This window comes from Saccopteryx leptura, chromosome 1 (genome assembly GCF_036850995.1).
Source record: "Saccopteryx leptura isolate mSacLep1 chromosome 1, mSacLep1_pri_phased_curated, whole genome shotgun sequence".
Taxonomy (NCBI): domain Eukaryota; kingdom Metazoa; phylum Chordata; class Mammalia; order Chiroptera; family Emballonuridae; genus Saccopteryx; species Saccopteryx leptura.
Genome location: NC_089503.1, coordinates 230,852,159 through 230,996,337, shown reverse-complemented (window position 1 = coordinate 230,996,337; position 144,179 = coordinate 230,852,159). Strand labels below are relative to the sequence as shown.

General features: G+C 37.5%; 1 protein-coding gene across 5 annotated transcripts; it reads left to right on the top strand.

Annotated features, from left to right (window-relative positions):
- The first annotated feature begins 80,262 nt into the window (after window positions 1-80,262).
- On the top strand, window positions 80,263-132,846 carry GUCY1A1 (guanylate cyclase 1 soluble subunit alpha 1). Of its 5 annotated transcripts, none has more exons than XM_066387631.1 (10): window positions 80,263-80,418; window positions 80,821-80,894; window positions 106,325-106,691; window positions 109,546-109,607; window positions 113,634-113,692; window positions 115,368-116,077; window positions 117,890-118,375; window positions 121,293-121,436; window positions 126,966-127,120; window positions 131,396-132,846. In XM_066387631.1, the coding sequence occupies exons 3-10, from the start codon at window positions 106,437-106,439 to the stop codon at window positions 131,595-131,597; spliced, it is 2,073 nt and encodes a 690-aa protein (XP_066243728.1). In that variant the 5' UTR covers window positions 80,263-80,418; window positions 80,821-80,894; window positions 106,325-106,436; the 3' UTR covers window positions 131,598-132,846. The 5 variants fall into 5 exon arrangements, with proteins under 5 accessions (XP_066243728.1, XP_066243736.1, XP_066243746.1 ...); XM_066387639.1 differs by lacking the exon at window positions 80,263-80,418 and adding an exon at window positions 80,503-80,687; XM_066387649.1 differs by lacking the exon at window positions 80,263-80,418 and adding an exon at window positions 80,503-80,733.
- Window positions 132,847-144,179: the final 11,333 nt, after the last annotated feature.

Below are 144,179 nucleotides of genomic sequence, written 5' to 3'. Positions count from 1 at the left end.
TTTTCTTCCTGTATTTGGACTTGTCTTGATTTTTTTTTTAAAAAAATCTTTCTTAGTTTTGTAAGTTGAACTCCTAAGCTTAACTGTCTGGATCCTAAAATTGGACACTTTTCTTGAATTCTGAACTACTTTGTTTATAATGGTTGTGTGGATATGTTAACTTTCTAATTCTGCATTTTAGATCACGGAGGATAAAATTTTGTCCACATGCTGACCATCTGGCTATCTGGTTAAGCAGGAAGAGGATAAAGTTTATAATGAGGATTAAGTCATAAGAGGATGAAGGAAGGGGTCTGAAGAGGTGAGGGATAAACACAGATAACCATGACCACTTAACTATTGCAAGATCACTATTGTTATAGCGTAGCGATGCAGAACCACATGTGTCTTTCTCTACCCTGTCTACTGTTACTGTTTATTTTCTGCTGACAATTCATGAATAAATAAGACTGCTGCCTCTGAGAGGCAAGAATTTTTCAAGAATTGTTGAAAGGTGAAGAGAGAAATGTAAAACTTTAAATCTTCCTAAAGGTAATTTGTGATATTCTCAAAACCCTTCCTCCTGTACAGAAAACCAATTACCACTTAATTTTTTCTGTTTCCTCGAGTTTGGAGCCTTACACACGTCAACCTGAATCGTCTCTGATCAATGTTCTCAAACAAATTCTCAACCGAATTTTCTCTTGGCTGGGTTCTCACAACTTGTGGTATGAGGGCCCGGATATGGGTCGGCTTTCTCCTTTTCCTTCTCTGTCCTTCTCTCACGGGGTCACTGAGAAATGACACAGGGCCAGTTATGTGCGTGCCACTTTTAATCTCAGAGGGAGCGATGTTCCAGATACAGTTTATACACAAACAATAAATGATAGGCACACAGCCTCTGGTTCCTCCCTTTGCTTAAAAGCTTTCTTTATTGCCTGACCTGTGGTGGCGCAGTGGATAAAGTGTTGACCTGGAACGCTGAGGTCGCCAGTATAAAACCCTGGGCTTGCCTGGTCAAGACACGTATGCGAGTTGATGCTTCCTGTTCCCCCTCCCCCCTTTCTCTCTAAAATGAATAAATAAAAAAATTTTTAAAAAATATTTAAAAGCTTCATTTATGTTAAAGAATCTTTTCTAGGCGTGCTCTCCTTCTCCCCAGTCATGGGTTCCTCTATTTCATTTTCTTGCTAGTTCATTCGTACTTGCCATCCTGTAGCACAAGACTCAGGTTTCTTTTTGTTTTCTTTAAATTCCTGAAAGAACAAAGTTCTATCAAAAGCCTTGAAACCTAGAGCTGTCCCTTGACTTCAAATTAAACTGCTTTCCACAGTTACTTAAATAGTCTCTGTAGAAAGAGTCCCTGTGACCTCTCTAATGGCAATATACTATTATGTAGTTTTCTCTCTATTTTAAGAATATAGCATTCTCACCAGTCTTCTTTTGTACCTATGCATGTCTAATCTCAGTCATCACATTCTGAAAAGTAATCCATATTATATTGTATGTCTATTCTTTCAGCTTTTCTAAATATTTATACAAAGCTGGTTAGCTCTCTGGGGGCAGTGATTTTTGCAAGAAATGGAATGAGTACACTTCTAAAAGCTCTCAATTACTTGAATGGCAGCATCTGTCCTTTCCAGCTCTAGCATCTTTCCACTTCACCTTAGAGAGCTTTCACCTCCCTTTTCTGGAAAGCGCTTACATCCATATCAAGGTATATGCATGCATATCAATAATCAATAGACTATGTTTCCTCTGGTTTGACATGATCCACTTACACCAATACAGTTCTACTTCATTTGTAATTCAAAGCATTTGGATCCAGCCAGCAGAAACATCCTCTTTCCTTCTCTTTCTCCTATAGTATCTCAACTTTACGTGCACACAGTTCCAAAATCAGAAAAGCACTGAAGCAGACTAGGAAACAAAACAGCATACATAGTGAATCTCTTCAAGAGTCTAAAGAACTGGAGCAATTTCCTAGGAAACTAACAACTGCTGAGCCCCAGGATGTCTGAACAAAATTCCTTATATTCTGGGAATTAAAAATCAGAGGCTGAATTTCTTGTATGCCTAAGGTCTGCATCTTGTCACATGAGACAAATCACAAGAAAAGGAATGTAAAAGAATAAAAGTGACTAAGTCAGAAACGTGTTTCACCAGATGTCAACATTCTACCCCATTCTGTCAATACCCTGCTTAGCGCCTCCTTATTTTGTATCTGCTTTATCTCTGCATTCTTCCCTTCTTCAGACACCCAAGACAAAAACTCAACATAGCTGTTAAGGCCGCTTTTATCTTGACAGCTTTAGTATTTCATCATTATGCCTTTGTTTCCATGGAAAAATGTCCTCCCACACTCTTAACTGAAGATGACTTTCTCATTAAGCCAAAGTTTTTGCCTTTTTTTACATAACAAATGTATACACAACCCACCTGCTTCTGGGTTACTTTCCATCTGTTCTTCAAGACAAATCCTATTGCATATAAAAACAATGTTCTTCTTTTTATGGAATTATGTCTTCACACAAATAAAATTTGTAATCAGTGAGGGTTGTCTATTTTAGAAAACAAAAGTGTTTCAGGAAATTCATGATGACTACCTTACAGAATATCCTGGTTATGAAAGGCTCATTATTCCATTTGTTTAATAAGGAAATATTTCTGATGGACAAAGGGAAATTTAAACCTTATAGTATATAATCACTTGTACTGTAAATTCAACAACAAAAAAGGAAGTCTGTTTCTTAATCAGAACTCAAGTGGGGTTGGAAGTCATACAACCCTTAGGGTGTCAAAACAATCGGGAACATTGGCATTATCTACTAGTGTTCTTAGCCTTGAGCCCTATGAGAATTGAAAAAGAAAGTTATGCATACTCTTCCCCACAAATGTGCAGGCATTCATAAGTTCTCATTCTGTGTCAGGGTCTCTTGGTTCCTCTGAAGCCACAAATCATAACCCGGTAAAGAACATTTGATTTAGCCCAACTCTTTTCATTTTTGATGAGAAGGACACTGAAGTACATAGAAAATGATTTATTTAAAATTTAATATTTAGGCCTATAAATCATGTTATCTATTAACAGAATAGATACTTCTTTACTTCCTTTATTACTTTCTTTACTAGTCTGTGCTTTGTTATTTTTAAATATGTTTGCATATTATCTTTGCTTTTTTTTTACCAGTGAATACATTTACAATTACATTAAATTCAGTCAATTTTATAGTTAAAGTAACCAAATCCCCAGAGATTAACTCATCTTCTAAAAGTAGTTAAATAGAAAAAAAATCAAATTTTTTTCAGAATATTTTCAAATGAAGTTGCTTTTATTGTCTTGCCCTTTGTTTCAAGGACCTCAGAACTGAAGCAAGTGTCTATAATAATAATAATAATAATAGTAATTATAATAATAATGAAAGTAATAACAATTATTGTTACATCTACAATTACTTTATAATAAAAAATGTAAAAAGGCAAGAAACACTTTAGATTATTTCTCCAAAGGCAGTGCTGATTTAACTTTTGACATTTTCTGTTCTATTTTTTACTACTGGATCACATAAAGTATTAAAGAAGAAAAGTATTTGAAAAATACTTCAGAAAAAAATGAGGTGATAATTAGAATATCACAGCTTTTCTCTGTTCCTTTATGTCATAGTCTAATTCCTATCTTTCTAGCATGATGTCGTGCAGTGATTTAGGACAATGTTAATCATTTTAATGTTCTCACTCAGTTGTAGGGGAAAATAGCTGAATTTATACTAAAGATAGACCTTACAGATTTCTGGATTATGCGACATTTGAGTTGAAACAACTGTCCTCTCTCTTGGAAAGCTAATCCTGCTTGGCTTTTGACTTTCCCAGGAGATTGTTCTAATAGGTTTTTTAAGCTGCATGTTGGATAATTGTTTCCATAACTAACACAGATTAGTTTTCTCAAAGGGAAAGAATGAAAGTTGTACCCGATTAAAATAGAGCTCTTAATACTATATTTTTCTGGAAAGGAAAAGTCTGCTTTTCAAAAGCCTGTGCCATTTATCATAAAAACACAAAATTTCACCACAACTGAAAGAGTTGGTTGAAAAATCGAAAGTTTAATGAAGAATTAGAAAAGCAGATGATTTGACTTTTGTGAATTGGCACTTGTGAAAATATTAACATCCCTGAAAGAATAGCTGCTTTCACATTGACTCTACCAACTTTCTACCACATGGAAGATGGCTCAGCAGGGAAAGCCCAACTTTAGTCCTGTCTTTTGGTTATTTGTATCAGACAGTTCAGCAATGGGAAAGATTAGCTCCATATGAGAGGGTATCTAGAATTTAGAAAACTGTTTTTTCCTGATCTGGTAGGTTTTCCTTTCATTTGAATAATTGATTGCTTTGTAATCAATATGTTCTAAAATTTCTGATTGTTAAGTGACCTACTTATTTATTATATTTAAACCCAAATCAAGAAAAATGCCTTTGGAAATTGATATTCAAACTTTAGGATTTGGATTGCAGTAAAATAGCTGTTGATGTCATCATGAGTTAACATTATATTGTTTCAGCTTGACTAGGCAGTGATGCAATGGATAGAGCATCGGATTGGGACGTGGATGACCCAGGTACAAAACTCTGAGGTCGCCAGCTTGAACGCAGGCTCATCTGGTTTGAGTGAGGCTTATCAACTTGAGCCCAACATCACAGGCTCGAGCAAGGGGTTACTCGGTCTGCTGTAGCCCCCCAGTCAAGGCACATATGAGAAAGCAATCAATGAACAACTAAGGTGCTGCAATGAAGAATTGATGCTCCTCATCTCTCTACCTTTCTGTCTGTCTGTCCCTATCTGTGTCTCTCTCTGTCTCTGTCACAAAAATGAAAAAAAAACCCCACATTATTCTGTTTCAGCAGCCCACAACTTAAACTTCTTGGTGTGAAAAAGACCAAGGGTTTAAGAAAGACAAGTACATCAACATCAGTTCACACATCAGAATGAGTGAAGACATTGTGTAGGCTGTGTTTCCCAGCCATTTGCATTAAAATCTCCTCGGTCTTTGATTGTTATTAATGTTAATTTTTGGACACTATCCAAAATCCAAAGAATCAGAATATATAAAAACAGGAACCAAAAATATGTAATTTAAACAAACACACCATGGGAATCTTATTTTTAAAAAATGAGGAATACTACGTGAGGATAAAAAGGCAGAGGAGTAAAAAGTCTATATAAGTAGACATGTTTTCTTTTTTTTTTCCTTAAAACCGATCAATCATCAGTTTTGCATTGTGACACCTTAGTTGTTCATTGATTGCTTTCTCATATGTTCATATGTGCCTTGACCATGGGCCTTCAGCAGACCAAGTAACCCCTTGCTCGAGCCAGTGACCCTGGGTTCAAGCTGGTGAGCTTTGCTCAAACCAGATGAGCCTGTGCTCAAGCTGGCGACCTTGGGGTCTCGAACCTGGGTGCTCTGCATCCCAGTGCGACACTCTGTCCACTGCGCCACTGCTTGGTCAGGCGAAACATGCTTTCTTGACCTTCACTGAGATGCAGATATTTCTGATTAAGGAAAGATTAAAAATGAGGTCAACAGGTGTAGTGATTCTGTCTGTCATCAGTGTGGATTATGAAAGTGCTAGAAAATAAAAGAAAAATATTTTACTCACTTAGACTTCAGGAGTGCTTTTTAAAAATTATTAAAAATAGCAGATTACTTTTCTGATCACTATATCAGGTAAGGAGTCTAAATTACCTTGCAAATTTTAATTTATACCTTTTATTCATATTTAGAATTATAAATAAAATCTTTAAAATAAATATTCTGTTGAAGCATAATTTTCATTGTATTAAAGTTTAAGTACACATAGAAAACATTCATAAAATAGGTATTAAGCTGGGCCATAAAACAAGTTATAGTGTATTTCTAATAACTGAACTCTTAAAAGTATGTTCTAAAAGGAAAGATGCCTACTTTACCACACAAAGTCTCCAACATATTTATATTAATAAATATAGAGAAAACATATAGTTAAAAATCATGTGAAAACTAGTGGATGAAAGGTGGATGTAGAACAGTATATTTACATAGCTTCAAATTATCTGCCTTAAAGTGTTTATTGATCCCAAAGGGAAATTATTAAAATTAAACTGGATCTTGGCAAATACCACATTAACCAAGTCACCCAAGTTAATATGGTCATTAAAAGGGGCAAAAACCCCACCACGTTCCTCTTGTTATGATACACAAAGAAAGACACAGCAACAGGAAAGACTAGCCATACCATAAGCTGGTGAGAATGTGCAACAAATAAATTTTTTTACTATTGGTATAAAAGTAAATTGTTACAATTACTTTGGAAATATTGCATGGCATTCTTGGCTAAAGCTGAACATGTAAGTACTTACATCACAACAATTTCACTTCTCAGTACATAATCACTAAAAGATTTGTACAAAGTAGATTTTTTTCATGATGAATAAATTGAGAAAAAATTAAATTATTATACCATGAAAAAGTTAACTGCTGTTACATAAAACAGCATGAATGAATTTCACCAACATAATGAATAGTAAGGAATAAAAGACACAAAGCTGTATTCTATATGATTCCATTTATATACAATCTAAAAATCAGCAATACTAACCTAGAATATTAGAAATCAAAATAGCACCTGATTTGGGGAGAAGAAACTTTTCTTTTTTTAAAAAAAATTTTATGTATTGATTTTAGAGAGAGAATCGGGGAACATCAATCTGTTCCTGTATGTGCCCTGACCAGGGACTGAACTGGCAACCCTCGCACTTTGGGATGATGCTCTAACTAACTGAGCTCTCCACCAGGATGAGAATAAACTTTTCTTGGAGGTGGGTCATGAAGGAAATTTTCAGGGTGCTAGTAATGTTCCTATTTTCTATCTAGATGGTGATAACATGAATGTGATCACTTTGTGATAATGCATTGACTATTCACATAAGATGTGTACACTTCTCAGCTGTACGTTATAACATGTAATAGGCAAGTAAGTAAATTCTATGTTAAAAATACTATCAAAAGACAAAAAGAAAGCCTAAGTAACATAGAGTTAAACACTGTTCATGATTGGTGTCATTTAACATTATAGAGATGACATTTTTCTCCAATCAGGTATACATTAAGTGCTCTCCTGAAATTATTTTCACAGGAACTTATAAAAGACCAACATAAAAAAAGGCCAATACTGTAAAAGAATACTAGAAGAAAATAAAGGAGAATATACTTTTGATGTTAAAGCTGGAAATAACTTATTGAGAATAGAGAACACCCTATAGAAAAATGAGTAAATCCACTGCATAGATATTTCTGCAGAAATTCAAATGGCTAGCAAATGTGTGAAATGATGAATGCTAATGCTAGAAATTGAAGCAGTGAAATAATTCTTTTAGACTCATCAAAGGAAACAAAGGTGGAAAGTATAATTTGGCAGGGACAGACAGAATGCAAACTGGGTTCAAACAGTCTGAACATAATCCAGCCTTCTGTAGTGAAAAGAATGGTGTCTACCGGGTGACAGATTCATTCAGAAAACAATTCCACCCATCGCTTCAGGATTTTCTATGTCTTAGGATATTTGTTAAATATATTTGCAATAGAACAGAGAGGCCTTATAAAGACCTAGGACACCAGGGCGCCATGTATCGAGGAGAACAATGAACTCATCTTTCTGCACCCCAGATGCTGGTGAGAAATGGAAACATAAAAAAGAAAAAGAAATCTCATTTATAGGTTTTCTTATTCAACATATCTTACAGAGACAATTTATGTTTAGAAATAAATCAAAACAATGCAATTATATTTCATTATACTACCTCTGCGTTCCTCCAAGGGGGAGGGGTTAATACTAGCTGTGTGAACTGGTCATTTTCTCTACACACCTGAAGCTGCAAAAATTGTGGACAATATTATGGCTCTTCGGATTTGGCCCTGGACTGCCTTTGGTCAGCTGGCATAGTGGCGCTATGATCATGTGAGTGGGCAGGAGAGTTTTGATATCCTGGGCTGTGGTAAACTAGGCAAATTGCCCTCTTTTTCATTTTCATAGCTATTAAATAAGCACAATGATAGCATCCACTTTATAAAATTGTTGGGAAATGAAATAAAATAGTTCATGCATAGGACTTGGTATATAGTAACTTTCACAAAAAATATCAGTTACTATGTTTAGATTCTGTTAAGAATGTCTTTATTTCTTGGACTCTTTTTTAGTATTCTACTTGCCTTTTAGATTTATTTATTTATTGGTGCTTTTGTGAATCATGCAGACCTCCAAGTTTTTCCTTACACCTGGACCAGTCTTTCTTAATACTGCACAAAGATATTTGTTTTTCATTCTCTTTCATTTTTTCAAGAATATTTCAGAGTTCTTGAAGTTTATTTTTTCTAGGCAGACTCTTTGAAAACCAAAATAAAAGAAAATTTGGTAATATTTGGTCATTTTTTAGAAAAAATTGTTTTCTGATCATAGTATATTTTTATTAGTAGTAAAATAATATGGAAGTGGTTGAGTATAGGCAATTTTTACTAGGAAGCACTATAATTCCAGAAAATATGTTTTATTACAAAAACTTCCATAAATATTCTTTAATCTGGAAAGTAGCCACATAAAACAACAAACTAAATTTTGTCATTTTGTACAGTCACTTAACATTTCAAACTTAAAGTAGGAAAAAAAAAGAAGCTTATATAACAAGCTGAATCAAAGAGAACTAATTCTACTAAGTGCTGTTTTTTATTTATGGAAGTCAACTTGATAGATGTTCTAGGGTGGAGGATCACATTATTTTCAGAAACAAAAAGTTAATCATTTTTAGAAGAATATAATAGGGTAAGGAATGTGTGTGTGTGTGTTTGTTTTAATTTTTTGGTATATTTTACTTTTATTATATTTTTAATGTTTATTTTATTGATATTTAGAGTAAGAGGAAGGGAGAAAGGGAGAGAGGAAGGTCTGACTGGGGATCAGACTGGCCACCACTGAACTTTAGGATGATGCTCTAACCCAGTGGTCCCCAACCCCTGGGCCGCAGACCGGTACCAGTCCACAGAGAAAGAATAAATAACTTACATTATTTCCGTTTTATTTATATTTAAGTCTGAATGATGTTTTATTTTTTAAAAATGACCAGATTCCCTCTGTTACATCTGTCTAAGACTCACTCTTGATGCTTGTCTTGGTCACATGATACATTTATTCGTCCCACCCTAAAGACCGGTCCATGAAAATATTTTCTGACATTAAACCGGTTTGTGGCCCAAAAAAGGTTAGGGACCACTGCTTTAATCAACTGAGCTATCCGGCTAGGGCTATTTAAATTTTTATCTCTTTCTTTTTCTTTTTCTTTCTCTTTTCTTTTTCTTTATTTTTTTCTTGTTTTTTTTTCTTTTTGTCTGTTTTAATTTTTGAAATTAGGAATCAAAAGATGAATAAATATGTGAAGGGATACTCACAAACTGCTTACCCAAACCACACTGAGGTGGCCAGCCCAGACCACTCTCTGCTGATAATGTCACAGTGACCATGAACTCCTTTGGTGCAATCAAAATGTTTGCAATGTGTCATTTCTGCTAGCTTTGTATTTTATCCATTCACAGGAGAACACTACTGGAAATACCTGTTCTGAGATAGGGTGTGTATTGAATGGGCCATTGTGAGTTTTTTTTGTATACTCATTTCCTTGAAATGTTGTCTGGATAAAATGTCTGCTGGGAAATTAGTCATGTGCTACATTTTCAAAATAAACTAGCTTGTTGTTTTGAAAAAAATACAAATATATCATTTGTGTTAAGAAATTTAAACAGGTGATATGTGTTCCCTTTAAAAATGGGAAAGAGAAAAACTGCCCTTGAATATCTAACAGACTTTTTTTTGTAGTGTTGATTACATACGTGGTTCCTATTCCTAGAAACTATAACATTCTAAGTAACCCCAACTTTTAGATCGATTCATTTTGATAATACGAATCTCTTGCAGGATATCCAAACCTCAGTTATTCTTTCTTCAACAATCTGTGCTCTGTGTATTATTATTTCATGTGTATTCTAGAGACTGCTCCTTGTTTTCCACTCAGCAGTAACATTTGTCTCCCTCATACTCCTGCCTACTCTGCCTGCTTCCACCCATCTATCAATATGTTCCAACTGGGACTCGGTGGTAAAAGGCAGGGCCAACCACTGTTTGACCCACCCAGATGGGGATGCTCAGGGAGCATGGGGGTGCTGTCAGAGGAGGGTTTTCATAAGGCTTTCATATCAGAATATGGGACCAAGAAACAAATGTGGGACTAATAATCGCTTTGAAATTTGAAGCCAAGAGCAGAATTCTGACTTGGACTTCAGTCTTGTCCTTATTGAAGTAGCCAGCTAGAAAACCCTGGTGATAAAGGCTTGTCAGGGACTCAAGCACATAAACTTTCCAAATGGGGAGGTCTGATACTAGAGCTCAGAGCTCTGAGCTCCTGCTACCGCAGATTCAAAGGTGAGAAAATCACAATCATTGTGCTTAGTTTGTAGAAGTGTTTGGTGAGGGAAGGGAGAGCAGTATTTTCAGTTCAGAACAAGACTGAAGAACAGTGATGCACCACACAACGAGGATATTAAAACTGTTCATCATCTTTGCCCACCTGAAGCTCAAGCTGCTCAACAATTCATTATCAATTCTTCCCTTGTCTTCATAACTCATTATTTTCTACAGATATGTGATTGTTCCACTTTTATAAATAACATTTCCTTAAGTGTTCCATGTTATGTGTTGAATTGTCTCGCCCCGCCCCGCCAAAATATTGAAATCTTAACCCCCACCCAGTACTTCAGAATATGACCTTACTTGGAAATAGCATCATTGCTAATGTAGTTAGTTAAGATGAGGTAATACTACAGAATGGCCATGCCCTAATCCAGCATGACTGGTGTCCTTATACAATGAAGTGAAGACAGACTAAGAGGGAAGAAGGCTGTAAAGCCAGTATCCATGGCCACCATCACAGCCGCCTGGTCCATGAAGGTTCGCATTGAATTCGAACAGTTGGTAAAGAAACAATGGAGCCAAGAACTGGTGGGCCATCACCTTTAATCCTAGCTTGCACCCGGTGGGCAAGTAAACACACACACTGGGCTCCAAAACCCATTCATTCAGTGCTCACAAAGCTACTGACTTATCCGAGTTTCCTAGAATCAGAGGTTTCTAGCTCACTAGCCTTATTCACCTCTGTTCCCCATCTCCTTCTCTCTGCACAAACTCTGCACTAACTGGCTTCTCTTTCAGCACTCCACCATCTTGGCTGCCTCTCATCTACTCCACGTGGCCTTACTATGCTCTCCAACCTGCTCTCTGCTCGAATGATGTAAAGCCAGGAGCCACGGCCAGGGCCACTATCACAGCAGCCTGGCCCATGCAGGTTCACATTGGATTCGGACAGTCGGTAAAGAAACAATGGAGCCAAAAACTGATAGGCCATTTTCTTTAATTCTAGCTTGCACCCGGCGGGCAAGTAAAAATACACACTGGGCTCCAAAACCCAATCACATTCAGTGCTCACAAAGCTACTGACTTATCCGAGTTTCCTAGAATCAAAGGTTTCTAGCTCACCAGCCTTATTCTCCTCAGTTCCCCATCTCCTTCCTTATCCCAGATACAAACTCTGCACAAACTGGCATCTCACTCAGCACTCCGCCAGCTTGGCTGCCTCTCCTGGTCTTCTCCACGTGGCCTTTCTCTGCTCTCCTCTGCTCTCTCTTCTAATGATAATCTCAGGAACCAAGAGCCCAAACTCTGCTCTGCCCCCATTTTATATTGTAGCTTCACAACCTCTAATCCAATATACAAAATAGGGAAGTCTCTAATACAAAGTCACTTCTCTGAGGCATGATTGGATTGTACCACCCCACATCAAAAAGGGTGGGAAAGGCTTAATCCCAAAACCAAGCCCCAGGCTGCAACGATCCACAGAGACACACATTAATATCACCTGGGCAACGGCCTCCACGTGGGCAGTGGCGCCATCTTTAACAAAGTGAGCATAATACATTTTATCTGCCCAAAAAATGATAATCTCAGGAACTGAGAGAGCAAGCTCCTGGTCTGCCCCACTCTATAGTGCAGAAATCAAAACCTTTAATCCGCCTGACCAAGCAGTGGCACAGTGGATAGAACATCAGACTGGGATGCAGAGGACCCAGGTTCGAGACCCTGAGGTTGCCAGGTTGAGCACGGGCTCATCTGGTTTGAGCAAAAGCCCACCAGCTTGAACCCAAGGTCGCTGGCTCCAGCAAAGGGTTACTCGGTCTGATGAAGGCCCGCGGTCAAGGCACATATGAGAAAGCAATCAATGAACAGATAAGGTGATGCAACACGCAATGAAGAACTGATGCTTGATGCTTCTCATCTCTCTCCCTTCCTGTCTGTCCCTGTCTATCCCTCTCTCTGACTCACTCTCTGTCTCTGTAAAAAATTAATTAATTAAAAAATTAAAAAAAAAACACAAAAACAACCCCCCTTTAATCCAATATACAAAACAGGGAAGTCTCTAATACAAAGTCACTTATCTGAGGCATGATGGAATTGTACCACCCCACATCAAAAAGGGTGGGAAAGGCTTAGTCCTAAAACCAAGCCCCAGGCTACAAGAGTCCTGCCTGCCCACAGCCCTCCCCCAACACATGTTAATATCACCTGGATGACCGGCTTCCACGTGGGCAGTGCCATCTTTAACAAGTGAGCATAATATATTTTATCTGCCCAACAATGGGCCATTGAAAAGGGAGGCTGTTGGGCAGATGAAATATATTATGCTCACTTTGTTAAAGATAATGCTGCCCATGTGGAGGCCTTTGCCCAGGTGATATTAATGTGTGTTGGGAGCAGGCAGGATCCTTGTAGCCTGGGGCTTGGTTTTGGGATTAAGCCTTTCCCACCCTTTTTGATGTGGGGCAGTACAATCCAATCATGCCTCAGAGAAATGACTTTGTAGTAGAGACTTCCCTATTTTGTATATTGGATTAAAGGTTATGGATCTACACTATAAAATGGGGGCAGAACAGGAGCTTGCTCTCTTGGTTCCTGGGATGATTAGCATGAGAGAGCAGAGGGAGCAGAGCAGAGAGCAGCGGAAAGAGGCCATGTGGCCAGGAGAAGCAGCCAAGATGGCGGAGTGCTGAGTGAGATGCCAGTTTGTGCAGAGTTTGTATCTGGGATAAGGAAGGAGATGGGGAACTGAGGAGAATAAGGCTGGTGAGCTAGAAACCTTTGATTCTAGGAAACTCGGATAAGCCAGTAGCTTTGTGAGCACTGAATATGAGTGGGTTTTGGAGCCCAGTGTGTGTTTTTACTTGCCTGCTGGGTGCAAGCTAGGATTAAAGACTATGGCCCACCAGTTTGTGGCTCCGTTGTTTCTTTACCGACTGTCCGAATCCAATGCGAACCTGCATGGGTCAGGCTGCTGTGATAGTGGCTGTGGCTTCTGGCTCTACAGAGGCTGAAATTGCAGTTATGCTGCCATAGTCACAGAATGCTTGGGGCCACCAGAACCTGTTAGTCAAGGAAAGATCCACTACTAGATGCTTCTGAGGGAGTGTGGCCCTGCCAACACCTTGATTTCCAGCTTCGAGCCTCCAGAGTGTGAGAGAATGAACATCTGTTGTTTTAAGTCATGCACTTTGTGGTACTTGGTTATAACAGCCGTAGGAAACACAGTCGCTAAGAGCAGGGAGTACATGGTTCCATCTGCTGTTCTAACACTCTTGCCTGGCTGGTGATTTCCACCGTGATTACTTGGTACAAACAAGTAGGTACATACTTGCCTTTCTTTCTCTTCTACTAGACTCGAGGCCAAATGCTATATCTGATTCATCTTGATCTCCCCTAGAGAAAGTGCCCTCCACAAAACGGGACCTAAAGTACTTGTTGAATAGACACACGAGGGCCTCAAGTTTTATGTCTTTATAATAGCCCATTTTTTTTCCAAATAAAATTATGAGGAGGAGGTTGAAGACATTCTGTTTGGACCCAGGAAATACTGTTTACATCTATTTACATATCCTCCACCATTCTATCTCCAGATAGTGGACAATGTCTTGTTTATTACCATTCCCAGCATATGAGAAGAAAATAAACTAGTTCACACTTGGGCTGCTCATATTTGTGAGGTACAGCGTTCTCACAGTTCTCAGCTGCTTCATGGCTGGTTAGTGTCTAAACTCGGGAAAGAAACGTCCAAGTTTAGTTTATGTTAGTGAGCCCAGTGGCTTCCTGCCTGCTCCCCGTGTCCCCATCACTGTCCTCCGACAGGAAAGGCAGCAAGCAGCTCTTTCCTCACTCTAGCTGCTAGCATTGTCAGCAGCACAATGAGTTAGTTCACTTGAAAAGGTTTATGACTTAGTCATGATAATAAAAAGAATGAAATCAAATCCCCAAAGACACGGCCATCCAGCCAGCATCAGTGTTGCTGTGATTCAGAGAACAGAAGCTGTGGTGCTGCTATTACCAGAAATATGTCTTCTTTTTATTGGCAGATGTTTCACTTAACTAAACATAATCAGGATTGGGGAAGATTCACCTTGGCAGCAATGAAAATGGATGAGTTATTTACTCATCTGCTCGTGTCCTAGTAGTTGCTCCAGCTGCTCTGGGAAATATACTGCTCACAAAAATTAGGGCATATTTCAAAATGAATATGAAGTGATAAAAAAAGAAGCATTTGATTTTTTTATTAAACAAGAAAATCAGAAAAAAAAAAAACAAGTCAAAGAAAAATCGTTCAATTATGCAAATGAGATGCAAAATCAACTTTTACTTCATTGGTGAAAATGCATCATACAAAAGGCTGAAAATATTGCAGTATCTGCATGTTCCCTGATCCCCTAATTTTTGTGAGTAATACATTTACAAGGGTGCAGGAGGCAGGCAGCTGCGAGCATGATGAACGACGTGTTGCTTTCAGTTCATTCCCAGCTCCATACATCAGAGGGGAACATTTGTGTTCTTTTTAGTACTCTCGTCTACTATAAATGTGCATAACTACTGTTCACTTCCCAGTACTCAATAATCACTCCCCAAAATGCTGGTACTTAAAGAAAGCCAATAGAAATTTTATATTTCAGTCACCATTAATTTTGAGTTTCTTGCATATGCATGATTGCATTTGAGGTGATATTATTGTTTCAGTTATCAAAAACTAACACTGGGAAATTTGCAAGAAAGAGTAACTCACTTGTGCTCATTATATAAAGGGAGATTTACATAAGGAGTCAATAGGTTGTGGGGTGGGACTGGTTGAAGGGCGGGTGTGGAGATAATTCCCGAAGATCCAAAGCAAGTCCCCTGTCTCCTTTTTGTAGCATCCACCGGGTAAGAGAACAAACATCAGAGACTTTCAGGAGTTAAGATGTTACTTTATTGGCCAGTTTAACCTGCGCAGGGGCGAACTCCTGAGATGTCTGGAGACACCGTGCCCACAAGGAGCTGCAAATGGGAGCCGTGCCTGGAGCTTACAGCCAGGCCCTTATATATCCTAAGTGAGCAAGCATAGACAGAAGCAGATGTGGCAGTTTAGCTATTGGCTAGGGAGGTCACATGCAGCATAGCAACAGGGGCCGGCATAGCAACAGGGGCTGGTTTTAGCTTAGTGGCGAATTTCAAACCTAAACTTCTGATAAGGGTCTCTGACCTTCTTTGTTCCCAGCCTCACAGGAGCCACATCAGCACTTACTGTTCCTGCAATAGTTACACTCTTTGGCAGCCCCAGTACTCCCTGAATCTAACACTTTTCATCTCTCTTCATCCTGCTTTTCTCTGCAGACCATCCCTCTGTGATCTTTCACCAGGATAACGTCAAGCAGCTGCCCGTATTCCCAATTCTATACTTCTATTTCCAAGGACGCCACTAACTAATGTTAAGCTTCTTAGTTCAGTTTGTGAGCAAGCCAATCTGAATAACTCTGTTCATGGGCTAGATGTCCATGCTGTCCAAATAGGTGAGCAAGGCAGCCAAAGCCCCAGGCTTTCATTGGCTGCTGAAGAAGAAGCAGGTGAAGAGCAGAGTGGACACCTGAAATGGACTTCAGAGAGTGCTCCAAAGATATGTAGCAGGAATAATCCTTTCTGGATGCAGTGTTATAACAGTGAGTTGCACATTAACCTAGTCATCCATTTGGTTTATTCAGTAATTGCTTCCCAATTTTGACTTAACGCTTTCTAATACTTGGAAAATATTATGTAAATATATATAAGTCAGTGAGATAATTTGTATTATTTTACTTGGTAATTAGCAGTGATGTGCTCCTGGGTGATATTTCCTCTGTAAAAATAGATTGAGAGATTTCCATGATGCTTGGCTATCAGGATTCTTCTGCTTTAGGTTTTCTTAGTCTTGCCTCCATAAAAGTCAAAAGTTCACAGGTTACTTTACGGTTCCTGAGAAAATTCAAGTCAGTCTCCCTAGGTAACTGAGCTCTGCTATAGTCTTTCTCTATTCATTTTTAATATGCTGCCTTAGCAAAATCAATCTTATAACTATAAGATAAAGATTTGTAACTAATCTTCTAGAAAAATATTTCACTTGATTAGACTCTATTATCTCCTCAAAATCACCTAAAGTAATAACTTATACTTTGCAGTGTTGATTCATATGCTTCACACAGAGATAAGAGCAGATGTACGATACATTTTTTAATAATTTACAGAGCCTGACCAGGCAAGCGGTGGTGCAGTGGATAGAGCGTTGAACTGGGATGTGGTTCACCCAGGTTCGAAACTCCGAGGTCGCCGCCTGAGCGTGGGCTCATCTGGTTTGAGCAAGGCTCACGAGCTCGAGCCCAAAGTCACTGGCTTGAGCAAGGGTGTAGCAACCCTGGTCAAGGCACATATGAGAAAGCAATCAATGAACAACTAAAGTGCCACAACGAAGAATTGATGCTTCTCATCTCTCTCCCCTCCTGTCCGTCTGTCCCTATCTGTCCCTCTCTCTGTCTCTCTCTCTTTCTCTGTCATACACACAAAAAAATTTACAGAGATTCAGATACATATTTGAACATAAAGGTCTAAATGAAAAAGCTCATCTGTCAACCCTGTTCCAATAGACCATAAAGGCAACCTAAATATATAATGTTTATAGAAATAGAAAGTAGCAACATATTATGCTTTCTCAAGTGTTTATTAGTGCATAATTCATAGTTGGCAAGTAAGAAGAAAGTCTGGATGTTAATCTCATGTATGCAATGCATGTTTTTCATATCATTGTATCTCGTACAGTGCCTAATATCTAGAAGGCACTTGATATTTTCTGACTAAATGTAGGTGAGTGGTTAAGGATTGTAATAAGAATAGCACAGAGAGAATAAGACCACCACAAACTCCCTGTTGAAATCCACCCACATTATCAAATAGGGTAACTAGACAAACTGTGACATCAATGTGGGAATGAAGTTCAAAGTAGGATCCAAGAGTTAGCAGAGCCTGTGTCAGGGAAGGAAGTACTGGGATATGGACACATTCCTGGAACCTTGAATAGTAGACCCAGGAATAGAGGCTCAGATCTGCAGAAGGTGCCCACCAGCAGTTCACATTCACAGGAGCTGGAGAAGGCAAAATCAACAAATCAAAAAAAAAAAAAAAAAGAAAGAAAGAAAGAAAGAAAGAAAGAAGACAACTCCACTGCCGCTCACCATAGACACTGCCCAGAAATCTCTAGTTTTTCTATTCATATTCAAAAGCACAAAGTATCCCCAAACCAGCCACTTGAAGCCAACTGTTTTACATTCTGGGACAGTGAGCATGAGGATCTAGCTCCAGAGGTCAGCGTTTGTGAGCCAAATGAGAAATGGCATCACCAAATAGCTTTGTTACAGTGAGTAGGAGGCTGATGTGAAGAGAGTGATGAGGCACAGAGCTTCCGGAACCAAGTCTGAGGGAAAACCACTTTGCTTGAAGAGCTTTGAAAATAAGCCCAGTTTATTAATCCTTAAAATGAGACTCAATAGTGTCAGGCTAACTGAAGAATCAAACAGCAACAGAGAGATAATATGATAATGGCAGAAAATTGGGTCAGGCTATCCAAAGAGAGACAGAAAACAGTGATATTAGGTCTTTTGGATGATAGTTTTATAAAAAATAGAATGCAGTGAATCCAAATATATGCATATTCATAAAATGAGTATTAGTAGGAGTAACGTCTTAGAACTTAATGCTTTATAAAGATATATCCAATATTATATAGATTACAAAGGGCTAACTGATACTGTTCAGTTGTTGTGTTACCAGACTTCCTGACAAAACCATTTGTCATCCATGCTTGGGGTTCTGCTCTGCTGGACTATCATTTTCAGGACGAAGGAAGAGCAAAATCTTTTCATGTGTTCCTATCACCTCAATGTAGATCTAGGTATCCCTCAGCAAATACTGTTTAATTAATCAAAACAGAAAAAAGCACTCCCGTTCTGATGGAAGAAGCAGTGAGCAGGAGGCTGTTAGAAAGACCATCAGGCAATGGGGCTGGTTTGGCATCCTTAGCAATTCCCTAACTGTGAGCTTCAGATTACTGGTATGAGAAAGACTAGTTTTAGTTTAGATCAGTGGTTTCCAACTTTTATACATTTGGGGACTGGTCAGAATAGAATTATTTCGGGGACTACTAAGGCAGAAATCACCCTGAGCATAAGCAAATTCGACTAAGGTCATTGGGTCTACAATCTTCCTACAACATCAGGGTGGTTAACTCTTTCAGACCACACAAAATTTCAGTCAGACTGGGAGTTGAAAAACACTAGTCTAGATAATTCATAAATTTCTACAAGTTGAGATCTAGAATTCCACAATATTAATAGGACCTAGAATGTCATCAACTGCCATTTTTAAATACGAGTCTGGTCATTCAAAACCTACATGTTATTGAATCACGAGATGGACTTTTAATGAATATAAGAAAACTTCAGATTCATGTCTCCTTCCTCACATGGACCCCTTGAGGTCTGGGAGTTGCTGGGGTCACTAGCATATTCTAGGTGGGAGGGGAAGCCTGGGAGCATAACTAAGGAAATATTTTTGGTTAGTTGACTAAAAACATTTTAGAAAGTAAATAAAAGTTTAGGACTCTAAAAATTGGTTGTCTTTTTCTTTGACATTCTCAATTAATATTTACATTAGATCTAGTATTGTATTTGTAACTTAAAGAAAAAGAAAACTAGCTCTACCAATTGTATAAATTTCAGGCCCTACACAGCCTGAACAGGGACCTATGAATAAACTTTTCTAAATCATTGGCCTTGACTTTCTCCTTATATTTGAGTTATTGATGATTTTCTTAAATTCTACTCCTGTAAATGTTTTGTAAGCCTTTTCCAGTTTTTATCTTACCTTTCTCAGAGATCTGGGAATCCAGGACTGTCTAAGCTCATACGGCAGTCATAGAATTAGAGCACCAAAGGCCTTGACCAATATCTGCTAGTTCCCAAAACCTGAGGGTCTGGACCCTGTTCTTAGTGTTCCCTATACTTTCTCAATGAATGTTCGCTAAGTTTGAGAACTTGTCTTCATATAAAATAGAGAACTTATTATGTGCTCTGAATCCCAGAATGATTAGTTGAATATTAACAGCTTTCCAGAGAGTACCTGTGTTTGCCTTACCACACAGAGACTTGATATTTGGTTTGACAACTCTTTCCTTAGCATGAGGCTTACACCCACTTCTTTAGCATTTTCCATTCATTGTCTTACACCTGTCCCGCCTTGTCATTCTTGACATCACTGCCAAAATTCTGACCTTATGTCAGTCTCTGGCTTCTTCCAGCCCCTCTTCCCACATATTTCAGTAACTGACCCCATCAATCTTTCTTTTTAAAAGTTAATATGGAACTAAATAAATCTAGTTGTATGTCATTTCAGGAAGAAGGTGGACAGAAATTGATTGGAATGTGATACTTAACATTTTTACTTAAGAAATTCATTTCTCCAAATATTTAAAAATCTAAAAATTACAAGATAGTCTTTACTTTTCCTCTTTATACCTCTTTTTAAAATATGTCTGTTTTTTGTTTTTTTTTTTTTGGTTTTTTTTTTTCTTAAGTGGGAAACGGGGAGGCAGTCAGACAGACTCCCGCATGCGCCCGACCGGGATCCACCAGGCATGCCCACCAGGGGGCGATGCTCTGCCCATCCGGGGGTCGCTCTGTTGCGACCAGAGCTAGTCTAGCGCCTGAGGCAGAGGCCATGGAGCCATCCCCAGCACTGGGGCCGTCATTGCTCCAATGGAGTCTTGGCTGTGGGAGGGGAAGAGAGAGACAGAGAGGAAGGAGAGGGGGAGGGGTGGAGAAGCAGATGGGAGCTTCTCCTGTGTGCCCTGGCCGGGAATCGAACCCGGGACTTCCAAACTCCAGGCCGATGCTCTACCACTGAGCCAACCGGCCAGGGCCTTAAAATATGTCTGTTTTTAAAGCATTTTGTTCTTTGTCCCATCTTTAAAGATATATAACCTTAAAAACAAAGTTTTTCCATTTCATTTTGCCAAATGATCTCTATCAGCTCAAAGTTCTAAAAGGTCAATTTTTAATTTGATTTTCAGATTATAAAAGAACTCAGATTGAGAAAAGATTTATTTTACATTTAATTTATACAGTATTGTAGAACAGCATTATGCACAGACATTTTCATTTTATGTAAATTAAAAGATAAAGTACATAAAATCTTGTTAGAGCAATCAGAAGAACACTTTTGACTCCATTTCTACTTCAGTAGTTCTATTTTTATGACTGTAGATGTAAAACTTGTAAATTCAAATTACTGTGTTCCTTTGGTGTTTAGATTAAGATTTTTACAATATTCAGGAAAAGAGAAACAAAGATTAAGTGTTCTTTGGGACCTGGAGGTAGTTTTCATGGTTGAACATAGGCACCGAGGAAAAAGGGGAATTCAATGAATAGAACTGGAGAGTGCAAGCTCCAGTCATTGAAAACCTTCTAATGTGCCTCACGAAGGAGTTATTCCCTTAGGACAGTTATTTTTAATCCATACCTGTGGTACCCCAGGGGTCTGCAGAGATGCCTCAATGAAATATGAATGTTAAAGGAGGCTGAGCTGGTAGACACTGGACACCTTCATTAACCCCCACTTCCACATTTCAACTTTAACCTCAAGCAACAGATACTTCCATTAAAAGTCACTTTCCTTAGTTCATACATGGTGGTGAACTATTTCATATTTAGGGGTTGCTGGTTTAAGGGAGAAGAACGTTTTGTCTTCTCCCGTGAGTTATCTACTTTGCATCTCTCTGTCCCTTTGAACTTCTCTATAAGCTGCTCTCAGTTTTGCTTCTTGTTATCACCGAAACTCATTCATGGTGGACATCCTCTAATTGGGTACTAATCCCGTGGCAGGGCATCAGCAGATTGGTGAATGTCTGTTGGGTCATGATCTGTTTCTTGCCATTTCCCTTTCTGCTTTATAGCACAAGAAGCTCTATGAGAATCCACTTTGCCTGAAGTAAAGGGATCAAGGGAATGGCCTGGATGGAGTTCAACCTGATCTCTCATGTTCCCAGAGTGAAATTACCTCCTAACAGAGAGGGAACTGAGTACAAACTCACAAGGATCTTATTTCAGAAATGGGGCAAAGCGAGTCTTAGAGAAGTAATTGTTTAAAGCAAAAATAATAGCAATATATTGTAGGGTTATATGTAGAAGTATGACACATGACAACAGATGCCAAAGGCTCGAAGGAAGTAAATGGAAGCATGCTGACACAAGGTCCCTTTGCCGTTAATGAAGTGGAATAATATTACATGAATTAAAGAGAAAGACATGTCCTATCAGAAGTTAAAATGCATGACCAAGATTTTAAAAAGTACTTAAAAAGAGTATGGCAGTGATAAAATATTATTATATAAATGAAACAAGTAGAAAACTAATAAACAGATGTAAATACCTATAAGAACTTAATATTTGATTAAAAAGTTTATTCTAAATCTGAGGGAAAAATGCATTATCCAACAAATGTGTAATTTTGAAATAAAACTATATTTCTGATAATATAGTTTTTGAAATAAAACTGATAATTTTGAAATAAAACTATATTTCTACTGATTTTCTAAAGTTAATTTAATTCAAATAAGGATTAAAGAATAAGTGTAAAAAACTTAAATGATGTATGGAGTAAAGAAAAATATGGGTGAAGATTCATATAATTGTATTTTGGGTCATGTCTTACTGAAGTTTCACCCTAAAGAAAGAATTTTAAAAAATGTCTAAATGTATATTTAAAAATAAACTTGAAAGAAATTTTAAACTGAGAATTATGAGTCAGAAATACCTGACAATTAAATCTTTGTTATGCTGACTCCATAGAAAATAATAATAGAAGCATACCAATGAAAAAATAGGTAAATAATACAAATAATTTGCATACTCACCCAAATGCACACACATATATGTATGTACATTGATAAACATACACATGTATAAACAGGAGAAATTCTTAACAAAACTCTCACCAATTTATTTATTGAAATATATTTTGAACATAAAATATATTTTACAAATAATTAATGATGTGACAATGTTTCAAGTCTATTAATAAATGACAAAAAAACACAGTGCAATACAATACATACCATTTTATTCTATCTTGTTAACAAATACATGTTATATATGTACAAAAAATTAAAATATTGAATAACATTATGAGAGTTAATTGTGAATAGCGGAATTGTGGATGATTTGTTTTCTTTTCTTTCTTTAAATCTACTTTATAAAGTTCTGTCTTTCTAAAAATAAAACAATACAAAATAAATATACCTTTTTCTGATTAGACAAGGACAGAGCAACTGAAGTTTTGGTAGCAAACAGAATTTGCTATAATTTACGTCATTGGAGTGTTTGCATTTTCAACATGATAGGTCAAACAGATGTCGCTACTTAAAAATTCCTCCTCATGACATTAAGCAGATTGGTTTCAACATAACTACTTTCTCAGAGCAATTTTCCCTTAAGAAAATTTTAACTACCATCTACAGTACTATCCCTCCTTGTACAAAATATTAACTTCATTTGGACATTTTTAAAATTATTCAACACTAATATTACCAAATCATAGCATAAAAGTCTAAGTTATTAGACATAAAAATTAAATTACATCTTGTTATTGATAAGCCATTTAATATTAAAAAATGAGCTCAATAACTATTTACTATAATATGCTTTGCTGACCTAAAACCTCTCCTAAAGTTTTCTTTAGATTAACACCATGATTTATTTTTGGTTTTTTATTAGAATTTAAAGGAAGAGTTCTTTAGATTCTCTCTGCCTGCTTTTTAAATAACATATACACTCCAGAAAATTCAGATAAACACGAAGACATAAACTATAGAACTGCAGTTCTACTTGTTAGGATGAGAAGACAATGGAGGAAAAAGAGTGTCTCTGTATTGCTTTAAAACAACACATGGTATAACAGCTCAACAACTCTTTTTGTTTGTTTGTTTTTTAGCTAGAGAGAAGTGGAGAAAGAGAGAGAGACAGACAGACAGACAGGGAAAGACAGACAGTGAGGTATAGAGATGAGAAGCATCAATTCTTGTTGTGGTTCCTTAGTTGTTCATTGATTGCTTTCTCATACGTGCCTTGAAGGAGGCTCCAGCAGAGTGAGTGACCCCTTGCTCAAGCTGGTGACCTTGTACTCAAGCCAATGACCTTGGGCTTCTAGCCAGCGACCACGGGCTCACTTCCATGATCCCATACTCAAGTTGGCAACCCCGCATTCAAGCTGGTGAGCCTGCACTCAAGCCAACGAACTTGAGGTTTCAAAACTGGGTTGGCAGCATCCCAGGCCAATGTTCTATCCACTGCGCTACTGCCTGGTCAGGCTCAACAACTCTTTTCTGTCCACTTGTAGACTGGCAGCTTCTATAGCTACTCCAAGATGAATTTCATCTCCAAAGGTTTAGAAATGCCATAAAAAAATGAAGAATCCATTTGTGACAACATAAATGAACCTGGAGAACATTATGTTATGTGAAATAAACCAGACACAGAAAGACAAAATACTTCATGATCTCACTTACAGGTGGAATTTTAAAAAGTTAAACTTACATAACCAGAGAATAGAATGGTGGCTGCCAGAGGCTGGTGGTTGGGGAAATGGGAAAATGTTGATCATAGGTACAACATTATTCAATTATAAGATGAGTAAGCTCTGGGCAATGTACGATAGTGACTATAGTAAATAATACTGTATTGTATACTTGAAATTAAGTGAATAGTTTGTGAGTGTTTGTAACACACACACACACACACAAAGGTAACTATGGGAGGTATTAATTGTGTTAATTTATTGTGGTAATCATTTTACAATGTTTATATATAATAAATAATCTCATATACATCACATTGTACAACATAAATATATGCAATTTTTTGTTCAATCATACATCAACCAGGTTGGAAAAGAATAATAATAAAAAATAAAGAAACAAGGATTCCACCAAACATAATGATGATCTTTGTAGGATAGGGGTGGTTTTGCAGTGACTGGAAGTGGTAGAGAGAAAGAGTAGTTCTGGAATTCCAGTAATTCCATTTGTTTATCTGAATGTCAGTTACACAGGTGTGTTCAGTTTGTAAAAATTTATATACCTGTGATATGTTCCACTAATGATATGATATACAAAATAGTCACATTAATATTGCTTAGATTCTATGAGAATAAACTACTCTAGTTGCAGCCTAATGTTTTAAGGATAACTTTTGTTAAAAACCAATGGGAGGAAATATATTTATTTTACACACTGAATTTACTGCAATTTTATCATTGTAAAACCAAAATGTTTGAAAGTGTATTAATGACACCTTTATTAGATGCAAGCTTTGCATACATGGGGAAAATATTCACAAACATAAAAAGACTGCGTGTGCCTAGATTGCATTGGCAATTAATTAGAATAGATTTTAACAAGTCATATTTGAATGTCTCTGAAGTTGACTTAGCTCCTTTAACTAGTTTTGCCATCATCTTGGGACTCAACTTTTCTTTTCCAGTGTAAAGTTACTAAATGCAAAAAATAGATCCTGAAACTTCAAGATAATGACATAAACTATTAGCAAAATATCTGCAAAATGGTTTTAGATGTGTTAAATTAGTGTGCCCAAACCGATTTAGATGAGGCTGAAACAAGTATAAATCAAAGACAACATTTCTAGAAATAGGAAAGGCAAACATTAATAAAGAGACATTAAGGTAACTGATGTTCTAGGGTGTTGAGCTTCATGAGCACAGGCAAAGACTCCTAATATTCCTTGAGCCTTGGTTTTTCTTGTCTGTCAAATGGGCATTCTAACATTAATCTCTGGGTTAGTTTGAAATGAGAGAACACCTATATAATGAGCTTGGCAGTACCAGGAGCAGAAGCACCATGAAATGAATAGAAGAGTTTTTTGAAAAGTATAGTTGTATTTCAGATGTTATTTCTTACCCTCAATTTATTTAAATCAATAAGCCAAAAACCATTTTAAGCAGATCGATCATTTTAATTCTATTTATAACCTATATCTTATTCCCTAACATGAAATTTTAAAATCACATCCTAATTTATGATCAACTCAAAATGTTGTTGCTATTGTTCAGAATCACTACTTTCAATGTGCAGATTATTTATTCAGTATAGCATGATGAGTTAGCCTCATTGTCTTGTGTCTCCCAAACACTGCAGTTTTTTTAATGAAATTTTATCCCAGTTCTCCAAATGATTTGAGCTCTTATGTCACTGTCTATAATTCATTCATTCAACAAATATTTCTAGAGTAATAACTAGGTGCCTAAAACTTTTGTACACATCAGCTCAAAGACTCCATTCCTCATGGTGCCTCATTGTATCCTAATAGGGAGACAGACAGTTAACAATAACTATAATAAATAAATACATAATATAGTATATAGTAGTAGGTGATTAGTCTTATGAAGAAAATAAATAAATAAAGCAGAGTAAGGGAGGTTTGGAGTAGGAAGGGTAGTTCTCATTGAGAAAATGACATTTGACACACAAAGCAAATTAATATTTAGCCATGCACATTGTTGGAGGATAGAGCATTCCATGCAGAAGGAACAGCCAAAGTGAAGACCAAAGGCTGGAGGGCGCTCATGTGTGGCTGAAGCAGAGTCAACAAAGGAAGGCTGTGGTGAAGAAGCAGATGTAAGTCACTGGAAGGGGAAATGCAGTGGTTGAGCCCAGGAGTATGCAACGTTCTGCTTTTTAAAAAACATGTTTCAGATTTTAAAAGGACCAGCCCACCTGTTGTGTTAGGAAGCTACCTTAGGAAGACCAAAAGTAATAGCAGGAGTGCAGTTAGGAAGTAACTGTCCGGAAGAGATTGTCGGGTGGCTCCAACAAGCATGGAAACAGTGCGGTGGTCAGAAGTGGTTGGATTTTGGATATTCTCAGAAGGAAGAATCAGGAGGAACGTCTGACAAATTTGTATGGGGTCGAAAGGAGATAAGCAAATGATTCTGTTTCATGTAAAATTATTATAAAGAAAACATTGTAGTATTTTTCATTTAAAATCTTATATACTTTTGTTTCCTCAAAGTGTATTCTTTCTTTTGAATTGTATATAATGAAACTACATGTGAAATATATAACAGCGTTATTAGCATGTTTTTCAAAATGTTCTCACTGTGAGCATGTGAGTTACCAAAAAGAGAGCTCTCTATGTGGAGTCGTGGGTCACTGTGACCTGCCTGCCATATTCCTCTGCACTGACCTTTGGGAGGACAGCTATGTTGTGGATGCTGTCGATTTATTTCATTTCCATCAATCAGAGTTGAAATGGTATTAATGATTTTATTCATTAAGATTCTGCTAGCTTTTGACCTTAGAATTGTCAAATTTGTGACTTCTTATTCTTTCTTGGCAATCTTTGGCAGGCTGTCTTAAAGAAAAATTTCATTTTATTATCAAGAGAAAATTACTTCTAGTTCTTTCATATGTCAAAATCCTGTCATTTCTTCAGGTGTAGCCCATTTTGACTCAGGCTATGAGATGGGGCACTGATTTTATTGTCACTTTCTTTTATTTTAACTAAGAGCATTCCCCCCTCTACTTCTTTATGCATGTGGGTATTGTCACCTAATTGCTCTACTGCAGAATGTGAGCTCTTTTATCCTCTTGGGTTCTACCTGTCAAAGAGATAACTCTGAAACAAAACGTTTTCAGTCCCTAAAGGTTTTATTTGACATTCTCATAAGTGGTTTAATTCTTGAAATACTTATTTAAAATAAATACATGTATGTTGATTGATTGATTGACTGATTACTGAGAAGCTGAGTCTCTTTTTCTTAGCTTTTCTATAGACTATAAAACAATGGTTAAGGGGGAAATATATGAATCTTGCCTACATTTCAGTGGCTATAAGGTTATTTCTTATTCTTTTCCAGTGTTTCTATATTTAAAGCTTTTTACTTTGTTCTTCATAAAGACCATGCATGTGGCTCATTTGAAAAACAAAACTAAATCTCAGATACTTCAAGGAAGGATTATTTGTTTTATCTTTGTTAGTTATTCAATTTGCTTTACATGTGTTAAATTTTATAAGTATCAGAATGGAAAATAAAGCTATTCTCTTTTACCTCAGGATAACCAGGTCTTGTCTCTCCATCTGCGTGTAGCACAATTCTCCCTCTCAGAAAATGTTATTCTTAGAAGAAATCCAAATCCTCTTTCATACCTCCTGCATTGGTGTCCCTCTGCAGCCCTGTCACCACCAAGCCATCAGAATGAAGTCATTGGCATTCTTCAGAAACACACAGGCCAACAAGAGAAATCGCACTGTGCTTTTCTAAGGCATCACACTCTAAATCACTCCTTGCTTAGAGCAAAAGATAAACCGTTAGCCTGTTAACTCAGTATATTTTGAGAACCAGACAGCAATTTCTTGAATAGGCCTTGTTATATCTTAGTTGACACAACTTTCATAGAATCCATGTTTGGGTCAACCATGGGAAGCTGTGCCATAGAACAGCACTGGATTGAGTCAGGAGACTTCAACTCTGCCAGGGACCAGGGAACAATCCATTATTGTAAAAAATGCCATTATTTTAATAAGTTAAATCTCTGAAGACGCTAATATATGATTCTGTTGTGTTCATCAATGGCAATATTATCTTACTAGGTAAAGATAATATTATTAAGGGAATACACTGTTCTATATGTAACATTAATATATTTTTAAAAGAAATTTTTAGAACAGTGTTAGCTTTAACACAAAATTAGGGGGATATAAAGACCTTTCTTATATACCCCTTACCCCACACATACAGAGCATACGCCATTATCAACATAACTTACCAGAATGGTCCTTTTTTTTTTTTTTTTTTACCAAGGAGGAACCTACATTGACACAAGAGTCCATAGTTAAATCAGGCCTGACTCTCAGTGTTGTACATTCTATGGGTTTAGACAAATGTATGATGACATGTACCCACCATTATAATATTATAAAGGGTATGGCCCTGGCTGGTCGGCCTGGCGTGCGGGGGGCCCGGGTTTGATTCCCGGCCAGGGCACATAGGAGAAGCGCCCATTTGCTTCTCCACCCCCCCCCCTTCCTCTCTGTCTCTCTCTTCCCCTCCCGCAGCCAAGGCTCCATTGGAGCAAACATGGCCCGGGCGCTGGGGATGGCCCCTTGGTCTCTGCCCCAGGCGCTGGAGTGGCTCTGGTCGCGGCAGAGCGACACCCCGGAGGGGCAGAGCATCGCCCCCTGGTGGGCAGAGCGTCGCCCCTGGTGGGTGTGCCGGGTGGATCACGGTCGGGTGCATGCGGGAGTCTGTCTGACTGTCTCTCCCCGTTTCCAGCTTCAGAAAAATACAAAAAAAAAAAAAAAAAAAAGGATAATATTATAAAGGGTAGTCTCAAAGTATACCTTTTTCTCCCTCTCCTTCCTTACTCCTGGAAACCACTGATCTTTTTATTGTCTCCATAGTTTTGCTTTTGTCATATAGTTGGAGTAATCCAGCATGTAGCCCTCTCACATGGTCTTCTTTCACTTTGCAGCATGCATTTGATTTCTCCATGTCTTTTCATGGCTTGATAGCTCATTTATTTTTAGTGCTGAATAATATTCCATTATCTGAACACACCAGTTTAGTTATTTATCTACCTATTTCCAACTTTTTGCAGTTACAAAAAAAGGTTTATTCTATAAACACGTGTAAATGTTTATACTAACAACATCTGGGTGAAGGTTTTTGTGTGCCTATCAGTTTCCAACTCCTTTGGGTAAATAGCAATTGCTGGGTCAAATATTAAAAATATGTTTAGTTTAGTAAGAAACTGCCAAACTGTCTTCTAAGGAGTAATACCGGTTTAGAAAACAGCAGATAGAAAGGGATAGTGAGAGACAAAAAAACAACAACAAAAAACACAAACAAACCTGAAGTTGTGTATGATTCTGTCTGCTGTGCTTGCTCAAGTAAGCATTGTTTACTGAGAAAAGGGTAGAATTGTAAGAAAAAGACATGAATCCCTGTTTGATTTGGATTCCATATAAACAATGACTTTCAGTAGTTCTGCAAATTTATCATGAAATATCAATGCATTAAAATATTCACTGTTTATTTGAAATTCAAATGGAAATGAGAGTTTGGTATTATCATCTGGCAATCCTAATTCTGTTACTTAATGTGTTTTGGATTGAATGTCATGCTTGATATCAGAAGCATTACCTTTGTGTTCTGTTTACTGAATGTTCCTGGTATATTTTCTCATCCATTTCTCTTTAACCACTCTGTATCATTTTATCTTTAGATGGGTCTCATGTACCCAACAAAAAATCAGGTTTAGATTTCTGTACTTCAATCAGACTAATCTTCAACTACTGAGTTAAACCCATTGAGACTTATTGATATGGTTAATATATTTGGTCTCAGTTCTACCAGGTCCTGTTATCTTATATACAGCATGCGGTGATATACAGTGATTTTCTTCCTTTTGGTATTCTCTTGGTAAATAAAGAGGATGGTATTTTTTATTATAAAAGGTCTTTATACTGATTATTCTTTGGCTTTCTCCTTTTGGGGTTGCTATGGGATTTCTTTTGCTCTTAACCATAAGTGGCTCACTGCATATGACTGTCCTTGTTGCCAGGTTTTGGTAACTGATGTTTGCTTCAAGCATGGGGTGGGTGGCAGGGGACAGCATACTGCTATTGATAGTGCCAGAAAATCTGTACTGCCTTATGCTTCCTTTATATCCAGCCCAAACATGTGGCGTCAGTGGCTTTTAAAGACTTCTTTTACACATATCCTTTGAGAATGTCTTATATTTTCTGCCAACAGATATAACTTAAAAAAAAGTTGCTGGAAATGGAAAAAAAAATACCAAGACTCACAAAAAATATTGAGATATTTCCTGAACTTGGACTTGGAAATACTCAGTAGCCATGAGATATAGCACAATGACTGATCATAAAATTTTTTTCAGTAAATTTAATCTTTTAATTCCTGAACACATGGATTGTGCCTTTGGTGTTGAATGTCATTAACCTTTTGATCTTGCTTCCTAAATTAGAATAACCATTCAGAGATTTGTGTCTCACAGTTATGGCCAAGATATCCTATGAACATGTGCATCACAGTGTCAAAACTCATTGGGTATGCAAGAAATGTACTGTACCAGAATAATAGTCTTCTATTTAGAAAAATAACTTTAGCCAAAACTTTACATTTCTTGACTCTCTTCATACCCAAAAAGTCAAAGAAACATTATGTTATATCTAGCAAAATATTTACATGCATCCAGAAAAGAATAAAATGTATTAATAATTGCAACAATTGCATTCTTGTTAAAAACAAAAAGTAGGAGGAAAAAACCTATTGACTAAAAAGAACACAATAAAAACAATTTCATTATTGCCAGAAAATCAAAGAAGATATTTTCTGGAGGAGGAAGGGGAGACTTTATATAACTACAATTTTCCTAAGAGGGTAAAATTATGAAGGAATAAAGCTTCAAATTATTGTTTTCAGAAGTTCTTTAGTTTTGATGTAGAAAGATAACAAGTGTGGTTTTTATTTTTACCATTTCTTACAGAAAGGCAAATCTTGTTAGTGGTTCCTTTTGGGGCAGGACGAAGACAGTCATTTTTCCTTCTAAGTATCATGCCCTTAATCCAGTATTGTACTGGAGGTAGACTGCACTGATTCAAGAGAGTCAATTGTGCTCATATACTCCCAACTCTGTTCAATTACATCACTTTGGTAGCTTGAAGTCACTCAAGGTTGGGGACTTATACACAATAGAAAAGTGACATTTACACAATAGAAATTGGCAAACACAGGAGAGATGTTGTTAGGGCTCCCAGAGAGAAAATGCCAATTTCGGGCTGAGTCAATAAAGAAGGTAGTCATAACCCCTTTCTACTGGGGGCTTCCTGCTGGAGCTTCACCCACCACTTAGGGCTTACCCTTCTCCATCTCCCTTCTGAATCCTTTCTTATGAAATTAGTTCAAAAGCATTCTAATTTGTAACCAAATATTCCTAACATGATTCACATGTCATTACACTTAATGTTAATAATGTTCCTTTCTTCTTGGCTTTTGTCATTTAACTATTAATTTGATATGTGGACAATAAAAAAAAAGTAATGTCTAGTCATTGTTAAATAAACTGGCCCTGAGGTCAGATGAGCTGAGCCTGGATCCTGACTGCTCACTTGCTGTGACATGTTATACGAGTTACTTACGCTTCCTTTGTGTCAGTATTTCCTGTTGATTTTTTTTTCCTGTTGATTTTTATATGCTGAGTAAGTAATGAGTACATATATGGCACTTAGAACAGTGCCTCACAGAGTATGTGCTCTTATTTATGTTTTGTATATGCATCACTTATGTACAAATAGATAATGTCAAATTGCTTAGGAAATCTACTCAAGGAGTTATACAATGCTCTTGAAATTTTAATTTTCTTTGCAAATGCATGTTTAAGTCACGACAAAAAAGTCTGGCCTCCTAGTTTGCTGCAAATTTGGAAGAAAAATGTCTAGGGAAGAGTTTTAAGTTAGATGCACATTAGTTCTTAGGGACAAATTTAATTAGCCTATGAGCTTCCTTTTCCCACTTTATAAAATGGGACTATTAATATCTAGCTCCCAGCATTGCCTGGAGGCCTCCTTCCCAACCTTTTACAAGTCAGGACCAGGTGGAAAATAATTATATCTGAGCAGCTCACTGGGGTGAAGAGGAAAGGCTGCCTCAACCTCAGGGCTCTGTCTCTTGACACACCTGTCCGCCATTCCCAGTGTCCCTTGGAGGAACTTTGGCCTGTAAAATCACCTGCAGTGTCAATGAATGCCAGGGTGACTGGCACACAGATGACACCATGTTAGTTCCACTTGGTTAGCTCAAATTAATGAGACTATACTGCCTTTGGTGAAAACTCACAAATAGTGCAGAGCCTGAATGGTGTCTTCCAGGGATCACTGTTGTCACTGGGTTTTATTCAAGTATGACTCTTTTATTTATCCACTCCCTACCATTCACCTTTCATTTTCTGTGAGCTAGGACAGTCAATGATCAAGTGTTTGAAATTACATCAAAAATGCTAGTAAAGTTAAGCGTGGAGCTCTTTCATTAGAACAATATAGAAAGCTGGTGGTAATAAGGAACAGAAATGACCAGAAATAAAGAAAATCGTTATGTTATCTCCCCTCATTATTCAGGAATGCCATTCTGGGTCAAGTTTCATGCACTCAAAGACAGGCTTCATACCATTTTTGGACATTCTCACAGTGAGAAGACCTTCAGTCACTTTGTTCTCTAAAATAGACTCCATCCAGTCATTAAAATGACTCATCCAGTATAACAGTCTTATCTTGAGTTAACAATAGCACATTGAATTACCAGCTAAACTCTCCTGTCCCATAGCTCCAGCAGAAAGCCCGCAGAGGGACGGGGCCACCATTGCTTTCTCGCATGACTTTGCCTGATACTTGCATTTTCTCTCTTGAAGCCCTTACAACATTGCCTTTGCCTCTTATGACTAAGCACTGCAATTCCTAGTTCGCCATTTATGATGTCATTCTCAGCCCGCAGCCATATAATTTTGAACACTCCTTGCATCTTTCTCACAGATTCTTCTGTCTCTCCATATGACCCTTTAAAGCAAACTATAAGGCAACCACCTTTCATCCTTCTCAAGTATGGCCCACAGGCCCACAGGACACACATAACTTAGAACTAACATCAGTGACAGGGGAGTGTCTTTTCACAACATAAGCCCAACTTTGCCATCAAAGGTCACTGCAGGCAACTTCCGACAATTGAGATTTGCCAGGGATAAGCCATTACTATGCCTTTCATTGGCCGGGGCCCATCACAAATTCTTCTGTGGTCAGTTGAAGCCCCTCACTCATCTATTTTTTTATTACTTTTTACAGAGACAGAGAGAGGGACAGATAGGGACAAACAGGAAAGGAGAGAGATAAGAAGCATCAATTCTTTGTTGTGGCACCTTAGTTTTTCATTGATTGCTTTCTCATATGTGCCTTGACAGGGGTTGTGGGGGGAGTTACAGCAAAGCAAATGACCCCTTGTTTGAGCCAGAGACCTTGGGCTCAAGCCAGCAACCTGGAGCTTCAAGTCAGTGACCTCCGGGCTTAAGCCAGCGACCATGGGGTCATGTCTATGATCCCATGCTCAAGCCAGCAACCCTGTGCTCAAGCCCAATGAGCCGGCACTCAAGCCAGCAACCTCGGGTTTTGAACCTGAGTCCTCCATGTCTCAGTCCAGCACTCTATCTACTGTGCCACTGCGTGGTCAGGCCCCCTCACTCATCTTGAGGTGAACAAACAGCTCCCATTTCTTCACCATGGCTTGTGTGGTATAGTGGAGAGTGGCACATGACAGGTCTCTCCAGACAAAACCTCACCACTGATCGTTGACTTTCCCTGTCACTTCAATTTTAAACGTTTTATATTTTCAGTGAGTGCCTAAGTGATACACAAATGGTTCTGCAACTCCTGCTCTGCATGGTTGCCTAAATTCACTATGGAAACAAATCAGAATTACTGGTTATATTTAGATAATTTAATTGTCTATATACATGACTTATGCATGTGAAATAAAACTGTCTTAATTTCAGAAAAACCTACTTCTAAAAACTCCCTCAAAGTTAATACTATAATGTTGAGTAAATTCATCAATAGACAAATCATTAGCCAATAGAGTTTTAAATTATCCTATAAATACAATTCCATTTTAGATGATGTGACATTAGATATAATGTTTGCAATTTTAGTATGCAAGTCTGGAATTCAAGGCAACCCTGAAAGGATACTAGGGTTCAGATAAATAATTATTCCTGTTACTCCAGTCTTGGGAAGTTTGCCAGATTCCAACTGATTATGATGCAACCAAGACATCCTGGTGCCTTGGTTTCCCAGCAACCATTTACCTCCCATTTTTTTTCTCTTCCAGAGGTGCAGAATACAATGTTGTTTGTGATTGAAGCCGGCAGATAAGAAATTCAACCTCATTACATCAGCCAAGGCTTGTTTGGCTGGGCTTGAAGGCCAGACAAATCCAAGTTCAAATATTGACCTTGAAAAAAATAATTAACCTCTTTGAGTTTGCTTTAAAATTGAATATTACATTTCTGTCACATGCCCAAGTCTTTTAAATGGAACTGTCCCACTCACAAGGAAGGCAGTACTTATGACACTCTTTGCATGGACAGACCTGCAGACTCTGCATCAGGGCAGACCTAAGTTTTCCAACAATCCAGAGAGGTATTCTAGGAAGTTCTCTGCCAAAGAAAGGTGATGATAGTTAGCCAATTAATTGATTTTTTATTAAAAAAATAGTTACAGAGTGCCTTTCATATGTTGTATAGACTGTATAAGTGGGAATTCAATAGTGAAGGAAAATAACATCACTGCCCTCGTAAAGGTTTGAGCCAAATGAATGTAATGACAGAACATGAGTAAATAGAAAATAAGATGCTTCCAAGCTGTGATTATTGCTAGTAAAGCAAAAAACAGAAAGCAGCAAAACAAAGAGAGATGGCTGATTATATTGAAACAACAACAACAAAACATGAGAAGCCCTAACTCCATAGTGAGGTCAGACAAATTTTCTTAAAGAAGGAACAGTTAAGATAAGACCCCAAGAAACCTGATAAGAAGGGGCCCTGAGTTGGGGAAAAAAAGTGGAATGCACAAAAATTATTAAAGAGGCAGGATTTGGATATAACTTAAAGGATTTGTATATTGGGCAGGGTGGTGGATTTAAGTGGCTCAGGAATCTCAGATTTATAAAGGCCCTGTCTGGAGACCTTCCTGTAATGTAGTACAAACCAGGGGTGAGTAATCTTGTACTATTTCTTTCCAAGGCAACCCATGTAAAACATCACATGCATGTGTCAAGAACTGAGGGCATAAGTTTATAGTAAAAAAACATGTGACTACAAATTAGAAACCTAATTTCTTAAGGGCAGTGACTATTCATTGCTAAATCTCAACACATAGAGCAGGCACTCAATAAATAACTGTAAAAATCTGTGGGACATAACCATTGAATGGCCCAGGCACTAAGAAACAGCACAGCACTGAACTATTTGTTAAATTCACTCACCGTTCTTAATTAATTATTGTTCTAAATATTCTCATGAAGCCAGGAAAAAAGGTACCATGAAAATAATCGCTATTGTTGTTATAAAGTTTACTGCACAGACTTTTTCTATAAACACATATCCAGTCTCTTTCTCTTAATGTCTCACTTCTCTTTGTGAAAATATTTACATTTTCATAGTTATTTTCAAACTCATTTATAATAAGCAGCATATGACAGTTTAGCAGTGTTTGTAAAATGGAAGAACTGTCTGTAAACCATGCCTCTATCATTAACTCTATGACCTCTAATGCAGAGAAGGGAAGTCTCATGACAAATTAGTATGCATATCATTTGGAGGAGGCAAATAATATTGTACAGACTGCTGTAGCAGATTATTGTGCACAGAATCCATCAGCTTCTAGAAAAAGACAGATTTTTCCCACTTTTCCTTTCTTACAACCTAGAGCCCATTTACCAGGAAACTACATCAGCTCATCACATATCCTTACTACCAGAGTTCTCTGAGCATTCACAATCATAATCACATTTATTGAACATATATATGAACATATATATCTTTTGTGTGTGTGTGTGTGTGTGTGTGTGTGTGTGTGTGTGTGTGTTTCTGAAGCTGGAAACTGGGAGGCAGTCGGACAGACTCCCGCATGCGCCCGACCGGGATCCACCTGGCATGCCCACCAGGGGGCGATGCTCTGCCCATCTTGGGGCATCGCTCTGCCACAATCTGAGCCATTCTAGCACCTGAGGCAGAGGCCACAGAGCCATCCTCAGCCCCGGGGCAAACTTTGCTCCAGTGGAGCCTTGGCTGCGGGAGGGGAAGAGAGAGACAGAGAGGAAGGAGAGGGAGAGGGGTGGAGAAGCAGATGGGCGCTTCTCCTGTGTGCCCTAGTCGGGAATTGAACCTGGGACTCCTGCACACCAGGCCGACGCTCTACCACTGAGCCAACCGGCCAGGGCCAATCTTTTTTAAGGTTTTTAAACATTAACATACTTTAATACTTGTGTTATAAATTTCAAGTTATTTCCAAAGCCACCCAAGCTAATCCAAATAAATCTAGGATAATAGCAATTGAATAAAACTAAAGAAAAACATATGTCACTGCACTCACCAAATGATAAACATAATATCAACTTGTGTAAATGTTTAAATCTCCCTCCATTTGTTTATTTGTATGTTAAATGTTTTATATTTTCAATGTGATACATCATTCATGGAGTTCATCAACCACTTCCCACAACTTATTGCCATGTAGACAGTTATTTTCCATTATTTTCATAACCATACATACACACACAATACCTATACCAGAATTTAATTTTATTAATTCCTATTCCTTGAGAAAGAACTAGCTTTCAACTTTTAATCCTTAAAAATAATGGCATGGTAAATCACATTCTGAACTCAATTTTGAGCATATTTCTGACAATTTCTTTAAGTACAGAAAAGGAGCTTATGAATCAAGATTTTAAACATTTATAAGCATCTGACACTTTTGCTAAGATGCCCTGCAAACACGTAATACTTTATGCTCCTACCTATGCTACATGACATAACTGTGTTCTGAAGCGAAGCCTAGGAGAAGGCAACATGAAATGTTCAAAAGAACACAGATAAAATTATGTGTAATTTTAATTGACTTGCTAATAATAATAATTTAATTATGTGTTATTGTTGATGAAAGATAATGTGTCAGAATTGCTCTAGAAAAGTAGCCATCTCTGCTTGGAAAAATGGACCACAGTGGCAAGTTCTAACTTTAGAAGACCTTTGATTGCAGTGGGACTTGACTCAGAAACATAAATTGCTGTGGATGTTCAGCTGACCATTAAACTGCAGAGTGCAGGCAGGAAAGGACACAGCACAGCAGGCTTCTGTTTACTGATCACATAGCCACTGAGACGAACGGAGCAGCTCTTACCTGCTCAGTGCTCTTGGAGCAGCAAGAGTAAGTGGAAAGAGTGTAGCTGTGTTTCTTATCTCTCAGAATCTTATTTGTGTAAGAGAAAAGATGTATACACAAGAAATTCAACAGCCATATAAAAATATTTACAAAGTAACAATTGAGTTGTACAAGTCAGTATAAGTTATAAGTTGTCAAGGAAAAAGAAAATTGGGTAGTTTAATTAGGAAAATTAATTATGAGGGAAAAAGTAAAGTTTGAATTGGATATTAAAGGATGAGTAGGATTGGATAGGAAGAGGAGCAACATAATCCAAATAATCAGAAATGAAAATGAATGGGACGTGACTAATTCTCACTATACGTCCTTTGATGGGAGTGAATGGGAAGATTCTGCTGGGTAAGCGTTGAACATAATGTGGAAAGATTTGTGAGAATCAGACATGGAAGCTTTGGATGTTGGAATAAGAAAAGTCCACTTTCACTCACAATTAAAAGTGAGTCATTCATCTGCAGTGTGGAGCCCCTTCTAGGCTCTGTCTTTCTTCAACCAAATCATGAGTAAATGGAAGCACATTATATGCAACCTCCACATGGTCCTGCTCAGAGGCTGGGGTTGGAGCTCATCTTCCTCCTTCTCTGGCTTCCAAACCTTCACTTCCCTAGTCTGTAATGTAGGTCATGGTTCAAATTATTTCAAGATATCACGACAGATTTCTCACCAAGATCCACAAGTTCAATAAAACCAGTAAATGGCTGATGTAATAGACTGAATGTTTGTGTCTCCCCAAAAGTCACATGTTGAAATCCTAATGCCAAATGTGAAGGTATTAGGAGATGAGGTCTTTGAGAGATACTTAAGTCATTAGGGTCAAACCTTAATGAATGGAATTAGTACCCTTATAAGAGACATGCGCTTGCTGCCTTCCTCTGCTCTCTGCCACGTGAGAATATAATGTGAAGGTAAATATCTGTTAACCTGGAAGTGGGATTTCACCAGAGCCCAACTGTACTGGCCCCTGATCTTGGAGTATCAGCTTCCAAGACTCTGATAAATGTTTGTTGTTTAAGCTATACAATCTGTGGTATTTTGTTATAGTAGCCCAAACTGATTAAGATATCTAGAATTTTATATGCAATAAATCACATTCATCCTTTATCACAGTGCATCTTCTACTTCTATTTCCCTTGTCCACTGTAGCCCTTACTGACCTCCTCAATGTTCTTCTTCATGGCAGCACCTTAGTTGTTCATTGATTGCTTTCTCATATATGCCTTGACCGTGGGCCTTCAACAGACTGAGTAACCCCTTGCTCAAGCCAGCACCTTGGGTCTAAGCTGGTGAGCTTTGCTCAAACCAATTGAGCCTGTGCTCAAGCTGGCGACCTCGGGGTCTCGAACCTGGGTCCTCCTCATCCCAGTCCGACACTCAATCCACTGCGCCACTGCCTGGTCAGGCTTTTCCCAGTTCTTAATAATTATTGGCATACAATATATTTGTATATCTGGTTGTAATTATTTTGTCTCACCATAAGCTAAGCTCCAAGAAGGCAGGGACATTTTTCTTCGTTATCTCACCAGTTCCTTAACAGTACATGGCACATAGTACTCATAAATACAGGGGAGGCAAAAGTAGGTTTACACTTGTGAATATGCAAAACATAGAGTTTATTCTTATAGTATTTATTAATTATTGTATTATTTTTCATACAAATGACTGTAAACCTACTTTTACTCCATCCTGTATGTGCTAACTTAGAGAAAAAAAATGACCAGTGGGGTTATGAATACTTGATCTCAGAATAAAATGGCATACTTTGCCTCTTATTTATTTATACCTCAGCTTTCTAAAATTTGCAATCATTTGGAATGTATTCTTTAGTGGTGCTGGGAGTGATGTTTTTATTTCCTTATCCTAGAGATTTCTATTCACATAACATCCGTATTTGCAGATGTCATCTTTCTAAAGGAAGGAAATAAATATTTAAAGTTAATATTTTACCTGATTTTATTGGCACCAGTCATTTTAAGGAATGGTTTTGCCAGATACTAAATAAATACTAGGCTTTTAAAAGAAATTAATCTCTTTAATGATCATTTAAAAATCAGCTCTCCAAATACAAAATTATAAGAATCCTTGGTAATTTTATGTCATGTCAGAGTGAGTAGGATATTTTCACTGAACCCAGACTTTAAGGTTCAGCTTGAGTCTACAGAGGCCCAAAGAGTCTGATCCTGACACACTGTGGACAAAATAAAGAGTTTCTTCAAGCCCACTCCTAACTGCCAGGATTTAAGACTTTCACATGTAGCTTAGCGAAGTTCTTGACATAGAGCATCATCAACCCACAATCCACAGGACTTCGCAATATCTATGTTTTATGTTCTTGATCCCTAGAGAAAGTCGTGACAGTCCAATTATCTTTCACTTGCTTGCTAAATAAATCTAGTAGCATAAGCAATATATTTTCCTGTTTTATTTTTCTTTTTTTTTTTTTTGGTATTTTTCTGAAGCTGTAAACGGGGAGAGATAGTCAGACAGACTCCCGCATGCGCCCGACCGGGATCCACCCGGCACGCCCACCAGGGGGCGATGCTCTGCCCACCAGGGGGCGATGTTCTGCCCCTCCGGGGTGTTGCTCTGTTGCGACCAGAGCCACTCCAGCGCCTGGGGCAGAGCCAAGGAGCCATCCCCAGCGCTCGGGCCATCTTTGCTCCAATGGAGCCTCGCTGTGGGAGGGGAAGAGAGAGACAGAGAGGAAGGAGGGGGGGGAGGGGTGGAGAAGCAGATGGGCGCTTCTCCTGTGTGCCCTGGCCGGGAATCGAACCTGGGACTTCTGCACACCAGGCCGACGCTCTACCACTGAGCCAACCGGCCAGGGCTATTTTCCTGTTTTAAATGGCCTTGTTTGATGAAATAAAACCAGTAACCAAGTTTGGGGATGAAAGGACATCCTAGATGCCAGGGACACACTGCCTGGCTACTTATTGAACATTGAAGGTTTCATGCAGAATTTCCTGCTCCAGCTGATCTTCCGTGGTAGGCTATCAACTGTACATCAGAGGTGAATAATGAGACCAAAGTAGTATAAGTAATTAGTCCATACATTCCACTTCAGGAAAAGCTGCCATTTATAAACACCATATTAACCTTTTTATTTTCTTTTACATTTTTTTACAAAAGTTTAATATTTCATCTTGATTTTGAAAATGTAAGGACAAGAAAAATAACATTATCATAACTAGATCAAAATATCCATGCCAAGTAAGATGTAATAAACAATATTTACCTTAGAATAGCAAATTATTCTTAAACTAAATTGACCATGCTCACTTATATTTTTAGAGATATTGTGTAAATGAACATCATAAAAGTCATTTTGTAGGGAATCTCCCTCAGCGTCATCATGTGTGGCAGCCACTGAAATATTCTGCTCTGGTCACTTCCTGCAAAAAATATAATGGCCTAATGACCCCAGCTACTGTCTCTTTGGATTGTGGTTGCTCCTAGGTCATGAATGAACATGGTAGGAATACCCAAGCAGACGCATCTTGGAAGACCCGAGACTCTTACCCATTGGCCCGATCAAACATCATTTAGAGCTGCATATAGTCCGGCATTTTTTTACCCGGTACTCCTCCCTCTCTTCTCTCCTTCTGCAGAAGTCACAATGAGAAGGCCTTCACACTTTCCCTTGCTCCCATCATAAATAAATCTCTTGCATGACTTATCCTATCTCAGTGTCTATTTCTCTGAAGACCTAAATGAATATACCATTGAAACATACAGAGACCTCTCACTGGAAGTCTCTTTTATCCATTCAACAAGTGTTTGTTAAGCATCTAGTTGTGCCAGGTGATGTCCTTGTCACTGGAGATACAGATGTGACACAAATATATACATTAGATACAGATCTCATGCTATTGAGGATAATATGCATTAAACAAGTAATTATGAATGTAATAAAAAAAATCCAGTTTAATGGAAACAAAATTTGAGGGGTCAAATTAATTCTAAGAGTCAAGGATGGTCACTCTGAAGAAGGGAGTCTCAAGCTGAGAACTGAAGGAAGTATGAAAATCAGCTAGGCAAGCCGGGTAAGAAGAAAGAGCTTGCCATGTAAACTCTGAAAACTCATGGTTTGTTCAAGCAATGGAAGTCAGGAATGATTTGGGAAATCACACAAGATGCATGTAACATTTATACTATGAAGAGTAACAGAAGAGTGTATGAGGAGTACTCCCTGGATCCACTTCTTTTTCCCAGGTAAAATAATTAGAATAAATGTTTCATTTGAGCTTACCTTTTCTACTTCTACCTGCTTCCTTCTACACATCCCATGTTAGACCCCGTGACTTACAGTATGGTATTGGCTTCCTACTCACATGGCATATATACAGAAAACAGGGTAACAATAGGCAGAGAGAAAAAGGAGTAGAGGTAGAGAGGGACAAAGGGGAAGAAATGAGGGTGTAAAGAGACTTTGCATGGGGCATGGGAGCAGGATGCAGTGCGTAGATGGTGTTACAGTGAGTGAGACACTTGAAACCATGTCAACACAATAAATCAAAAAAGCAAGAAAAAAGAAAGCAAAAAAACTTAGCTGAATAATTCAGGTCTAACATGAAAACCCTATCTATCTATCTATCTATCTATCTATCTATCTATCATCATCTATCTATTATCATCTATCTGGTGGTCTATCTATTTATCCAAGCAGAAGAGTCTACACCCACACATCACAGTAAAAAATATCTAGAGAATTAAGAAGATAATTTTTTTACTAGAATTATTCAGGAACTTGTCTCAGGTTGAGTCTAATTTCTAATGAAAGAAGATCTTTGAATATACTCAACTAAGTGTTATTTAAAATAGCACTTACATGCATTACCTTAAAATATGATGTATCATGTTTTGCTAAGCATAATGATAAGTCTGTCACCTTAATCTGCCTGTCTCTATCATTACTTTTAATGCTGCTATTAGATTAACAATGATGTTACTAAATAAGGTACACTAATTTTAACACTAAGACTCAATGTTAAAAAAAAATTATATCTTCCTTTAAAAAAATTATTGAAGAATAAATATAGTTAATAGTGTCTGACAATATCTTTTAGAGAATGTCAAGGGAACTGTGTTTTTAAATAGAAAAAGAGCAGTGAGGACATATATTCTGATTATATTAGCATCTTACAATATGTAAATAATATAAAGCAGACTATATAGAGAATTCATAGTAATACAGTAAGTTAAGATGGGACTGCATGCAGTCTTTTGGTGTATAAGCCAGGCATATTTCAATTTTAATTTAAGTCCATAAATCACTGGACAATTCAAACACTTAAGAGATGTCTGAGAGAGAGAGAGAGAGAGAGAGAGAGAGAGAACAGCAGCTACAATGCAGGGGCAATGTGCTTTAGTCAGTCTCTCTTGTTTATACTCATTCCACTCTCTTAACATATGAGTGAAAACGTTTATTTATATAACTACAGGAAACTGCTAGAATTCGGAAACAAATCTATTTGCAAAATATTAGTAACTTTTATCTAAATCAAGGGCCAGCAAACTAACTAAGGGGCCAGGTAATAATTTAGGCTTTTCTTGCCAGATGGTTTTTGTCACACAACTCAACCCCGCTATTGGAGAGAAAAATCAGCCTTAGATAATATATACGTGCATGGATACTGCTGTATTCCAATCAATCTTTGGTTACAGAAAACGGTGGCCCTACCTGGCCAAGGCATAGTTTGCTGATCACCACTGTAAATAACAAATAGCATGCTTAAAAGACTCACTGCTGAGTCTTTAAGCACTAGTCATTCTTCCTAAGTATATATAATTCATGTGTTTGAGACATTTTTAGGCTTTAGATTTTTTAAATAAAATTTGAATAAGTTGACTGAGGTGGTCTCTACTTTGTCTTGAGTGTTCTTGTTTTCATATGCATCCCCCAAAGTAGACCAATGCTTATTTGCACTTTTCTATAGGCCAGTTACTGCTCTGGGTGCCAGTGAGACCCCAGTGAATTACAGAAGCAGAGGCTTCTACGTACATCCCAAAGGCAGAGAGACAGATAGTAAAAATAAACTTAATGTAAAAATCAGTTATATAATATTTTAGAAGATAATACATACTTTGGAAACAGAATTCCAGTGGGCTAGGGAAGGGGGACAAAACCGGTGGGGTGGACAATGGATGACAGTTTGCTTTCTCAAATAGAGGGTCAAAGTAGAGTCGGTGCCCCAAGGAATGTGACAGACAGGAAAATGCACAAGTTAGCCATGAGGATATCTGGGAAGAGCATGCCTGCAGGAGAGGCTAGAGAAAAGGCCTGTGCTTACATGTTCTGTGGACAGGTCTTCAGTGTAGCTAGAGCAAAGGGAATGATGAGCGGGAGAACAGGAATAAGGAATGTGGACAAAAAAAGGGTGCTGTGGAAAGTAACTTTACAGAGTGATATGATTATATATTTGTAATAGGGAAGGTCATGGAGGGTAGTCATGCCCAATGCATACAACTTTTTAGTAAAAGGCCTCTCTTTGCCTTAAGTGAATCCTGTCCATTTTTTATGTGCCTCTAGGTCAGTGGTCAGGAAACTCATTAGTCAATAGAGCCAAATATTAACAGTACAACAATTGAAATTTCTTTTGAGAGCCAAATTTTTAAACTTAAACTATATAGGTAGGTACATTCCTTACTGGGGTTTTCCTGCACATGATATTTTGTGGGAGAGTTACATTCAAGGTGCCAAAGTCGCATGTGGTTCGCGAGCCGTAGTTTGCCGACCAGGGCTCTAGGTTAATGCCTCTTAGAAATGCTTCTTTTGAGTGTACACAATATTTCTTTTTTTGACAGAGACAGAGAGAGAGAGAGAGAGAGTCAGAGAGAGGGACAGAGATGAGAAGCATCAGTTCTTCATTGCAGCACTTTAGTTGTTCATTGATTGCTTTCTCATATGTGCCTTGACCAGGGGGCTACAGCAGAGCGAGTGACCCCTTGCTCAAGGCAGCAACCTTGGGTTTCAAGCCAGTGACCTTCGGGTCATGTCTATGATCCCACACTCAAGCCAATAACCCTGCACTCAAGTTGGTGAGTCCATGCTCAAGCCAAATAAACCCGTGCTCAAGCCAGCAACCTTGGGTTTCAAACCTGGGTCCTCTGCGTCCCAGTCCATTGCTCTATCCGCTCCATCACTGTCTGGTCAGGTCAGAGAGCACACAATCTTGTTAACTATTTTGTAATCTGACTCCAGCCCTGCTGCCTCCCACCTTCCTGTAATCTTCCTTACTTCTCCCTAATTCAAATGCATAAAAGAAGCTGCAAAACTGTTACTCTCAGGAGCACTTGAGATCTTGAAATATGTAGTCAGTTTGGCTCAAATAAACTCTTCTAAAAATTCTTTACAGGTTTGAGCATTCTATACATCAACAGGAAGTAGGTAAGAGAGGCAAAAAGGCCAGAGTAAGGCCTTGAGAACCATTCTAGGGACTTCACTTTTATTTGGAAAGTAAAGATAGACCTCTGAAAAAATTTATGCACAATGGTGACATAAACTGGTATATATAGTCAGAGGAACTACTTCACCTTTATGGCTTTAGACCCTAAAAAGACCTGGAAGTCAAACATAATAAAGGCTGTTGAGAGTGGCCAGTGGTGTCACTGGGCTCAAGAAACTCCAGGAATCCTGGTCTACTCGTATTATACTCTTTAGACAGAAGAGTCCACACCAGCTGTTTTTCCAGAATTGTAACTGTCCACTGCTCAAAATCCTCCGGGAAAAAACTTGCCATCTCCATGTGGGAATCCACTTCTGCTGCAAGAAAATATTACGTTCCTTCTTATCTTTTCACAGCAGATCCAAGTGTGAGAAAAAGGCTGCCTGATGATTTAGCACATCCCAGTCTGAGTAATCCCAGGCACATGTTTTTAAAACATACACAAAGATATCTTTGTGAAATGTATTCAGTACCAGATTCCAGTATCCACAGCCCTCATTTACGCAGATCACTTTGTTTAATTCGTGCTTACTGGTACTGATAAGTAGTCAGAGTTTATTTTCTTGTGAAAATTCTCCCTGGAAGACCAATCCATTCATAATGAAAACCACATTTTGAGCAGTGAAAGAGTCCAGCTGGATCCACTGGTAAGACATTTTCATCTTCTTGAGAACATTTCGGCTTTCGAAGTATTGCACATTCAGATGGGAGAATGGTTTCTGAATTCAAGTGTAATGAAGCCTGAGGTGCGAGAAGCAAACATCTACTCACTTCTCTCTGAGAAGACATTACCAGGAAAACTCGGCTGCTCACTAGAGAATTAACCAGAAGCACTACTTAGCTAGCAACATTTTCTGATCAAAGGTAGCCGCTCAATGAAAGAAGAAAGGCAAGACTAACTGATTGAAAGAAATCCAGCAGGAAAACACTACTTCAAAAGTGAAACACTAAGATAAATATAACTGACATCAAGTACATCTGAGTGACACACCGCTGTTAACTTTCATATGACCTGTGCACAACGGAGACCTGCTCGTGGGTGGAAGTCGTATGAGAATCATCACTTTGTGTAACTCCCCTAGGATGCATGGTCTTCCAGTTTATAGAAAATTGACAGATTATTATTTTCTACCCCCTCAGTAAAAGTATACTGTGACAGAACTAACTTGATTCCACATACAGAATTTTTAAAAAACACATTTTGTTTAAGGTCTGTTTTTGGTAGATGTTTGAGCAAAATCATATTAGGTAAGAAAGCCATAAGCAATTTATAGCTGCATGACTAATTAAATGCCTGCTGGTCCTTTTCTCCAGGATTATCTTCTTTTTCACGTTTATTTCCATCTCATTATCTTTTTCTGGTAATTTTTTGTCCTTTGCTGTATTGAATAATAGAAATGATAAAGAATTTTAAACAGATTTTGTTTACATATTTGACTAAGGATTTAACTTAAGAATATCTGACGTAAGTTTTACTTAGACTATCTTAATCAAACTAAGCTGTGCTTTGCCATGCGGTGTCTGAATGCTAGCCACTTAAATTTACTGAATGCTTCAGTGAATTATAAGAACCCTTTGAGGGAAGCTTTTCTTCTTGGTAATGTGAACCACCAACCACACACTCCACATAATTTATCAGATTACTCAGACATCTTGTCCATCACATCAGGCCTTTTCTCATTTTTTTTTTCTTGGGTACCCAATCAACTACTTCTTATCCTCACTCCGCATGTGTTGGCCCCTCGTGAGAACAGATGGCACCTTCAAGCTGGTTAATTGAGAAGCAAATATTTAAAAAAGGACTACTTTAAAAGATGTGAACTGGGCTTGGAGAAAACAATGGAGATGATGATTACTCCAAGGCTGGTAGCACTGGAGCCATTACCATTCTTCCTCTTGAAGGAGCAAGGAGAGGAAGTCACTACTGTAATCCAGAGCTTAACAGAGAAGGAAAGACCCTGATGGGAGCTGTGTCCCTGGGTTGAGGGAAGAGAACGACTAAGGCAACCCCTACTAGGGAGAGCCAATAAAACCAAAAAAAAAAAAAAAAAAAATACCAGGTCTTTACTCTCCTCCATCTCCCGTATCTGTTTCCATTATCTCTCATTTGGTGAGTCCAATTAGAAATCAGGGAACAAGAAAGACTTTTGATACTATTCTCACAGATCAGGATTCCAGGACACAGAGCCAATGGAAAGGGTAACGGGGCATTTCCAACACATCTCCCAAATCATGTTCACTATCCACTCGGATAGTGGACTGAAGCATTCGGGTAAGTTACCTGATCCACTGAGGATGACTAGAAGTTTTATGGAAAACCTTTTAATAATTGAACTTGCTTATGTTCCTTCAGAATTCTCCTAAGAGGTTTTTGTAAGAATTATTGTATGTGTAACCAATTTTTGTAGTTAGCCCTTCAAAGATATCTATGATTAGCATGCTGTCATTAGTAATTTTAAAAAGATTTAAGTAACTAATTGGCACCTATTTTTAATTTAGTGGAACTACTCAGGCATTGACAGAGGTTCAAACCATGAGTTTGAAGGAAATCAATACAAATAAGAAAGTTGTAGATAATTGTTAGCACTATTCAACTCTCATCCTATTCAACAAGAGAATAGGTTTCAGAATGTCATTAAATTTTAAAATCACTTAGAGGTTTTTTATTAATTCTCATTAGAGCAAACCTCAACTAACACTCTCTAAAAGTGAAGCCATTCAAGGAAGCTTCCAATAATGTCAGGCAATTCTACAGTTCACCAGAGAGGAGCTGACTCTCCATGCCAAATATTTATGGAGCGTCATTCCAGCCAGATCAAGTTGTAGGCACAAATACCCATTGTTTTAAAGGGTCAAAATTTGTTTCAAGACTTATAAACATTTCACTTAATAGGCATGTGTTTGGTTTGAATGTACAGCATTTTTTATTTATTTTCATTTGTTTTTAGATAAATTACAGCATCTTCAGATGTGTGACATGCTCTCAACTTCAATGTAGTCTGTTCCCTATCTAGCATCATCTGAAATTTGAATTAAGACCACTGGTCTCAGAGACAAAGCTTTGGCTTTATGTACAAATAAAGAAGAGAATGAAAGCATCTATGGCCAAGCAGGACTATTATTCTTTTTACTCTAAATTTTAATATTGGATAAAGAGTACTCTGCTTTGGGTTCTATTTGTACAATCTGTCAGCCATTATGTTTTTTATTTTTTAATTTTTAACTTTTTTTCGTGTGCCTCTGTATTAAAACTGGGCAACATTTAGTTAACTTTTTTCTTTTTCATATTATTGAAAAAACTCTTCCTTTTAATTCATTTGTTAAGGTCATTTATATGTATTTGATATGACCATTGACATGTTTGGGTTTAAATCTACCATCTTGTTGTTTGACTTTCCTTTGTTACATCTGTTCTTTGTTTCCCTTTCTTCCTTTTCTGCATTCCTTCAGATTAATAGACATTTTTAGTATTACTGTTTCATTTTATCTCTTTTATTGGCTTCTTAACTGTAACTTTTTTTTTTAAGTGCTTGTTTTAGGAACTATATCTGGAGGAGGAAGGTGTGTTGGTTGTATCTGGTGGAAGAGTAAATCTGGATCATCTTACTTCAACTTGTCTGGAACAAGTATGGTTTTTAGAGTTGTGTTTTTAATACTTCAAAGCAATCTCCATCCATTATAATTTTTTTCTCTACATTACTTCTGTAAGATGTTAAAGAGGAGCAAATTATGTTCACATTAAGTATTCCCGTAATCCTTTCTTCTTTATGATTACCCTAGTCCTTAGGGGGAAATATTTGCTCTAGGACCCAATGCACTGTAGGCAACCATATATTTTCTCTAAACAGCCATATCATAAAATGACATTTTTACTTTGAAAGGTAAATAGTTTCAGATTTTAAAAAATCATTTATACGTGAGGTGATTATTTGCATAACCTTATCTCTACTGATTTTGTTAAATAAATATTTTAACATTGTTCTTCTTTTTATTTTTTATAATCAAAGATTGAGTTGTTTTCATCTGGAGCTGAATTTTCAAATGAGATGAAAGACATATCAATATATTGTAGAATTGACAGCTTATTATTAGTGTCATCTTATCGAATACACCTTTCAGTCTGAACTTTCTACACCTGATTTTTGGTGCATGAATTTACTACTAGCATTGGTGTACACTAAAATTTGCATGGTCAATTGTACAAAGGAATTAAAAAGCAAGTTTACCTAAAAATCTATTTTCAGTAATATTTAAGAAAAAAAGCATTGTGATTCTTTTCAACATATTTTTTAACAATTTTATTTTGAATGTAGTGCATCTGAATTGCTAAAACGCTTTAAAATAAAAATAATAAAGAGAACAAACCTAAATTATACTTTTAGAATCAGATAGAATGCTATTAATATTTTGGTATACGTTTCTCTTTATTTTTTCTATTTATATAGATCTTTATTCATATGTTTATTTTTATTATAAAATAATGTAATTAAACTACACATATTTTGTAAGCTTGATTTTCTTACTTTAATATCAGCTTATAGCCTTCTAACAGGTTCAGTTCTCCATTCTGTGATCTAATATTTACGTTATGCTTCTCTTCTTTAAAAGGCACATATTTGTCACTTGCAAATATAATAGTAATTTTTATTTATAAAGAAAAAAGAGACATATTTTGTATCTACAATTTTTGTCTGTACTCCAAATAAAACAGTCAAGATGAGCATTTACTGTGGTTAATCAACTATTTGTTGAGCCAATTTTTCCTCTTGGAGTGGATAAGATTTCTAAAGCTTTGTTTCAGAAACTTCCCTTTTGCGGTTTTTCACAAGGAACTGGTAGAAATGTATTGAGCATGCCAAGGCCTTAACATAATCGGCCCATTGTTCTCATTGGTGCTAATGACAGGTGCTACACCAGCAGAGAGTAAATCAAGGTAGCAGCAACAGCCTGTGACACCCCAGAAGTGTTCGAACTTCCTAAGAATAAAGAAAACCCTGATTGCTCAATAATGTATGAAAGGAGACAGTGTTATCAACATGCTATCCAGCCTGTATGAAAACTGAGATATTCTAATAAATACAGATAAACATTTTGTTTGCGTCTTTGTTTTTCATTCAGCCTGTACAACACAATCGCCTGAGGCAAATTCCTTTTCTACCCCAGAAACATTGAACCAAAATCTTCCGGGAAGATTCTGTGTTCAACAAATTCTCCTCCCCAGGCAATTCTAAAGATGTGGCAAGTGTGAGGAAAAACACTTTATACGAACATGCTTCCCCCCCCCCCCTCAAAATATTAAACTTCAGGCCCTGGACAGGTTGCTCAGTGTATAGAACATTAACATTAACCCAGTGCACCAAGGTCGCAGGTTTGACACCTGATCAGGTCATGTATGAAAAGCAGTCAATGAGTACGCAACTAAATGGAACAACTAAGTGAAGCAACGAGCTGATACTTCTTTCTCTTTCTCCCTCTCTCCTTTCCTCTCTCTACTAAATCAATGGAAAAAATTAAAATAAAAATAAACTTAAAGTAATAATGCAGTTCTAAAACTATATTGAATACATTTGTCTCTGCTGATTCAGAAAAGGCATTGCACCATCTTACTGGGTGCCAAGAGCAGCATTAATAACAACGCATAACCTTGCTTAAAGGGGTGTTTTATGTTAGGTGAGTTTTTTGCCACAATAAAAAAGAACATACATCATAATAAAATAATATATGTTATAAAAAGTAGAGTGTCCTATTTAACAGATGCTTTTTAATAGAAATTATGTACAGTTGATGTTTAGATTATTTCATGGCGTTCTATAACCTTCAAACTCTGCATGTGTTGATTAACAAAGCACAGTTGTTATTAAACTCTAAGTTATCTGGTATAAATTTAGTTGCAGCAATGTATGAATCATGGACTTTGTTTCACCATCTTAATGGTTTATGCCACTCCTTATAAAATAACTCATTATTTTCCTGCTAACTTGAGTCAAAACTCCTTCAGGGAAAAGCCAGTTTTTCTATCAAATGAGTAAACTCCTTAATACAGTACTATAATCAGTTTACCAAGGTATGAGGATATTAGGAGCTAAAACCACATAAGATTTACCCACCAATGAAAGAGAAAGGTTCAGAAATACCTGCTCTGATAGGTCATTGGAGTGAGATGCTCTTATGATAGTGGACAATTAAAATACAAACTTGAGGGAAAAGTTCTCTCTGATAAGAAATTTCTCTTCTTTTAAGTTCCCAAGTGGTGGCCTGAGAATAGCGTGCACTGGCAGCTATAAATCTTTACTAGCTTGTTGCTATTTTCCTGGTTACTAACAATTTAAGCAGGTCTAGCAATTAGCGTTTGCAATTCACTACTTTTCCTGTTTGGGGTTTTTGGTAACCTTTTCCCCTCTTTGATAACCTTACCCATTCCATCATTTTAGTCCTTATATAAGATTGGTTTCCCATTTCAATCTCTTTAATAGTTATATAAGTCAATATGCCAGATAGGAATGAATAAGTAATTAGTAATATATGTATCTATTAAAATGTGCTCCTGTTTATTTTTTAGTGTGCATTTTTCTTTCATAATATTAAAAAAGAAGTGCATAGCCTGTGAAGTTGGTTTTTCTTCCAGTAAAAAAATGTAGCAGTATGGATAATAACATGGGTGGGGTAGCAGGGCAGAGTCAGGTCTGAGTAATACAAAGTGAGTTGCCAAATTTGGGGACACACTTTTTGAGCATCTGTATCTTTGGCTTTCTTTCCTTTAATCAGTGAACTAATGGCAAGCTGCATGTATTTTCCTTGAGATAAGGTGCAAAGGAGCATGCTTTGAAACACTGCCAAAGGACAAGGAAGACAAGTTGAGTATGTCATTACTTTCAGTCTGGTATGCACACAACAATATTCCTGTTTTCATGAATTATATAGCATCGGTCCAGCTCTTGTTTCTAGGAGACTTAAACAGTCAAAGCTTCATATCCATGACCCTAACTCATCGCTATCTTTACATAGGTACTTTCATTATCTGTTTTCTTTCTTTTATTAATTATTCAAGCACAGTAGTTCTTCTACACACATGCTAGGTGGGTAGGTGGCATACTGGTTCATAGTATATGTATTGGCACATGGTACCTTCTCTCGTTACTTTGGAGCTATGTATTTGTGATACTGTGATTTATAAATATAGTTTCTTCCCTGTTTCTGGCACAAAGCTCCCCAAACCACTGGATATTCCTAAGTGGTGAGAGCAAGATGAATTTTATTATATTAATGAGGTGATTTGGGGAAGCTTCTTAAGTAACTTCAGAGTAAGAGCTGGTTGCCAAAACCAACATGTGAGAATTAGAACTTGCAGTTTCACCTCCTGACCTGGAGATGGAGTTTACTCAACAGTGGTCAACGATTTAGTCAATCATGCCTCTGTAATGAAGCCTCAACAAAAACCTAAAGAGAAGCTCCATACACTTTGCCCCATGTAGCTCTTCCATTTGTTTGCTCCTGAGTTATATTCTTTTATATTAAAGCAGTAATCTAGTAAGTAAAATGTTTCTCTTAGATCCCTAAGTTCTGGGAGTTGTTCTAGCAAATTAATCAAACTCAAAGAGGAGGTTATGGAAACCTCTGATTAATAACCAGTTGTTAACAACCAGATTTGTGATTGCAACCCGAGGTATAAAAGGTCCTTGGAAGCTATAATCTGTAGATGGTAGGTCAGAAGCACAGAAGATAGCCTGGGCTTGTGATTAGAGTCTGAAGTATGTATATGTGGTGAGGGGGAAAGGTGTCATCTGAGAGGACTGAACCCTTACCCTGTGGAATCTGATGCTATCTCCAGCTATGTATAGGTGTCAAAGTTGAGTTGAATTTTAGGAAACCCAGCTGCTGTCCAGAGCACAGATTGTTGGAGGTCTGGGGAACCCCCGTACCCTACACACACACACACACACACACACACACTCACACATTCATTAGAATTTGGGTACAGAACAAAATCTAGTATTAAGTTGCACTAAATTCCCCCAAGAAATTCTTATTTTGTCAAGTAAAAGGCAAATCCTAATATAATATTATGATGGTATCTTCTCAGGAAAGGACTGGACAAGCATGCAATCCATTATTTCTGTAAAACTATTCTGCAATAATATCTCTATCTATCACAAACCACTTATAGTAGATAATTTACCAAACTCAAGTGAAGCTAACCACATTATTGAATCTATCACTCCCTGGTATGCCTTGATTAAGTGTCATATGTGGCAGGAACGAAAGAAGTGAGGAGAGGGCATGGTGACAGGCTAATTAATATGGGATGAATTGTCAAGGACTTCTAATTATGATGAATTCACTTTAGTGAAAGCCTGCCAAATATAATCTCAGTTATTAAAAAAGGTAATTCTGAGAGATAGATATTATCACTCTCACTTTAATGACAAAGGTACTGAAATTAAGTGATGTCTAAGGATTTATAACAGTTCAAATAAGTATAACGTGAGAGAGCAGGAATTTTAACACAAATCTATCTGCCAAGCACTTGCTCATTTTATTATTGAATAGATCACACTTAAAAAATAATGTTTTCTTATCAAGTCACAATTATTAATACCTAATATATCTCCCTTAGTCTACGTAAGCTATTTTCAACCTTTTTTATCTCGTGGCACACATAAACTAATTACTAAAGTTCTGTGACACACCAAAAAATATACTTTTTGCCAATTTGACTAAAAAGATAGAAGGTGTAATTTTGATTTTGGGATGGGTGTTGTCAGTTTTTATTTTGACACTCTAAAGGAAAAGAAGTCAATGCCCCTGATTAAATTGTCAGGTATTGCATATTTTAAAAATTCTTACAGTGCACCAGTGAAAAATCACTGGTCTAAATGATGAAAGTATCCTTTCCAGTCTACTGTCACAATGTACACTCATTAATTTCCTCAGTTATGAAAATGACTTGCTCTCAATTACAAAACTACAAATGAAAGTTGGTTTTGAAATCTCCAGTAGCAAAAGTTTATATTGACTGCTATTTTTTATTATTTTATTTTGTTATTTATTTTTATATTGATTGTAATTTTGTAAATAAAAGAGAAATTAATATTACTTTATTTACTTTTGTATACAAAACCTGTATTGTTACCTAATGGACATACATATTCAATGGCTTGGTAGAATTATGTTATATTTTGTGAGTTATGTTAAAGTTTGTGATTCATTTGTATTGGGAAGTTTTATGCAGTAAAAAGCATCCAGGTTTTGGTTTTTTTAAGAGTGGCTAGCCCTGGCCGGTTGGCTCAGCGGTAGAGCGTTGGCCTAGCGTGCGGAGAACCCGGGTTCGATTCCCGGCCAGGGCACACAGGAGAAGCGCCCATTTGCTTCTCCACCCCTCCGCCACGCTTTCCTCTCTGTCTCTCTCTTCCCCTCCCGCAGCCAAGGCTCCACTGGAGCAAAGATGGCCCGGGCGCTGGGGATGGCTCTGTGGCCTCTGCCTCAGGCACTAGAGTGGCTCTGGTCGCAACATGGCGATGCCCAGGATGGGCAGAGCATCGCCCCCTGGTGGGCAGAGCGTCGCCCCTGGTGGGCGTGCCGGGTGGATCCCGGTCGGGCGCATGCGGGAGTCTGTCTGACTGTCTCTCCCTGTTTCCAGCTTCAGAAAAATGGAAAAAAAAAATAATAATAATAATAATAATAAAAGAGTGGCTAAATATAACTCTGATTAAAAAAAAAAAAAGAATTTGCCTTATCTAAGCACTAGAGTGAACTTTGGATGTAAGTCTTTTGAAAGCCAGCCTAGCAGTATATCACGGTATTAGAATACCAGACACTATTTTTGGAGATGTTGCTGGTGAATTTTCCTCCACAATTAAAGAAACAATATCTACCCTGCCCCATCTGACAGCCCCTTGAACTGCTGGAGAACACAATCACTCTGGACTCTTTGCACCCTTATTGTACAGTCTTCCCGGGTCCCTGAGAGCAGACAGACGCAGACTGAAGAGGAGACCAGTGAGAAAGCACTCTTTGGGCTTCCCCATCAGTGCGTGAGGCAGAGGAATAGGAAACATCATGAGCTTATTCTTTTCAAGTGTCAAATACTTTACAAACCTTGCTCATTTATCCTCAAAATAAATCTGAGAAGTGGAAAACTCAAGCTCAGAAGGCTTAAGTCACATAGATTAAATCCCATAGTTTGAAAGCGATAGAACTGATATCGGAATCTAATTGAGTCTGACCTTTGCATTAAAAAAAAATTATTATTAAGTGAGAGGCATGAAGGCAGAGACAGACCCCTACATATGCCCCAGTCAGGATTCACCTGGCAAGCTCCCTATCAGGGGATGTTCTGCCTGTCTGGGGCTGCTGCTCCGTTGCTCAGCTACTGAGCAATTTTAGTGCCTAAGGCAGGCCATAGAGACATCCTTTGTGCCTGGGACCAACTTTGCTTGAACTGTTTAAGCCATAGCTGAGGGAGGAGAAGAGAGATAGAGGGAACAGGGGAGGGGAAGTAGAAAAGTAGATGGCCACTTCTTCTGTGTGCCCTGACTGGGAACTTCAAACCTGGCACTTCCACACACTGGGCTGACTCTCTACCACTGAGCTAACTGGCCAGGGCCCTGGCCCTTGCTTTTTTTTTTTTTTTTTTTTTTTTGTCTATTCAATACTGTCCCTCAAGGACAAATAAAAAAAGAATGAATGTTAGATTTTTCATGTGCTCAGTGACAATTACAACTTGGTCTCAATAAGCAGTTATTGGAAGAGGAAGGAAGAAAAGACAGAAGGAAGAAAGAAAAGAGAGAGGAAGGGACAGGGATACGCAGTGAAAAAAATTCAGAAGAGTGCAGAAAAACTGGGAAGCCATTCAGAACCAAAGGCCTGGGTCTACCAGGTTACATCTGTTTCTCATGATGAAGATTGACTCCTTGGAACCTTGGGTTGGCAGACTTTGTTGCTGCCTGGATCATTTATTGCACTAGAAATTGCAAATTAGAGAGTTTCTAACTGTCTCATTCCTTTGGTAACTATTAGTTGAAATATTAAAAAAAAAAACCACTTCATCTATCATCACCAAGTACTATGTGGTTACTCTGAAGCCCTTTTGTATGGGAAAAGCTTAGAATTATCCTGCTTCAAGGCCACTGGGCTTGGAAAAGTTTGTGCTTTGCAGATCTGACTAAGCAGACCAGCATGACCACCAACACTTTAAGTAAGCCTGTCACAACCCTCAGCACTCATGTCTTTGACTTTAAAGCCTTTGTATATTTAGTACATAAACCACAGAAAACTGGATGTTTTCCTAAATATGTCTGAAGTTTTGAGGCATTGCCAGATAAGTCATTCATAGAGTATATGATTATGAATTTAGCAAAGGCTTGTAGAAGAGATAAACAAACAGAGCGGGGTTTTAATATGCTCACTCCCTGATAGGAATCTTTCTCATGTTCTGCAATATATTTATACAAAGAGCCCATGCTTTGGTGACTATTTAGGACACATCTACCTGGCCACACATTTTCTTCTTCACAATCTAGCCTGAATGCCACGCATTGAAACTAGTAATCGGATATGATTTCTCCATCTTATTCTTTCCTTCAACACTATGGGAGTCTCCCATGGTCCAGGGATAGGAATTGGATTTTGTAGATATAAGGGAGACTGACTGAAGGGTCATTTCTGATTTCCTGTCAAGTAATGTGTTTGCCTATACAATTTGTCAGATTGCTTTTCTTAATCAGTGTTTCTATAACTGATGCAAATCAGTGTCAGCACTTTGCCAATGAAAGCATGTTTTTTAATTGTTTACAAAGAGTTGCTTGATTATAGCAGAATCAACGTTCTTTTTGAAATATCTTCACTAGAAACCAATTTATTAATTTTATAAAGCCTTATCTGATCATTCCAATCTATTGTTAGTGTTTCTCTTATCCTGATAAGAACTGATTTGTCTGAGAAACCTTTTGTGAATGCTTGCCAGTAAATTGAACTAAAAGAAAATGTACTTTTTTTTTTTTTTGCCGGTGCCAAAGTTCTTCATTATAAATGCAGGACAACTGTCATGTTCTTATGCCAGAGTTTGAAAATATTGTTTATTTTTTGGCTAAACCTGATCAAGAGCAAGGTCCTCGTACAAGAATAAAGGCAAACTTGTCGATGATGATTTTGGATCCAATTCAAATGCTTTCCTGAATTTGGAAAGACCTTTTATGAACATTACAATACCTAGGGAAGAGAAGTGCAGAAACTCTGGATAGTATAATTATATTTTTAATTGTTGCTAAGTCCCTTTTGGATGATTCTGAGTATTACTTCGAGCCACAGGAAGAGGAGCTGTTTTTGCTGCTGGTTAGCAATTGCTTTATTCTCTCTTCTTCTAGCATAGAACACCACGTATGTGAAGGCAAAACAGAGGTGCAGATTTAAGGTCACACTTCTCCTTAGCTACACGGAGTTTTCTTATTTGAGCAAGATTGTCGGCAACTGAGCCACAGTCTCTTCATAGTGCTGTTTAGTTTGGAAGCATATCTTCTAGGTAAATGCCCAGACCCAAATACCCAGGACAGCAGGCACTACAGGAAACCTGACCAATCACAGACACCCAGAGGACTGAAGAGATGAATGTCAAAGTCACAAAGAGTGGCACCACCCCAAAGAGAAAGAACTACAGTTTCAATCTTCCGTGGTAGTTTTAGTAACATATGTCTACAAATAACTATTCTCTCTTCAAATCTCTTCCTCTTTTCTTTATTCTTTTCCTTTCTTTTCTGTTTCCTCTTATCTTAGTTTTTTCTTATTTTTTACTTCCTTATCTCTCACTAAACATTCCCTTTCTCCTGTTTTATTCCTCTCTTTCCCTCTCTCCATACCATCTCCTTCACTTCACAGTTCTTTGCTTGCCCTTCTACTGTTTATCTTATCTTTCTTTTTGACTTCCAACTTTTTTTATTCTTTCCTACTCACTTCAAACTGTCACTCAAAAGACAAGGTCTCATCCAGCAGGCTGAGACATTCCTAACAAACTATTTATAGAAGATAATACCTTCTTTAATTGTTTCTTCAGTGGTGATTACTAAAAATTAAAAGTATCAGAGAAATTAAAATGTTGGGTGGTAAATGCTGTGTTCTAATAGAAATTTGCTTACTCCTTCTTAAACCAGTAGGGTAATTTGATTTTTCTGCACCTAATGCTATGAGACCTTAAGCTTAGGAACAAATATGAAGGACATCGATCATGATTGTTTCTGACTTGACATGAATGAGCCTTTTCATCAATAGAGATATCCTAGAGACCTGTGCAGCCAAAAAAGGAGTTGAAAATATTCGTTAACTTTAAATTACACACTGTCATTGATACCTTGAATGAATAATGTAGACGTATTTCCAACAGCAATGCCCTAGATCAGGGGTCGGGAACCTATGGCTCGCGAGCCAGATGTGGCTCTTTTGATGGCTGCATCTGGCTGGCAGACAAATCTTTAATAAAAAAAATAATAACGTTAAAAATATAAAAAATTCTCATATATTACAATCCATTCAGTTTCTACCACTTGTGTTCATGGTTGTGGGTGGCTGGAGCCAATCACAGCTGTCCTCTGGGACAACAACAAATTTTTATTGGATAAAGCATAATGTACACCGGTCGTTGTATGGCTCTCACTGAATTACATGTTAAAATATGTGGCGTTCATGGCTCTCTCAGCCAAAAAGAGACCCCTGCCCTAGATAAACAAACTATGTAGCAGTTCTATCTTGGGTTAGCACTGGAGAGAAAATTGATGTAAAAGTCACAAATGAGATTCAGAGACTACAAGCTCAATACTACTAATTGAATGAATTTCTTTATCTGTTTCTGTGTATTCAAGAAGGGAAAGAAAATAGCTTAATGCTTATCTATAATTTTTCATATAAGGAATTTTCTATTTATTATTGTTCTCATCCTCTTTATAATGTCTACTTTGTGTTGTTCTAATGATTTTTTTTATTAAAATCAAGGTTTACTAACTCTTTTTTTCATGGCAAGGATTTTAATAAAAGATAAGCATTACGCAAATGACAAACAGTCGTTTATACTTCCTTCTAAAGATATTATATTTTCCATAAGAAAACAGTAAAAATTCGAACCATAAAAACTGTGTTTTCTTTTACTATTATTCGAAGTACATTTTGTCTTTTGAGGTTTAAATTTCTATATTGACTGAATATTACTATTTTCTATCATGATAAAGTTAGTAGTCAATTATTATCTTTTTAGTCCTATGGATAAAGTGTATATAAATAAATTACACAGAATCAACATGAAAAAGTGATTGCCTGTCAGGTTCTTTTGTGAGTTTCATAGCTGCTAGGATTCAGCAATCTACTTTCATAATGAAAACAATTCTAACCTCTAGTTTTCTATTTTCTAACAGAAAAACTAATTTGAAACAGTTAACAATATAATCGACCAGTTAATTTTCTTCTCTCTGCTTAAATAAAACATTGTTTCTTTCATTTCTCTTAACTGAAGTTATTAATTTTATTAAAAAATTTCTTTTTATATCAGAGTTAAGAAGTCAATACTAAAACTGCATTATTTTAATGAGGCTAGCACATATTATAAAAGACTGGATCCCTTTGCACCTTTTCCAGAGCAGCGACATGACAAACCTGAAAAAAATATACTGAAGTAAAAAAGTTTTAGTAAGAAAATGTGTATGGCCTGATCAAACGGTGATGCAGTGGACAGAGCATTGGCCTGGGATGGTGAGGACCCAGGTTTGAAATCCCGAGGTTGCCAGCTTGAGCGTGGAATCATAGGCATGACCCCATAGTAACTGGCTTGAACTCAAAGGTTGATGGCTTGAGCCCAAGGTCACTGACTCGAGCAAGGGGTCATTGATTCAGCTGGAGCCCCGGGGTCAAGGCACATATAAAAAAAAAGCAATCAATGAACAACTAAGGTGCCGCACTATGAGTTGATGCTTTTAACTCTCTCCCTTCTTGTCTACCTGTCCCTGTCTGTCTGTCTGTTTCTGTCTCTGTCTTTCTCTTTAAAAAAATGTGTATGGACTGTTTATTCTCATTAAATTGTTGACTTAGGGTCTGATCTTGACTCCATATTCACTGACATTTCTGTTCACTTTGTGTCAGAGGACAAATAACAATCTTTGCTTAGCAAGGAGAGAAGACATATCCAGTCCCTTCCAGAAACATCCTGAACTTCCTATAGTAAGATGAACAGACTATAAAGATAAGTAAATTAGCTCTTGGACAAAACAACACTGAATTCAAAGCAAATTTAAGTCAGAGCAACTATCAGCATTAGGTGAGAAAAGAAAAAAACAGGAATTGTTTTGTGTTTCAAGAGAGTTTAGAACATTTCTTTCAAGTTTAAAAATTAGAACTGAAAGAACATAAAGCTTAACCAAAAATAACAGTGTTATGATTCTTAGAGAAGAATCAAGATTTTTTTTCAATAAAATAATCAGTACATCAGAGGGATCAACTATACCAACAATTTTATAATATTTATGTTAATGTTGCAACCCAGAGCAGTGTATACATTGGACCAAAGTCATGCTAAAATAAGGCAACACAGCACACAGTAGACCACAGAGGAGTCATTTTACAGTGTAAATTCCATTAATAACAATACAGATATATATCATCAAACTTACACTAGATTTTATATAAAATGACAATTTCCACAATTTGGTTTCAGTAATTTATAAAACTAAGTGATTTATTTTAAGTCAATTTCCTAACACACAAGACTGTCAAATTAATGTAACTTTATATATAAACTAAAGAAAAATACTACATAATTTTATATAAAATCATGGTCTATTTCATTAAGAATGTTCTCTAAATATTCAATGAAACCATGATATTGTGAGTACCTAAAAATGAATTAGGGGCTAATTGCGTGATGGACATATTTCATCTGAAAAACATAATGTCTATAAAGCAATTAAACATGTATGCAAAAATGGAAACTTTTTTTTTACTTTGTAAGTATCTAAACCATTTGTTTAGATACTACTTCCAAAGAAGTAGAATAAACTACTTCTTTGGGTTTTGATAACAATCTATACCAGAATTTCCAAATTAATGGAACAAAATAGAAAAAGTACTTGAAACCATAAGTTATATTTAGGTATTTGTCAAGAAGCCAGATTCCATGGGTTTTGAATATCTGACCCTTTGGCATCTTCCCACATAATCAACCTTTCAACCCAGACTTGGAGTAAAGAGAATATAACTTTTTTTTCCTTCTCTGTTTAACTTGGCTTAACTTTCTGTAGAAACTCCTATTTCCCACAGCCCAATTCCAAACAAAGTGTAATATTAACAATACCCTTACCATGGTTAATGCAGTCATTTAGCTTGTTAAACAGATGAAAGGCCAACATTAGATAACATTTCCTTTTTAGGTGAGAAAATAATTAGGAATTTCAACCCAAGATTGACTTCCATTCTTACTAGTGAATTTCCTTTTCCCCTTCCACTGCACCCCATCAGATATGGGATCAAATGATCTAGAAAAATGTATCTTTCCTTCATATGTAATGACTAAATAATAGAATGCTAGAAAATGAACCACAGACAAACCCTAGAAATAATCATTTTTCCAGGGTAAATTTGAAAGCATCAAATGTCTTGTTGGTTTTCTGTAAACTTTAGAGAGAAAAATATAAGAGTTTAAGAAATCATTATATTTCCTAAATTAGGAGAGAACAAAGTGAAAACTTATCTGTAATCTTTCTGATAGAAATTAAAGAATAGCTAGAAGTTTAAAAAGTGCGGGCATCTACTCTTACATAAATAAATTGAACATGGCACTATTGGAGTGGTAGATGGATTATTTCAGTTTTGCTCCAGGATTGTTTAGTTCATTTGACAGAAGAGCAGTAACCAGGAAATGTCAAAAGTCTTCCTTAATGAGACATTGAGGGTTCAGGGATTGCAGATCTAGGCACAACAGTGGGCAAGCAGCTGGCTGGTCTCTGTGGCAGCATTATCCATTGATCAGTGGAACGTAAATTATTTAAATGGCGTCCATAGTGGTGGAGGTGGGAGATTCTGGGTTACAGTTTTAGTGATTCCATATGCTTTAGAAATGCTGTTAACATATTCATGGATTGAAATCTTACTGTGTTCAAATAAAGCTTTAACTTTGTTTAATCAAACATTTTTCAAACTAACTTCAGCAAAGAACTTTTCTCCCTGTTCCTCCCCATATACACACATACCCAACATTTTTATCAACTCATTTAGGTGTCCTGAAAAAATCCATTTTAGTAAATTATAATCATCACTTCCAGTTGTCTGAACCAAAGATTTGGTATATTGATGAAGAAGGAGAAAAATATTAAGGACTTTGGAACTCTCAGAATACATGCATTGGTTACTACTGATGAAAACTAAGGAAATCTCAAGGGCTAATGCCTATTTTTAGGGGCCTAAAAAGGAATTATGTACAAGTTTACCATTCAGCCATTTACAGAACTCTATGCTGACTGGCAGGAAAATGCAGTCTTTTCTCTTTCCCAGTATCTAGCACAGAGATCTGACATTCTTACTCAAGGTTGAGTGGAATGGTCACAAGGAACTGTACTTAAAGATTTTTCTTTATTTATCGAGTTAATTGACTTTAAGATCTTTTCTAGAGCACTAAATATTTTCTATAACTGTAGTGTCTTTTCTTTCCCATAGAAAAGTAACTTACCCAATTTAGATAGGATCATAGAGCAAAGCCCAACTCTTACTTCAATCAAGAATACTCTCAAATGCAAGTTCTGTGCAATATAATACAAAAAAATGAAAACAAGACCCTAGAATGATTTAGTGTATTAGTTTTACTTCTTATACACAGTAGGGTGGAATAAATGTCTGGGGAAGGCAGAATTTGAAAAATACTGAAAATGTTATGATACAGAAAAAAGTGCAACCCATGAAATTTTTTGAAGAACTATTCTGACTTGGAATTGAAGTGTTTTATTCTCAATCCTTTATGTTCCAAAAGAGTTATAAAAATAATGTCATAATCGTAAGTCATTGTTTGTGATTATTTTATTTTTGCTGTTACTCCTATACTCTAAAGATCTACACGTGGCTGGGAAATGGGAAATTCTCATATTTGTGACAAAAATATCCACTCTTTACTGATTTTGATGAGGTCAGGAGAACCATATTAAAATGTCTTTTTACAATTAACATCACAACCTGAATATAACAGTCATTTGACGATGCTGTTAAAATTTTATTTATGTCAAAGTCAAGAGAGTTCTCTCTCCCATTGCTGATAGATATTAAGAAGCTTTATGGTATAAAAGAAAAAAAATATGATATATATAGTGAGAATTTGTTTAGTAAACAAGAATCCTGAGTATTAGTCCCTGGTTTATTTCTTCACCAACTGTATGACTGTGGTATCAAGACAATTTATTCTTCTGACATTCTGGTAATCTCATCATGATAAAACACATTTGAAAAATGAAAGTTGCTATATTTCTTTAAGATAGTATTAAATAATAGCTATTCAACAGAATGGGGGAGTGGGTTATCGTCAATGGGAAGCTGAGTGCTTGGCCAAGAAAACCAGCAAGCACAAAAGAGACTTAACAGCAGAGTCCACTGGCTGCCCTGTTCTTGGGGCTGGAGCAGTCTCTTGTTCTCCTACTGCAGATACCTGGTTTGTTTTAGCCTCCAACTTTCTTTGTATGAGAGTTAAATTAAATCAGAATCAAAGTCCCAGAGGAAACATCAGATTGACAAGCCAAACACATCTCCATTGTTTCCTCCCACCTTCAGTCTCGACTGTTTCCACAAAATCTGTCCACTCTGGTTTCCATGAAACTATATCACAGTTATTCAGAGATGGAGACCACCCTTGGTTGTGTCTGCTCTGCTTCCTTTGCTGGAAGTGCTGATTGTGGGTATAACCTCCTCTCTCTTGTCTAACTGCAAATTCTCTCTTCAGAGTTACACTTCATACTGGAAGAATACCTCTCCCAGTCCAAATCTTCATCATCCCTGACTTTCCTTCTTCTTTTTGTTAATTTCCACTGCCTGCTAGATATTTCTACTTGGGTCAATATGTTTAAACCTAAGTTTATAACTCTTCCCTCTCCTAAAAACTTTAATGCCACATTACACCAAGCACATGCATACCGTTATCTTTCTACCAGGCTGAAAACTTTGAGCTTTTTTAAATTCTCAGTAAATGAGTACTCTAGTTTCTATGTTATCTTCCAACTCACTTGTCTGAGATATCAGTTTATTTAACTTACTATTTATTAGTGACTCCATGTGCAGAATGACTGGGATTTGCAACAGGTCCACTGACAGGTTTCCTGCAGAAATTCAACAGTAATAAGTCCAATAAAGTTCAGAACTATTTAAAGAATAGACACTGTTAGCAAGAGAAATTAAGAGTGAGAAAGAAGAGAGGAAGAGTGGAAAGAAGGAGGGAAGGAAGGAAGGAAGGAAGGAAGGAAGGAAGGAAGGAAGGAAGCAAGGAAGAAAGGAGAGAGGGAGGGAAGAACAAAGGAAAAAGGAAGAGAGAGAAGGAAGGAGGGAGGGAGGAAGGAATGAAAAAAGGGAGGAAGGAAGGACTGCAAAGAGAAAAAAAAAAGGAAAAAAGATGGTGTAAATAAAGGAGCACCAAACAAGAATTTAGAAGACTTAGGTTTCTACACTTTGCACTAATTAGCTCGAGTAAGTCACTACACATCCCTTGATTTTCAGCGTCTTCACCTAAGATCACATGTAGACCTCACACTTTGTGACTTTCTTAAGAAGTCCCTGTTTTTCAAATTGTGACATTCAAGCTAAGTTATCAGAGACCCCAAGAGTCAAGTAGTTTTCAACAAGTGGTGATCAAGATTGCTGGAGGGGAGTGAAAGAACATGTTATTCACCTGTGTCCCTTCCCAAGAAATAAGGATCTGAATGAAATAAGAAATGTTGAGCCAGATCTGGGTGTACTATTTGAGAGCCTGGGTCAGTTATAAGATAGGGGATCTCTCACCATGGGCTGCAGTGTGAGGCATAGGTGGGTGATCCAAAACATCATTTTAGGGTAATCTGAAGCAAAAGCCAACTAGGCCACTCAAACAAATCAATAATCTAAAGGGGGTTAGGCAGAAAGGAGAAACAGGCAAAAAGAGATTCTAGGAAATTTTTCTAAGAGATTTTGTCACAAGATCTTCATATTCTCAGGCTAAAATCTTTGACCCGGCTTTCTGTGTGTGTGTGTGTGTGTGTGTGTGTGTGTGTGAGAGAGAGAGAGAGAGAGAGAGAGAGAGAGAGAGAGAGAGGGAGAGAAAGGGGGGGGAGAGAGCTTGGTAAGAGTACTAACCATAAAAACTAAAAAGCAATGGAAATGAGATATTAGAAAATAGTGAAAATATATACATTCTTTTATTGCTTTCAAGATATTTGTTAGTAAAAGAAAAAATCTAAATAAATAGTAATATGAGAAGGTTGTATATTGAAAATAAATATTTCTTGAAAACCTTTTGCACGTATTATGCTCTTCTATCTTCATTTTAATGTAAAACTACAAATATCATAAATCTAGACCAAAATTATATTACCTGAAATCTTTAATAAAAACACACATAATAAAAAACACACACAGAATAAAAAAAGAGAAACATCTACCTAAGTTATATTAAAGAAGCTGGTGATTTTCCAAACCTCCTTGTAAAACTTTTATGGATCTGTCTGAAATTGGATGACCTCCTTACACTCTCACATTTGTGATCCAAGGATAAATTGTCCTTCATGGCTAGTGGCATTGCTACTGGACATGGCTGCCACAGTGAAATTGAACACATTTTAGGGATTCATAAAACTATAATGCAGAGTAGCTGCAATTTATGACTAAAACTTTTCACAGAGCTCTGTAGTTTGTAAATGTGTGATAACGGAAATGGGACTGGTGCCCATCAGAGGTCAATGATAACACATTTTTCCTTTAGTATTCCATCTGTTACCACAGCAAAGAAAATTTCCAAATATCTTTGTTGGTCAGATAGCTCTGAAGCTGAAAACCTTCCACAATATTTGGTGGTGTAAAAACTGATTTGATTACCTTTTCACTATTTACTTATTTATTTATCATTCATTCATACAGTATAACTATTTCCTAATATTTATATGCTGGGTACTAAGTGTATAAATGATGGAATAAAATAATGGGAAAGAAATAGACCTTGCCCTCACAGAGGTGACCATCTAGAGGGGGAACAAATAAAATCAAATATAATTAACTTATAATGTAATGCTATGAGTATTATTATTATGCAAATTACAGAGTGCTACAGAAACACAGGAGTTGAACCTAGTCAAGAAGTTAGAAATAGGTTATGAAGAGAATGAAATTTCAGCTGAGACACTAGATAGGAGTTAGCTGAGAAAAGATGGAAAAGATTCTTTTAATGAGATGTATCAGTAAAAGTATGCTAAGTTATACTGAGTAACATAGAGATCTCCATGTCTCAGCGGTTTATAATATATTTTGCTTCCACTCTATATGTCCATCATGGGTACACTGTAGATTTGCCCCATGTCTTTTTTCTCCAGATGCAAGTTGATGAATCACCCTCCATCTGGGACATTGCTTGTCTTGTGACAGAAGACAGATAGCATGTTGAAGCACACATGGCTTTTTGAGCCACCATCCAAAAGTGATACATGGCCCTTCTCTTTACATTTCATTGGATGAAACAAACCATGTAGCTAAGTTCATAGGGCAAGAAAGTTTAACCTCCTAGTGGGCAGAGAAGGGTATCATATTGAGAACTGGACAAAATAGCAGAAGAAGGAACCTATCTATTAGTGATATAAACAAAGAGATAGACCCAACATAACACTTAATGTAGTCTAAGATTTGAATTGATTTCAATATAGCTTGAACTTAGATGATGAGGCAGAAAGTGATAAGGCAAGAATCTGGTCTGATTGGTGGTGGCACAGTGTGGATAGAGTCTTGACCTGGGACACTGAGGTCCCTGATTCGAAACCTCAAGATCACTGGCTTGAACGCACACTCTTGGGCTTGAGCGTGAGCTTGCCAGACTGAGCACAGGGTCTCTGGCTAGAGCAAAGAATCATCGATATGATCTCAAGGTCGCTGGCTTGAGCCCAATGTCACTGGCTTGAAGGCCAAGGTGGCTAGCTTGAGCAGAGGGTCACTACAAATATCATAAATCTAGACCAAAATTATATTACCTGAAATCTTTAATAAAAACACACATAATAAAAAAACACACAGAATAAATGCCTCAGCTAGAGGCCCCCGGTCAACATATACATGAGAAGCAATCAATGAACAACTAAAGTGACGCAACTATAAGTTGATGCTTCTCATCTCTCGCCTCCCTCGTTCTCTCCCTTCCTGTCTCTTTCTCTCAAAAAATAAAAATAAAAAAAGCTGGGTCAGTGAGCACGATCTAGTCTAGGCAGGCTCTACAGGGAACATTAAGGAGTGAGAACTTTATTATAAACACTTGGGTAACCTCAGATGGTTGACTGGAGTGTGGAAACCTGATTTGAAAGAAGCCAGACTGCAGTAAGGGAGCAGTAGAAAGTGTGGACCTTAATCCAGGTAAAAAATCAAGACACCTAAATAAGGGCAGCAGGAATGAAAAAGGCCAATAAGATTTAAGAGGTATTTGGAAATTTTATTGGAGAATTCTTGGATCTGAGGGATTAATAAGGAAAAAGAAAGGATGCAACCCAAATTCTGGTTCATTCATTAAAGAGTGGTATCAATTCCAACACACACAAAAGGACAGAGAGGGAGTTTTAGGAATAAGATGGTAAATTACACTGGGGACATTTTGAGTCTGGCCCTTCTGGAAGGTATTTCAGCAGATAGGTAAACATTTCGGTCTACAGTTATGGGCAAAAAGAAAATCTGAGCTAGAAATATAAATGTGGGACTCATCAGAGTATAGATTGTAAGCCAAGGTAAGGATTGACTGATATCATCCATGCTGATAGTATGAAGGAAGAAAAATAGAGAAAATAAAACGATAATGAAATACGACACTGATATTTTCTATGGCTTTAATTAAAAGCATTTATGACTCTGTCCATGGAAGAAAGGCATTGGTTCTTAAAGAAGAGTCATAGGTTGTACTTCTGCAGGATCTCCCAAAATACTAAACACAAAGTGGTCAGAAGTACATTTAATGTGTGAGTCAGACTGGTTCCCAGTTCCAGCTTTGCTCACAGCAGCCACATGTCCTTGGAAAACTCCTTAATCAGCCATGTCTTAAACTTCTCATTTGTAAAACAGGAATGCTAATGCTTCACCTCCATACTGAACAAGGTTGTCAGGATTCGCAAAGCTACATAATACAGGTGAAAGCCCTTTGGAAGCTGAAAAGTGTCTTTCAAATACAAGTTGTTATTATAATGTTTACACTAGGAGGAAAAATTCCTAAACTATTTTGAGGTCTCATAAAATATGAAGAAAATGGAAAATCCTTTGCCAAAGCTCATAAAAGCAAAATTGACAACATTTCTGACATGACTCATTTTCCTTTGAAAATCAACTATCAGATAAGGGTCAGCTCTTTTAAATAGAAACTTAAAAAAAATTAAAACTTTAAGAAGTCATTCTGGAATGACACTGTTCTTTTTCATGTAGCTTATTTAGAATGTGCCTATTACTTATAAACAAGTTAACATATGGCCCCAACCTAAACCCTAATTTTTATATTTTTCCTTTCAGGAAGATATATTTAAATGGTGGCAAAATAGTTAAAATTTCCAATTATGTCACCACATCTTCAGTAATCCTTCTTGTGAAACTCTAAGTATTAACCAAAATTTTGAACATCCTTATACTTATAAAAAATTAATTCCAGAGAACTTGTCCATAGACAAAAACAAAACAAAACAAAACAAAAAACAGAAATTAGGACATTGATATACTGAATGTGTATTCTAGAACTTATATTTTCAAACAGTAATTACACTTTTCCTTTCAACAATTTTTATTTATTTAAATTAGAGCCAAACTTCATTATCATTTTTATGTGTTTTCTTTTTATAAACTCTAATTTAAAGACACTCTAGTACTCACTATCCCAGCAGTTCACAAGAAATTTTGGAGTCGTGGTTGTATGTCAAGTGTTATTTGAAATACTCTGTCAAAAGTAGGACTTAAGCTTTCAGCTCACTATAATCTCTTCATTTTACTTTTGCAACCAAAAATAAACCCAAATAGGAAACGATTATGAAAGTCACCATATGCCATAGAAAGTACTATGATTTAGGAAAAAAGAAGTAAAACTTTCACTATGCATTTAATTAAATGACTTTAAATTTTGTAGAATAAAGCATTAAATATATATGCAAGGATATAAAAATCATCAAAGTTGTCTTTTTTTGTTTTTTTTTTTTTTTTTTGCTAGAGAGACAGACAGAGAGAGAGAGACAGCTAGGAACAGACAGAAAGGAAGAGAGAGAGATGAGAAGCATCAATTCTTTGTTGCGACACACTAGTTGTTCATTGATTGCTTTCTTATATGTGCCTTGATGGGGGGGGGGGCGGGGGGAGCCTACAGCAGAGCAAGTGACCCCTTGCTCAAGCCAGCGACCTTGGGATTCAAGCCAAAGACCTTTGGGCTCAAGCCAATGACCATGGGGTCATGTCTATGATCTCGTGTTCAAGCTGGTCAACACGTGCTCATCAAGCCAGTGACCTTGGGGCTTCAAACCTGGGTCCTCTGTGTCCCAGGAAGACGCTCTATCCACTGCACCACAGTCTGGTCAGGCCAAATTTGTTTGTCTTTACAGGTAAATTCTAACCTACATTAGCTCTAGGGTTAATAGATATTAATGATATAGGCCATCACTCACCACCCTGACTCCAAATATTATTAATCTATCATGATACACTTTCTCAATAAGTCCTCACACTTTTTCTCAACACAATGCCTCAGGCAGCTACCTTTAATCACTTAGTTAACAAAAAATTAAACCTATTTGCCATCTTGATAAATACTAATAATCAAATGTATTTCACCCTACTTTTTCTATAGCAGATATATTACTTTATCTTTGAATGTAAAAAAACAAAAACGAAAACCTTCCTTGTAACTTAATATACAATATGAGCACTAAACCTATAGACAACTGTTTATATTTCACAGGTATTAACACTACTTACAGAATTATAAATTATTACTGCCTTGCCAGTATTCTTCACTACCATCCAAAATATATAAGGTCCGCTAATTCTTCATCACAAAACGCTTATTTAGCAATTATTACTACACTTATTTCAAATGAGCTGTTAATTTAAGAAGGAACAAGCATGTTGATTTTAAATCTTATGCAAACTTTGTTTTATCACTTCCATGACTGCAGCTTTTTTTCCCCATCTCAGTTAATCTTTTTATTACCGTTTGGAAAGCAATAACAAATTGGACATTTATTATGCAGTAATGTGGAAACTTATCATTATTCTTCTAGAATATATCCTTTTGCTTCTTATTGAATGGCATTTCTCTCTCTCTTTTTTTTTTGTTTTTTACATTTTTTTGGACTCTTGTAAATGAAACCCCACTAATTGGAGCATTGTAAAGTTACACCATGTAGCTTTTGAAATCATGCAGATCTTTGTTGACAAAATAGGTATTTCGAACCCCATACATGACCTTGGGGAGAGTGTGGTAATGACTAGGATGGAGATTTGTGAAAGAAACGAGCTGACAATAAGCAGCTGTTTCTATTGTAAACATTCCATCAGAGGGACCACATTTTCTATCTGTCCCTTTTCAAGTCAAATCTCAAAAAGATTCATCTTAGTCATTATTCATTTAATAGCAAATATCTGGTGAGAAATTACTCTAATATTCAGAATAAACGGCTTGGTGAGGATTGTATTGTACCCTCTGGCTGGGCACTGTGGCAACTTTATTGTAGTGCACAGTTCTTACTGACAGCATGAAACTGACTTTTGATTTCTATGGAAAATGCAATTATATCTCATTGTCTATAGCACAATACTGTGAGGTCTTAAAAATGCAGTTTCTGTAAAAACACATTTAAAAATATCAGCTTTAGAAGTATGTATTTTACCAACACATGATAGGAGTCTTTGTAGAGTCCACATTTAAAACTCATCTTCTATCAACTTAGTAAATCCTTGCTATGAAAAATTTTATGGCTACTTATAAAAGCATTTTTATGTAAAAGAATAACAGGCCCTGGCCGGTTGGCTCAGTGGTGGAGCATCGGCCTGGCGTGCGGAGGTCCCGGGTTCGATTCCCGGCCAGGGCACACAGGAGAGGTGCCCATCTGCTTCTCCACCCCTCCTTCCTCTCTGTCTCTCTCTTGCCCTTCCGCAGCCGAGACTCCATTGGAGCAAGGATGGCCCGGGCGCTGGGGATGGCTCCTTGTTGGCCTCTGCCCCAGGCGCTAGAGTGGCTCTGGTCGTGGCAGAGCGACGCCCGGAGGGGCAGAGCATCCCCCTCTGGTGGGCGTGCTGGGTGGATCCCGGTTGGGCGCATGTGAGAGTCTGTCTGACTGTCTCTCCCCGTTTCTAGCTTCAGAAAAATGCAAAAAAAAAAATTGCTTCAAAGTCTCTATGTAGAACTATAAGTGAAATGGCACAGTTGAGTGATATATGTGACTGGTATTCCTAGAGTTGTGCAGTGTGCAACTTTTACAGTAGCTGGCAGCCTGAGACCCTGTAAATGTCTTTATATTAATGTTTTGATCAATAGTTTTGATGATAGAAAATGAAGTGGTATGACCATGACCTGACTCTGTTTTATGTCAATATTGGTCCTAAAACAAAATGCCCCCAAGTTTGCTAAGAGATTTACTCACTCTTTTGTCTGCCCCATTCAAACTGTTATAAATGAGATACAAGTTCTAAATCATGGTTTGTCATGAAGAGTTGTGAAGTATGTTCAAAAGTTTACTAATTTTAGCAGAACAGCCAAATATGTACAAGATTCATTTGAAAAATAAATTAGAGAGTAGATTCAAGGTTTTCCCTACAAGAATGTCACTCTCACTTGCATCTCAAAGTACTTTCTTGAGTGGGAAGTAAGAAATGACCTCATGGAAAGCACCCGTAGACTCCATCAAACCTGTGCCCTGTCTTGTCTTGTCTATACCACAGTCCTTAACAGAGATAGGCCCATTTGGCATGGAGCAGGTCATTTTCTGTGTTGGGAAGACAAAGAAAAAGCAGCTCTACTCTGAACAATAAATTGAACTTTCAAATGCAGACTAGGCAAAGGAAGTTCAGACTTTTGTTTGAGAATGGAAAAGAAAAAAAAACCCTTGAGACCATAGTCAAGGGCAGCAGATTTGCAATGACAGCTGTTTCCAGCCTGACTCAATGCCTCCTTTGCCCACCTTTCTAAGATTACTGCAGGGTGAGACCCCTGCTAACTGGGCCACTCACCTCAGTGAAATCTAATGGGAATGAATTCAAGGTCAAAGTTCTAACTCTTGAGTGACTACATAAGCTTTATTCTCATCCAGTCAATAAATATTTATTAATTCATAATGAATAATATATTGTTCTTATCCTTAAAAAACTCATAGTCAAATAGTGCTGACAGATGTAAACAAAATACTGCAATATGGTATCTTAAGTCCTCAATACATATATGAGCAGGAAGCATGCTCAACTTTTGCTTAGGGCTTGGGCACAGAAAAGGGAAGAACTCATACAGGAAAGAAAGTTAGAGCAGGCAAGGGGGTGGGATCCAGAAGAATGTCAATACCACTCTTGGCCTCTCTAATTGCTGAAGTATAAGAAGAAGAAATCTGCAAAGAAGGATCCATAATAGACTGAGGCTTACTCACAACAGAGCCAACTTTACATACATCCTGGAGGTGATGATGCTTTCTGGGAAGAGAGTAGAGTACCATAAAGGTTCAAAATGGATGTGGGGATAACACAATATAATCTATTAGTCCTCCCTGAACCACTGTGCTTTTAAACACAGATCAGAGTTGGAAGAAATCATTCTTACACATTGCCAAGGACACTATTTCTTTCTCTCTGCAACCTCTACACCAACTACATACATCTCCTTCCAGTTCTTCCAACATGCTGTTTCTTTCCTCAGAGCTCTCACCTATCGTGTTCCTCCTGTTAAACACTCTTCCTTCCCCAATGCTCCGTTCATTTCCCACGCACACTTCACATTTCAGCTTCATCTTCACTCCCTCTGGGAGATGCCCTGACCACATCTCTACCGCCCACCAATGAAGATCAAGTTCCCTTGATAAGTTTTCATATTTCTTTGCATGTCCCTTTCATAGCCCTTAGGCTATTGTTAATAAAATATTTGGCTATTGTATCCTGTCTCACTAATCATGGAGCAATGGGAAAACCACTGTATTTTGTTAAAGTGTTAATCTATACTTTATCTAGTACATAAAAATACAGTGTATGGTGAAATCAATTTGAAAAAGTTATCTGTGACATTCTCCTTATGGGCCTACCTTAGTAATGACCTTCATTTCGAATCCCAGCAGGGTGTTTTTACTTTTTTTTCATGTACCCTCTATTTTACAATCTCAAATAGCCAAAGGAAAATGTTTTTTTTGTGTGCTTTTGAGAGTAAGACTTAAGGATAAAAAAAATCCTAGTGTCTCTTTTTTTTTTTTTTTTTTTCATCTTTGCCGTTCTTTTGATATATTTATCTTGGCAGTTATAAAATGTGTTCTTCTGAGAAAGAAAAAAACCCATGAGCCACAGGCCCTTCTAATGTGAGGCAGAGGAAATTTCTCTTATAAACAGAGGATGTCAGATGTTTCCTTTTCCATAACTTCTAAGAAAATCATTATTGCTAATATCTAATCCCATTTAAAAATAAAAGTAATTTAATACACATCCAAGAAAATTCATCACAGAAATTGATTTGCTCCAGTTTAGGGAAACAGGTGGTAAGCAACCTTCTCATCAACTTGATGGGAGCATTTTCTGTTTGTTGATAATAGATGTAAGTATATGTTAGTTATTGACAAGTCTATACAATTTGATCCTAATGCAAGGACATAACTTTGTATTTATCAGATATTTGAATATTGTAATGATAACTAGATAGGGAGTCTGTGTAGATCAGTGGTAGTCAACCTGGTCCCTACTGCCCACTAGTGGGCCTTCCAGCTTTCATGGTGGGCGGTAGCAGAGCAACCAAAGTATAAATAATAAGATAGATTTAACTGTAGTAAGTTGTTTGATAAAGATTTATTCTGCCAAACTTAGCGAAAATCTGACATAAAGTACTTGGTAATTATTACTATATGCTTTAACTTACTGTAACTCTGCTTTATAAATTTTATAAAGTAAAGTTACTTCTCTACTGTATAAATCACTATTATTGTGGAACCGGTGGGTGGTTAGAAAATTTTACTACTAACAGAGATATAAAAGTGGCTGGTAGGTATAAAAAGATTGACTACCCCTGGTATATAAGGTACAAAAAGCATTGAAGTCAAACAGTTTTATTAACCGGCATTGTTGGTACTCTCTTCTGGGAAGGGTGTCTCTGCATGCCTGCCATGGTGTTGGAAAGAGAGGGGCTCTTTTGTTACTTGAATAACTTTTATAATCAGACCAAAATAAAATATTCTACAAAGGAAGAAGAAAGATTTGGTAAGATGCTAATTTCCTTAGGCAATTTTATCAACTGTTTAAACAAAGTATTTTATAAATATAAGAACAGCAGCCATAATTGTCATTTTCGTAAAATGAGATGTCAACAAGTCTGTCTCTGCATGATTTGCCCTGCCTTTCTGTCAAAACAGAGTTTGTGTTACTCTGAAGGAACTTGAATCAGCTCCTTCTTCTTCTTCTTTTTTTTTTAAAACCAAGGCACCGGATATGCTGATTGGCCCTGTCTGGAGAGAACATCACTGAGGAGTGTCTTGGTCTCCTTGGCTGCCTTTTAGTCCGGAGATCTCTGTGCTTCCCTTTTCCCAGAAGGAGTAGCGTACGTGCAACACTTTTACGAGGAAGGCACAAAGAAAACATCTTGACTTCAGAAATAAAGTGAAAACCAGTAGATGTTTTTTGGCACAGACTCATCATAGCACAACACATCACCAGCTGATCACTCTCCTGTGCAGAATCATGAAAACCACCAGGCTTGACCCCCACTGGGCTCCTTAGGGAGATGCATATGATTTTTCTCCTACCAGCTTTAAACTATGGAAGTATAACAGGAAGCAGAAAATGTTTTATCTGTTGCAATATGGAAAAGGAGAGTGGGCATTGGACTAATGTATGCTTCTCATTTCTTTCACTATTACTTGAAGAGTTGCAAACATGCTTTTCAGCACAGGTGACTCTCTTTTCTATAGGTTTGTAGGTCACATTGCCTTGGAAAGCTTCTCTTAAAATTGAAGGACTCATAGATGTTCACATATTTATATTCACATACAAAATTCTTCTCATTTTGATACAACGTTTATCTCTAAAAGTGATTTGTTATTAGGGCTGTGGGTTTTTTGTTTTTTTTTTGTTTTTAAACTCTATTTCAACTCATCTCTGCAGGGAAACCTGAAATAGTACACTGCCATTCTGTTAAAGGAAAATGCTTGGGAACTTCACTTATAGGCTCTCTGGGATTGTTTATAAGTCCAATGCCTAGAAATAGAGAGTATTAAAATTTATTCTACTCTCTGTAGATGACATTCATTTGATCAATAATTATTTTTTAATGTGCTTTACCATGAAAGAAAGCAGGAACAAGTCAACCATTATGACATTTGTAGAATTGGGTGAAAGTTACCTGAGTGTATTTTCTTAATATTTTCTATATAAGTAGCTTTCTTGCATATACTTTCAATACTTTGCTTACTTGCTTCAATAATCTTCCTTCTTTCCTCTTTTCCTCTCTCCCTCCCTTCCTTCTTTCTTTCTTATATTCTCAGACTTTCTCTTCTCTTTCTCTCTGCATCATTAAATGAAAGCATACTACCCCTATTTAGTTAATTATTCTATTAGAAAATAAAGTTTTTGACACTCATATTCTCCACTGCTTACTTGGTAGCTTTAATTAATGTCAAGCAAAGAAACAGAATACAGTATATAAATATCACTGTCAAAGTAGCTCAGTTAGTTCGATCCTCTGTCGTGAATGGGTAGATGGATAAAACAACAAATCTCTCTCTATCTCCCCCTTCCTCTCTCTCTAAAAAATCAATCAATAAAAAAATTTAAAGACAAAATAAAAAGAATATATAAGTAGCTTGAAGTGCAAGTGTTGAAAAGCTTGTTATATAATGGTTTCAGGAATGAGTACCTGCCAAGGAGTTCCTCAATAAGACAATTTTACCACCGTGAAATATTCAGTGTTTGTGAGTATGAACCTCAGCCATCAGAGTGCCTTACAGATGCTAGTTAAAACGCAAGATCCTGGGAACCCGCCAATACCCAAAGAATCTGATTTGATAAGTCTAAATTGAGACTCTTTATTTTGCATAATTAATAAGCTCTTTGCAGAATGACCACAGTGATTCATACCCCAGGGTGATGAGGTAGATAGTCTGAGTTTGAGTCCTGCTTTTGCCACTTGCTAGCTGTATGATTTTGGGAAAGTTATTTAATCTCCTTACACCTTAATTTTTTCATATGTGTATGGCCAGTAGTCACGGCTGCCGTCACCACCATGGCCAGGCAGGTGCAGGTTCCCATTAGATTCAGACAGACGGTAAAGAAACAGTGGAGCCAAAAAATGATGGGCCATTCCTTTATTCTGGCCTTACAACTGGCTGATGAGTAAAAACACATAGGGCAACAAAACCCACTCACACACTCTCCGGTTCCACAACCAGGAGAATCTTTTCCAGTTTTTCCTAGAATCAAAGGCCTCACCAACTCAGCAGAGCTTTCAAGGGCCCTCACCTCTGTTCCCCATCTGCACCCCTTCTCCCTTCTCATCTCTGCACAAACTGGCTTCTCCTTCAGCACCCTGACATCTTGGCTGCTTCTTCCTTTTCTTTCTTCTTCACAAAATCTTTTTGGTGCAAAAACCTCTCCTCCAGCAACATTAGCATAACAAAGCCCCTTCCCAAGCAGGAAGGTAATTAGCAGTTTCACCTGGCAGCGCCATTCACTGAGCAGTGGCCATTTTTAACAATAAAAGTGAGCAAACCCCAAAAATACAGATTTTACAAACTCATTTGCCCAACAATATGTTAAGCAGATTTAATAATAATGCTTCCTGGAGGAAACAAATGATGTAACACATATAGTGTTTATAACAGTGACTGGCACAATTAACATCCTACAACGATAATAATTATGATTCTATTTTTTTTGACAGTTAAAACTTTAGAACACCAGGAAAGAATTCATTTGCCCTTCTTCTAAAAACTTGGGTTGTTGTTGTGGATGTTAATTTTAACTCTTGTTTTCAAGTCAAATTTATTGAGATAAATATACATAAAATAATATATACCCATGTTAAATGTGCAGTTCAATGAGTTTTGATAATCATATATATCCCCATAACTACCATCACAATCATGATACAGAATGTTTCCATCACCCAGAGCTCCTTGTGCCCTATTGATGATTATGCCTCACCCGAGCTCCAGGCCAATGCTAAACTACATTTGTTATTACAGATTAGTTTTGCTCTTTTTATAATTTCATATACATGGAATCATGTGGTAGGTACTCTTTCATGTCTTTTCCTGTCAGCATGATGTTTTTGAGATTCATCCATACTGCTGTTTGTATTGGTAGTCCCAATACCAATCGCTGCGAGTTGCTCCATTGTATGGATGTACCGTCATTTGTTCATCCACTTATCTGCTGCTGGACACTTGAGTTCCTTCCAACTTGCAGCTGTTACAAATAGTTCAAATAGTTTGTTGGCAACTAGCATTAGTTTTTCTTTTTTAAAAAATAGTAAAGTCAAAGATTCAGAATATGTCTTTATATGGCCAATTATTTTGGAATGCCTAAAAATTCTGTAAAAGTAGGATGAGGGTAGGGGACTAAGCTAGAGAAAGAAAGCAATTTTGAAAAGTATGTTTTTGAACTAAGCTAGTGAAGAGCTTAACCATAGCTAAGGTCTCTCTCTCTCTCTCTTATAGACATCATATCCTTGTTTGGCTAAACTGTTCTTTTAAAAGTTGTCAATTTTTATTCATGTAAAATATCTTTAACTGGATAGAGCAAACATAGCTACACTCAATAAATATCTTTGAACAAGTTTCACAAACCTTTATTTTGCAATATCTATTCATTTTAAGGGTTTTTAATGTCATTGCCCCACTGCATATTTTCTTTTCAATTTCCTGAAGTCACTGAAATTGGAAGTTGTTTCTATGAGGAAGCATTTTAAAAGCATCATTAAATATATTGAGGTCTATAAGATACTAGTTTGGTCTCCTTTTGATGCACAAACAATGGAATGTGAGTGCTTTGTCTGTAATAATGTTAGGAATAAGAGAGTGACTGTAACTATTACTTTAGGATATAAAATAAAAATGTGGGATCTGTATTTTTTAAATATGAAAATCAATAAACTCTCCCGGGATTGCCACAATGCAAGGATGTTATGCTTACCTGGATAAGGATGGCATGGCATCTTTTGTAATCAAAATAAGCTGAGGATTTTCTGAATCAGCAAGTGGTATACCTTTTTTGCTTAATAGTTCTTTCTTCAATCTCTTTCCTCTCACATTTTACAATAAGCAGCAAGAATAAACCAGGCAATGCTATCAACACTTTGCTTAGAAATCTTCTTTTAAATATGCAAATTTATCATTTATGTATATGGCAGATGACAGTTCAGAGAAGATCTGCCACTATAAAATAAGGATATCCTTTCCTCCAGTATCTAGTAATGGGTTCCACATTTCCATTTGTGTCATCGCCACCAGCACTTTAACATTCATGGTTCCACCAGCAGTCTCTTAATGACATTAAGTATTCTCTGAGATGATATAGGTGTTCTCTTCCATGGCTTCCTCACTGGCAGAGATAATATCCATGTTCTTCCTAACATTGCATTCAAGCAACCTAGGGTTTTTAAGAATCAGGTTCCACAAAATTCTTCCAGCCTTTGGCATTTCCCCACCCCAAAGTTACTTTTACATTTTTAGATATTTAATGCACCAACACCCCTCTTCCCAGTGCTGAAATCTGTATTCATTTCCCATTGTTGCTGTAACAAATAATGTTAAACCTAGTTACTTAATACACATGTATTATCCCACATGTCTGGAGGTCAGAAGTTTGAAATAAATCTTGCTGGACTAATATCAAAGTATTGGCAGGTCTGTGTTCTTTTCTGAAGGCTCTAAGGGAGAATCAGTTTTGTAGGCTGATCTGGCTTCTAAAGACAGCAGACATCCCTTGGTAATTACAATAACTCCATTATATCTTCAAAGCCTGCGATTACTGGTAACTCTTTTTCACCTTGTATTACTCTGACTCTCTTTGATTCTGACCCTGACTCTCTTGCTTCTATCTTTCATTTATAAGAACCTTGTAAATGCAATGGACCCACATAGATAATCTGGGGTAATTTCCCCTTCTCAAGGTCAGTTGATTAACAATCTTAACTCTATGTGCAACTTTAATTCCCCCTTGTCAAGTGCCACATAACCTGTTGTATTCAGAGATTTCAGCAAAGAAATCTTATCAAGTATTTCTCTTGCAAGAAAAAAAAAATCTCTTCTTCTGTGCCTTCATATCATTGAAAAAAAATTAAGTAGTATGAGATTCTCTTTTAATTATGCATTAGTGGGTATTTCTTTTTCTTTCCTTCTAGGTCTTACATTCTAAGTACCCTGGGGAGAGAAGCCCTCTTGACTTAAGATATCATGGGCTGATGGGTTGGGAGTCAAGGAAGAGCAAGTTCAGAGGTGGCAAGATCAAAGCATGCAAACTTACAGGTTTTTTAAACTTTTGCCTGCTACTGGGGCAAAGTTTCTTTAAAAGCCTTTTTTTCTTATTTTAGTGTCTTTGTTTGCTTACTCTGACTAATGTTTGCCATGAGAAGAGTATAGTAGGAAAACATGGAAGAAAAATTTGTAAATGTGATGAGTCTAAAATGGGAGCAGAATATGTGGTAGGTTTGGGGAAAAATTTAAGAATTGGAGGTAACGCTAAATTTTTCTTGAGTTCCCTCCTTTTTTCCTTTCTCTTTTTCTGTCCTCGTTCCCTCTTCTGTCTCCACAAACTAACTGCTGGGGTGGCGATTGGGTAGCTGTAGGGGCCAGTTCTCAGCTCCCCTGCCCCACACAGGGCGTAGTGGGTGGGACTCAGCCCAACGGGTTTTCCACAAGCAGATTTCTGTGCAGCTTTCCTACACTTTCGCCTAGCGAGACCCTAGGCAAAAAGCAGACAGCAGCTGGGGAGCCGCCCCAGGCGACCTGCATGTGCGGGAGGAGGGAGCGCTGCCGGCAGGGAAGGACCCTGAGTGACCTCACCATGGTGCGTTATAGCCGCTACTTTCTTTTTGTTTTTTCGGTGCATGGAAGGGTAGTGGTTCTGAAAAGAAGTCGAGCGCAGTAGGGAAAGGAACTTACAGGGATCTTTAGAGGTCATCGGAGAGAGAGAGAGAGAGAGAGAGAGAGAGAGAGAGAGAGAGAGAGAGACGGAGGCACAGGGAGGGAGGGCTCCCGGGATGGACTGAATGCTTCGGGGCAGTGCGGGAATCGGGTCGCAGAGGCACGTCGCGTCCCGCCCAGCCTGTTGAGCAGGTAGACGGGAGTGAGCCCAAGTGTGAGCGCTGTGGCCGAGTGTGTGGTGGGTGCACTGGCTCAGGGACCGACACGTGCCACCGCAGGGTCCCCGCTCCCGCCCCTGACGCCCCCTCTTTCTTTGTGTTCTCAGTGCGAATTTGCGAGGCGCGCCCTGGAGCTGCTGGAGATCCGCAAACGCAGTCCCGAGCTCTGGGAAGCCACCGAGTAAGTGGTCGCTGCGTACCCACGCGGGTCGGGGCTCCTCTGGGGGGTGGCCTGTTTCTCCCGGCCCCCAGCCTGGAATCGTGACCCCAGCACCCCGACCGCGGGAAGCCTTCCTGGCGCTGCCAGCTGCCCAGCCCTCGGTGGCCGGGGCCCGGTTCCCACGCTGGGGAGGAGCGAGGGAGCAAAGGAGACGGCGCCCGGGGGCCCCGCCGAGGGCCCGGGGGACCTACGACGCCCAAAGGAGGAGGACTGGCGGGGCCGGGCGCCGGGCCGACCGCACCCACGGCTGCGCTCGCGGAGCCGGGCCGTGGGAAGGCGCGGGGCGCGTGGGGGCCGCTGCTCTCCCACGGCCTCCAGAGCACCGCAGCGCCGGCCGCAGAGCGAAGGGACCTGAGCCCCGGCTTTAGGGCAACTTCATTCCGCTTGCTACGCGGTGGGTGAGCGAGTCCACCTCCTCGAGAGCAGACGGCGAGGGTAGCAGGATTGCTTAGAGAAGGCAGCCAGGAAACTTCCAGTGGGGCTGCTCAGGGACTCGAGTGAAGGGTGTGTGAGTCTGTGTGTGTGTGTGTGTGTGTGTGTGTGTGTGTGTGTGTGTGTGTGTGTGTGTGTGCGCGCGCTCGCACGCGGGTGGGGGGAAAGGAGAGACGGAGACAGAAGGAGCGAGAGAGCGCTTGCGCCCGTGTGTTCATTACTGCCCCGCGGTCTAATTTCTGTTTTCATTATGACTGCCGCACCCGGGGAAACCGAGCAAGGGGCCAGCATCGCTTCTGTGCTGCGGGTCTGCGCTGGGAGCCTGCACCTGGTGGGCTGAGCCGCCTCACTGTGACACTAGTGTGAGGCGCTGCGATGCAATGTGATCATGTGATTTCTGGCTGTGGAATTCCTGCGTTTTTCTCTTTCTCACTTGTTTTCACACGTCTGTTCCTTCATTCTGCACTTGATAAACAGGTTACATCGTCTGAAGTAAACCAGAAGGCTGTGTATCTCATTTAATGGTGATTGGCCAAAGGCCTCTTGGTTTCCCATATATTGGAAACCCCTCTGTGTGTGTGCGTGTGTGTGTGTGTGTGTGTGTGTGTGTTTACATTTAAAACTGTATATATTAAATTAAAGCTTCATTTATAACATCCGTAGTAATTTTCAGGGTTAGTTCTCTTCATTTATAACATCCGTAGTAATTTTCAGGGTTAGTTCTCTTCATTTATAAATCCGTAGTAATTTTCAGGGTGATTTCGTTACATGTCTACCTACTTACTAGAACTGGGCTAGGTAGGAAAATCATTAACACTCTCTCTGATTACATATATAAAATGTTGAAGCATTTAGTGATGTAGATTTTTATATCTTGGTTCATAATGTAGAATTAATCTGTTGCTTTTCCTAATATAGTTATATATATTTTTTCTTTAGTCATGGCATTTCAAGTACTATATATTATGAAGAATGTAAAAAACATTAACAACATAAATATATGAATGTTCAAAATTCCAAAGCAAACCTTAATTTGTCAAAAAGTCATATAAACTTTATTAGTTTTTCAGTAGTAATAAAGGAGGTTGTCTGTGTAGTCTATGCTCTGTTCAGTTACCACATAACTAGTTCTGTGATCTGTTTCAAGGGGTCACGAAGTCCCCGAAATTGTACGCAAACATCTGAGTTGCTGTATATTTAGGGAGATAGCCTAGAGTCCTCAGATAGCCAAAGAAATCTATGACTCAATAGAAAAATAAGAACCACAAAATTAAAATATGTAAGTTCCACTTTTCCTTGTCAAAACAATGGGCTTTCTACATAAAGTCTTCTGATAGAATAGTAGGAATAATTCTAGAATAATTAAATAGTATTACAATAATGAAACATTTCATATAAAATATACCCACTTGTATGTTTTTAAATATATCAGATAGGATACTTGGGTAGATAAAATTTATTTCATAGAAATTTATAATGAATGAATAGGTATCTTCTGTTTCTCCTTGTACTGTAAGATTTCTTTGTAGTGTATGACAAAGAAATAAAATTCTATTTCTTTGAAAGCCAACAAAAAGATAAAGTACTTGTGCTTGGTGTGGTGTTTTATAGTGTATGAATATAAAAAGCCCCTGAAAAGCCATGTTTCTAAATGGAGGACAGGTAGAAAATAAGGAATCTAAGACAGCTGTCATTTACAGAATGCAGAATGAAATGTAAAGATATTTTATTTAAACCTGGCAACACTAAAGGAAAAAGAAATGTGGAAAACTTCACAATACTTAGTACTAATATTCTTCTAACTATGGTTTATTAAATTATCTTGCTTTAAGGTATTATTTTGAAAACCGTGTTAGTTATTATATTGTACTAAAAAGTAAAGAAGTGGTAACTAAAATTATATTATTTCTATTATGAATACGTCAATACATTTTAGGACTATGTGTGAACAGTTTTGTCATAGACATTGTCAAAACAAAAAACCCTTATTTAACATTACTTTTTTGATAAAGATATTATATAACTTTAAATTTTGTCTGAAACAATATAAGAGAAATTGAATTCTATGTTTACATTTGTAGGTTGCATTTGCCAACAATTAATGTGGGTATAGGGAGGAGGATACTGATTTTCTTTACAAGTTAGTTTAAAACAACATATTTACCCACAAACTTTCTAATTAACCTTTTCCAGAAATAGATGAAAATCAAATTAGCCTTAAGAATGAATCTCTTCTAGTAAGGAGAGATGAAAATTTAAAGCAGTATTTGAATATACCAAGTCAAAAACTATGTTACTGATGGGACCACATTTTGGAGAAAATTATTTATTCAGAATATTTTCTATATGGCAGATTTTCCAGAAAGGTTCTTAGCTTTTATTTGCTAAAATATATAACTTTTACAGTACTGATTTTTCTACTACTTAAATGATAAATATTTACCCAAGCAAATTTTCTGAAACATTACCAATTATTACTTTTCTGCATATTTGTAGAATGTACTTTTCATTCTAAATTAACGATAATGTCAATGCTTGTTTATCTCTAGATTATTTAGATTTACTCAGTAACTATTGATTAGGTGCCGTGCAATAGTTTTGTTTTGGCTGTCTCCATCTTAACCTAATAGAAGAACAGGTTTTGAAAATTTTTAGGTCTGTAGATAAACAAGTTTAATTGCCCATAAACTAGTTGACTTAATTGGGGTTGTCGTAATTTTTTGACTGTCCTGAATCACATTTGCTCCCATTTCTCTCAAACAGTTGGAAAGTATATGTCCTATTTCATTTTTTTCTCTCCCCTAAGTTCAGTCCAACAGGCTTTATCTTCCTATGGCCTTGAGGCTTATACAGAATGGATAGAATTATATGCAAGGAGTGAAGAGTTTTAGACTATCTGATAAAACTTGAGGGTCTTTGTTGCACATCCCTCCACCCTTTCCATAAAAATGTGATTCTCACTGCTCTTGTTACTAATTTCATCAATCTGGAATAATTTCTGGCCATTAATAATCTTTTATTAAAATGAACCCTCCCTTTCAGAAAATCAAAGGCAACTCAAATAACTCACCACTTACTCTTTATCACCATAGTAGGAATTTAGCAAGAAGCCAACAGAAGACCAGGGCTGGGGAATGAACACGCCGAGGAAAGGAAGTAGGGCAGACCAGGGAAAACTTTCTCCTCCTAAATTATTTCCAGGTCTGACCTAACCTATACATTCCCCTTTTCTGTGCTACATTACATTAAAAGGACTTGCATAGGTGTCTGTATCTTTTATCAAACTCTAGTCTCCTTCAGGATATTCATCACTGAACTCAGTGTCTGGCACAGAGTGTGTCTAATAAATTTAATTGTGTGATCTCTGTAATTATTAAAGTAAGTTTTTTACATCTTGACATTATATGTTGTTCTGTTCAAGAATACAAGTTAGGCCTTGGCCAGTTGGCACAGTGGTAGAGTGTCGGCCTGGTGTGTTCGATTCCTGGTCAGGGCACGCAGGAGAAGCGCCCATCTGCTTCTCCACCCTTTCCCCCTTCTTTTCTCTCACTCTCTTCCCCTCCTGCAGTCAAGGCTCCACTGGAGCAAAGTTGGCCCCAGGCACTGAGGATGCTCCATGGCCTCTGCCTCAGGTGCTAGAATGGCTCCTTGCTGCAACAGAATAATGCCCCAGATGGGAAGGGCATCACCCCCTGGTGGGCATGCTGGGTGGATCCCAGTCAGGCGTATGTGCAGTGGTAGTCAACCTGGTCCCTACCACCACTAGTGGGCGTTCCAACTTTCATGGTGGGCGGTAGCGGAGCAACCAAAGTATAAATAAAAAGATAGATTTAACTATAGTAAGTTGTTTTATAAAGATTTATTCTGCCAAACTTAGCGAAAATATGACATAAAGTACTTGGTAAGTAAATATTATCATATGCTTTAACATGCCGTAACTGCTTTATAAATTTTATAAAGTAAAGTTACTTCCCTACTTTATAAATCACCATTACTGTGGAACCAGTGGATGGTTAGAAAATTTTACTACTAACAGAGATACAAAAGTGGGCGGTAGGTATAAAAAGGTTGACTACCCCTGCGCATGCGGGAGTCTGTCTAACTACCTCTATGCTTCTAACTTCAGGAAGAAAAAAAAAAAAAAGAATACAATTTATCCCTGGCCAGGGAGCTCAGTTGGTTAGAGCATCATCCCAATACACCAAGGTTGTGAGTTCAATCTCAGGTCAAGGCACGTACAAGAGTCAACCAATTAATATGTAAATAAGTGGAATAACAAATTGGTCTCTCTCTCTCTATCTATCTATCTATTTCTCTTTCTCTCTCCACTTCTCCTTCCCTTCTTCCTCCCTCTAAAATTTAAAGAACGATATTTGTTTTGCAATGACCCTCTGTGGTCACTATGGTTTTCTCTCATATGGCTTGCAGCCTATTCAATCTGCTTGTAAACTGTGATTTCTTTACCATTGCCCAATTACCCTTTGACCTCCTTCACTAATGTCATCTATCATCTCTCCATTACCAATGCTTGGTGCCCCTGAACATCCCACTTCCCTTTAGAATCTAAAGTCATGGAGGTTCTTCTTTCTGCATTCAGTCTGCTGGCATTGTTCAGGACGTCATTCAACATCCACATGGTCAGCTTGCACGGGACCTCACCCTGCTGCCCTTCCTTCCCTTTGGGAAGCCACCGATTTCCCCCACCTGGGCCCTCATGTCCCTCAGAATTGCCCCGGCTGAAAAAGCTCAGAATCTCATCTCTTTCTGACCACAACCTCCTATCCTTTCAGTGATCCCACTCACCGTTACTCGACACCATCCTCTTCCATTATTTTTCTTTGGCCACACTTAATTTTCTCGTATTGCCTTCTTTTTACTTACCACAGTCATGTTAGACAATGATATATATCAATTCTGTTCCAGTCTTTGGATCTCTTGCCACTGGAACCTGATTCATGTTCACCTGATTCAGTTTGAGGTATGATTACAGTGCTAGGAATTTATTTTAATCTCTCTTGAATAATTGTCCATATCTTCATAGTACATGTTCCAGAGTTTTCCAGGTTATCCAGTCCACTCAAACTATCCTTATTCTTTTCTTCCTTAGCAGATAATCTTATTTCTGAATTCATAGGGAATATGAAGATCAATTAAGATGTATCTTCAATGTAGGAGGTACTTCTTTCTTTCACCTGTTCTTAGCATAAGAACTCTTTTCTTCCCTGTCTGGGAAGCTCAGTTGGTTAGAGGGTTGTCCTGAAACACCAGGATTGTGGGTTTGATCCTCAATCAGGGCACATACAAGAATCAACCAATGGATGCATAAATAAGTGGAACAACAAATCAATGTTTCTCTCTCTCTCTTTTTCTCTCTCTCTAAAATCAATAAATAAGTTTTAAAAAGAACTTTTTATATTGAGCTATATACTATTTGCCTCTATAATATTTAGATCCCATTTTTTACCTCTTAGAATACCTATACAAAATGCTTTTATATATGACAACTCTTGTAGTTTCTATGGTAATATTCAGTTCCTTTAACTCGTCCTGAATTGGCACAGTTTGAGAGTCTCATTCTCATCAGGGCATTTCTCTCTTGGATGCACTCCTGTTTACTTAAAGTGTGGTCCTCAAGTTGAATCTAGAAGAGTGGACTAATATTATGGGATATATTCAGTGTTCTCTTCCAGATACCATATAACTAATTATTCTAAAATTTAATCTTTTCTCTCCCGCATTATTTTCTTTATGCATTCATAACACACTATTTAATTATGTATCATTGTTGCTTCTTCGTGTGCAAGTATACTTCTCCCTAATTGCACCTTTGGCCACTTGATTTGGGACTTTTAAAAATAGTTACTGTAATTAAGCTGAATCTTTACCTTTGGCTAGTGTATTATTTCAAAAGGTCAAGATAATTTTGGATTCTATGATATAGATTAGCAGTTCTTTCCAATGTAGAGGCATTAACAGATTTGATCAGGATACAATTAATACCTTCATCTGAGTAAATATGTAAAATGCTGAAATGAAAGGATATTTGACATCCTCATGGCCACCTTTTTCTTACTTTTCATGAGTCTGAGAATTAGTTCCTTTTATAAGGCTTTTCAACCAGTTATATAGTCAGATAACTCTCTTTCCTCTGAGTTTACATTTTTTTGTGTGGCCCAAGAGTATACTGTGACAGACTTGGTCAAATTCCTTGCTGAAATGCATTTCCACTTTCTGCAGAATAGATATTAAGTAACTCTATTAAAACTAAGAGGAAATAACACTAGCTTGTAGGTAATGACACTTCATATTTCAAATGTTCACATTCCATAGTTTTAAGAATTTCTTGGGAATTGTGCCTAGAATTAATGTCAAGCTCTCTAGGCTAGAGTTGTTGGAATCTACTTTCCCTATTTTGAAAATTGAGACAATGGCCGATTCTTTGTTCTCTAGCAACCCTTTTATTCATTATAGTTTTTGTAAAGATGATGTTTAACTCTTCACTTACCTTATTCTCAAATGCTTTCAATACTTTGCACTGTAATTTCCCCAAATTAGTGAATTTAAACTAATTTAGAATATTTAATGGAATACTATATCTTGAGCCTGTAAATTTGCTATTTTGATATTTGTGTTTTGCTAGCATGAATATTATTTTCTTAAGGAATGGAGATGAAACAGAACAAGAATAGAGTAGTTCTGCCTGTGTGGTCATGTGCTATTATTTGAATTTCTTTATCCTGCATCAGTGAACCCTTCCTATATCTAATAAAAATGTCATTATAGCCACTTTATCTAGTAATATTAAGAAGAATTAAAATAACTTTCTTTTGAATGTATTATTATTTTTTATTATTATTAAGTGAGAGGCAGGGAGGCAGAGACAGACTCCTGCATATACCCCAACTGAGATCTACCGGGCAAGCCTACTAGGGGATGATGCTCTGCTCATCTGGAGTTTTGCTTCATTGCTTGGCAACCAAGCCATTTCAGTGCCTGAGGCAGGCCATGTAGTCATCCTCAGCACCTGGGGCCAGCTTTGCTTGACCATTGGAGCCATGGCTGTGGGAGGTGAAGAGAGAGAAATAGGGGTGGAGAAACAGAAATGGGGGTGTCACTTCTCCTGTGTGCCCTGACCGGGAATTGAACCCATGACTTCCACACGCTGGGCTGATGCTCTACCACTAAGCCAACCAGCCAGGACTTTGAATGTATTATTTTTGAAAGCTTAAATTGTTTTATGACACTCTTCCCAGAGGTTCAGTCACGTTTTTGTACTTCTCTCCATAAAGTTTATAATAGATTAAGCTTGTCACTGACAGAGCTACAAGCAAAGTTTATGACACAGTCGCTGACTCGGGGGAATTTAATATGTGCATGTGGAGATAAAAGAACCCAGAAATAGTCTCAGAATTATACATGTCAGCACTTAACAATCAGCGTAATATTTGTGGTGCAGTTTTAATAACATCTAAACTTAAATAAAGAGAGAGAGAGTTATGCAAGATGGAGATGTAGAAGAAGGCTTTCTAGAGAAAATGGAGCACTTAGTTGAAATTTTAAAACAGGACCAGGTGCTGGACTGTCCAAGACCTGTATGATTTAAATACAGAGATTAGTGGAAAGCTGTTCTAGACAGAGGGAGTGAAAGGAACATTGGAGAATATAGGTGAGTGGTATGTATGTGTGTGTAACCAAGGTATGAAAGGAGAAAGGGCAACACCAAGTTTTCTCAAGCCACATTCCTTGGTGGAAAACACTACTGCCCTTCCTGCTCCATCCTTACTAGATTTTCTTTCCCCTTGCTTGATCTTTGAGAGGCCCAGACCCACTCACCCTTGAATCTGAGACTAAGCTCTACCTTTCAGAAATGTTTCCTGATCTTCCTAGTCTGAACTGAGTGTCTTGGCATCTTTTCCTTTAACTCCCTATCCTTCCCTATCACACTATTATGCACTGCTACAATTGCTTGCTGATTGCCTCTTTTGCCCATTAGCCTGATACTTCGTGGGAGGAGGTACCATTTCTGTTAAGTTCTCATTCTACTCACAGACACCTAGCAGAAGTGCTCCATGGGTCATGAGCACTCAATAAAAATGTGTGAGATGGCATGGGCCTGCGGGGAGCAATGAGGTTATGCAGGAGAATATTTATGAAATGATGGAAGGTAGAGAGGGCTTAGATTTCAACAAGACCAGGATGTCAGGCTAACTCTGCTTTATTAGGTCATGTGGAGCCATTTCATTTTTTGAGTGTGGGAAAGGATATGGCAAACACATCACTTTTAATTAGAACTTAATAAATCAATTCAAACTATCCAAATTTGATACACATTTCTAGACTTAACTAGGGAATTATTTGTGCCTTGTATCAGGTGTTTCTATTTGTGAGGTTAATAAATCGTACAACTTAAATACTGCATGTTTTTATTAGAGACTTATTTTACTTGTCTAATTTTATGTGTATACACTGAAATTCTTAGTGTTTATGAGTCTAAATTTTCCATTTTTCATGCTGATGTGCTTTGTTATAAGTAAATATGTGGCTTATATAGTAAATTAATAAAACATAAGCAAGGAATTTCAACATTCTATTAAGTTGTTGTATATTTTGCGCCTGTAGTTTAATCCATTAATGTTTTTGAAGTTGCTACATGGATTTGAAGTATTTTGAAGGTTACAAAAGTAACACGGAAGAGATATGGATAACACAATAATATTGATATCTTAATACTTTATATGTAAACATTTAAAACAAGATAGTCTTAGAATGAATTAGCACTATACATCTGTAACTGTGATTAGCAAAATGCAGTCCTCCCACTGAAAACTTTTTTGGTAAAATTCCATTTTGCCATGCTTTAAAATATTTTCAGTCACTAATTATAAGTAGCATTTCTCTTTGTTCAATTCTATCCCCAAATAACAATTTAACATGCCCCCATATTTATTTCTGGTTCTGTTCAGTGACTACTCAGAATAGAATTCTTAAACTCTTGTTGTGTCATCTTACGCTAAAAGTTATTCAGCAGCGGTATGTAGGAGAGCTGTGATATTTCTTGATAGAGTTTGTACCTTGATTGGTTAGCACATTGTCCCAACTGAAGTTGCTGCCTTTTCTCTCTCCTCTTTCTCCCCCTCTCTTTGAAGCTGCCCAAGCTCATCCTGATTTAGACTGGCTTACCATGTATAGAGTTCACCTGTTGGCTTGGCCAAGAGCAGTAGGTCATAAATGAGTGGTATTGCAAGGCCACCCCTTCCACCACTTGTTCTGCCTCATAGCCTAAAATTTCTTTGTATTGCTTTTGTGTTTTGAATTGTATCTCTTGGATCCCATAACTGTTTTACCCAGAAAAGCGCCACCACCTTGTTTGCCCAATAGCAAAAGTCACTTTCATTATGGTATCTTCTGTCTTCGATTAAGAGCATGTTTTCTTGGACATAAGTTTTTTAAGTGAAGGGAAAAAGGAAACAAACAACTTAACATGTGGAGCATAGACTAGAAAGGTGGATACAAGTAGGGGACATTGGGCAACAATATGGTGCTCAACAGGAAGAAGGAGGTCAAAGAAAGTAGAGAAGGTGCTGAAAAGAACTATTTCTTCACACTTTTAGGCCCTATTATCTTCAGTGCTAAAGAAGAAGTGTCTCAAGGTTATGGGGGTGGTTAGAACATTTTTTCTCACCAGCTTGTTATGGCCTTCGTTATCTATTTAAATCAAACCAGAGTAAAATTGGTTTAGTTATTTTTATCTTACTGTGCGATCTGTTTCAGTGCCTAGTAGAAACTGGTAGCTGCATGTTGTGACAGTCTGTTGTACACACAGTAAAATGGTGCCTGACTATGATTCCTTCCATGAGCTGTCCTTGAGAAATAATAATCATTGGTCCGTGTTGAGTATCAAGGATTTTTGCTTGGTACCATGTGTTAAAGGCTTCCCTAAGTGGTGTAAGAATCATGCCGTGTTCATGACTTCAAACAGGTAATCTGGGGTCTGTACTTTACTCCCTAACTCTTCTGTCCAATGTCTCAATCATTCTCTTATTGAACACTGTTATAGCCATATTGTCTCTACTATAATTTGTCACCTTGCTTTTTTTTTGTTTCTGAAGTTAGACTTACAATATACTTTTTAAAATAATATTTTGTATTTTTTACTTTTAATATTTTTAACTTTCTTTTTTCTTTTTCTTTTTTATTGAATTTGTTGAGATGGCATTGGTTAAAAAATTATGTAGATTTCAGGTATACAATTCTGTGATTCATCATCTGTATATTGTATTGTTTGTTCACCTCCCTAAGTCAAGTCTCCTTCTGTTCATCACATTTATCTCCCCTTTACCCTCTTCTACCTTCCCCCTTCCCCTTGTACTCTGATAATCATCATCTATGTCTATGAGTTTTTTTCTTACAGTTTCCATTTCTCAGAGGAAACTCCCTATTTATGTATGCTATCCAAGTCTGCCACTGGATTCTGTAATATATTCATCATGCTTATTTTTATGTTTCTATCTGATAAGAACATCTGGCACATTTTCTGATCAGTTTCTATTCAGTGTTTTTTCTTCACCATTGGTCACCTTTTTCTTACTCTTCATGTGTCATATATGTGTCATATGGGTGTTTGTGTCATATGACTCATGTATTGGACTACAAGTATGGAAGAATTGGTCAATCTAAGTTTTGGAGCTCCTCAGGAGTCTAATCTTTCTTGTATCACTTCAAAATCTGATAAACATTTAACCAATTTCTCTTGACGTTTCTTTATGAGAGAATCTGTCACTTGCCACCACTTGATCTGAGCTGAAAGCAACATGGCTGTCATCTCTCCTACGACCTGCTGTTTATTTATTTTGTAATCTAGATCACTTAGGTTTCTTTGAGTCCTCAACTGAGCTTTTTTTTTTTAATGACTTAGCTAATGTATAATTTATGTACAATAAATCTCATGTATATGTATATAAAATATACAATTGAGTAAGATCTGACAGATGTATACATCTGTGAAACCACCACCACTCTCAAGACAATTATCATTTCCATCACCCCTAAAATTTTTCTTGTGTTCCTTTCCAATCAGTTTCTCCCCACCCCCTTCTGTCTCCAGAAAATTGTTGGTCTGCTTTCTGGACTTAACAAATTGGTTTGTGATGGCCAGATTTTATATAAAAGTAATATTACCATATATACTCTAATTTGTGTGGACTCATTCACTCAACATAATTATCTACTTTGTTGCATATATCTGCTAAGTAATAGTTCTTTACATAAATGGCTGTACAACATCATTTTTATTTATTCACATGACAAAAGATATTTCAATAGTTTCTCATTTTTAGTTATTACAAATAAAGCTACCGTGAACATTCACATACAAGTTTTTGCTGAAATATTTACTTTTCTCTTGAGTAAATACCTAGAAATAGAATAGCTAAATGATATAATAGGATATGTTTAAGGTTTTAAGAAACCACCTAACTGTTTTTAAAGTGACTGTATCTTCTCGAAGTCCCTCCAGCAGCATCTGAGAATGTTATTCCGTGTCATCACTAACTCTTGGCATTGTCAAACTTTTGAATTTTAGACATTCTAATGGCTTTTTTTTCCTCATGACTAATATTATTGAACATCAAAAAGTTTTTTACTGGTTGTTCATATATCTCCTTTAATGAAGTGTCTGTTGTTTACTATCAGTACAGAAATTACAGTGTACTCTTTTGTTAGCTTTGTATCCTGCTACTATTCTAAAATTACTTCTTAATTCTAGTTGTTATTTTGTAGATCCCTTGGGAATTTTTACTTAAATGCCTATATAGGTAAGTAATAGTTTTAGTTTTCTCTTTCTATATTTTGTCTTTGTTTTCTTAACTTATTTCAATGACTAGGACCTAACTTCAGTATGATGTTGACTAGATGTGAGAGGAGGAATCCTTGCCTTGTTTCTGATAGTAGTCAGAAAGTGTTCAGTCTTTCACTTCAAAGTATAACTGTTTTTTTAATATACAGATTTTTTAAAGCTATGATTGTCTAGCTTATCGAGCCAGTTCTCATTGTTAGGGTCAAAGTGGGAGTCTTTTGTTGTGATTTTTATACAAACTAATCAAAAGTGGAAGTCTCTATACTTTGACTTTAAGTTAACTCTGTACGCTGCATAATAAATATTTCTATTTCAAGAAAGCTATCAATATACATAAATCAAGATATTTCTAATCTTCAAAATCATTCTTTCAAACTTTCTATTTTTCTTAATGTAATTGGCCTTAATGTAACCTTTACTCATTTATACTATACTATTTCTTCTATAACTCCTTATTTTATTTCATTTTTCATCTATTATTATTATTATTATGAAAATTTGTCTCATAAAAGTTATAACTTTATAACCTAAAAGTCAAATGATATTTTCTCAGTCTTCTTGCTATGGACTGAATTATGCCTTACCCCAACTGATATGTTGATACCCTAATCCCCAAAGTGATAGTATTTAAAGGTGGATCTTTGTGAAATAATTAGGTTTAAAAGACATCATTAGGAGGGACCATTGCGGTGGGATTAGTCCCCCTATAAGAAGGTATACCTGAGAGCTTGCTCTACTTCACTCTCTGTGCCATGTGAGAATACAGCAAGAAGGTGGCCATCTGCAACCAGGAAGGGTCCTCACCAGAACTGGGTCATACTGGCACCCTGATGGTAGACTTCCAGCCTCCAGAACTGTGAGAAAATGAATGTTTGTTGTTAAAGTCACCCAGTCTCTCGTATTTTGTTATGGCAGCATTAACTGACTAATACACCTCCTCACCCTCTTCAGACTCTCAACATATACTTCTTTTTGAACATGTGTCCTCTTCTGTTTACATTCTGATCATGTTTATCTGATAGCTACTTCTCTGTGTTAGTCATAACATCCTTCTCTAGTCCTCAAATGTGAATTTTTCCCAGAGTACTAAATTTGGCCATCTTCTCTACCTACATGCAGCCCTTTGATGCAGAATAGATTGAAAGAAGCTGAAATAAACTCCTGACTTTAATGGCTTCTTTTGTGTGAAGGACGACAAATTCATATCGCTAGTATGTTAAATGGTCCTTAATTAAAGTCTCCAATTTTCAAACCCATCTCTACCTAGATGCCCCTCTACGAGTTCGAGATCCACGTATAGGAAACAAAATTGCACATCTCTCCTCTCAAGCCGACTTCTGCTACATCTTTCTATTAAAGGCACCATTATCCTTCCAGACAAGCAAGAGTGATCTTGTTCCTCAAACCTAGCTCATTGCCACATGATGAAAACTTTAATTTTATTATATCTCTAGCAGCCATCCTTTCCTGCCCCTTCCCACAACTTCCTTTATTTCTCAGCTCACTTGCATTGCTCTCCCTCTGTAGCATGTCCTTTTGCTAACATCTTTATGTCCATTCTGTAGTTATTTTCAAAAATCAGCTTAAATTCCATACATTACAAGAAGCGTTCTCTCATCATCCTTTTGCTGCCACTGCCTAAAAGTGATATTTCTTATAAACATCATAATTCTGTCTCTACCTCTTCTCCATTTTTATTAGAGTTGTTTAAGAAGTATACACACACACACACAACCATACTAGACTTTTAAAAGAATTAAAATGAATACCTTTATTCTCGTCAAAAGCTCTGCAAATATTGATTGAATTATAAATGAATTTATTAATAACCCATTATAATTTTTTTAAGAAAGCAAAGATATTCTATAGGTTCCAGGGTAGCTTCATTTTACTTCATTTTGATAGGTTTTATTTCCTTTTGTCTGTACTTTGCTCTTTCTTTATTAGTAGTCTAATAGTCTATTTTATTGATATTAGTTAACATTTATTAAATGTCCAGTATTACTGTGCTCAGTGCTTCTGAAAAAGCAAAGAACTACAGCAGGGGTCCCCAAACTATGGCCCGCAGGCCGCATGCGGCCCCCTGAGGCCATTTATCTGGCCCCTCCACACTTCTGGAAGGGGCACCTCTTTCATTGGTGGTCAGTGATGCGGATGCATCCTGTGCTTCTGGAGTACTGTATGTGGCGGCACCACATAGCGCAGCGTCGCTCACATACAGTACTACTTCTGGTGACCCGGGACGTACTAGTCACGGCTCCAGAAGCAAGTCATATCACTTAAGGCTGGCAGTGACAAATATGGAACCGGATGTTGACCATCTCATTAGCCAAAAGCAGGCCCATAGTTCCCATTGAAATACTGGTCAGTTTGTTGATTTAAATTTACTTGTTCTTTATTTTAAATATTGTATTTGTTCCCATTTTGGTTTTTTACTTTAAAATAAGATATTTGCAGTGTGCATAGGGATTTATTCATAGTTTTTTTAATAGTCTGGCTCTCCAACGGTCTGAGGGACAGTGAACTGGCCCCCTGTGTAAAAAGTGTGGGGACCCTTGACCTACAGGAAGCCTGTGTGGTTTTCCATCCAAGCCCATTTCCCAGTGAAGAGGGAATGTGAGCACTGTTGGTTTCTTTGGCAGGTCTTAGTGAACTTCATGAATTTCTAAGTAAAGTGAGATTTCTCCCTTCCAAAAAGGTAAAAAATAAGATAGGAAGAAAAATAACTGATAAAAATAATAAAAGAATAGATATAACAGGTAATAAAATAATAAAATGAACAGGCAATGATACAGGGAAACATTTTGAAAAAATTTTTTCTCAATTATTGTGTCAGTTACATGTATGTATTTGTGTTTGCACATACCAAAGGTATAGGGGAGATAAAGGGAAAAGATTGAGTGAATCTGATAATAATAAAAACATAAGCCAGCAAGCTAGTAGTTCTGTCTTTTAATTTCAGCATAAAATAATTTACTGGGTGCCCAAAGTTGGATAAACTGTGATCTCCATTGGTGAGTTAGACTACGGCAGAAAACATGCCTAACTTTTTTTTTTACATTTTTTTATTATTATTAAATTTAATGCAGTGACATTGATAAATCAGGGTACATGTGTTAAGAGAAAACTTCTCCAGATTATTTTGACATTTGACATGCCTAACTTTTAATTAAGTGGCAAAGACAGGAGAATAAGGGTCTTTAAAAAGTATGTTTAGAAAATTGAAAAAGAACTAAAGATAACTTTTTGAGAAAGTATAAAAAGTGATGAGAAAAATCATGAAAAAGAACCAGGGGAAATATGTTAGAAACTGCATACAGTCAAAACAGTATTAATTATAGAGTATTAATATTAGTGTGATATGTAGATGAACTATAATCCTCCTATGGGACTACAATGCAGTTTTTATGATAACTCTCAGACTAGTAAGTATGGATCTTGAATTAAAAGTACTAAGTGTTAAGCTTTTCTTAAATCTGTAGCTGCAGTCTTTGGGGGTTTGAAAAATGAAGACTGCTCTGCATTTCAGTGGAGGAGGTGATCAGACTATATTGGGGAACTCTGGTCTCCTCAACGTGCCTGAGGCCTGTCTGACTTCTGCATTTCAAGAGTGTTGGGGTTTAGGCCAAGTCACTAAAATCTGAGCTTATGTTCTATCATCTGCAAGGAGAAAAGATTGCAGTCCATACTATATTCTCTTACACCACTCCTAGTTCTAAACTTCTATTCTGAAAAAGCCTTTGTCCTTCTGTAGACTTTTATGTAAGAAATACTAAAAAGAATAAGAAAAATTGTTTGGGGTTTACTATGAACAAGAAAATTTCTTTTTACTTTCCTTATTTTAAAACAATGAGAGAAGCAAGGAGGCATTAAAAGAACATGGCTGTGGTTTTAGATGTAATGGGAAAGACCTCAGCATGTGCTTTGTGAGTATCCAAATACATACGTGCAAAATACATGTTCAGAAACCCAAATTCATTTATGATAATGATTTCTTCTAAGTAGTACGTAAAAATTTGGGTCTCCTCTAGTTTCTAGAACCAGAGGCTCAAGGAAATATTTTGCAAAAGGGAGTCTCCTTAGAATTCCCTGGGACCCTGACAAAGAGGCTCACATCAGCATTTCCCGGAGAGCAAGGCTTCATCTCCTCAGTGGACATGCCTAACAGTCTGACTATTTATTTTCTTCTGTCTTTTATTTTAGCAGATAACTTTAATTTTTATATTCCCAGATTGTATTCACTCATAGAGGAATCTGAGTAATAATCACTATGGTACATAAAATGCCTCACATCTCAAGATCACCCCAGAGTATTGGCTCTGTAATCAGATGGGCCTGGATTCATTTTCTATTCCTGTCTCTCTCTAGGACAAGTTAAATTAACCTATGTTTCAGATTCTTCTTGAATAAAAAAAAAATTAACATCACCCCAACACACACACACACAAACACACCGTTTCCCATAAGAATGTCAAGAAGATTAAACGATATGTGTATATTCTTTGCGGCTCTTTAAAAACAGAGGTCAGTAAACTGATTTCAACAAGGACAAGATAGTAAATATTTTAGTCTTTGCTGGCCACATGCTCCCTGTCACAATTACTCATCTCTGCTGTTGTACTTCAAAAGCAGCAGCTATAGGCCATTCATAAATGAATGAGTTTATAAAAGAAAAACTCCTGTTTTTCCTTTACTCTCAGTACTTAACTTCTGACACCTAATGTGTGTGTTTTCCTCACTGAGTAATTTTCTAACACCAGCTACACATCCCTCAACTTAATTCAATTCTGATACTGGAGTTAGTCTCAAATCCCATAGATTAAGGACTCTGTCCCACAAGAGTTCCCTCACTTCAACTGACAATCCTTAAGTTTGGGATCTGGTACTTTTAACCAACCAACTATAAATTGAAGGTTCCCAGGATCTCCTCCTTGGGTTTGATAATAGGATAGATAGCTCACAGAATTCAGGAAAACAATTTACTTCTTAAATTACCAGTTTATTATAAAAGGGTGGAACTTGGGAAGAGCCAGATGAAAAAGATGCACAAAACAAGGCATGGGGAAAAGGACTCAGCTTTTGTGTCCTTTCTGGACACACTATCATCCCAGTACCTCCGTGTGTCCAACCTCTAGCCCCCTCTCCCTTCCTTAGAGATCTGGGTCAGATGGAAAGTTCCAGCCCTCTCATCACCTGGATGGTTCCCCTGGCAACCAGGCCCTGTGCTGAAGGTATCCAAGAGCCCCCACCTCCTGTTACCTTATTAGCATACAGAAAGACCATGTAATGGTCTTTCTCATTACATCCAAAACCACAGCTATGTTCTTTTAATGCCTCCTTGCTTCTCTAATTATTTTAAAATAAGAAAAGGAAAAAGAAATTTTCTTGTTCATAGTAAAGCCCAAACAATTTTTCTTATTCTTTTTAGTATTTCTTACATAAAAGTCTATAGGAGGACAAAGGTTTTTTTCAGAATAGAAGTTTAGAACTAGGTGACTAGGTGACTAGATTTTAAGCTTTTTAGGAGCACTGTGTCAGGAAACAGGGAAAGAAGAGAGGCAGGCAAAGATCAAATATGTGTTTCTTATAATGTCATAACATGGCTGTGTTTCAATTAAATTTTTATTATGGAAAGTTGAATCTCATATAGTGTTCATGGACAGTTTTGATTTTTATTCAACCATTTCACTATAAAAAGTCCATTCTTAGCTCTAGAACTGGACAAAAACAACAGCAGGCTGGATTTGTCCCACAAACCATGGTTTGCCAAGCCCTGCTTTCAAAGGTCCTGAGTGTCCAGTGTTCTAGGACTGCTGAGCCTTGTCTGACCTCCCAATGCTGGTCCAAGTGTAGACATCTCCTCCACGGCCTGAGCCTTCCCCTGATACGTATGTTCCTCTTCTCCTTGGTTTTCGCTCTGTTGGTTTCTGTGTGGCCAGACCTACACCTATTGATTAATTTGTTCTGATGAGGTTGGATAAGGTTTTATCTCTGGCAGCGCCTACAAATTTAAGTTTTCATGGCTCTATTAGTTTGTGGTTCTTTTTCCCAAGGACCTTGGGGAAAGTTACAAGGACTGGAGTAGAAGAATTGTAAGGGTCATTATTGTGTCTTCTTCCAGAATCTTCTTTTAAATATGACAGCTCAGATACTTTGAATTTTCTCTACCATTTGGTGAATTATGTGCTCAGAAGGTTACTCCTTTGTTTCCATCGGGAATGAAGCCACCTTGATTTCTCCTTATTGTTTAAATGTTAACTGCAATATTCTACAGGTATGACAGTCACTCCCAGGATCTACTTGACTTTTGTTGGAATTCCCTACATCTCTTATTTTAATCACACTCTCAGTGACTTCCCCTGATTTCACAAATACCCGAAAATTAACATGCCAATGAATATCTTACCTCTCCCTGCCCATCACCTAACCCTTTGTATAAAATTAGTAAACATTAAGAAAGTTAGTAGGTAAAAGAGTCAACACTGAGTCATAATTGAGAAGAGTCAGCTTATAAATGCAGTGATTGGAGACAAGATTTTTGTATAACAAATGCTAATCATTTGTCAATCTAGTATTCTAGGAAAAGAAAAGTGGATACTACAGCATTTCTATTTAACCTTTTTAGTTGTGAGTTTATTTTGTCTGAAAAAGTTTCCAAATTGGGACCTATGTGGATTTATAGAAAATGGTATACACTCCAATGATGTAGGCTCTCTTGATTTATATAACAGGTTTGGTTTAATGAGTAGAAAAAGAGATTTAAAACCTAGCATAGTCCCGCAATTTTTATAAATATTTTATTAAAGAACTTTGGCATATAACTTCTTAGCTAATGGAATTACATAAGATAAAACCAAAATAGAATCTTACTGGTCTGGGCTGTGCTGTGAATGCTATTATTTTGTAATTCAATCGAAGGAACCTTAATTCTTGATGTAGATATTACTCTCTTAGTGAACGTTCATCTTCTTCAAGTAAAGAATGTTTTCTGTATTTGTAAGGAAGCAAGCACCTGCTATGTGTTGCAGTTCCCCGGCTTTGAAAAGTGTAAGAAAAGGTGCCATAGGCATAAAACCTTTCTGTGTCTTTCTGAGAAGATGGAGTATATTTGTCAACCGTCAACTCAGTGACTTCTATTAGCGTGATTCTCTTGTAAAATGACTTGGTGTATATTTTCTCTAACTCTTTATCTATCCTTGTTCCATCACCAATTTACCATTTGGCAGGTGAGGTAGCAGAAGCCCATTGAAGTTAACAAACTTGTCCTATGTAACACTACTTCTAAATAGTACAGTATTTTTAAAAGATTTTTATTTATTTATTTTAGAGAGGAGAGAGAGAGAGAAGGGGGAGGACCAGGAAGCACTGACTCCCATATGTGCCTCGACCAGGCAAGTCCAGGTCGATGCTTTATCCACTGCACCACCACAGGCCAGGCAGGAGTACAGTATTTTTGATTCACAGTGGGGAATCCACATATGTGGAGGGCTGAGTAGTTGTATGCAGATTTTGGAAGGTAAGGGGATCAGCACCCCTAACCCTGGCATTGTTCAAGGGTCCACCGTAATTGTGATAGTCAAAATTTATTCATCCATAGTCAGTGCCAGGTGTTTTCCTAAGTACTTTACAGGTATTGGTTACAGGTTTACTCTCAGAACACATTTATGCAATAGTTGCTATTACTAATCCTATTTTCCAGATGGAGTAAGTTGAAGTGAAGTTAGGTTAAGAACTTGGCTAAAGTCACAGAGCTGGTAAATGGTAGTTTCAGGAAAGAAACTTCGACATTCTTGTCCAAGAGCTTGAGCTCTTCACTGCTGTACGAACTCCAATATATGTATGTAAGTGTGTATATGAAAGATACTTACATAAGTATATGTATGAATATATACTGCTTACACAAATTAGGGGGTATTTTATAGCTTCATCTTCATTTTGAAATATCCCCTAATTTGTGTGAGCAGTATATACAAATATGTATATAAATGGTACTTTAGCCTGACCAGGCGGTGGCGCAGAGGATAAAGCGTCGGACTGGGATGCGAAGGACCCAGGTTTGAGACCCCAAGGTCACCAGCTTGAGTGTGGGCTCAACTGGTTTGAGCAAAGCTCACCAGCTGGGACCCAAGGTCGCTGGCTTCAGCAAGGGGTTACTCAGTCTGCTGAAGACCCACGGTCAAGGCACATATGAGAAAGCAATCAATGAACAACTAAGGTGTCACAACAAAAAACTGATGATTGATGCTTTTCATTTCTCTCTGTTCCTGTCTGTCTGTCCCTCTCTATTTCTCTCTCTGTCTCTGTAAAAAAATAAAAATAGAATAAATAAATAAACTGTACTTTAAAAATAAAAATCATGCATCTTGAAGAATGCCTGATGCAGACTAACCATCCATAAACATCTGGGGAATGGCATGAAAAGTGAACAAATGAATGAAGTAGGAGACCATCCAGTGCATTGAATCATCTGTTCATCTGGAGATTATAAAAAAGAAAATGCAAATGACATAGAGAATGCCACTATATTAAGAGCTGAAAGATTCTTGAGGTTCAACTTTGAGCATATTTCTTGATGAATTTAGCGAGGAAGGTTTCAGTAATATTGTGGAAGCAAAAGCCAGGGAGTTGAAGACTGAAGACTAAGTGTTGTTTAAGGATGTGAACGCAGCACAGAGGCCTGATCTTACCAGAAGTATGACTGTCGGGGAACAGCCTTAATGGTAGAATTAGGGAGGAGTGATGGCCTGAAGGAGTCTGTCATTTGCTGGTCATTTTTCTTAACGTAGGACTGGAAAGACTTGGACATTCTCAACGGGTTTTCTACCTCTCATCTATCCTGCTTTCCTGATAAATCATAGGGAAAGTTCTATAAAGATTTCCTACTGCAAAGTAAGATGAAACACATTTTAAAAGCCTGATTTATGGGACTTTATTTAATACTTTTTCAATTTCTGAGGAATGAAAATTTTTTACATTTTCAGTGTACCTGAAAATGAAGCTGTTTTCTTGACATTTGTTTATGAAAATGGTTGCTACAGTTTGTACTGGAGTATGCAAGCTTGATCCTTACTAAGGCAGTTTGTCTTGAAGCTCTCCTTTCCTTTCAGCTTCTCTTAAAAGTCTGGACTTTGGAATTTCATCTTAAAACACTTATAACTCTCTAACCACAGATTTCGGCATGGCTAGGTGTTGGGTCTGACATTGATTATTGGATATATATATATATATATATATATATATTTGTTTTTACTATGGAGGTTTAAGTTTAGGTTCACCGCACACACACACACACACACACACACACACACACACACACACACACACACACACACACTCTGTTTCTAATTTAAAATCTGCTTTTTAAGACCTGCTGTTGTAAAAAAGGATTTTTGTGTCAGATGGTTCTCTGGTCTTTTGTTTTTACAAAAGATTTTTGTGCTTAATTAGTTCCTAGAGTTGAAATGATGGAGAGTCCACTTATTTGAACAAGAAGACATCCTGGTTATTAATATGAGACCAATAGTTGGGCCATTATTTTCACCACAGCAGTTAATCACTTACTAGTAAGAGGGAGCGAGCATTCGATATATTTGGAGGCTGTTTAATCATCAACTTTGGGAATGGCAAATATTTCCTCAAGTTTCTGAGAACATACACCCCCACTGCTTGCCAAGCCTTTGTCACCAAATTTATTACTTTAATTACTCTGTTTTTACCTTAACATGTTACTGTCCTTTCTACCTCGAGCTATGTATTGAACTGCAAACGACCAAGTCATTTGTGAAGATATCGCTAATGTTAGACATAAACAACATCACTGGCTGAGTCAAGGAACCTCTTTTGTATTCCTGGCAGCACAAGACAAATACAGGTTTCCACGGTATCAGCACTATGTGCATCTGTTTCGTAGTGTAATTTCATCAGTTGAACAGATGAAGAATGCTAATTAGTTTGTTTATACATTTGTGATTTAATGAGGCTAAACACTTAACTGATCTTGAAGTAAGTACAGCTTGTTTTCTGTTGCTGGTTTTGGTTTAATTAAAAACAGTATTAGGCACATTCTCTGGAAGTTATAGTACTGTGTAATATGGGAGGATCTCAAGGAAGGAAGGCTGGTCATGTGTGTCCCATCTCAGTGAGACTGAATAGGGACTGACTGAGAATAAAAATATTGGGTATTGGGACAAGAGTTGAAGTCCATCGTCAATAAGAAAATTAAGCTAATGGAAGATTTTATCATAAACTACATTATATCAAACTCCTAAGTCCAGTACTAAAGTTCTAATATTTTCAAGAATAACATATTTTAGGAAGTAGTACTCTATCTTCATTAAATTCAATCTATTATCAGAATTCTCTATTTCAATTGCCTTCCCTTTTATTTGAGTATCCTCAAAAAATCCTATCTATTCTTTCTCTACTTTTTTTTCTTCTAATTTTTATAGTTATATTTTGATGTAACTGAAATCATGGCAGGCTATTAATACAACTCTTCTTCTTGAAAATTAATACAAAATAATGATATACTTTTTATGATCAATAATTAATGCTATCTGCTACAACCATTTTTACTACTTTCATGTTATGCAAAACAGGATCCGCATAGGCTGTTGGATTTTGAGGGTGGCTGGGCAGAAAAGATGAGGCAGTAACTTGCCCTGTTGTCAAAATTATATTTGGATTCAAATGCTTCAGTTAACTTGCTCAGCTTTTTACAACCAGGGATCAGAGAACTACAACCTGTGGGCCAAATCTACCTCTCATTTTTATGAGTAAAGTTTTACTGAAACATATCCATGCTGATGCCTGTATGTAATAGCTGTGGCTGCTTTCAGGCAGTAATGTCTCAGCTGAGTCACCCACAGAGACTGGCAAAGCTAAAGATAGCTGCTTTCTGTCACTCTACGGAAAGGCCTGCTGACCACTTATCTAAACCACACATGAGGACAAGAGTTAACAAATAGTAGTCCAGTTAGGCTGAGATGTATTGAAGACTGAGAAACAAGTGTGTGTGGAATTGAGTCTTAAAAGAAATGTGGTTGAGAGCTTTACATTTTTAGGTCTTTCAGAATCCAAGTTGCCATTCCACCTATTTCCAGATTGCCTGTGGGTCTCAGTAGCCTGCTGAAATAGACGGCTCCCTATTTTATTCTGGGAGAATACGTTTTCTGTTCGTGAATATATAGGATCCTCCTTGTACTTTCTTGAAGATTTATAAATTACCTGTGATCACAGATCTGGACTAGGATATTAAGTAATGGAGAATACTGATAGCTTATTCTCGCCTGGTGGCCTCTGTAATCTGCACTCACGCTTAATAGGCTGTGATATCCCAAAGGTTGTCAGCTGATGAACTCAGATTCCTTATTTGTTTCAGTTCGGAAAATAAGTTGTCCATTGCTCTAAACTTATTAAATAACTTATCTGTGATAAATTACAAGCTGTTGCTTATGTGTATTAAGAACATATTATGAGCCTGACCAGGCAGTGGTGCAGTGGATAGAGCATTGGACTGGGACACAGAGTATAAAGGTTCGAAACCCCGAGGTCGCCGGCTTGAGCATGGGCTCATCTGGCTGGAGTGCAGACTCACCAGCTTGAGCGTGGGGTCGCTGGCTTGAGCATGGGATCATACACCCCATGGTTGCTGGCTTGTGCCCAAAGGTCACTGGCTTGAGCCTAAGGTCACTGGCTTGAGCAAGGGGTCACTCGCTTTGCTGTAACAACCCCAGTCAAGGCACATATGAAAAAAGCAATCAATGAACAACTAAGGAGCTTCAATGAAGACTTGATGCTTCTCATCTCTTCTCTTCCTGCCTGTCTGTGTCTATCTGTCCTTCTCTCTGTCACTCACACACAAAAAGAACATATTATAAGCATTTAGGCCAGCGGTTCTCAACCTGTGGGTCACGACCCCAGCGGGGGTTGAATGACCAAAACACAGAGGTCGCCTAAAGCCATCGGAAATACATATTTTATTTAAAAATGTATTGTATAAAAAATATATATTTTCTGATGGCTTTAGGCGACCTCTGTGTTTTGGTCATTCGACCCCCACTGGGGTCGTGACCCACAGGTTGAGAACTGCTGATTTAGGCCATAGCAAAGGAAAAAAATGATTGAACTTTAGTTCTAAAGACTGAAGTATAAGACTGTATCCTGGATGATTCAAATACTACCAGCCAATGTCCAGGAGAATGATGTTCTTGTTGGCTTTTCAATATAAACTTCTAAGGCATATCTTTTAAGATAAACTCATCCTAGTTTTAACATTAACCCTGATTATTTAAAGACTTGTATAATTTGGTAAAACGAGTTTGGGTAATAGACAATGAATTGATTATGGAGTGAACTCTAGCTCTATCACGTTCTGGCATTTCAAATGAAAGAAAATGGTCTAAACTTTTGAGCATCTGGCTCATTGGGAATAATAATACCTGTGTTGTATGATTGCTCATAGGTTTAAATGTTTCTTACCAGGTTTAAATAGAGTACAGAGTTTTCAGGCACACAGTAGGGGTAAGAAGACATAGGTTCTTTTCTCTCTTTTTTGTTTTTGAGTGGAAGTAGTGGTGAACCCAGTCAATCAGTATCATTAACATAGTTGATAAGCTGAACTCATGACCACATAGTGTTTTATATCTAAAACATAAACTTAGGCTTCAAATATATAAACATTTTTGAATATATTTTGAAGGCATTTGTTTATTCTCTTCTGATTTACCAGAAATGATAACCTAATGAGAATGTGGTAGTATTAGCACTAATAAAACATACCTCTAGACTGAGCTCATATCTTATGTGGACTCAAACTGGACCAAATGCTTTATAAAAATGGACACCAGTAGTTTGTGTTAATGAAGTATTTTGGTGGAGAAGTTATATTCCATTTGAAAAATATTAAAAGCAAGCATCTTACCTATATACAAAAATACACACATTTTACCAAATGTTCCATCCATTTTATATTGATGATTACACAAGATTTTTTTTTTTTTGCTTGAAAATGCGGTATGACTATATTGTCTTTGCTTTTTCTCACCTTTTATGTTTTCCTAAGTATACCAAGTCACTCTCTGTCCTGATTTTCTACTGCCTGTAGACACACCAGTTACCCTTGTCCTTGATCGGATTGTGGCTTTGCTTTATAATTCACGCCTGAGACGACCAGCTCACCAGGACGAGAGCCACAGCAGGGTGAGGCCACCAGCACCATGTTCTGTACAAAGCTGAAGGATCTCAAGATCACAGGGGAGTGTCCTTTCTCCTTGCTGGCACCAGGGCAGGTTCCTCAGGAGCCAGCCGAGGAGGGGGCAGGAAGCTCAGAGAGCAGCAGAGCCAGTCTGCCCATCTGTCAGGACGTCCCCGAGAAGGACGTACAAGGAAGTCATCCTCAGCGGAAGACCAGTCGGAGCCGAGTCTATCTTCACACTTTGGCAGAGAGCATTTGCAAACTGATTTTCCCAGAGGTCAGTGCTTTCCCTTTCAGGATTTTACCGATACTTTGAAAATTAAAAAAAAAGAAAGAAAAATTTTTTTTAAGGACAATATGAACACTTGCTTTCTCACTTTCGAGATGCAGCATATTTCCTGGAAACATTTAAAACGTTTCTTTAAAGCAATCATATTCTTTAATTGTGTTTATCTTAAATGTTTAGCATCTTGCATTCTAAGGATCCTGCACTCTGAAAAGCTTTATGGCTTTGAGCAACTACTTACTCCTTTAGCATCAGGTGTTGTTTTTTTAATCTCTAAAATGAAACATTAACAGTCTCTATGATCTAGAGTGTTAATGAGCATGAAGTGAAGTGATCCATACCTCTTGCCACACCATAAATGCCCAGTAGTTGTTGACTATTATTTTAATATTAAGTTCCTTGAAGAATAATTTATTTTCTGCCGCGTTTTCTTCTTCCGACTGCAAAGAGCATCGTGCACCCCCTGACAATTTGTTGAGGTAGGAGAATCTCTCTTTTCCTACTGGTTCTGAGTCTGAAATCTCTGCTCCAGCCAGGCTTGGCTTGACTTGCTCTTTTGGATCCGAGTCACAGACCTGTGGTTGCCAACATCTGTGTTGTTAGCTCAGACGCTTCTTGAAATAGCATCATGAGCTGTGTAGCCTAATGTCATTTTGAGATATGGAGCACCTTCTGTTAATCTACCATTAAGAGAAATCTGGGAATAGGGCATATGCCTAATTTAGGTCAAATATCTTAGTAATAGGAGGGACATGTAGAGAGCTCCTCTTTTCCTGCAGGGCTACAGAGAACAGCAGCTGAAAGTCTTTACGATACCCTTTTCCCTCCATCAGTGCTCAGATTTATAGAAACTCACTTAAATTTATGAGATTGGACATTGATATAATTAGACTCCAGCTATCTTTATCCACTGGTCATTTTTAATTGACTCAACACCAAAGCACTGATGAACCACAGACTTGCTGACTTTTATGACTGAAAGAAACTGCAGAGGGAATCTTATTTCACAAGGACTAGGGGAGTTGAGTAACTTGACCAAAGGCACACAGCTTTTGAAGGGTGGGGCAATTACTGCTGTCAAACAATATAGGCTTAAGTGACTGGGAAAGAGGAGACTTAAATCGAAGCTTAAAACGTGGATAAATTAGAATTAGTAGGAAATTGAAGGAACTTCTTTTAAATATAATGTTACCACAAAAGTGCTTTGGTTAATAGCCTTTGAAATCAAACTATTGAATTACTCTCACCCTACTCTAGTCACCGGAGAGCCAGCTTTGGCTGGGATGAGGGGTGTAGCCCTTGTCAGGGGGTTGGTTGGCATCACAGTCTGGGAAGTGGTTCGTACTCTCCCTCCAAGGAGAGAATTAGGTGCCCAGAGAAGAACAGGTGGGGATGATGGGGAAGCCGCAGAGCCTCCAAGCTTCGCCCCAGGCTGGTCATTATCATGTTGGCTTCACTGGTCTTCTAGTGAAAGGCTGCAGAGCTACACGCCCAGATTCTCCCTTCTGAACATGTTTCTCCCCTTCCAGGCATCTTGCCCTTTGCCATCATGTAGGTGGCCAGCACCCTGCTTCCAATCCACCCACTGGATAAGTCTCCTGCTGGCCTTTCATTCACCCTGAGGCAGGTGGAGCCTCCCTCGTCTTATTGGAACAGTCACAGAAGTTGTTCTACATTGTAAATTTAAGGGTTTTTTTTCAGTGCTTGCATGTTTTTCAATAAATTTTAAGGTTTTTTTTTTTTAAACTCTATAATGTACATTAAAATGGAAAGTCCTTTGTGTAACTTATTTTATGAAAACAGAAGCATGGTCTATTTTGTTGAACTCCACTGTTTCACTTGACCAATGGAAACTCTAAGAGAGCTATAAATACCTCATAAGGAGAAAGGAATTTCCCAAGTTGGAACGCAGCCAGAAAATTCTTCACTTTTCTCTGGGTAAACTACAGAGGAACCAGCAGTTATATATACCCATGTGAATGCATATGATTTTTACATGGAATGCAAATATGTATATATATATGGTGGCACTGCTTATCAGTGCTCTCCTTCCCCTTATTAACTAGGGACAACAGCTGTTAAGAAAGATTAAGAGTCAATATGTATTTAAAACTCTGGAGGCTTATATGAAATCTCTTGCAGTATAGGAAAACTCATGAAATCAATAAAAAAGTAAAACTGTAAATCTTTGGGGAAGATTATTAGTTCAAAGAACGGAAAATAGTACAAATTGGGGGAAATCCAAAGTTTGTTTTAAATCAATGATCAACTGATCTTAGTGACAGATTGGATTTAAGGGATCAAAGGGGAAGTCTGCCAGAGCTTTCTAGACCAGGAGATGTAAATAATACATGAAACGTCCATGTGCATTTGGGGTTAATGGCAGGGCTGGGCATGGGGTTTGTGAGAGGAATAGTGATTGGCTTGGCCTGAGCCAGGCTGACACGGAAGTGTTGGCAGCATCCAACTGGGTTTTCTGACCCAGAGGAAGGGATGTTCGAGATTCCTTCATGGAACACCTGGCATTACCAAACTGGAGTCTTCAATTTAGATTCCAACTCCGTGGCCTTGTTCTGTGGCTGTCCGTGAGACCACCCATCAGGGGCAAGTCCTGTGGTCCACAACCCACATCCAAACACAAATTAGTCTGAGCTCGTTGTTTCTTCCAGAATTTGAAAAACCCAATGGAAAAGGAGTCCAACTTTCCAAAGTGTGAATTCATGACACTTATTACACTTTATAACCTATCTGCTTCTTCACAAGAAACTTTTGGGATGAATTTGTAAAATAGATATCTTTGTTATTTAAGGGAAGGTTTACAAGTTTTTTTTTCTTCAATTTTCAGTTTGAGCGGCTGAACCTTGCCCTTCAGAGGACACTGGCAAAACACAAAATAAAAGAAAGCAGGTAAATTAAACCATTTGAGTTGTGTGAACTTCTTATTCCCATCACTGATATCACTACTAACAACTAGCACTTACTGAAAGTAGCAACAGATTCCAAAGCATGATGATCTGTCCAAAAATGGACTGTTTTAGCTGCCACTAATCTGAAAGTGAGTGCATTTATTTCTCACATTTTATGCATCCCTAAGCTCAAGTTTATGTAAAGTGTTTGAATCGTACAGGGGTTTAGGAAAAGGCAGAACTGAGTTTCCAACCTGGGTTTTTCAGAGGCCATGATTTGAACCATGTTACCATGTTCTGCTGCTTTTAACAAGCTGCTTCTAACAAGCCTCTTTCTACTAAGGGACAATTTCTAAAATACTTAACAGGTAAGGCATGGATGCCAAGTATTCAGTGCACACTTCTTGCCTGAAGAATACTGTTAAAGGGGTTCATGTGTCCCCTTTTCCCCAGTTCTGCCCCCCCAAGTTGGACTGCATCTGGGGAGAAGGATGAGATGGAAGAAAGATGGGGGAGGTGACTCGAGGGCAGCAATTCTTAGTCCTTAGGGAAGCGTTTCAGCATCTTCCTAACCAGTTTGGTTATACTAGTGTTCACTGACCAAGTATCAGTTCTGTTTACTTTTTTTTTCTTGTCCTATGTCTTTAAGCCAGCTTTCTGTAGAGGATTAATATATAAGGGGATTTTTTAAAATCTGATGTATTTAGTTCATTTTTCAAATACATCATGGCACAGTGATTGCTGGTGAATAACTTGTGTTGGCTCTGTTTTTGATTGCCTGAAATCCCAAGGATTATTTAATCTGCAAATGATAGAAAGCACAAGCATACTTGAGTTCAAATGTACAGAACTGAACATCGAAGTTTTGCAAAGCGATCCCATTGTCAAAAGTATTTTATAAATTTATTCATCTCCCTACTCCTCCTGAGTGAACAATCTGTTCTGTGGATTATCTGTGCTTAATTTCCTTGCTGACTAACTGGTCCCGGTCTGCCGGCAGCCAGCTGCCAAGAAGGGGTCACAGACGGGTCCGGAAGGAGAGTGAGAATCCCGGTGTCTGACAGAAGGTTTGTTTACACGAGTGATATGCAAAGCATTCCAGAACGCCTCTGACCTTCATTCTCAGTCAAGCTGATAAGACAGCCACAAGTCCTTGTAGCTGTGCTACTGTGTCTGTCTGCTTAAGTCCTTGGCAGCCCGTTCACACAAAATTTATTCTCAGGGCTTTGTGTTCTGAAATGTTTCTAAACTAGATACAGACTTTCCATTAGGATATGTTCCCAGCTGCGTATCTCTGTTAAAAATCTCAAAAATAAAAAATATAAAAAATATTTTATTTGGAAATCTTAAAATCTTAACCGCTTTTTTGATTTCTCATAGCGCTGACCACGCTTTTAAATGATCTTAGGTGTGTCATTGAGTGTTGAAATAAGATGAGGGCCCCTTTTTCTGGTAAGAGTTCCCATTGATATGCTAAATGGCTTCTCTCTGCTTTGCCTTTTTAAATTCTGGGAAATGTTCTTTGTTTCTGTTTTCTCTTTTCCCCCATCTTCTCTTTGGCAAGGCAACTTCTGTTTCTACTGCTTCAGTTTGCCAACTGCTAAACCCACTTTGCTCCTTTTTGCAGACTCCTTATTACCTTAAAGTGACTTGAAGAGCAAAACACCAATATATTAAATAATAAGCTGTTCCTAAATGGAGGACTAGAGTTCGCCACCAATCACCATCTATTTTTTAAGCAAATGAGTTTTAGTAAAACCATTCCCCTATCTCCCTGGGTTGATTGCACATAAAGCTTTTGTTTTGTTTCTTTTTTTAGGACCTAGTGGTCACATCATGATGTGTATGATCTCATAGCTGGTGCGCACACAAGCTTACATTTCCTTTTAGTGAACACAAAGATAGGGAACTTATTGTTAGTTGTATCACATGTGTTTGGACTCACTTTGCTCTTATCTCAGATCATCTGTGCTGGGTATTGTAAGAATTATACTTCTCTGAGCAGATTTGCTCTCGCTCTTTAGCGAAGAAAAAGAAGAAGAAGAAGCAGCAGCTTAAATGGCAACAAGAAGCAAATCTAAAGATTGATTATTACAAAATAATATATATCGGGGGGTTTGGATAAAAAGAGACTAACTAGACTGCATGTGAGCACACAATAGAGTATACAGATGTTGAATTATAAAGAAGTACTATATAACAAGGCACTTGAGGGTGTAAGGCCAATAGTTGCTACTGTCATGGCCATTTTTTTGCAGATTTCTTTTAATTTCAGGCAGACAGTAAAGAAACAGTGGAGCCAAAAAAATGTTGGGCCATTCCTTTATTTACGACTCGCACCGGCCGTCTAGCAATCACACAGGGCTCCCAAAGCCACTGCACATTCTCCGGTTCCACAACCAGGAGAGTCTTTTCCGGTTTCTCCTAGAATCAAAGGCCTCACCAGTCTCAGCGGAGCTCACAAAAGCCCCTCACCTCTCGTTCCCCATCTGCATATCTTCTCTCTCTGTTCTCCCTGCCAATATGGCTTCTTCCTCTCTGCAAAACTGGCTTCTCTCTTTCCCTGCCATCTTGGCTTCCTTCTCCTTCCTTTTCTCCTTCTTTTTAAAAAAACTTTTCTGGTGTGAAACCTCTTTTCCAGCAACATTAGCATAACAATGACCCTTCCCAAGCAGGAAGGTAATTTGCAATTCACAGATCATATACCTGGTGCTGCCCAGCGCCATTTTTAACAATAAAAGTGAGCAAACTCAAAAAACACAAATTTTACAAACTTATTTGCCCAAAATGCAGGTCTCTAAAATCAAACTAGATAATACCAGTTAGTGCTTCTCGACCCATTAAAATAAGAAAATATTTCCACCTAGTATTTTAAATAATTATAAGCAATATATCATTATGTGATGAAGTTGTGGATGGAGCAATTTTCCTTCTTGAAAATATTTTCTTTTAAAAGTTCTCTGCTGGCCTGACCTGTGGTGGCACAGTGGATAAAGTGTTGACCTGGAAATGCTGAGGTCACCGGTTCGAAACCCTGGGCTTGCCTGGTCAAGGCACATATGGGAGTTGATGCTTCCAGCTCCTCCCTCCTTCTCTCTCTCTGCCTCTCTCTCTCTCTCTCTCTCTCTCTCTCCTCTCTAAAAATGAATAAATAAAATAAAATAAATGAAAAAAATAGTTAAAAATAAATAAATAAATAAATAAAAGTTCTCTGCATATATTATATTCTTTGAAATCTATTAAAATGTTTAGACTTATGCCTCTTTGTAATCTTGGCTTGCGTAATGGCAAACTGGGCCACAAACAGAACTTGGGTGTCTCTTAATATGCTTCCGTAGTTTGGCAAATTACCTTGCAATCAGTCATCACTGTCAGCAGTCATCAATAAAAAATTAAGCAGACATCAATCAGCAAGTGTCCAGTTGAAAATAACAGAACCTTCTGTCAATCAAAACGTATGCTCTTATGTTATCAACTTCTATGCTGTATAAACCAGTGCTGTAATTGAATAAATTGAATAAAGAATTGACATCTTGAGTTACTCATTTTTATGCAAGGTTAAGGATAAAATTTAATGTAAAGATATCTGAGAGTTAAATATACACGATTTACTGTGTTTTCCTTTAGAAAAATATAGTAATACTGAGAAGTAAAAGCCATCAATTGGTTTCTTTTTTCTCCCCTTTGGCTGGGTTATCACAAAAACTCTGGGCAACTTTATTACCTTCCCCACGGGGGCCATTTCATACTCCTGGCTCCCTGCCAGTGTAAACCTCTATCGTAGTAGCCTAAGTAAACTTCTGTTAAAAGGTAAGTATGCCATAAAAAATGATGGAACACTCCATCTCAGGTGTATTTGGGGGTTTTCCAGCATTGCTTTCGGTTATATATGTCACTGCTTTTTCCCTATAAATTCGATAGGATTTGCCTCTACAGAAAAGGTGATTTAAATTATTTGTCATGATTTTTGTCTGTTACAATGTGAAGCTTTAGCAGTTTGTAATTTAAGATATTAAAATAATTTCAGATTATCTGTGGAAAGAGAAGACTTTGAAAAAATAATTGCAGACCAAGCACTTGCAGCAGGTAATAGAATTAAGTATCTGTAATTAGGAAGTAATTATATAAAAGAACTAATATTTTATATGTGAACTAATATTTTTTAATAAAAATATTTACCTGTAAAACTAATATTTTCTTCTAAAATATTAATTCTTATTTGCTGATGACTTCCAATGTGAAGTGTTCAGTATTATGCATTGTGTTAGCATAAAGAATAACTCTTTTTCATGTTATATATTTTTGTTTGTCCTGAAATATTCCCTGTTCTTATAATGTTCATCTGCTGAGAATTAGATAAGATTGCATGGGAAGCTGACTTGTAGACATTTAAACTCTTTGGTCTTATGGTAACTCAGTGTTATTTGGTTTTATGCATGAGAAATCTTACTAAAAGTAAAATAAAGAATTTTTAAAAAGGTTCAAAAACAATCAAGGGGAAAGGGGTTAAGAGTTTTCATAGTAATAATTAGTTTAGGGAAACAAATAGTTGAGTAACTTTATGGTACTGTTCTTTTCCAAGTTTGAGAACATGGACCAGCAAGTTAAGTTTTTCTAAAGTACAAGATATTAAGATTTAAGTAATAACAATGATGATGATGATAATTATGACTAACTCAGAACCCTTCTTAGAAGCCAGGTGCTATTCTAATCATCTTTCCCACATATCACAGCAGTGCACTATTGCTGTGAAAAGGGCACTATTGTTTTTCCCAAGTGACAGATGAAAAAAAAATTGTGGTACACAGAGCTTAAAGGATAAAGGAAGTTAAGGAAGCAGTTATAGAAAGTAAACAATATATTCCCAACATGTATTTAGTACAGTAACATTAACCAACAAGAATGCTGTTATACTCAGAAAAAAAAATTACTTCATTATCTCTAAAGAAAAATGACAAAATTGAGTTTCACAATCAGTGATTTCAAATTAATTCCTATGTCTGAACCTTATACCCATAGCGGCCCTGCATGAGGGACAGTACCCTTTTATCAGGTGTCCTGGTTCGGTTGTTGCTAAGGTGGGAGAGCTTTTTCTGAGATAGACCTGATCCTGCAATTAAAATTGCTATTTTATAGCTAAGTTTAGGGAGATAAAAGTTGTATAATACCTAATCGATCTTTTTTATTTTATTTTTTAATTTTTTAATTTTTTATTTATTTTTTTTCATTTTTCCAAAGCTGGAAACAGGGAGGCAGTCAGACAGACTCCCGCATGCGCCCGATCGGGATCCACCCGGCATGCCCACCAGGGGGCGATGTTCTGCCCCTCTGGGGCATCGCTCTGTTGCATCCAGAGCCATTCTAGCGCCTGAGGCAGAGGCCACAGAGCCAACCCCAGCGCCCGGGCCATCTTTGCTCCAATGGAGCCTCGGCTGCGGGAGGGGAAGAGAGAGACAGAGAGGAAGGAGAGGGGGAGGGGTGGAGAAGCAGATGGGCGCTTCTCCTGTGTGCCCTGGCCCGGAATCGAACCCGGGACTCCTGCACGCCAGGCCGACGCTCTACCGCTGAGCCAACCGGCCAGGGCCTGATCTTTTTATTTTAGATAATTTAAATATAGATGGTTAATTTGGGTTGGAATCTTACTACCAGATGTAAAGGGCACTAAATCATCATATAAAACAATGGTTAAAATAATAGTAACAGCACAATCCTACGAAGATGACATAGTTGACATGGCAGAATATGTGTTACATGTTTTCAGGAGTTCCAGTGGAGACCATCAAAGACTCCCTCGGTGAAGAGCTCTTTAAAATATGTTATGAGGAAGATGAACACATCCTGGGTGTGGTTGGAGGCACCCTCAAAGATTTTTTAAATAGCTTCAGCACCCTCCTGAAACAAAGCAGCCACTGCCAAGAAGCAGAAAGGAAGGGCAAGCTGGAGGATGCCTCCATTCTCTGCCTGGATAAAGATCACGACTTCTTAAACGTTTACTATTTCTTCCCGAAGAGGATCACGTCCCTCATTCTCCCCGGAATCATTAAGGCGGCAGCTCAGATCTTGTACGAAACCCATGTGGAAGTGTCCTTACTGCCTTCCTGCTTCCATAATGATGGCAACGAATTTGTTAATCAGCCCTATTTGTTATACTCCGTTCAAGTCAAAAGCACCAAACCATCCCTGTCCCCTGGCAAACCCCAGTCCTCGGTTGTCATCCCTGCTTCTCTCTTCTGTAAGACATTTCCATTCCATTTTATGTTTGACAAAGATATGATGATTCTGCAATTTGGCAATGGCATCAGGAGGCTGATGAACAGGAGGGACTTCCAAGGAAAGCCTAATTTTGAAGAGTACTTTGAAATTCTGACTCCAAAAATCAACCAAACCTTTAGCGGAATCATGACTATGTTGAATATGCAATTTGTGGTCCGAGTAAGGCGATGGGACAACTCTGTGAAAAAATCTTCAAGGGTAAGAAAAACATTGTGGCATTTGGAATATGAAATCAATTATTTCATATTTAAGGACCAGAAACAAAAAAGGCACAAATACACATGCATCACTTTAAATGTTGTTTTTTTAACGATTTTATTTATTAATTACAGAGATGGGGGAGGGGGGTGGAACAAGAAGTATCAACTCAGAGTTGCTTGAATTTAGTTGTTCATCACTTGCTTGTTGCTTGTCAGATGTGCCTTGACCAGGCAAGCCCAGGGTTTCAAACTGGTGACCTCAGCATTCCAGATTGATGCTCTATCCACTGCGCCACCGCAGTCCAGGTTGCCATTATATGAATTTTAAGTAATACTTCATGTTTATAATAGTTTCTCCATCTATGTTGGTAGATTAATAACTAAAACAAAACTGAAACATAATTTTTTTCACATAGCTAAAATAACTAAATATTTAGGTAGTATTATTTAACGCCAACACTGTGATTCTGTGCTTCATATAATGACACAGTAATGGTATAACAAATGTTTTGATGAGACATTATATTTAAAACAGTTCTAAAATACTTTTAAGGCTGGAATAAATTTAAAATAAGATCCTTTTTACATTCATTTTTTTCTTCACTTGATCCTTCACAAATATTCATTGATGCAGTCTACTATTTAAAATCTTTATAAAGTATTTTATAACAATTATAAAAATATGTAAAAATATGTTTTTAATCATCATCAAATGGCTGACTTAATTTGGAATAATTTATAACAAACAAACAAAACAAGCAAAAACTTCTTTTTCTTATAAAGAACCCAACTAAATAGATTTTTAATTGAATATTCAATAAAGATGGAAAAAATCAATAACTTGTTTCATTAATTGTTAGAAGATGTGAGGGTGATGTTCTGTCATCTTGTGGTAGAGAACTTAGGTAAATTATTTAGTCTTAAGCTACAAAGTTTGTTAAATCATAGTTGATAGTACAGCAAAGCTAACAGAGAGGTTTATGATACATATAAATTTTAGTCATGCATACTCTAGTAAACACACTCTTTGTTTCCCAAACTAAAAACAGCTTTATTTCTTTTTATCATAAAAATTATATAGCTACATGTTCTAAAACAATTGGTAATATTTAAAGATATCCGTTGTAGCAAAAGAAAATCAGATATTAATTGTATACATTTTTTTGTTTAAAACAAAATAAAATACTATTTATAACTTTCTTTTTATCACTAGACAGTATATTTTGGGCATCTTTCCATGTCACTATATAGGTTTGTTTCACTTTTCAAAGACTGTGTAGTATCTCATTATGAGGTTGTCTTCTACTTCATATAACCATCTGCTATTGAAGGACATTTGGGTTGCTTTTGACTCTGCTGCTGTGAACACACATATACATGTTTGCCATACTCATCCAAGTAAATCTTGTGATCCTGGATGATCTCCAGAGCCTCCCCTCTCTCGAGGGTCCCGTAGTGCAATGGTTCCTGCGGGCTACTACTAGCAAAGAATGTAGTAACAAAAGCAGCAGAATGCCACTTACTGAGAAAGCCATGAAGAAAGAATTTTTTTGCATTGCTCATTGAAAATGATGATTTATGTGTAGAATATACTCTTCAAATGCCTGCAGTCATTTTAGAAGTCATTATAAATTGGGACTATAAGAAAACATGTGTTGTTCTTGGTCAGCAGGTAGAAAAAAATCAAGTTTAATACAAAGGTATTATCACCATATCCACTTTCTCTCCTTTTGTCTCAGAAAGGTGTTGAATAAACACCTTGAATTAGACTTGAATAAACCATAGCAATTGGTTCTCCTTTGCTTCCCAGGTTATGGACCTCAAAGGCCAAATGCTCTACATCATTGAATCCAGTGCGATATTATTTTTGGGGTCACCCTGTGTGGACAGATTAGAAGATTTTACAGGACGAGGTCTCTACCTTTCAGACATCCCAATTCACAATGCACTGAGGGATGTGGTCTTGATAGGGGAGCAGGCCAGAGCTCAGGATGGCCTTAAGAAGAGGCTGGGAAAACTGAAGGCTACCCTTGAGCAAGCCCACCAAGCCCTGGAGGAGGAGAAGAAGAAGACCGTTGATCTTCTGTGCTCTATATTTCCCTGCGAGGTGGCACAGCAGCTGTGGCAAGGGCAAGTCGTGCAAGCTAAAAAGTTTAGTAATGTCACCATGCTTTTCTCAGACATTGTTGGGTTCACTGCCATCTGTTCCCAGTGCTCACCGCTGCAGGTCATCACCATGCTCAATGCACTCTACACGCGCTTTGACAAGCAGTGTGGAGAGCTGGATGTCTACAAGGTAAGCTTAGGTGGAAGGGGACAATGCCCATCTCCCAGGCAAGGTCACTGAGAAAAAGCATTGCAACTGGGATCTGAGGTATCAGGAAGGGCTGTCTCTGCAGGACCATTCTGGGAGCCACGTCTTGGGAGCAGGCATTGCACATTAATCATGTGGGTGTTCACTGGCCAGAACTAGCTCTAAATCCGCTCAGAAACAGAGATAATGATTCCATGAAAAGACGGCCACATTGTCTTCTCAAGGAATAAGCATAGACTGGTGGGATGACAGACTGAGTGGAGGATAGGGTGCAGGACCCACGAACGGGTCAAGTTCAGAAGTCGATGAACACATTTGAACTGTGGATACTGAGTTGAGTTATTAAGTATGTCATAATTCAAAGTATGTTGTGTACAGGGAAAAGTTACCATTTGTATCTGTACAAGCAAAGAAACATGAGGATTATACAAATATTATTTAATTAGATTAATTCAATACAAAGGTAGCATGAATTTTTTTATGTCCAGTTAGCAGAAATCCAAATTACCTATTTAAAGTATTATTGTACAGAGGCTGAGGACAGAGACGCTTGAATAAGAGAGGCCTGTCTTTAAACCTTGTCTTTTATCTCTACGTGACATGCTTTGTAAGCTGAGAAAGTTGACCTTTTTCATTTCTGAAACAGATAATACTGCCTGAGTTTATGTGCATGAGTAACATACATTATGTCCTATGATTATATGAACAGGATTGTGATAAATAGTATCATAAATAATACCTGGTGTTTATCAAGCAGCAGGATTTTTGAGCTCCTAAGATGTTACCGGGCATCATTCTATTGGAGATGCATGTCCCCAACATGAAATAAGCTATTTTTTATATGTAACTATTATCAAATAAAGGAACTAATGAAGAGGTTTCTTGTTCTCCTTGTTTCTTTAGAAGTAAAACATATTTTTGACTGATTTAAAGTATTTTGCATTGTTTTAGACATCAGCATTAAGAACAGAGCCTGCTTCTCATTCATGTGGCTTGAATCTCTTAATTTGCCACATAACAATCTGGCATTTCATAGCTTAACCTGACAAAGAATAGATAAATTATCAAGGAGAAAATAAAAATTATTTATGGTTATATAGAAGCCCTTGCCTTTTTCAATCTAGACACTAGAAGTAAAAACAAAACAAAACACAAACCAAAAAAAACGTCCCTTAAAAAATTTCTCTAACAGGAAATTCCAGAAAGAGCTATGATGCCTTGGGACAAAAATAGGTCCATGGATAATTACAGATAAAATAATTGCCTTTGGTTAGGTTAAACTTGACGGCCTTTTGCGGAATTTACTGTCTTTATTTGTAGACAGTTTTCTGTCTTGAGAATGTCTACTCTTTCAGAATTGTGAGAAGGAAATCTTGCTGTTCTTTGCAAAGTGCTACAATGATAGCAGAAGTAGCCCACTTCATCAAGTTTCAACTTGCTGAAACTTGAAAAAAAATTGGTTATTCCTGTCAAGTATTTTAAATCTAGCCTCCTCGCTACACGAATGGCAGCCGCGGAGTTCCCTGACTAACCCAACTACAGCCCAACTAGGCAGTCAGTCAGTCACTTCCTTTGCCACCCCTTATGCCCACCTTCTCTCCACCTCTGATTTTTCATAAAAATAGCTAGTTGCAGCTGTAAATAAATAAGAAAGGGTCTTAACCATACACTAAATTTAAGATACACAGAATGTATACTCATAGGCTGACCTATGAGCGTCATGGCTTCCAAGGAATAGTCATTCACATATTCAGGGATTTGATCATACCAGGACTTATTTAATTTCATTTTCTGTCTTTCAATCTTTGGGTTATCTTTTTGTGTTTGCATTTATTTATCCATTGTTTTAGCAAATGGATACTGGTTATCCAGCAGTTTTCAGCATGGGTTGGCTCCATCCCTGTGAGAAGAGTTGACGTGGTGGAGAGTAGGGTGGAGGCACTGACAAATGCTAGATTTTCATATAACATGATGAAGACCCCATTTCATCAAGTCTCTAACAGGTGCTACATTAGCACAGAGACTAGGCACCTAACTCCAAGTAAGGTGAAGGTACCACTCCTCACTTCTTCTACATAGTAACATGTATTAAGCACCTGTGATATGTTAACCTTTCTGTTAAGCATGTCTTATGTAGTCACTGTCGAGGAAAAGCTTAGAGGAGGCATTGCTGTCTGGGTCATTCATTGGTGAATATACTCAGAGAGCTTATGTTCTACTGGGAGAAAGAAAGACAATAAATAAATGAATAAATGTATAGTATTTCATATGTCATAATATTCTGGAGGAAACATAAATCAGGTTAAGGGGATAGAAGAAGAGGGGAAGAGGTGATTGCTAGTTCCTAGAGGGTGGCCTTTCTCCTAAGGTGATGTTCTGCAGGGGCTGAAGGAAATGAGGGACAAACCAAGTGGTTATCTGCAGGGAGATTATTCCAGGCAAAGGAACAGCAAGTGGGAGCATGATTGGTATTAGTAGAAATTAGTAGGAATTAGTAGAAATTAGTAGAAAGGCAGGTCAGGAAGAACTTTGGGCATGTTATAAAGGTTTCAACATTTATTCTGAGTGAAATGGGAAATTACTAAAAATTTATGCCTCTTTCTCTTTTCTCACCTCCCTTTCTCTACACTGGAAGCTTTGGATAAGAAAAGTGAGATGATCTGATAAGTTACAGTAGATATTTAGAAGAGAAGAAAAGTGAGATGATCTGATAAGTTACAGTAGATATTTAGAAGAGAAGAAAAGTGCAATTTGGTGGATTTAAATTGTTAGCTTTTTGTAGCTAGTATTATAGACAGAGAACCAGAAGAGTTTTACTATATGATTCTTAACTTCTGTTGTATGTTACACACTGTGATTCTTCCTTTTATTTATAATATGGAAAATCTTTTATGTGTAGGTGGAGACCATTGGCGATGCATATTGTGTGGCTGGGGGATTGCACAAAGAAAGCGATACACACGCTGTTCAGATAGCACTGATGGCCCTGAAGATGATGGAGCTGTCTGATGAAGTCATGTCTCCCCATGGAGAACCTATCAAGGTAAAGTGGACCTATATTGCCCAGGAAATTTACTAATGGTGTATTAGTCGGGATTTAGTTGAAGAGAGCAAACTCTCTAACTTGTTTAAACAGAAAGAACTGTACTACATGGTATTAAATGATTTGCAGAATCATTGAGCAGACCAAAGAAGCCATCTGTAAATTAAGCTTTAAAAAAATGGCTCCCTGAGCCATATTTTAGAACCACTTCTTTTTCCCCCATCAGAAAACCACTGCAGAACTATACCACCATACCCATAGTCGGGAAGTGCTGTGTTCCAAAAGCTACTGCCTCTACTACTGGCTACAAAACAAAACAGCACCTACTCTAATTTGAGCCAGAAACATGGAAATCCTGCATCACAAGTCTCACGAAATAAGCAGCTGGACATTGGGCTTTCCACTAAGCATGCCACCAAAAACCCAAAGGCGTTCACAGTTATACTCACACTTGTGAGCGTCAGAAGTGCATTCACAGCATAATTCTGGCTTCCAAATGTCATGCAGGTGTGTTGGACCCATCCAACTTACACACATCTCGAAGCTGCCAGAGAGTTTGGAGAATGTATTAGTTTTCCAGTACTTGCAGGGAGGATATGACAGTAGAATGAATGTTGACTGTTAATCCACCAATATTTTCCAGGACACATAGAATTCCAAAATGTCTAGATGAGTCAGATGCCAGAATAATACTTTGTTGCCGATGAGAAAATATAAGTAACAGGCTAGGCATTGGTTTAATACAGGGGTCGGGGACCTTTTTGGCTGAGAGAGCCATGAACGCCACATATTTTAAAATGTAATTCTGTGAGAGCCAGACAATGACTTGTGTACCTTATGCATTATCTAATAAAAATTTGGTGTTGTCCCGGAGTACAGCTGTGATTGGCTCCAGCCACCCACAACCATGAACATGAGCGGTAGGAAATGAATGGATTGTAATACATGAGAATGTTTTGTATTTTTAATGTTATTATTTTTTTTATTAAAGATTTGTCTGCGAGTCAGATGCAGCCATCAAAAGAGCCACATCTGGCTCGCGAGCCATAGGTTCCCAACCCCTGGTTTAATAGGTAAAGCATGAGCAGATTATCTTTATTTGTGGCCCTTGTAGTTAATCTGCCACTTAGATTTATAGAACAGGCTTCAGTTGGTGACCCAGAAATGGGCCTCTGAAGTGACATAGAAACCTGTCTGGTATGCTATAAGACAGGGGTCCCCAAACTACGGCCCGCGGGCCACATGCGGCCCCCTGAGGCCATTTATCCGGCCCCCGCCGCACTTCCGGAAGGGGTACCTCTTTCACTGGTGGTCAGTGAGAGACGCAAAGCATGGCATCGCTCACATACAGTACTACTTCCAGTGACGTGGGATGCACGCCTCACGGCTCCGGAAGCACGTCACATCACTTGTTACATCTAGCAGTGACAAATATGGAACCGGACATTGACCATCTCATTAGCCAAAAGCAGGCCCGTAGTTCCCATTGAAATACTGGTCAGTTTATTGATTTAAATTTACTTGTTCTTTACTTTAAATATTGTATTTGTTCCTGTTTTGTTTTTTTACTTTAAAATAAGATATGTGCAGTGTGCATAGGGATTTGTTCATAGTTTGTTTTTTTTTTAGTCTGGCCCTCCAATGGTCTGAGGGACAGTGAACTGGCCCCCTGTGTAAAAAGTTTGGGGACCCCTGCTATAAGATATATAGAGAGGAAAGAAAAAAAATATTAAAACAGAACTTATAATATTTAGAAGTTTAGTCTTGGCTCTCTTCAATGTTAGTAGAAACTACATGTAAATCTTCACGATTGCTTTCTAAGTCAACTGTGTTCTAAGCTATATGTTATTGAGTGACAAACTTTTATATATTTAGTGATTTAAAAACACAAACCTTTCCATATGCATGGATAACGTGCGTAAGAAGTTTGATGAGGCATGGCAGGGATTCCTCGCCTCTGCTCATCGTATCTGGTACCTCGGCTGGAAAAACACAAACAACTGAGGACATTTGGACTATTTAGATGTATCTTTGGAGCTGGAGAAACTGTTCCGAGAGGGCTGCTTCACTTACGTGCCTGGTTCCTTGTTGGGGATGGCTGGAAGGTTGGACTCAGCTAAAACTGTCAGTCCACGTGCCTACATGTCGTGTTGCCTTAGGGTAGTCACACTCTTACGTGGTGGCTTCTGTCTCAGAGAACAAGATAGGAAGAAGCTGCGTGAGCTTTTATGATCTAGCCTTAGGACACACACAGTGGGGTTTCCATTCTATTTTATTGGTCAGAGCAATCCTAAACCTGCCCAGAGGAGAGGAGACAGATCTCATGTCTCAATGAGGAGAGTATGAAATAATGTGTGACTCTGAAAGGAATCACAGCTTCTGACTTTTTCAGACTTAATTTTTGTAATTGTACTTTTTTTAGAAGCAGAATTATATATATATATATTTCTCTCTCGGTAAGGAAACTCATAGCATCAAAGTAAATGCTTAAACTACCCAGATTAAACAATAAAACCAGTAAATTCTGCATAAATGGATTTTGTAATTAAGATATGTATGTTTGAGACAAGGGGATTAGTGGCATGGTTTTTGTTGTTTGTAGAAATGTGTTTTTAGTATTTTGCAACTGGGTGAATTATTTATTGCTAGTTTCAAAGATAATTACCTGGGTAATAATAATTTAGCTTTAATGACCTGTAAAAATGAGATGTTAAGCATATCTTTTTATTTGTTCTAACCTGCAATCCTAGGGACCATCTGATGGCCTAGGAACTACCCATGAAATATCACAGAGGCAGAAGTGAAGAGTATTTTTATATAGAGAGAAACATTATTGTGTATTGGGTTAGAGGGTACATACTGTGACTCAAACATTGTCTCGTTTAATCTTTATAACAATGTTATGAAGTAGTCAAGTCTCTCATGCTTCTGGATTTGGATTCATGTCTATCTGGCTTCAAAGCCTAGGCTTTTACTCCTTACCCTGCTATAAAGTGAAATCATAGGAAATATTTCCTTTACTTTTTTCCAAGCTCAGTTTTTTCCTAGTGTGTCCTATGTATAAGTCTTCCACTCACTGATTTCTACTGATATTCTCACTAACGTTCACCCACTCAGATTTAGAAAACTGAAGGGGGACTGATGACTGAGGCCAGAGGGATGAAATAGCGATGGATGCCAATGAGTGGGAACTTGCAAACAAAGCTCTGGTACCTCTCCTTCCCTACTCCCAGAAGCCTGTGATTGGGCAAGGTCTTTGTAAAAAGTGGTCCCCAAATGGAACACTAGCAAGTTTACATCCAAGCTTTCAGCGGGAGACAGAATTCTCTTTGTCTTTTATTATTTTACATAGAAGTCTATTCCCAGAGAAAACAGAGTTCATTCAAGACATGATGTGTGTCTTAAAAAGTTTGGATCATTTTCCTATTCCTGATTTTGAAATGTTTCCTGAGAAGAAAACTTTGGAGTTGAGGGTGAAATTCAGAAGCTGGAGAAAGAAAAGAGAGACGGAGAGCGGCATGGGGCTGTCCAAGGGGCATGTGCTTTATCTGCCTAGTTAGGATTTTTACAAGGCAAATGTATTTATATATTAATTGTGCGATAGAAAAATGATAATGCTATGATATAGTTATCAGATAAAAAGCTAGAATAACTAAGTGCAGAGACAGAAACTAGCTTAATCAGAAGTATGCCCAAAGAGCAAAAACATTTCAATGTGCTAAACTTGGGGCTGATATTTACAGGCAGAAGGTAGCGTTTTCTCATCATTTTTGTTTGTTTATATTTAGTTGTTGGACAAGTAAAACCATATTCTCAAATAAGAAAAAATCCAATGTAATAGACATCTAAGGTTGGCTGCTGGGAATAAAACTGTGACAAGAAAGGGACTTTGAAAAATAATCCAGGCTTTAGCAGGGTAATTCAGTTGGTTAGAGCATTGTCCAGATACACCAAGGTTGCGGGTTTGATCCCCAGTCAGGGCACATACAAGAATCAACAAGTGGCCTGACCTGTGGTGGCGCAGTGGATAAAGTGTCGACCTGGCAATGCTGAGGTTGCTGGTTCAAAACCCTGGGCTTGCCTGGTCAAGGCACATATGGAAGTTGATGCTTTCTGCTCCTCCCCTTTCCCTCTCTCTCTCTCTCTGTCTCTCTCTCTAAAAAAACTAAATAAAGTTTAAAAAAATTAAAAAAAAAGAATCAACAAGTGAATGCATAAATAAGTGGAACAACAAATGGCTTTTGTTTAAAATGCATATACCTAATAAAACTTATATTTAAACTGTCAACTGAACATGGAAACTTGAAGATAATAAACATGATATTTGACTTGTCATTTAAAATATTCCCGCTTTAACTTGTTTTGTTGCAGCAGTAATTTAAGACTTTGTGCCCTCTAAGATCATCAAATGTGCAGATCTTCTAGAAGATCTCAGTTTAAAATATTGTCCCAACAGCTCTCCAAATCACTGATAACTTTCAGAATTCCTAAACATTTACCCCACCATATCCCAGACTAAATCTTATATCTAAATATGGCACAACGATGGTTGTCCACAGTCCAGATGTTTTAAACTAAAATGCATATAGTCACTGTAATCTGGGCCTTGGCAACAGCTTCCTGTTTCCTCTATTATTTTTGCTTGAATAAGGCAGTCTCCATTCTCTAGTTGTTTTTTTTTTCTTTTTTTTTACAGAAACAGGGAGAGAGTCAGAGAGAGGGATAGATAGGAACAGACAGACAGGAACGGAGAGAGATGAGAAGCGTCAATCATCAGTTTTTTGTTGCAACACCTTAGTTGTTCATTGATTGCTTTCTCATATGTGCCTTGACCTTGGGCCTTCAGCAGACTGAGTGACCCCTTGCTCAAGCCAGCGACCTTGGGTCCAAGCTGGTGAGCCTTACTCAAACCAGATGACCTCAAGCTGGTGACCTCGGGGTCTTGAACCTGGGTCCTCCGCATCCCGGTCTGATGCTCTATCCACTACCCCATCGCGCCTGGTCAGGCTCTCTAGTTGTTAGTCATTTCTATAGTGAGGTAGTGTTTGGCATAAAGTTATTTTGAAGCATAATTTCTAAGAACACACACTTTATGTAGTGAGAGCTAGATTCTTTTGCCCCTCTCTGATAGTGTTTTATGAAACAACTCCGGTAGTCTAGAAGTTACATCTACCTATTTGATAGACAGAGCAGGTTCACATAAATAACCCATAGACACTTTATCTTTTCACTGTGGTGATGGTGATAGGTATGCGTGGAAATTTGTCTCAGATATCGAAGAGAGTGCTTTGTGCGACAAACCTAAGTGCATAAATGGAGGAGAGTTAACAGGTATGGCTGATTCTCCACCGGTAAGTTTTAATCAGCTGTGAGGACTAGAGGGAAGCTGGCTGGAGGTTTTGAGGAGGGAGAGAGTGGTGTGGCTAGAGCAACTGGTACAATAATTCAAACAGGTCTTTCAAACAACATTGACAAATGGGAAGTGTTTTACCAACCATCAGGAATCTCATGTGACTCTTTTGCTTTCAGATGCGAATTGGACTCCATTCTGGGTCGGTTTTTGCTGGAGTTGTTGGAGTTAAAATGCCCCGTTACTGTCTTTTTGGAAACAATGTCACCTTGGCTAATAAATTTGAGTCCTGCAGTGTACCACGGAAAATCAATGTCAGCCCAACAACTTACAGGTACTGATTGTATTGCCCACCTGAAATCTGTAACTTTACAATTTTATTGGGGGAAATAGCATTTGGTGAAGAGGGAGTGAAAAAAAAAATGTCTACACTATGTGGTAAGGTGACCAACTTTTTTACAATGAAAAGGAGGACAAAAATAAATTGAAGAAACCAATATCGTAAATAAACATTTTATTCATTGCAACAGTAATACACTATGATAAATGCATAATAAAAACATTTGTAATATTTATATTGTAATTATGCTTACATGCCTATTAATTTTTAATAATAATTGTAAGAAAAAAGTACTCATTTAGATACAAATACGTCACATCACACGCAATGGATCGACTCTGCATCGATCGAATACAGACATTTACAGATTAGTCTTCCAATATCAAAAAGGAGGACATTTTTCGAGGGAGGATGGAACTGACAAAAGAAGGACTGTCCTCCCTAAGGGAGGATGATTGGTCACCTTATATGTGGACATCTGCACTGGGGCTGCTGCTGTTAATCTTACTGCCATCAAGCCTTCTTCAAAATGGTTCTGTTTTTCCAACCTGTTTTTCTTATCAGTTTTGATCTTTTTTTGAAGATGACTTAATAAACATTTCTCACTTCATGACACTCTGTTTCTCTGTGAGTTTCTTCAAAAATCTTAGGATTTTTATTCAGAAGAAATATCTTGCAAATTCCAAATATAGGTCTTACCCCATGTGAGATCTTAAGCAAAGCACTTAATAAATGTACTAAGTGATATAAAGGTTATGACTGTAATTATCACATTTAATAGAAAATGTTGGGTTAATGTAGACAGAAAAAATATTTTTAAAATTTATAATCACCAATAGTTCTTTTTTATTTTATTTAGAATATTAAATTTAATCACTTGTAGTTTTATACATTTTTATTTATTAAATACTTATAGTTTTATACCTTTTTACAATTATTATTATTTTTTTTTTTTTAGCAAATGAGAGAGAGAGGGACAGACAGAAAGGAAGAGAGATGAAAAGCATCAATTTCTTTGTTGTGGTTCCGTAGTTGTTCATTGATTGCTTTTTCATATGTGCCTGATGGGGAGGGTAGAGGCAGCAGAGCGAGTGACCCCTTGCTCAAGCCAGCGGCCTTGGGCTTCAAGCCAGCGACCTTTGGGCTCAAGCCAGTAATCATGGGGTCATGTCTATGATCCCACACTGAAGCCAGTGACCCCGCACTCAAGCCGGGGACCCCATGCTCAAACTGGTGACCTCAGGGTTTCAAACCTGGGTCATCTGCATCTCAGGCTGACATTCTATCCACTGCACCACCACTTAGTCAGGCTGCAATTAATTTTTAAGCATTTCAAACATACAGAAAAAAATCAAGGACAATGTGATACCCATGTAACCATTACTAATATTTGACAAATGTCAACATTTTGCCATATTTGTTCCAGATCTCTTTTTTATGAAAGGACTAAAATATTATAAGCCCCTGGTCCCCATTTTCTGTTTTACATTCTGGACTCTGTTTCCCACAATGTTTGTGGAAACATCTGAGAATGTTACTTCTTTAAGACAGGCAGGCTTCTAAAAAGAGTGGCAGGAAGATACTCAGTAGAGTGATAACATATGTTGCTTCTATTTACCAGGATGGCAAATGGACAGAGAGTGACTGGAAGTGTAAGTTTCTTTATTAGGTTCCTCCAGATATAAATAAATAAATAAATAAATAAATAAATAAATAAATAAATAATGCAGTCAGAGAAAAATAGCTTTCCATTGAGCCTGTTTATATCCTCTTACAACGTACCTTGAATCCACTCATTATGTTTTTGAGATTTTATTTTCTTCTTTTTTTTTTTTCTTAAGTGAGAAGTAGGGAGGCAGAGAGACAGACTCCTCCATGTGCCCAACTGGGATTCACCAGGAAAACCCAGTAGGGGCTGATGCTTTGCCCATCTGGAGCCATTGCTCCATTGCAATTGAAGCCTTTTTAGCAGCTGAGGTGAGGCCATGGTGTTATCCTCAGCTCTGGGGCCATCTTGCTCCAGTGGAGCCATGGCTGTGGGAGGGGAAGATAGAAATAGAGAGATGAGAGAGAGAGAAGGGTGGAGAAGCAGCTGGGTGCTTCTCCTATGTGCCTTGACAGGGAATCAAACCTGGGATATCACCATGCTGGCCAATGCTCTACCACTGAGCCAACTGGGCAGGGCCAAGATTTTGTTTTCTTGATAAATATAAATCTAGTCCTTATAAATTTAGTTCATTTATTCTAGCTATTCTTTTTCTTTTTTAAACATTTATTTATTGATTTTAGTGAGAAAGAAAGGGACAGAGAAATAGGAACATCAATCAGTTCCTGTATATACCAAACAGGTAACCTCTGTGTTCTGGGACAATGCTCTAAACAACTTAGCTATCTGGTTCAAACTATTTCTCATGCAGTGGTGTGCTGGTAAACCAGCTTTAGGAAGTGAATTGGAGAATTTCTGATTTTTAGTGTGGTATAAATACCTCAACCATGGCAGCTTTCAGTTCACCAATGGCTTGCAGAATTCCTGAATGTTTAAGATTTTCTCTCACAAGGCAGATCAAGCATGTCACTGTATGTGCATGTGATATAACATGTATTCTAGGCTATGAATAAGCCAGAATCTATGTTTTACTCATGGCTAATTAGAGTATATTTAGTTTTTTAATATTATAAAAGTTATTTGATAAAAATTCTTATATATATATCTCTATATATTATACCTATAAATGGTATCTCAGATCATAGGCTAGCCCCAATTTCAACTTTACTAAGCATCAGTTAGCTGTCCAAATTACTTTTATCAATTTATATTCTACCAATGTGTATGAAAGTTTCTCTTCCCCAAAGCCTGATATAATCAGACTTATTGTTACCATTATGATGGATGTTATGTGATATCTAACTAATGCTTAAGCAGTCTTGTGTAATAGATTTATAGTGACATGTACTACTATCCCCATTTTTAAAGATTAGAAAACTGACATCTTTGTTGCTATTCAGAACTAAATCCACCAGAGTTTTAAGCTTATACTTGTACTATGGGATTCTGTAACTTTTCATTATGTATTACCAAATACTATGCCTTATAAATAAAATAGGCCTCAAAAGTATTTATGAATTCATGATTAAAGCACCATTTTCACTAGTTTTATTATTTTGAAAATTACATATATGTTGGTGAACTGATAGAAATTAGTTAATAGAATACTCACATATTGTATTCTGCTCCAGGTCTGTCATTCTTCAGTCCAAGATTTCTAACCAGTTAGTTTCTTCAGTATCTAGAACAATGTCACAGTATCAGGTTCTAATATAGCACCATCAATCTATTTTACCAGACATTGCACTGGTTAGTGGAAGGCCCTGGTCTGGTTGACCAAATGTGATGACTAATTTTTTTTTGTAGAAGTTGGTATAGATCTTAGAACTACTCAACATTTTTCATTCATGGCCTAAATAATAGATTAGAGAGATGCTTGTTAAGTTGACATTTGACAGAAATCTAGGGAAGCAAATAGGAAAAGAATCCTACTTAATCAGTAAGATTGAAATTTAAAATGAGTTTAGTGTAAAGGACAAATAGTAGCAAATAAAAAATGAGATAGAACAAATACATTTAGACAGGAAAAAAATGCTGCAAATAACAGATAGAAAGTAGAGTATCCATATTTACAGACAAATCTCACTTTAGTCCTACTGATCTTGAATTTGTAAAATTCCTATTGCAAAATCAAAATTATTCTTACTTTATTTTATATATATGCATATAGCTTATGTAGAACTTTCTTTACTTTCTCTGCCCATTATTACTTCTTAGTAGTATTTACAAAATGAATAAATTGATAAATGTACAATATTTTAATTTAGAAAACCTTACTTTGTAACATTATATTTAGGTATGTGTTATTTTGCTATTATTAGATATCTTTGGATTATTTTGGGTCCCCCTCCCACTACTGTGGCTTGCACTGTTATAGAGATTATAGATTATGTCTGTGCAAAAAATTTTTTATAATTAATTTTTTCTAATATGAATGAAATACGTTGTTTGGTAGAATTTCTTGTTATTGTGAATTGATTTTGCATTTGTTCTTCTGTAAGGATGTTTGTTCACATCATTAGAAGTTTTCTGTCAATCGCTGTCAAAATGGCTGGTTTATTCATATTTTCAGGAATATCCACTTAGTTAATGTTGCCTTTTCTTGAATAAACAGTTATGCTAGTACTAATTTTAAGGGTAATATTTTTATTTTAATCTTTCAGATTACTCAAAGACTGTCCAGGTTTTGTGTTTACCCCTCGGTCCAGGGAGGAACTTCCACCAAACTTTCCCAGTGAAATTACTGGAATCTGTCATTTTCTGGAAGCTTATCAACAAGGAACAAATTCAAAACCATGGTTCCAAAAGAAAGATGTTGAAGAGGGCAATGCCAATTTCTTAGGCAAAGCATCGGGAATAGACTAGCAAACTGTGTATCTGATTATTAGTCTTTGGGGTTTGACTCCTTCAAGCATGTGTGAAATCTCTGAAAGCACTTTAGGATACAGATGGGTAAAAAGCAGTGTTAAAATTTCAGGAGCTAAGTCACAATTTACTTTCTCCTCCACTTAACATGACAACAATGTATTCACTTCAATAATTCAGCTCTTCGGTGAAAATAAAAAAGGAAACCTTGAAAAGTAACTTTTGGGGGCTATTTCTGTTATATAAAATCACTTATAATATCTGTACTCAAAATTTAGCACATTGTACATATGTCAGGTAATTGTAGTGACCTGTACAGTGTGATGGAATCACTGGCAATCTTGTGTCCTCGTGGAATGCCATGGTTATTAAAGTGGATGTGTGATAGCTAGTATTGCCTTAAAAAAGCATTTGAGTAGAAATTATAGTCTTCGATATGGTAAGTTCTTTGAACCTCTCAACTCTGAATTTTATTACATCTTCTCATTTAATTTTTAGTATATATAACAAAATAGATTGAGTTTTTTGGGTTAGATGCAATGTGAATATCAAATAGGTCTTCTGGAAATATCAAAGATTATTTTATAAAAATATTCTTCATAACATAATGTGTCATTAACAGATGTTTCCATTTGTTTGACATATTTTTATTCCACATACAGTAAAGGCTATTTTCATTCATGTGAGCAATTTAATTACTCTTAATGCATTTCTGTGTTATAGTATTCAGTATAAAAGAGGCTTATGACCTATATGGAAATGCAATAATATCATTCGGATTTAATTTAACCAGAAGTAACACAGGAATAGAGTAAGCATTTAAGGAACCTGTCATGAAGTACAGAAGTAAAATATTTGCACATACATGCACACACACAGGGTAATTTGGGTCTAATTCAGCAGACATACTCTATAGCCATGCTGAGCCATATCTAGTTCTGGGCTGGGTGAAAAAAGTAAAGGAATTAAGCCAAAATATATATAACACATATACACAGACAACAATGTGGTGATACTCAGAGGGAAAGGGGGATGGCGGGGAGGTGGAGGTGAACAAAAGGCGCAAATGGAATGCAAAGAGACTTTGGTTGGGGCGATGGGCGCGGTGTGATGCAGTGTGCAGATGATGTTTTGTTGAGTTGTGCACTTGAAGCCTGTATGGTTTTGCAAACCAATGTCACCCTAATAAATTCAATAAAAACTATAATAATGAAAAATAAAGTTCCAATAAGAAAATCTAAGTTCAGAATTGGGAAGTAAGACTTGTTCTTTTTTCTGACAGTATATTTTTAAGTATTTGTGCTGAATACTTTTGTGTGTGTATATTTCCTGAGAATCATCAGGAGTGTTTTATTGTCTTATTAAGTAAACATCTGTGAACTTTTTATTCTACTTGAAAATATCTTGAGATTCTTTAAAGAGAATGTTAGTGTTGATGAAGAAAATTATGCTGTGATTTCCATTATGGAAAACTTTAAACAGTTTTCTGGAGCTTAGACTTTAATTTTTAATGATGCTAGTCTAAGATCTTTGGTGAACTAAACTTAAATAAAGATTTGATTTTAAAAGTGCTCAACTTCAACGCCAAAGAAAGATGAACATAATAATTTTTAAGTCATTATTAGCAGAGCCATAGATCCACTGAACTCTTATTTGGGGTTCTAAGAAATAACTTTATTTAAATATCTTTACTTATCTTTATAAGTTCCCAGGCTACCCCATGGTGAGCTCAGAAATGAAAAGTAATTACCACTGGCCTCTACTGTGTCACGTGTAGATATTACAATGATTATCATTAACTGAGACTCCAATATCTTGAAGGAGTGGATGTGTCTCATTAAATACCAGTCTTATTGTTGGGAAATACCATAAGTGTTGGGAAAATCTGGTTATAGTCTTACAATTATGTAAAGTTAATATCAATACAAGGAAAATAAAGACAAATACATTTTTCTTTCTGTAACTTAACTTTTATTAAAGGGACAATAATATGAATTGGAGGAAATTAAGAAGCATAAAATAAAATGCCTTCTTTATAAAAATATGTAAGCAGACCCCAATTCATTAATAATTTGTTTTTTTAAGTTTTTAAGTTAATTACAGTTTAAAACATATCTTTTCTCCATGTGTTTGTGTGTGTGTGAGTTTACACCCAAAACTCATAGAGGAAAATATAAACAATCTGAGGAGAAGCTATATGAGAATGTCTTATACTATTCTTGCAAACTTTCTATGAGTTTAACAGTATATATAAATTATAAGTCACCAAATGTATTTTTCCAGAGAAATAAAATAATGTGTGGTAGGATATCCAGGCCAGCCTACAAAGATGTATTAACTATGGAATACATTGCAGACTTTAAGCAAGATGAATATTCCAACATTTCCATGATAGAATGCATTCTAAGTCCATAACCAGATGCTAAGAAAGCAATTCCTTTTCCCTCTCTGTTTCATTCATTTTGGACGATAGAGGTTATGGATACATTTTCAGATACAGACCACTGAGTGTAGCCATGGGCAGAGACCCTGGAAGGAAAGTTCTCAGGAAACAAGGGACCACAACAGGGACTCTGATTTAGAAGTGGAATTGAAGAAGGAGAAGAGACAGAGAGGGCCATGACATGATTGGGGGTTAAGAGTTCTAAATCTTATTACCAGATTATCCTCAAAATTAATGTGGGGTCCCAAGACCTCTTCTCTATCAGATTTTTTTTTATAATTACATGAGCTATTTCTTCTGTTCTGTCTTTATTGTTTCCATTCATGGCTTCTTGCTCCATTCTATTGTGTCCAACACACAAAATAAATGTGCTCCGTATGCCTACTTCTCAGGCTATCATAGAGTCCCACTGATGTTTTCTAAAGACGTGCATGTCAAGAAGCAAAGGGAAATAGTTTAAAAGTCTCCACTTTTCCTCATCTTTTTATTTTCATCTAGATTTTATAAGAAAATGCCAAGTTTAAACCTAAGTATGAAGAGATACACTTACTCATTTTTATTTATTTAATCATTGTTTCTTGAATGACTACACGTGCCAGGAATAATACTGCATTGTAGGCAAAGTACAGCCCATTTTATCAATAAAGGAAAATAAAAAAGCCACATAAATAATTTCAAAATTCACTGGGAGCACAAAGTAGGAGACTCAGTGTTTGGAGAAGAACCTGTATCTTGGTCTTAGAGGAGTTCACCAAGTAGAGGGGGGAGGACTTGGTCCAAGCAAGTAAACAAGTAAACACGAAGTGGAGCCTTGGGGATGCATAGCATGTCCTGGATGGCCAGTTGCTTGGGATGAGTTGGAGATGAGGAGAATAAGAACGAGAAGATCATTTAAATACAAATCATGAAGAGGGCTGTTTTTCATGTTAAGGTGTGTGGTTCTGATGATGATGATGATGATAGTTAATGATTATTATTGTTAATTTCTATGAAACACTTTGTTCAAAACAAATCTTACAAAAGACAAAAAAAAAAAAGGCAAAACAGAATAAAATAAAATAAAATAAAAAAGCAGACCATTCATTGGCTTTTGCCTCCTTCACCAACAGCTTTAAAACTAGTAGGCAAGGGAGGCATCAAATGTTAAAGGAAGAAATGGTGTGATCATATGTGTGCTTTCAAAAAGCAGAATCAGAAATAACATGGATTAGGGTGGATATTTACTTGCACAGATGACCAGATGAACATTTTTTTACATCTCACACGGAGACGATTCAAGCTATATCCTGGGAATTTTACCAAAAGTAAGAATGTAAAGCTGAAATGTCTGGCATTGGAATTTCATATTAGTCCTTTAAACACTTCGGTGGGAAGGAAGAAAGAGTTGCTTCAGCATTTTTCTAGCCTTTTCTTCAACTTCTCCTCTTTGATATTACTAATAACACCAAGGCAGACTTTTTTAAGCCTGTCCTATAGTTAGGTTAGAAACTGTCCTAGGATAGAACATGGTGTTTTAAGGGGGGGGGTAGAAAGTAAAATAGACTGGCTAGTTCACATAGTTCTGGGAATAGACTTGGCCCCCTGAGATTCCCCAGCTGGGAAAGTGCCCAAGTGGAGCTTTACATACAAAGTCCAAAGGCGGTCTACGGCTATATAATAGCTGAAAGAGACATAGCAACAGTCTCAAAGAGAATGAGTTAATGAATTATCATAGTAGTTTGAAGTGTATATGTTTTGCCCAGAGATATAATTATTAATAAGTGAAAAGGAATCTTTTTGATGCATACTGTTGAGGTGGCTTGTTAGATCACTTTTCACTGAACAATGAAGCATAGTTTGTTTTGCCTGATCATACACTTTGGTGCTGTGTCACTCTTAAATGGCTGTACTTGCAAAGTTAAATGAAGACAGATTTGAAAGGTGGAAGGACAAAGGGATATGACAGGACAGATGGGAGGCTTGTCACTAGAAGGAGCTAGACCAGAAATGTTGCAGTTCCTGCAAGACAGAAGTAACCTCTCGCAAGAACAAAAACAAAACAAAACAGAAAACCTCAGTGCTGCAGAAATGGTAAAAAAAGAAAAAAAAAAGAAAAGAAAAAAAGAAATACAGCCTGACTTGTGATGGAGCAGTAGATAAAGCACTGACCTAGAATGCTGAGGTCACTGGTTTGAAACCCTGGGCTTGCTGGGTCAAGGCACATAAGAGAACAAACTATTATGAGTTGATGCTTTCTAATTCTCCCCTCCAACCCTTTCTCTCTCTCTTCTCTCTAAAATCAATAAATAAAATCCTTTAAAAAAATAAAGTAAAACAAATAAAGAAAAATGCAATTCCCCTGTCTAACCACAGGTTAACACAGAGACAGCTTGCTTTATTAAGCAGAAAACACCCAAATGCAATTTTTTTAAATTTATTTTTTAAGTGAGAGGGAGAGGAGACAGAGAGACAGAGCCCTGCATGCACCTCTACCAGGATCCACTGGCAAGCACCCTACCTCGAAGACTGCCCATCTAGGTCCATTGCTCAGCAACCAAGCTAATTTTAGCACTTGAGGTGAGGCTCCATGGAGCAATCCTCATGCCCAGGGCTAATGTGAGCTTGAATCAATCGATCCATGGCTGTGGGAGAGGTAGAGAGAGAGAGAGACAGACAGAAAGGGTATGGGGAGGGATAAAGAAGCAGATGGTTGCTTCTCCTGCATGCCCTGATTGGAATCAAACCCAAGACATCCACACACCAGTGACACTCTACCATTGAGCCAATCAGCAGAGCCCCAAATATAATTTTAAACCAAAGTTTACAGTGTTGTACATTCTTTGTTGGGATTCTTCTAAAATTTTTAGAGATCTTGGTATGTTGTAGTGAGAAGTGGAAGAGTTACTCCTGTTGCGAAAGCCAGGAGCGTAGGAAGTATTTAGTCCTTAGTCATCTTTTTTGCCTTCTCCTCTTTGCGCATTTGCTTCCAGATGTTTGATACTGTGTGACTCCCTTTTAAATACTTCTTTTATTATATTGATGATGTGCATTTCTTTGGTATTCTTTCTTAAAGCCACTTCAAACATTTTACATTTTATTGCCATCTCTATTTCTCTTTAAGTAGCTGTCCTCTTAACCTGTCACACCTGCATCTGTTTTGGCAAGCTTATACAGTCCACACAATTTTTAATCTAAAATTATTACCTAACATTCTTCTTTAAGCCTCTTTCTTCCTATGTATATTCAGTGCAAGTGAAAAACAAAATAAGCTAATATTTATAAATGCACAGATTCTAATTTCTTTTATAAAAAAAAAGGGAAAAGATAGTATTCTAAAAGCTAGGCTTCTTTTATCATCAGTGTAGATTCTTTTCCATTGTAATATACTTAGCTTTAGGAAAATATTAATATTTTAGATTTAAACACTGGGATAGAAACCAAGACAAAATATAAATGGCAGATTGAGGACTTAATCTCAGACATTTTGGAGGAAGATTTTGAAAAAATTTGTGCTATCTTTCAATAACTTAAGCACTTCATGTCACAATATTAAATTGCCAATAAACCTTGCCATTTGTGGAGAAAATTGCTTGGCAGAAAAGTACTTCACATAATGCCCATATTTTAAAGAATCTGCTGAGATGTTTGCTCAGTGTGAAACGTTGTCAAACCCATCTGTGCCGGTGAAAGAATTATGAATTGGCTTAAGGAAAAACTAAAACAAAACAACGAGGAGCAAAAATGCTATTTCAGAAGGTGGATAATCCAACATACAGTAACCCATGCCTGGAATGAGAGGAACAAACTAAAGTCTTTTGGAAAATGATAGTGACAGTGGTCACAGAAATCTGTGCTTTTAGGAATCATGGTGCTCAGTGACTCAGGGACTATTTCCACACAATAAGCTGCCTTTTCCCCCAAACTACTTGTACTTTGCAAAATTAAAGCCAATAAAAATATGTCAGTATCTGAGAATTTACTGCTCCTTCACCTCTTGCCACATATAAATTAAAGATGCCCCACAAAATCTTGTGACAGAAATGTTATTCAGCTCTGGCCAGTTGGCTCAACAGTAGAGCTTCGGCCCAGCATGTGGAAGTCTCAGGGTCAATTCTCAGTCAGGGCACACAGGAGAAGCGACCATCTGCTTCTCCACCCCCGCCCCTCATTTCTCTTCCTTTCTTCTCCTCCCACAGCCATGGCTCAAATGGTCAGGCAAAGTTGGCCCCCCGGGGGGGGGGAGCTAAGGATGGCTCCATGGCTGGGTCTCAGCCACTAAAATAGTTCAATTGCTGAGCAACAGAGTAGTGGCCCAGATGGGTAGAGCATCGCCTAGTAAGGGGCTTGCCAGGTGGATCTCGTTTGGAGCACATGCGGGAGTCTGTCTCTGCCCCCCCGCCTCTCATCCAATTAAAAAAAAAAAAGGTATGATATTCACTAATCTAAAGCAGGCCTTTTGGATTCCTGCATATTCCTGTTCTCCAGGCCTTTTGGATTCCTGCATATTATGAGTAAAAAATTTTCATACACTGACAATGTATTATAAATATAAAAACTAAGTATAATATAAGTGTTATTAATACTTATCATTAATGAATATGCTGCTTTCAAGGCTATATTCTATGATAAAGCAGTAAAGCTAAGTTTATTCATGAGGGTAAATATGAATACAAACAGACATTTTAGTATTTTCTTCTCTTACCCAGGTGTCATCTTTATATTTTACTTGGGAAACTGCTACAATCGGCCAATGGGTCTTCACTTTCATTGAGTTATATCACTTTGAGAACTAGATGAAAGATAAAAGGTACAGACATCACCCTTCCCAGAATGCACACATGACCTTCTAATCCAAGACTTATATGTACTTCAGAGGTTTGAAGACTTTCGGTCTATGCCTAGGCCACCCCACTGAAGTAGCATAGACTTTCAAACTAAGAACCTTTATTCAGAAGAAAAAAGTAAATAATGTTTGAAACAAGAAGAGAATAAATAACTGGTAAATGTCTGTGACTTTTGATTTTTGAAGAATAAAAGGAATATAAAATTTTAGGGGGGTGTTATTCTGTGAAATGATTTGTTAGTCTTCAGATGTAGACAACTGAAGTTTTATTTTTTTTCAGCAAATATTTAATATGTCTCTCAACATATTTTTCTCTAGCTTTTGGTAAATGTGTATTGCTATTGGTATTCGCCCTTTTATTCTAATCTAAATACTTTTATTTTATCTCTGTATGAAAGAGGATAGCAACTGGATTTTGCATAGAAAACCTTCTTGATACTAACAATACTCCTTTTATTAAAGTTCTCATAGTTGCTTTCAATGCCATGTTTATTTTGAGTCCTGCTTCTGGCAGAATTGCAAAGTCTATCAAAAAGTTATCCTGTGTCTCAGAAGCTTGTTAGATATTGCTGCCACATAAATATTATAATAAAAGTGTTTAAATGAAAAGCTTCTTAAACTTTAAAATGAGTTCTATTAAAAAGAAACTGAACCATTGAGTCAAATAAAAACAACATTGTTCCAAGACATACAAACACATTTGTTCTGATGTACATCTTGCTGCTATATAGAGAGGAAACCTCCCACGTAATGGTGGAGAAAACCAGGACTAACAACCATTGTTTTAGGCTTTTGCTGTGTATAGCTCAATGTATAGCCAAAATCGATTTTCAAAAACCTATTGTTGGGAAGCTGTAGGCTTCGGTGCAGATATGGCCACGTCCAAGAACCACACCCCACACAGCCAGTCCCCAAAATGTCACAGAAGTGACATCATAAGCCCAGGCCACAAAGATATGAGTCTCTTAAGGGATAGACCCTAAGTTCCTGAAGAACATGTGCTTCGCAAAGAAGCACAACAAGGAGCCTAAAAATGCCACGGCTGTGAGTGCGCATGTCAAGGCTACCAAGGCCCTCACGAAGCCCAAGGTGATCAAGTCCAAGATCCAAAGTGGGGCAAGCCCAATTGACTTTCCTACATTGCTTACTCTAAGCTTGGGAAACATGTCTGTGCCAGCATCACCAAAGGTCTCAGGTTCTGCCCTCCAAAGTCAAACCCAGCCTCAGGCTGCCGCTCCAGCTCAGGCTTTGGCTCAGGCTCAGACTCCCAAAGGTGCCCAGGGTCTCACAAGGCTCCACAGTAGAAGTCTCTGTCTGCCAGTGTGAGGCTGGAAGGACTGGTGTGAGCCCTGGGCTGCCTTCATGGAGCTGGTTCAGAACAAATACTCAGCATACAGTATTAATATCCTATCGTTGCTGTAGCAACTTACCAAAAGCGTAAGTGACTTAACACAACACAAACATATTACTTAATAGTTCTAGAGGTCAGAAGTCCTAAAATCAAGTCAGCAGGGCTGCATTCCTTCTGGAGGCTCTAGGGAAGAATCTTTTTTCTTGCATTCCAGCATCTATAAGACTCCTGCATTCCTTGGCTCATGGCTCCTTCCTTATATCACTCCTACTTTGCTTTACACTTCCTCTGACTTTGACACTCTTGCCTCTTTCTCATAAGGATCTTTGCGATTATCAGCAAATCCAGGTACTCTCGCCATATCAACACCCTTGACTTAATCACATGTACAAAATCCCTTTTGTTAAATGTGGTAACATATTCACAAGTTCTGGGGATTAGAACATGGACATCTTGGGGTGGGGGTGAAGCGTGGGGAGGAGAGGGCTATTCTGTCTATGAAAGCATGCCAGTGATATATTTATGGGGAGGTCCACATCACAGCTCAGGATTTTCTAACCCATTTTACTCTACTGTACCATTTTTTTGTGTGTGTGAGAAAACTCTTGGTTTCACTAAAATCACTTTAACCACGTTAAACTAGAAAAACCCACAGATTTCTGTACCATACCCAAAAAATAAATCTGAGTAGCCTTGAGAATTATGGCCAATTATTTGTGGTCCTTTTTTTATTAGTTTATTGCCAGGGATGAAAATTAAAGCAACAAAGTACAAGGGAAAAAGAAATAAGAGCAGTTTGGTCAAGTGAATGTGCATTATTTTGGTAGGTAGAACAGAAAAGCACATCCCATGGTGGTCTGATTATTCATTTACTTAGGAAAATAAAAAGGAACAAATGCCTTATATTCTCTGTAATGTCACATGGGATTTAAGCATTATCTTAAACTCAGCACCTAGCAAAATGGACTGTTTACATTATTACAACTGTTTACATTATTATAAACACATTTATTAAATGGATTATCAAGTTCACATTTGGTGAGTTTTTACCATGTGTCAAGTGCTGTAATATATCTTTTACATATATTATCGTATTTCATCTTCATGATTGCCTTATTATCAGAGATTTAAAGAGGTTCAGTAACTTGTCCATCATAGGGCCAAAGACCAGAAGTCTCATAAATCCCATTGTCTTATCTCCTGCATGGTATTTTTTCAAAATTCATATGATTCAGACAGAGAATTCTATAATAAAGATAGCAAACCCAAAATGCATTAAATTGTATGCTATATTAAGTACATCCACTTATGTTAACTCATTTGATGCTTAAAAACCCTACAGAAGGTAGAAAAATTACTATTTGTAATGTCATCATTTTATGGAAAGGATAAAATTACTATTTATAATGTCCTTGTTTTATAAAGAAGAAAAGTGAAGTTTAGAAAAATCTTGTGAATTCCCCATTTTACACAACTGTCAAGTTGGAGATAACTTTTCTTTTCACTTCTATCTTATTAGACAGTATAACAAACGAACACCAACTGTCCAGACACATAAAGGGAAATAATTATATCATAAGGAAAGAGCTATGGATATAGGATTAAGGATCTGCAATAGGGTCATTGAGTCAAAGGATGCCTTTTTTTTTTTTTCCTTTTTGTGTTTTTCTGAAGCTGGAAATGGGGAGGCAGTCAGACAGACTCCCGCATGCGCCCGACCGGGATCCACCCGGCATGCCCACCAGGGGGCGATGCTCTGCCGCAACCAGAGCCATTCTAGCGCCTGAGGCAGAGGCCACAGAGCCATCCTCAGCGCCCGGGCAAACTTTGCTCCAGTGGAGCCTTGGCTGTGGGAGGGGAAGAGAGAGAGACAGAGAGGAAGGAGAGGGGGAGGGGTGGAGAAGCAGATGGGTGTTTCTCCTGTGTGCCCTGGCCAGGAATCGAACCTGGGACTCCTGCATGCCAGGCCGACGCTCTACCACTGAGCCAACCAGCCAGGGCCAAAGGATGCCCTTTAGTAATGTGTGAGGAGTCCCTCACTACTCCTGAGCTCAGGTCTTCACATCAAAATGAGCAAAATGCTATCTCTTCCATAAACAATGAGATAATGAAAAGGAGACAAAATGTGTGAAAGTACTTGGCAAATTGCAAAGGTTATTTAGAAATAAGGCATCTTTAAAAACTAAGTAGCGTTAGAATGATTCCAGTGGAGTAAATATTGTTTCACACTAATCTTTCCAATGGGATATTGATGCTTCTCAAGTGAAGCGTCATTAAAGCATCATTTGAATCTGATTAAAGCAGTTTAGGTCTTTTGGTTTCTGTATTTCAGTGTGATGTTCTTTGTCAGGTGGGGGAACTATCCAACGGAGACACTGGAAATCATAAAGAGCCACCACAATGCATTCCAAATACCATTTTATTAAATATATATGTTTTATAAACATATTAGCAGGTACATTCAATGCAATTGTTTTTGCTTCAAACATCAATGAAAATGAGTAAGATTTTTATCACGTCAGCACAAATTAATTCCAACTTTTTGTTGTTGTTATTGCCAATAAAGTACCTACTGAGGGAAAAAAATAAGATCATGTTCTACGTAAATGAATGATAAACAATTTACTTCCTTTTTATTATTTTTACTCATCTTACGGTTGTTAGAAAATTTATATTATATTGTTTAGTTAAGTTTGGATTTTATTTTTAACAACAATAAAAATGGGACAGAATTCTGAATATGAAAGGTAGATGTGACCAACAGATTGACAGATTGTAACTTATTACTCAGCGCTTCACACAACCCTGGCTTATTCAGTTACTAATTCCATACAATCAGTATCAGGTATGTGTAGCTCTTTAAAATTTATGAGAAGCTTTCAAACATGTTGCCTCATACAATCTTCCTAGTTACTTTAGTTGATGGAAGTGGGTCAGGCAATGTTATCCCCATTATTAAGTGGGGAATTTGATTCAGGTTTACTTGCCAAGCAAGTAACTGACAAGGCTGATCTAGATCTTCTAATTGCTGTTTCAGCTCCTTTCACTATGTATTTGCTGCCAGTGGGGATATTACATATCTACAAGTTAGACACGGGGAGTTTAGTCAGATTAATGGTTGATTTTAAAACAGCAATAACAACCACCTCAAAAATGAATTAGCAAATATTTTCTGAGTACTTAACGTGTATCTTTTACTGCTTTGCGCATCACACTTGCATTAAACTATTTACTGTTTACAATAAGTCTGTGAGGTAAGTAATGGTTTTAATCTTCTCAATACTGGGGTATATTGACATGCTATTTTTATCATTTTATGAATGAGAAAACTTTAGTTCACAGAAATTAAGTACCTTGTTCAATGTTTAACCTCTACTAAATGGTGAAAACCAGCTAAGCTCACTACCTGCTACAGTACAGTATACTGCCCCCATAGCTAACTTTGTTCTTCGCTTTTCAATCAAGAAGAGATAAAAAGAGATATAACCAAACCTCTGAATTAGTAACTCTGAATCTCCCCTATTTTCTTTTGTATCAGTAATATTCAGTATGCAATTGCTTAGAGACTAAAAAGAGTAACACTTTAATGCAGTATCTAGAGACTTTTAAGAACTGTGGACTATTTTGTGCTAAACACATGTGATCAAGCGTGAGATTCCAACTGCCACTGGGTGAGAGTATAGGAGAGAGAATACAGTTAGCTCTGCTTTCATGGGAATCTTAAAATCTTCCAGGACTTCTGAGTACAATAATTTATTTTACTAATTATTATTTATTTATTGGTAAAGATTTTCTCACTGTTCTCCTACAAAGCAAGGTGTGTAAGAGGTTTCCTGATACTGAAGAAAAAAAGTTTTACTACATGACCTTTAAAATACCTTTCAGTGCTCAATGTAAATGAATCTTTGAAATATTCGTGATAGATGTAATGTTTCAAACAAACTTGACCATCACTCCCAGCCACAT

Excerpts from the sequence above, each read along its gene's own strand:
- GUCY1A1 (XM_066387631.1), top strand. The coding sequence starts at position 106,437 with ATGTTCTGTACAAAGCTGAAGGATCTCAAGATCACAGGGGAGTGTCCT. Across the intron at positions 109,608-113,633 it reads CACAAAATAAAAGAAAGCAG|ATTATCTGTGGAAAGAGAAG; the intron begins GTAAATTAAACC and ends AAATAATTTCAG. Across the intron at positions 118,376-121,292 it reads GAGAGCTGGATGTCTACAAG|GTGGAGACCATTGGCGATGC; the intron begins GTAAGCTTAGGT and ends TTTTATGTGTAG.